This window comes from Clarias gariepinus, chromosome 7 (assembly GCF_024256425.1).
Source record: "Clarias gariepinus isolate MV-2021 ecotype Netherlands chromosome 7, CGAR_prim_01v2, whole genome shotgun sequence".
Classification (NCBI taxonomy): domain Eukaryota; kingdom Metazoa; phylum Chordata; class Actinopteri; order Siluriformes; family Clariidae; genus Clarias; species Clarias gariepinus.
Genome location: NC_071106.1, coordinates 38272708 through 38416886, shown reverse-complemented (window position 1 = coordinate 38416886; position 144179 = coordinate 38272708). Strand labels below are relative to the sequence as shown.

At 38.9% G+C, this 144179-nt stretch overlaps 1 protein-coding gene across 1 annotated transcript; it reads left to right on the top strand.

Moving 5' to 3' along the window:
• The first annotated feature begins 32905 nt into the window (after positions 1 to 32905).
• spon1a (spondin 1a) lies at positions 32906 to 129049 on the top strand. The gene is made up of 16 exons (XM_053500032.1): positions 32906 to 33134; positions 36434 to 36540; positions 41495 to 41628; positions 57583 to 57656; positions 57874 to 57996; positions 61639 to 61787; positions 113265 to 113329; positions 121379 to 121580; positions 122004 to 122144; positions 122518 to 122593; positions 123361 to 123543; positions 123762 to 123932; positions 125061 to 125228; positions 125645 to 125809; positions 127261 to 127527; positions 127724 to 129049. Exons 1-16 carry the CDS (start codon positions 32906 to 32908, stop codon positions 127885 to 127887), a joined length of 2418 nt encoding a protein of 805 aa, XP_053356007.1. The 3' UTR covers positions 127888 to 129049.
• The last annotated feature ends 15130 nt before the right edge of the window (positions 129050 to 144179 follow it).

The following is a 144179-nucleotide window of genomic DNA, read 5'->3' as shown; positions in this document are numbered from 1 at the left end:
AAAAATAAAATAACAACATAGCTGTACAGTAATAAATTGAGTATAAAAAGAAATGTCACAGATTTAAAATGTTTAAAGTGTTTAAAGTGACTGTGCATCTGGGTAACAGAATGTCCAGGGGGTGTGCAAATATACAAAGGAAGAGCCAGAAGGAAACACAGACATGGGGGGAACTAAGATGTAAAGCAACCAGGCGCTCCACCGTCAACAAACCTGAGTGATCAATCAGAGTGGGGAGGACAGCATCTAAACATACCAGTTCACCATAAGTCCCTGCCCCCAGTCTACAGTACGAGTTCCCCAGATCTGCTCCTTTACCGAAGAAATTCTATTTACAAACGCTTGGCTAAATAAATAGGTTTTTAGACCTAGACATAAACACTGAGACTGTGTCTGAGTCTTAAACATTAATTAACCATTTAAAGGCTAGTCCATAACTTTGGGGCTTTGTAACAAAAAGCTCCGCCCCCTGCTGTAGTTTTCATAATACATGGTACTGATAAGCAGCCTGCATTTTATGCTTTATACTGTATATGTCAATAATAGTATTTTTGAATAAATGCAAAATTTTACTGGGAGCCAATGCAGTGTGGATAAGATAGGGGTGATGTGCTCGTATCTTCTGGTTCTAGTGAGGACTCTTACTGTTGCATTCTGGACTAACTAAAGCTTGTTTATGCACCCAGTTGAACAACCAGACAATAAGGCGCGACAATAGTCCAACCTAGAGGTGGGAAAAGGGAAGAAAGCGAAGGAAATTAAAGCAATAAATAATTAAATGTGTGTGATGAATCAGATTTAAAGTTACAACTCAAAAAAGGTAATTAAATCAACATTTTATTTTTCATTTTATGCGACAGCAACTTGATAACTTTTGTAATCTTTTAAGTAATCCCTTTGAACATTTCATCCATTAATTGTGACATTTACCACTGTGGTACAGTATATATGCTCAAAAAAAAAAAAAAAGCTGCTTGTCCAAATTACCAAGAAACCAGAAACCATAAAACGTAAACTCCTGTGTCATTAAAATGCAAAAAATAAAATAAAATAAAGAGAGTTGACACTGGAGATAAATGTAACATAAATATTGAATATAATGTCATAATGCAGATATGGACAGGAAAAACAATAGCAAGTACATTTTGAAAGGTTTCGAAAGTATTTCAACACTTCAATTGCTATTAGCTTGCAGACTATGTGTGAAAAAAACAGTGTGGATTTAAAGATTAGGTAACTTCTAAGTATCACAGTAAGTTAAAGCCATGACAGACAGTATACATCGTGCAAACACTGCTGGACGCCTTGGAAATGTTCGAAAGAAGAAATGAACCCGGTTTCACTTAACACAAGCATTAATCACTTTATGGCTGAAGAGTCTTCTGACCCTGTCAACTTCCTGATCATTATTATTCAACACAGCTCTACAGACATCAATTGGAATCACAAATTAATTCCTGACCTCTACCTACATGAGGGCAGACCGGGTACTGTCTGGGCTCTCTGTGGCATTTACCTGGCTTCTGTTAATGAAGGGTTAGGAAACTTTAGCCTTGATTTATTAGTAATCAGATGATGACAATGCTCTGGGATTGACACAGTCAGGTCAAGTTAAGGGAAAAAAAACTATAGGCTAATTTTGGCTGTACAGGTAACGGATTTAGTCAAACCAGGACTTGTGATGAAATTTCTGCTGAATGAGGGTGTAAAGCAATTCTCATTTATGGAAGAGTTCAAGCAATGATGAAGCTCTTAGGTGCAGAATAAAATGGCACCAACTCAGAGAAAACACATCTGTCTGTGAAACTGTACACAAACAATTTCCCATGTGCCATTTTCACATGTTTGGAAAGGCTATTAAAGGAGAAAGGAGTTCCTGGGAGGCAGGTATTTCAGACGTAAAGCAAGCATTCCGATCATACATTTTGTTTTGTTTTATTTGGCAAGATATCATACAGGTATGTCGCTGATTTAACCAGACCCATTCAATTAAAGCATGAATAAATATTATTAAGCAATAATTTTTTTATTATTTATGGGAAATGCATGCGTATATACAGTACATATTTTTGCATGTTTAATTAACTTGTATGCTAACTTTGTGTGTGTAGGATTGTTATTCTCTACTACAACCCTAGAAACTAGTAAAATTATTGGAAGGTTAAAAATCTGCTCATTAAATTACAAGAAATCCTACCATGAATATTTAAACCCCATTAGGTTGTGTATGAACTCATAATTATGAAACCATCTTGACCAGAATAAATAAATATATAAATAAATAATTAAATAAATAAATAAAAAACAAAACCTTTATTACACAATGTGATATTCTTGATACACTGCTGTGTACTTTTGCCTTTAATAAAGTTATTCAACTGGGTCCGAACTCCTGGGCTTAAGCCACTATAGAGCAGAATAAAGCTCTAAAGACAGACTGTTGGTGTGTGAGATGTTCCTGGTCAGTGTCAGTGATCCCACTTCTCCCCAGCAGGCGGGTTATAATACCAATGCACTGAGGGTTTTGTCTCGACTGAAGTCACAAAGTCAAGAAGGAGATCAAACGGATGAAAGCAGTCTCCTGAGCTGTGATGAAAGCCGGGTTAGGAGAAGACAGTCTGCTGCCGAGCACCATGAGGGAGATTTCAGTCATCAGTGACACTCGGTAGACCTCTCGAAAGTGAGCTTTTCTATCAGAGTCATCGCAAAACCTTTAGACCTTCTTTTAACTCCTGAAATAAAAGATTGAATTACGATCGCATGAAATTTCTACTGTCTGTGAACTTATTGCGTACTGCCTATGAATAGATAATTATTTTTTTACCCTATATCTTGAGGCTAAGAGACAGAGACACAATTTAGCAAATTATAAATGTTTTAAAATGTAAATTAAACAGAATACCTTAAAATGTATTTTTAAGCTTTAGAAAACATACATTACGTTTATTAAATATGACACAGACTGTATAATGTCTAGATACAGGGAGCAGATTAAACCAGTTTATTACTGTGCTTTAAAACATGGTCAGATTTATTTCCTGTAAAACATATCTGTGTTCAGAAAAATATTATAGTAAATACCCAACCCCAGGGTAAGATGCTGAAGTCTCTTCTTATAGCATTCATATTGTACACTATTTAGACAAAACTATTTGGCCAAACGTGCATTGACATTATATCCAAATACATACATTTCCAATGGAGTTGGTCCCCGTTTTGCAGCTATAACTCTTCTTGGAAGGCCGTCCACAAGAGTTTGGAGTGTTTCTATAAAATTTGTGTCCGTTCATTCTGCAGAGCATTTATGAGGTCAGACACTGATGTTGGACGAGAAGGCCTGGATCGCAATCTCCAGTTCCAGTTCATCCCAAAGGTGCTTGATGGGGTTGAGGTCAGGGCTCTGTGTTCGGACCAGTCAAGTCCTTCCCTTGCTTTGTCCCTTACTTTCTATTCATGTTGGAATAGAAAAGAGCCTTAAACAAACTGTTCCCAAAAAGTTGCTTTGAAGCATAGCATTGTCCAAGATGTTTTGTTATGCTGAAGCACTAAGATTGCCTGAGGATCACTGGGGATGTGGGGCCTGACTGGAACACCTGGATAAAATATGCCACATAATAATTTTCTCACCAGACTTTTTTTTTTTCTCTCTTTTAGCCAACAACCCAAAGACTGTAAAATCCTCCGTCCTGAAAATGTTAGAAATCTTAAGCTGACACTGGAGACTTCTCCTGCAAGGAAAGGGTCCAAAGCCCTTGAAATGGCCTCCAAACTAATCAGATCTTTATTAGATCGGGCACCCATGGGACATGCCAGGCAAACAAGTCTGATCCGAGAGGCCCAACCCTTAATCTACAGCACGCAAAGGATCTGCAACATCTTGGTGCCAGACTCCACAGCACACACCCAGAGGTCCATTAGGGCCACCTCGAGGGGCCAGAGCTGTCCTGGTGGCACAATGAGAACCATAAAAACTAGGTGGTTATAATTTTATTGGTCCTAAAGTTATGGCTGATCTGGGTGTACAGTACATCTCTTTATAGAACATTTTTACCATATCAATGATTACAAACAGGTCTCTGAAAATGAGCTGTTCCTTGAGAAAGGATAACATACAGGAAGAAAAGAAAGTAGGAAACTCATGTTCAAGCTTCAACTTGTATCTAAAAAACTTTGTCATAAAGGGATAAATGGAGCTCATAAAAATACAGTGAACATAACAATAAAAAGGGTAATGTGATTTATAAGCTAGGATAATAACAATGGTAAATGATTGTAGTAATGAGTTTTAAACTGTACTGTATGTAAAATCTTGATTATGAGCTGCATTTTTCCGTCCAGTATATTGGTATAAAAACCTTCTTAGTAGCTCCATCTGAGACGCATCACTGAAAATTTTCAGGAGTCAGACTCTCAGTTTGTGAGGATAATGTTGACCTTAATGCACTAGCCCGGAAGTGTGACTGAGCTTCTTCCTAATGAATTTTATCAGTAAAGGAGATGGATGCGACATTCATACTGCAATACTGAGTCTCATAGGCCGACGCTTCGCTCCTCCTGCTCCTCCCATATGCATTCACTTCAACATCTGATTGCTTTCTCCCTCCACTGAAGCAAAGTATAATCTGATCTCAGTGCAGGTAAATTGAGTCATTAATCTTAGAATAAAGTTTTGATGAGAAGGTATTTGCTCCTAAACATGTTTCGAAATGAGCTAACTACCACTTGACCTTCAGGAATGGAAAGACAGGTAGTAATGCAGCACGCATGAGGAATTCTTCCTCTAGTAGATTAATTCCTCTAGTAGATATTACTTCCCGCAATTATCAACAAACATGAATTCACATATATATTTAAAAACAACATATAGGTAAATCAACGAAAAACTGAAGCAAGAAGAAACGAAGCTTTATAAACTTGACTTGTCAGTCAGTCTGCCTAAAGATTTATAACAACTACCCTTTTTAGCAGTCACCCACTTTAGTGTTTCTGATGGACTATCACATGTGGCTGGAGTTGACCCTGTAAACCTTCTTGTGCAACTTTCACCAGAGCCTGGACAAGACCAGCTTCCCTAGTCATCCTTCTCTTGGTGGTCTCAAGATGGTGGAATCTTTTGTGGAAGACATGGCAGCAGAATAGGTGGACCATATTAGCTGACTCCCTGGCAGCAGGATTGATGCCACATTGATGTTGACTCCAGCCAACCTTTAGTCCTTTGCTTTAGGGCCTCACATGGTCTTGAGCTTAAGGTCAATTGTTGTCTCTCTACAGGATATAAATGTGGAAGGACATTGCATCCATTCCTCTAATGTAAATAGCCCATTGAAAATGATGTTTTGTGGTTGCTCACATGGCCAGTTTGAGAGAGAATTTTGTTGTTATTCACTCTGTTCTTCAATTTGTAGTAAAGAATGCCTCTCAGATGAAACTGCAGAATCTTGTTATTCTCCAATCAATACAGAGTCTGGGTCTCAGACAAATACAAGACCATAGAGAGCATCACAGCACAAAACACCATGGTCTTCATCTGGACAGTCAGCCTGTGGTTTCTGAAGAAGCGATAGATCAATTTGCCATGTGCATGTCTTTGTGCATGTTCCTTGTGAGGAGAAGGACGTTCCAAGATATAGAAAGATCATGATCATGATACACCTTGCTCCAGAAAGACATTTCTGGATATATTTTAATGTTTAGGTCACATGATACTTCACCCAGAGCATTCTAATTAAGGACTAGTTGTAAGAACATTAACACAGACATTGGAATTCTTATAAAAAGAAACCCGCAAGTCTTGTGTAGTTCATATAATGGTATGTGGTTTTAAATTTGATGTCTGAGGTCAATAGTGGATACATCAGGTGGAATATTGTATATCATGGCAGGCCAGACAATGTCAGAACATCACTGGAGCTACAGTAGGGTACACACATGATCTGCTCGAGGCTCTTGATTTTAGGAAACAGCTTGGAAAGATTGCCTCGATGTTATACTCAGCTACATTAAATCACCCCATAGTATTTCACTAGATAAGTGTAATTTCTTCCAGATTTGATACGATTTCTAATAATGACAGATGAGTTTTAAAATGCTCTAATGGCCAAATAGAAAGACAATTATAACACAAAATGAAGTGAATGATTATTTAAGTGATTATTTCCTCTTGGACTTTGGTAGAACACTGAATGATGAGGCTCATGATTGAAGGGCGTGAGGGACTTTTAGCTGAGGTGATGATGTGACTTCTACTAATGTGATAAATGATGATTAAGTAAGAACTCTTTTTCCATTTTAACAGTAACAGCGTTAAAGTTAACTTCCTATGAGTCAATGGGTTTAACAATGTAGAGGTAGATGCAGAGCCGTACGGTGGACTTGGGATGACCGGTATAACAGTACATGTGTTTCCTTTTCAGTTTTGGCATTGGGCATTAGTGGCTCAGAGATAGGTTTCTTGCCTGCCATGTGGAAGGCTTGGGTTCGATTCCCACCCAATGCCCAAACCCCAGCCACTGGATGCGGTGCTGATTCCACATACAGATAAACTAGGAAGGTTGCATCAGGAAGGGCATCCGGCATAAGACCTGTGCCAAGTTGTGTGCAGTTATAAAATGTATAACTGGGTAAAGATAATAGCTGCTTCTTAATTAGTGATAATCTAAAAATAGAGTGTTTAATGTCTTAATTTTGATTGGCTAAGCCACATTCAAAGGTTTATGATTCTGACCATAGACTGCCCTAATCATTTCTGTTGGGGTTGCACAGTATCCAAAGCCTACTAGACTATATTGTTTGGTTCAGTAACTATTTATTTTGCATATCATGACATATCTATGACCTGAGACTCAAGGATATATAAAACTAATCCTCCAATCAGATTGCAGAATTCATTTAATTATATTACTCAGTTATTTATTAACCTAGGGGTTTTATCTTTATGTTTTATTAATATTAAGCAGATAGACACAGGAGGGTTTTAAAGTGTGTTTTAGTGTGTGTTTCACAGCCTTGAGTGTGTCGAAGCTTCTACATTTGACCAGTCAAGCTGACATGACAATTGGTCGTTTTATCAGTTCTGTATTACCATTCTGTATTTCACCTAAAGCACTTATTGTTAACAAAATAATCTCAGAATTTTGCCTTGATGCACTCTGCCTCACTTAAACCTGGCTTAAACCAAATTAATATACAGTATTGGTCTGAATGAGTCTACTCCATCAGAATATTTCTATAAGCTCGAGCCCGGTCTAACTGGTCACGGTGGTGGTGTCGCCATTATCTACAATGATGTGCTTACTGTTACTCAGTAAACAAGGCCCAGGTTTAAATCATTTGAAGTGTATGAAATATACTAAACCATTGCTATATTTTACAATAGTCACCTTGTAAAGACCCCCAGGGCCATATGTCATATGATTTTCTTAAAGAATTTGGACATCTGCTATCAGACCTATTGGTTAACTCCGACAAAGTGTTGATAGTAGGAGACTTTAACATTCATGTAGACGATGCTAACGACGCTTGAGCACTCGCATTTATGGACTTACTTAATTCCTTTGGGGTCAAACTAAATATAAATAGAGCAACTCACCGCTTTAATCACACGCTAGATTTAATTATATCCCATGGTATAGATGTCTCTAATATAGAGATCTTACCTCAAAGTAATGATATCACAGATCATCACCTCCTGATATATACTCTACCCATAGAACAGATTAGCGGTGTCTCCCCAAATTTGCTAGAAATATGAATCCGACTACTAAAGACAGATTCACAAGTAATCTGCCGGATCTGTGCCAATTTCTTATTTCCAATTTCACAAGAACAGCCTTTTTTTTATTTTAGAAATATTGCCAAGCTTAGGAGCATCTTATCCGTATCTGATGCAGAAAAGCTAGTTCATGCATTCATGACCTCCAGACTGGACTATTGTAATGCATTACCAGGTGGTTGTCCTGCATCCTCAATAAACAAGCTTTAGTTAGTTCAAAATGCAGCCGCCAGGGTTCTCACTAGATCCAGAAAATACGATCATATAACCCTAATATTATCATCTCTGCATTGGCTACCTGTTCAGTTTAGAATTAGTTATAAAATAGGACTACTTACATATAAGGTTTTAAATGGTTTAGCTCCCACATACCTAACCAGTCTTCTAATACGCTATAATCCACCACGCTCCTTAAGATCACAAAACTCTGGACTTCTGGTAATTCCCAGAATTTCAAGATCTACAAAAGGGGGTAGGGCTTTTTCATATTTAGCTCCAATGCTTTGGAATAGCCTTCCAGACACTGTTCGGGGGGCAGACACGGTTTTCCAATTGAAAAGTAGACTTAAGACGCATCTCTTTAATCTGGCATACGCGTAACTCATTCCATAACTTCATACTCCAGTAGACCTATCCTGAATGGCAACTACGCTAATTCTCTCCTTCTGTTCTCTATTTTTCTACCCATCCCGAGGCATCTGGAGATTGTACCAGCTTCAGTAGACAAAGGCCAACTCTGCAAGGTTCCTGAGGCATCCAGAGAAGGACCAGCTCCAGCTGGATTCTACTTCATGATGGTTGGAGCTACACATGCTGCTCCTGAGATCCCAGTGATCCAGACCCCATCTGCCCTCTGCACCTACTGACTCATCCCTGTGCTGAACTGGACTTCATGCTGAGGGAGAGAAAGAAAAGGGATCTTTAACCTCTCTAATGAGACTTGCTTTTGCTTTACACACGCACACATACGTGTGTTAAAAGAAACAGTAAACACGCGCTGTACACACACACACATACAAACACAAAATAAAAAAGATGTTTTACACGCACACACATGGTCACAGTGTTATTGTAAACAGTACACACATGCATGGATGTTAATCATACCAGTGAGAGACTAAGACCGATACTCGGTACTCGTAAACCAAGAATCGCTAGTTTTTCAAGCCAAATGTAAAAAAAAATCTTTGCTTGTCTTGCAGAAACATCACAAACCGCATTACTCGCAATCCAAGGTTCCACTGTATAGTCAAGAATCTTAACACTCCACCTTCTGAGTGGTGCAACTGTAATGTGCTTGCCCTATGCTCTGGAGAGTTCAAATCCCGGATGATGCTGTAACAGTCAGGGAGCCTGAAAAGCTGATTGGTTTAGCTATCTCAGGCGGGTTGTGGCTGGCACACACACATCAATCACGTCACTGACTTATTATGAGCATCTGTGAATCTACAGAAGAAGCGGATAGCATTTTCTCCCAGTGTTGTATGTCGTTTCCGATGGTGGATGATCAAGCAGTTTGAAAAGATGCTTTTGGCTGGCAACACATGTATTCACCCTCTTTGGTTGGTGGTTGTAGTCTTGATATGAGAGTACCCTAATGACAGGTATTTGGCTAAATTAGGGGAAATAATCTGAAGAAAGAAAATGCACAGAGACTGTTCCTTTCCCCTTTGACTCTCTTTTTGGAAGAAAGTTTTTAATTTTATACTGAAGGTTTTTAAAGGTCTTGCCATCTGATTTAAATAAAAACCTGTTTACAATAACAATGACTGTGTTTGAGTTTTAATTGTGTAATATTGCATCAGCTTCTATCCTACCCATCCTTTCCTATTGACTTGCATGCCATTGCAACCACATCATGCAGATCCAGCGTCCAACAGCCACACACACCTTCCTGATCTAGCCGTGTAACATCAGGTTTAAGCTAGTTGCCCAGTATGAAATAACAATGATACAGAGAATAGGAATAGTGAAGTGAAGTGTGGATTTCCATTGTTCTTGTGCAGAGATGGTGATGATCACAGGCTCAGTGAACGATACAAGAAAAATTTGGCAGGTGCGTAGGTTAAAATGTAAAGATTTCCATTTCATTTTGCTATGTAATAAAGTAAATGTACTGTAGAATTTAATAGAAATACGGACTTTATTACCAATTTTTAATGCCTAGTTACATTTCGACTACCCTGTACTAATAAACTTATTAGGTGAGTGCCACCCAAAAAAAATAAATAAATAAAAAAACTTATGTCCGCTGCCCATTGGTACCCTGTGGTGCACATTGATACCGATTGGCACCAGCTCCTAAGACCTGCTTCTTCTTGTGCCAAATCATTTGCATTAATCTTTTGGTCATAGAGTCTAAAGAGCTAACAGAGATATCTTGTAAGTGTACATGTAGGATAGCAATCTTTATTTTTAGCACCTGCTTTGATGATTATTATTGTAGTTTTCTCATCAACTATTGTTCTCGGTCTTTCGGCTGATCCCGGCAAGGGGTTGCCACAGCGGAATATTCGGTCCGCACAACAACTTGGCACAGGTTTTACGCCGGATGCCCTTCATGACGGAACCCTCCCGTTTTATCCGGGCTTGGGACCGGCACTGCATCCAGTGGCTGGGGTTTAGGCACTGGCTGGGAATCGAACCCGGGCCTTCCGCATGGTGATTATTATTGTGCTTTTCTCATCAACTATTAATGTGTAATATTAGCTGGAAAATTGGCCTCACTTTTGGTGCATTCTAAAGTTACACACAGTTTTTAAAGTTTTTTATTGTATAGATTATACAATTATTATGACACCATAATAAAAAAAAAAATACACCATGATTTTAACATCCTTATTCTTCTCAGATACTTTTTGGATTTCAACAAATCCTCCATCATGTCCCAGACAGTTTTTTTTTGTTGAACAAATCCATTTTTAATGCTGTGTAATGTCCACACACGCAAGTCTTCTGTAAATAAACCGTTATTCTCCCACCAGCCTCTTTTTTTTTTATCTTATTTTAAGTTTCTAACACAGTGAAACACAGTGTAAACTGATAGAAATTTCTGAAGGATTAAAGACTCCTTTCATAAATAATCATTTCATTAAGTTAACTACTCTATGAACACAATGAATTTAGACGTTTTGCTCACATTTGTTTATAGTCATTCAAACGTTTGCGCCTCATACTGTTCACAGTGAAATGAAGCAATTTTCCCCAAGTCCAAGATTGACCCGAGGTAAAACAAGGTTACCTGATATTATTTCCAAACTAAAATAACCAACATTTAATGGGTCTATTAGCGAAATGTGGCAAATCCCTGTGAACCAGTCGTTTCTATCTAAACTGTAAGGCCTTCAAACAAGCCCCATTTATATAAACCTGTGATTTACAGCTGCATTCATCTTCCTTACTTTTCTTCATTGCTATTTTATTTTTCATGATGCAATTACTGCAAATTGTTTTGTGCATCATCGGCTACCATTAAACAAATCGCCCCCTTGAGGATAAACAAAGCGCCTTTTAATTTTGCATTTGAAATAAAATATTAATGGCGTTCAGGCACCAGTGAAAGGGGATTCACTGTTGATTTATTTGTCTTCAGTAAGAGCTCTATCCTGGTCAGGGTGGCAGTGGAACATGTTCCTGGAACATGGGGGAAAAATGTTTACATCCATTAATCCATTCGAACTGACATCACTAAGCTGTGGTCAGCCACAATGTCCTATGACTTCACAACAGTGAGGAGAAATCAAGTTATGTTGACGAGGACCGCAATTGAAGGTGACTCACAGGCACACACACACACACACTACAGGCAATTTGAAAACCCTAATTATAGTGCCTATAATTGGATGCCCTTGGACTGGGGAGAACCAGAATATGAACCCAAAAAGCACTCGGACAGCATGCAAACTCCAAACACACAGACCAGAGGCAAGATTTAAATGCTGGCAGTGCGAGGTGACGGGGCTAAGCATTAAGCCACCATGTCACCAAATTGTTCACACCTGGGGGGTAAAATTTTTCTGCAGGAAAAAGAAGAGCTCCCAGGGCAGCTTGCTTACTAACGGTCATCCGTCACAGTCAGAGACGGACAAAAACTGCCTCCATTTGGATTTTTGTGCTGGTTATATACGGATCATTTCAGCTGTCACTTTCTCAACTCCTCCACTGGGTTTTATGTAAAGATTAAAACAAAAAGGGCAGTAACCAAGAGCCTGTGTACTCAAAAAATTCCTAGACTATCTTTCAGCATTTCACTTGCTTTATTCTTTCATCTAAATAAAAGATACATCAGTTTAGTGCTTATGTTATACTGTACAAACATACAGTACATACAGTACTGTACAAACATACATACATACATACATACAGTACTGTAAAAAAGGGTTAAGCCAGCCCACATTTTTTTTCATATTTTGTTAGACTTTCTTGTATGTTTAGTGCAGTTTTGAGGAATAGGTCTCCAGGCTTCCTGAAGGACTTTTTTGCCTCTCATTTTCCGTCCAGTTCCTGTACCTGAGCAGTTTTTGTTTATAAAGCCACACAATGACCTAGGAATGACCTATTAATTTAAGCATGAAAAAGCATCTAACTTTAGACATGACCCAGTGAGAAACAGGTGCAGATGATGACAGACGATCAGGCCGGTGATTAGTTATACTGCTGATGCTAAGAGGTTGGAAAAGACGAGAGGGGAAATAAGGTCACTGCTGAAGTTGTTACATAAAGAAAGTTACATCATTTTGTTTGATTTATTATGAAGAAATTGGGGTTGTGGCCCAAGTACTGTATAAATACAGTTGTGCTTAAAATTTGAAAAAAGATAAAAAGATAAAACTTACTTTTAAAATAAAATTTACTTTATTTCTCATAGGACTCAAGTTCATTTTAAAGGCATACCAGAAGGGCACAATTATCAAACAATACATACCAATAAAGAAAATGAGTAAATAATCTCTGTTTAAAGGTTTGCATACCTTAAGTTGTTAATATTGTGTATTGCCCTCTTTGGCATTAATGATGGCATGCAGTCTTTTATAATAATTGTGCCTGAGGTCCTTAATTCTCTCAGGTGGTATAGCTGCCCATTCTTCTTGTCAAAATGCCTCCAGTTCCTGTTATTTTTTGGTTGGTTTGCATGAACAGCACGTTTTGTCTGATAAGTATTTTCTAATAAAATGTTGCAGTCACTGAGGCTCACACAGCCTCAAAACATAAAGGATCCACATAAGAGATTTACTGTACAGTGGGGATGGTGTATTTTCACTGTAGACTAAAGTCCAATTTTGGTCTCTTCACTCCAAAAGCTTCAGAAGCTGTGATGTTTGTCCAGGTCCTGGTGTACTGCAGGTGGACCTTTTTGTGGTGCATGGGCGGTGTAATGGCTTTCTCCTGGCAACTCGACCATGGAGTGTATTTGTGTTCATGTACCTCCTTATTGTGCTCCTTGAAACAACAACACTTTTTTTTTTCCAGAGCAGCCTGTATTTCTTTTAAAGTTGTTTGTGGGTTGTTTGTTCTTTGCATCCTCAACAATTCTTCTGGAACTGGTGGGAAAAATCTTTCTTGGTCTACCTGATTGTGGAACAGAACATCTCATTTTCCACATCTTTATCAAGATTTCAACAGTAGGCCTAATGACTGCAATTTTTTGGTGTTGAGTTATCTTTTTATATCCTTCTCCTGGTTTAGACCATACAAGTACCTTATTACACTGGTCCATTGGCAGTTCTTTTGTCTTTCCCATGGTGCAGTATCCAGCCAAGTCAGTGCATTACATCATGAGCTGAGGAACTCACTGGGTATTTATGCACAGACACTAATTACAATTACAATTAGTCACAGGTGTGAAAACTTCTTTTTAATAGCCATTTAAACCTGTGTGTTTATAATGTGGCCATAAATTCAAGAATATGTCAACTTTTGTTCAGGCTGGTTAAGGTGAATTCACTCATCATTCATATTTATTTTTAAAAGGAATCAAACAACTAAGTGATTACAAATGACTTTACGTGATCGTTATCCTTAAAAAAAAAAAACATAATTTGCATTATCAGTCATATTTAATTTATTTTATTTTTTTTACAAATTTTAATACTTAAATTTTTATAATAGCTAAATTTCTTCCATTTTAACAAATAAACCTCTAGTCTAAAGTGATATGATTTACATTTACAGTAGCACAGTACATGAACATAAAAATTATTACAATGTTGCAACAACAAAAACAAAAAGCACAACAGGCTGCATATCAGCTTGATATATTTGTCATTTCCTGGATACTTGATAAAGACCAGGTGATATTTTTCAGTCTTCAACCCTCCACTTTATTTTTGGCTAACAGCAGTGTTAAACAATGTGGCCTTCTGCTGTAACTATAACATTGGTGCAACATAAATGATGCTGCCTACAAACAAAAGGTCGACTGAATTACATAAAAAAAACATAACACACTTTGGAGGTTCTTCTTGAACAAATTCATGATGTGTAATGAGTTTATAAATGTTCTATTTATAAAGTTTATAAATAAATTTCTCAAGATTTTTCGGCCATCTGCATGAAAACACTTTACAGTTTGTGACGGTAATAACACAAGGAGAACCAAATGTGTCCTCCATCCAATGAGCCTTGCTGTTTCAAGGGACACTTTGTTCTTTGTCCTAGTGGGAGAAATATCAAATTATTCATGAGATGCAGCAGAAGAGGAAGAGGGTAGACATTTGGGAGTGGGGGGGTTGTGGGGGGGGGGGGTGTAATGTATTTGAGATGACTATACGAGTTGATAAAAAAAAGGCACAGAAAACAACTGATTTCTATAATTTCACATTTACTTACACCTAAATCTTTAAATCTTCTTATTTGCAGCATGTACTGTAAAAAATGCAATTGAAATGTTAATCATACAACAATTAGCTCCAGCACTTAGACATTTAACTTGGTGTCCCAGATGTTCTACAGTGGTTAATTATACCAACTGTGTGTCTCAGCGCGGGTGAGAAAAGGTCTGTACGGTCTGCGGTACTGAGGAGAGAGCAGCTGCCTGACAAAACCCATATTCACAGAAGCACTTTCAGCAAAAACACACATCTGATAACATTATGTCATCTTAAACAACACACTGTCTCTGCAGTAATCACTTCTAAGACGTTCTGAATCGCCACTACGATTCAGCATTACAGTGATATCTCCAGTCCTCGGGCTGTGCCCTCTTGCTAATGACAGCATCACACCTGTGCTGATATTCAGTACAACAGCATGACCTCGAATGAGATATTGCTTAATTATTTAGCTTAAAAGTGCAGTGTTTGAGTAACACTTAAATTGAAGGAGACATTGGCTTCATAACCTTTAATAAAACATATGATGTCACCTGATTCAATTCAATTTGATTTTATTTGTATAGCACTTTTAACCATGTACGTTGTCGCACAGCAGCTTTAAACAATTAAAATAATTATTGAAGTTTGTATAAAATGTGAATAGCTATGAATCAAAATGGGAAGATTGTTCCTGATGGACAAGCCGAGGGCGACAACGACAGTGGCAAGGAAAAACTCCCTGAGATGGCAATTGGAGGAACCTTGAGAGGAACCAAACTCAACGGCGAACTGATCCTCATTTGGGTCATAATGGATAGCAGGGCTTGATCTGCATCATACTGTGTGTTAGGAGGCTGTAAGTTCAGTATAACAGAAGATGTGTTTAAGTTAATATGGCGTCCAGTTCGTTATTGGAGGCTCAGGTAGACTGAAGCAAAATGGTGAGTTTTGACATAAGCCTTAAAAAAAAAAAATCTAACACAGGTTCATGAGCGTGTTATGAAAGCCATATGTTGGTACTCTTTTACGGTGTTATCAGTCTTTGTAACTGCTGTAAAAAAATCTAGGCATCATGCATCCACACAGATCAGAATTATTTTACATACTTGGTGTTTGAAGGTAGTACAAAAGCACTGAGATGGATGAATCTTTGTGATGCTAATGTCATGCTTTTGAACCATGAAAAGAGGACTGAATGTTCTGTAGCCTAATTAATTCTGGAGCTTTGCATATGGCTGAGTGAGAGAGAGAGAAAGAGAAAGAGAGAGAGAGAGAGAGAGAAATTGGAGTTTACTGTCAAAAACTGGCAAACCTTAATAATAAAAAAGCTAATAATCTAAGGTGTTTTGCTGGTGTAAAAGCTTCATATAGAGGAATTAGTAGAGATACGTTTGCTGTATGTCTTGTGTTCTTGGCACAGAATGGTATTGAAATGTTGCAATCATTATTATTCATGCAGAATTCACACTGAATGGAGCTTTCGATTGGCATCCGTGTGGCATGCTGGTGTTAAATGAGTGGGAAATTGTTAAGTCGTTCACTTGGAAAGTCGAGCCAAGTTCAAATGGAGCCTTACAAGTTTCCTGGCAACTGACAATCCAGGCCTAGTCTTCAGAGGTTCTAGAAGCCTCTTCTCTTTCTCCCCAGCTCAAACACTCTTATAACCTCATGTTTTCTCAGATATTGTGCTCCAAGTCAAACAGCAGAGAATTCCCGACGGTTTACTGGCTACAGCTTTTTAAAGAGGAAACGCTGCATGAGAGCATCCTGTTTATCTGCTAATTGTCCTGATACTTTCTCCATTTCTATATTTCTTACATTGATCAGATATTTAAAGTGGAAGAAATTAACACTAATAAACACTGATGCTCGCCAACAAAGCTAAAAATGGCCCAGCACCCACTTACCTTTCTGCTCTACGTCCACGTTCCCTCCGATCCTCCACCACTGCTCACCTTGTCCCACCATCTCTCAGGGATGGACGACATTCACCTAGACTCCTTTCTGTTCTGGCACCTAGGTGGTGGAACGAACTTCCTCTAGATGTCCGTACAGCAGAATCTTTGACGATCTTTAAACGACGCCTCAAGACGCATCTGTTTCTTCAATATTTGGAGCAATTAAACCCAAACCCCCCACCACTCGTCCACAAAAAAAACCTCTTCCAAGTTGTGTTTGACTGATGGCCATTAGTTAGTAACCTAGTAGCCCAGTGTAAGTATCCATCCAGTGATGTAAACTTCAAAGCACTTTGTAATTTTAAACGTAAACACAAATGCTTTGTTCAGGTAAGGCATTTACCCTAATGCAAACATTTAAGGTCTCCTCTGGTTTCTGCTTTACAATTTGATATGTGTTAAAGTGTTGCTGGGTTTACGAACCATGAAAAGGCAAGAGAATTAAAACTCAACAAAGGCATCAGAACATCTTTACTACAGTATCTCACAGAGGTCTTAAGGATGTCATGGTTTATCAGGTGGAGTTGAAATCTGTGGCCAACTTTAAATTGACCTTCTCCACCTTAACCATTATGGATGGCACAAGGAATCATGGAAGAAATTAATGAATAATGGAAAATAGCAAAAGCAGGAGTACACAGCCTTGTGGTACATCCCTGCTAGGAGAGACCTCATCTAAAGCAACCTTCCTGAAGATGGTCAGTAAAAAACTCCTTGGGGACTCGTACTACAGTACATTACGGTTATTGGGTGTTTTTGTCTTCTAGCTGTCTGTCTGTCTGTCTGTCTATCTATCTATCTATCTAAAGATAAACTGACATGGCTGTTACATGACATGGCGTCTTACACATAAACCCATCAATAAATTGTTTATTTGTTTATTTAATCAAGAGGAGTACAAAATTTTTTTATTTGGTTGTATACATAATATTTCAGAAATAAAGCTATTCCTGTCCTACTCTTCACTCATCGCATTGTGTGTAAAATCATCTTCCACCATTCAATCATCTTCTTGTGATTCAAATGTTCTTATCTGTCATTTTCTTTCCTTCCTGCTTTCCTAATTCCCTCTGTACATTAGGACTGAGGAAATTTGAGGTGTATTAAGAAATCAATCTTATCAGTGATAAATCTCACAGAAGCACAGGCTTTGATGGAGTAAATAGGGAAGCTCATTTCTGCTGTATTTCCTTTGCCCAGTCTTCCGAATAGTTATTTCAAGTTAATGACGCTTGGTATTGGAAGTTATCTTGGAGAAATGGAGTTGAAGAAGTCCTGAAACTGAAAAATAGCATCTTAAGTTTTTATTCAATCCACACTTTTCCCTAAACAAATGAATGAATGAATGCATGAATAAATAAATAAATAAATAAATAAATGTCAATCAATAAGCATAACCAAATAGGTGATGAAGGACTTTATAATTTAATTGTTGCTTTTAAAAAAAATGTGTACAGTATAGACTTATTAATATTAGTTAATGTGAATTCTTAAATATAATTCAAGATGGAACTGAAGGAGAAGGCTCAGGGCTCCCAAGTGGTGAAACAGAAAAAAAGTTCCTTTTGTTAAGTTTAAATCTTGGTAAAATGACAGCCATACATGGGCTGTAGCCATGAGAGCAAAACAGTCTGTGGTTATACACTCTAGTGGCGTGCCAGGGGCATATTCTCACTTCTCTGTAAATTACATTGCCACTAGACAATCGTGGGAATCTTTTCACTTATATAAAAAGAAGAATAGCTATGTTAGGCCTGGTTCTACTTTTCTTGGAGAAAGCATCTGTTGGCCTTCACCCTCCCATATTGGATGCAGTTCTGTGCTATACTGTATGGTACAAGTGAAAAGAATAAAGTCAAGGACAGGCAATAGAAATGAGTTTTCTCTGCAGGATTGCTGAGTTTATGGTCCATGATAGGGTGACGAGGTCAAAACTTCATCAAAGCATCAGAACCTCTTTAACTCACAGATGTCTTAGGGATGTCAAGGTTCATCACGTGGAGCTGGAATCTGTGGCCAGGCATAGAAAAGTCTAAAAATATTTTTTTCTACTTTTAGCCATCATGGACTCCACAAGCAATCATGGGAAAAATAAATGAATAAAGGAAAATAGCAAAAGCAGGACAGCTTTGTGGTACACCTGAATCAACCTCTCTGGAGATGGTTATTAAGAAACTCCTTGAGGACACCTACTACATTTAGGTTATTGTGTGTTTTTGTCTAGTAGATTCACTCAAGTCAGTTCCTTGACTGATCCTTTTATCTGAATTAACTTACGTTTGAGACAGGATATAACCAAGCAGGTAAGGGTTAAAGTGCCCTTATTCTGCCATTATAAAGGTTGCTAATATTGCTTAATGAGTCTCTTAAAACAGGTTTACATGTATGCAAGGTCAAAAAACACTTTAGTTTTCTCCAAAAATAGATTTAATTTTACCCCATTTCTAAATTATTCGTAAACGACTCGTGTGAAGCAGTTCGAAGATTCAGTCTGTCTAAACCCCTCCTTTCCGTGAGCCCTCACTGCTGTGATTGGTCAGATGGCACGGTCCTTTATTATTGGTCTAGCGCTACAGCGTGTGTCAGAAAATGAATTACCATAACTGAACAACGGCTCTATAGACCCGTCAATACATAGAAAAGATGGCGCCGGTTTTACCGTGTATCGACCAGCTAATTTTATATTAACTGTGGCTACAAAAATCGAGAGGTCTTTTATCTCTGTATCGGTGTTTCGTTAAAAGGTCGGTGAGCAAAAAGGACAAACACAAACATGTAGATAAAGGAAACATGTATTATGCGAAATTAAATAAAAGTAAACAAAAAAGGTGCACCACAACCAAACAAAGATATAAACAATATTTACAAACTACATATAATAAACGGTATGTGTATGTGAACACGTCCATGATTATTGTATGTGTGTTATCCGAATATACCAAGTATGATAAAATATATATATTAAAAATCTTTGAAAGAAAATGATCGACAGCAATCTCTCTTTCTCTCATCCAAACAAATAACGCCAGCCCTGGTCCACCATTACTACCCATGCAAGGAGCATCGCGTGTGTGTTTTTCCCCTCGGGCGCCGTAGAAGGGCATTGGGCATGCGCACTTCGCGAGTATGTGGCCGTAAGGGCTTGGAGCATGAACACTTCGCATGTGTGTTTTTCCCCTCGGGGCTTGCCGTAGAAGATGGGCCATGCGCACTTTAGTTTTGGTGAATGGTGGAGAATAAACAGTTTTCGTGTGCTTTCATTTTATATTTTTTTTTTATGTTACAAAGCGTTTCATTGAATGCTCGGTCACATTAACAAAAGTGTGGTAATGTTAATCTAAAGATCGCGGGCAAGTTGTTCGTGACGTAGAACATGGGCGGACATTATGCCAATATGTTACGGAGTGACGTGCATCCGTAACAGAGAAAAATTTGATTTGCTAACGACTCATTTAGGCGAATGTGAGCCGACTCGTTTTTTAATAGACAAAAACTTCATTTATCGTGCACTGTCACCGTCACAGATAGTGCAGATAGTTTATGTTCACATACAGCTACATGACACACTGCACGAAAGATAATATTTAAAAAAGCATAATAGGATCTTTTTAAGGGTTATGCCCCAGGCCCCAATAGTGACCATGGTGGGCTTTAAATCGGGTTCTCACAACCTGAAACTGATTTCTCACAAAAGATTATCAAAATTGTTGTTTGATGTACAATCACTTATGCATGAGTAGATTAAATACAATAATCCTATTATTAAATTTTTGCTTTAGAAGCCTTTAGCAAGCTTAATTGTATTATATAAATAAGTCAAATGATTTTACGAAGTCATATAATTTTTTTAGTTTTGATTGTGTGATTTATACATATTAGAAAGTATAAAAGCTAAATGGAAATAGTACTTAGTTGCTGTGTTACTATTTTTCCAGAATGTATGTTCATATCTACATAGGAATGGCATAAATAAACTGTATCAGTCATGATTTAGGCCTCATCAAAGCACAAAGACAGCACTTGTTAAAGTAGTAAACGATCTCCTAAAAACTGACTTAAGTGAATCTACTTGACCAGGGTTGCATCACTATACAGTACTTGTGTTACTCGACCTCAGTGCAGCTTTTAACACCATTGATCATAGTGTTCTTCTTTAGAGATTAGAAAATGTAGTCGAAATTAAGGGAACGGCCCTCTCGTGGCTCAGATCCTATTTGACTGATCGTTATCAGTTTGTAGATTTTAATTGTTGACCGTTCCTCATGTTCTAAAATGAAGTCTGGTGTTCCACAGGGTTCAGTTTTAGGACCACTGCTTTTTTTCTCCTTACTGTACATGCTTCCTCTAGGCAACATAATTCATAAGCATGTTATTAGTTTTCATTGTTATGCTGATGACACACAGTCTGAGCAAAACCAGACGAGAAAAACCAGCTTGCTTAAGTTAAGCAATGTTTGCAGGACATAAGAGATTGGATGTTAATTAACTTCCTTCTGCCTAATCATGATAAGACAGAAGTTCTAGTCATGTAGATGATATAACCAGGATAGCATTCTTTCACCTCAGAAATATTGCCAAGATAAGAAATATATTGTCACTAAACGATGCAAAAAAACAAGTTCATGCTTTTATCAACTCTAGGTTAGACTATTGTAACTTTTACTGTTTGGTTGTTCAACCAGGTGTATAAACAAGCTTCACTTAGTCCAGAATGCAGCAGCGAGAGTCCTCACTAGAATCAAAAGATACGAGCACATCACCCCTACTTTATCCACACTGTATTGGCTCCCAGTGAAATTTTGCATCCATCTATTGAAACATTAAATGGTCTTGCGTCGCAGTATTTGAGTGAACGGCTAGTGTCTTACGATCTGCCACCCCTACTTTAATCAAAGGATGCAGGCTGCTTGTTAGTACCACGTATTATGGACACTGGTATGTTTAAATGCTGTCTTCTCCACTCTCATTGATCAAGATTCAAGATTCAAGATTCAAATAACTTTATTAATCCCAGAGGGAAATTGCTTAATTCAATCACTCAGGTTTGTTGACGATGAGGTGATTGGTTGCTTTACAGTACATCTCAGTTCCCCCTTATGTCTATGTTTCCCTTCTGGCTCTCCTTTTTAGTTACTGTCATAGTTAGTCCTGCCGGAGTCCCTGCTTGCACTCTGCACTAAATATACTGTGACTGTGACCTAACTGTTATCTCTCTTCATCTGCTCTCTCCTCTTCTCTCTCTTCTCCTTTCTCTCTCCCTCTCTCTCTTTCTCTTTACCTGGCTCTCTGTCAAGCTATACATGTTGCTCCTGAGCTGCCAGTGATCCAGACCCGCTCTGCCCTCTGGACCTGTCTGGTTCGTCCTGGTGTCTCTCTTCTGGTTGGAGATCTCGTCGCATGGATGCCCCGTGTGAAACTGGAGTTTCTTACAGTCTACCCGAGCCTCTAATAACGAACTGGGCTCAATTTTAACTGAAACACATCTCCTGTTATACTGAACTTCCAGTCTCACACAGTATGAATGCAGATCAAGTCCTGCTATCCGTTTCACCCAAATGAGGATGGGTTCGCTGTTGAGTCTGGTTCCTCTCACGGTTTATTTCTGTTGCCATCTCATGAAGTTTTTCCCTTGCCACTCTCGCCGTTGTCCTCAGCTTGCTCATCAGAGACAGTCTTATCATTTTGATTCATACTGTACACGTTCACATCTCGTACAAACTTAAATAATTCTTTTGATTGTGTAAAGCGACTTTTTCGAAAATGTCAATTGTTAAAAGCGCTATACAAATAAAATTAAATGGAATTAAATTGAATTGAACTTAGCCCTGGGGGACACCTGCTTTTTTTTTTTAACAGTATGTATTGTTTAAATGTATATAAAAATATCAGCTATCTTAAATGCTCAGTGGTTTATTTGTGGAAAATAATATTAAATCAAATGCTAAAACACATCCCCTATTGTGAAAGCACTGATTTTGCAACATAGAACTGAGAACCATGATCGCTGTATCACTTGCTTAAAATATATTTCTACCTGTAGCCATACTGGTAAGATGCTTTAATTGATTTGAGGTAGTAAGAGCAACAATCTGTAATGATTTGCAGTATTGATTAAATTGTGGAAGCTGAGCAGATTTAAAGGCAAAGCGGAATCTAAGTAGATCTGATCAGTGGATGATCCATGGTTTTCATCAGGTCTCTGTACTGACAAAAATAAAATTGACATGCAATGCAAATCAGGTGTCTGTGATGTTTTATAAAAAGAAAAATTACATGTCTACGTTTTGGCTTGCTACTCCTGCCTGTCCTGCCTCACTGCCTCAGAACTGGCTTCATCCTGAGCTCATTATATCGGTTGATGGCCACAAATCAGAAACATATGCAGAGTGAAGCAGGTGTGTGTGCCAAAGCAGGACATTTACTCTCAATTAGCCCGAGGAAGAACCTCATCCATCTGATCTTCCTCTCTGCACCTCTTGTTCTTGGTGTGTTCAGTCGGAAAGAATTAGGAGCTCATGTCAAAAAAATTGGCAGATCTTCTTTCCGCTTTTATCTTGTACAGTATGATAAAAACAATACCAGTCTTTTCATTATGGGCAGGGTGTTTGTGGAACACTGAGTGTGAGGTGGGATTGACGGCACAATGTACTGTACACATTCACAATCTCATTTTCAAGGCCACGGTGTTATGGCATATGTTATGGCAGATCCACACTGATCGGATTGAGATCTGGGGAGTTTGGAGGCCGGGTTTGTGGCCTTGGGCTTTTTGCTCTTTGACTGGTTCGCACTGGGTGTTCTTCTGGCCATGATAGAAGGGCACCAGCACACACAGTGCACCACAGCCAAAGAGCCAAGTGTGACTTGGTTTTTCTGTGGCATCAGACAGGACAGGCTGGCCATCGGTGGACCCTGGGTGCCCATGATCTTGGCACAAGTTTTTTTGGTACATAATCAATAATCAATGTTAATGTTAAGATGGATCAAGAGGGAATTCAGTGTATCTAATTCAGTAACTGGTATGTTTTTAGGAGATAAAAGGGAAACCAGAGAACCTGGAGGAAATTCATGAAGACATGGTAACAGCATGTAAAATCGCACAATAAGTGTATTCCAAGCTCAGGATTAAAGTACTGAAGCCGTCATGTGAACATTCCTTCATAACCTGTTAAACTGTCTTTTTTATGACATGAGGGGAATTTCGGATTGATTGATATGATCATTATGGTAAGGAGGATCACTTACTGTTTGTTTTTGTAAACAAAATGTCATTTCACTCAATTTCCTTTTGCGAGCTTAATGAAATCCGCATGTTTTGTAGCATCCCATGGCAGCGCGAAGGATTTAGAAATCAAACTAAATGACATAATATCATTTAAATCTGTGACGGCTGTTTAATTTCCTCAGTTCATCACTAAATCGATTTTCTTTTCACGTTTATCATGCCTTCTCAAGAATACAAGAAGACCTGCCAATGCACAAAGCAAACCATCATATTAATATAAATAATATGACATTATATTTTTTCTGTTCAAGTGGTTGAAAGCCATTTATTTTATATACAGTGTAAATTGCTAATAACATGATCCCAGGGGCTTGACAGGGCTGGCCATGTTCTCTGGAAATACTTTTCCCTTGTGTATGTGATGCATGAACATGCGACACACATCATAGAGCTGACAAGAGGGCAAGTCAGCACTGTGCTCCTATATGCCCGAGGGCTTTAGCGCAGCACTGAGGTTTGATGAACTGTACATTGCGCAATCCACCAAGTTCATGACTCGCTGCAAACATTATTTTGGCCTTTGCCTTTCAATTCAGCCTACTAATGTGAGAGTTAACGGACTTTCCCATGGGAATTGTGTTCTGTCAGTTACTGTATCCTTTAAATCTCAGTAAAAAGCTGTAATTTTTATTGTTTTAGTAATGTCATTGTAAACTATTTTCTTGTTTTTCTGAAATAGAATTGCTTTGTTTCAAATGCAATAGGGAACATAGTTTAATGTGTCACTATAGTAAGTATGAATCATGAGGTTTGGTAAATAACCTTGATGGAGGTAAAGTGAATAGCACTGATTATGTCATTAGAATGATACCTGTCAGGGGTTGGGATAAATTAGCAAGTAAGGAATTAATTCTTGAAGTTAATGCATTGGATGCCTGGGGGAAGTGGACAATTATAAGGATCTGGAGACTTTAACAAGTCCTAAACTGTGATGTCTAGACAACTAGATCAGAGTGTTTCCAAAACTGTAGATCTTGTGGCATTTTCCTGGTATGCAATGGTTAATACCCATCAAAAGTGGTCAAAGGAAGAACAACTATTATAGTCATATAGGCTCCCAAAGCTCATTGATGTGTGTGAGGAGTAAAAGGTGTAAACAAGGTGTGTTTTTATCACTGCAATAGCTTGGTACCACATCCATGGTGTGCCCTGCTTTGTGCACTAACATCCTCCAGACTCCCTGAGACCCTACACAGACTAAACAGGTATTGTATACACTACAAGTGATAAATGGATGGATACATTGATGTTAAATGAGGAAAATAATATAATAATAATAATAATAATAATAATAATATAGAATTAAGTAAAAATTTTCTAGAGTTTCTAGACAGAATTTAATTTGGGTTTAATTTCTATTTATTTAATATTTTACTTCATTTACATGTCTTTTCTAAATGTTCTGATTGTTTTTTATATGCAAAAATATGATTATAGTGTTGTTAATTGGTCATGTTTGCATTTACATTATTTCCTATGGGAGAATGCATTTTGTAATATGAAATTTCACCGCTGTATCCGGGAATACCCCAGGAGGAGCGGGAATCTTTTACTAGAGAAAGAAAAGTTTCAACTCATCTTCTTAGTCAAGAAAAGAAGAATAAGATAAATAATAAAAATTATCAATTAAAATAGAAGCATCAGTTCTGTCCCATTAAAATTTGACTACCGCTAACACAAAAGCCAGGATGCATATATTTTATTCATTTGTTTATTCCTATTTTATTGTAGCTTTTCTTCCTAAAGATACTTTATATGTCCTAATATAATGATGTCAGGTTTTCTTGCATAGCAACCCCTCTGTAACTATTTGCAAATCAGAGCCTTCTGAGTCCACAGTGCGACTGCAGGAATGATGTACATTGCAATTTTTTACAGTAAGTCTATCTCAGCCTCCAGAGATAATTATCACTTTATATCTGTGACCTACTCAAAACTGTTGCCCTAAGCATTTTCTTTCATATCCAATACTCATCGTTATCTCTTTTCCAGTAATACTTGCATTAGACATGTAAAACGAACACAGCATTTACTCATCCCACTACATAAGTCTTATTTCCCAAGCAATAAAAGAGAAAATCGAGATCAAGAACATGCACAATCAAAATTTTCCTCCTGGGGCACATGAAATTGTCCTTCACTTAGCATAAGTTCCATTGCCCATGGCAAAGCTGCCCACGCAGACGTGAAAGCATCCATCAAAGTTTAATAAAGTATTAAATTAGAAGTTCTGTACCCTTTTCCCACAACTTGACCTTGCAAGTATTTTTATAGACTATGGTAATTGTGGAGATGGAAAAAAAAAAGAATCTGGCACAAAAAAGAGGCAAGAGGTCTCTTTTTGCTCTGTCTCTCTGTTTATTTTATTTTATTTTTTATGGAAAATAACTTGATAACCTCAGGCATGACATTCACCACAGAACACACTGAGAGTGTGGACGCTCCTCTACAGTGAAAGGTCATCTGTACAAATGAAGGCCAAGTCTTTAGAAAAGGTCAGGGCGTTTTTTTTTTCTGTTGTAAACTGAATGCTCAGCTATTGAACAGAATACATCTACAGAACATGTTCAGTCTAGATTCTTCTGGAATCGATGTGATCTACAGTATGTGGAATACAGAATGGAATTGGATGCAGCATTAGAGTTAAAAAAAAACCCTAGAACAAGTTTGGATAAGCAACAAGCCTGAGTGAACGGCAACAAAACAGACTTTATGGACAAACGTGTTTCGCCAAACCTGTGAATTTTCAATCAATGTTTCAATCAATCAGGGCCCTTATCCTAAGTGAAAAGCTATCCTAATGCTACAGCATACCAAGACATCTGGACAATGTTGTGTGGTTACAGTTTGTTGAAGGCCCTTTTCTATTTCAACATGACTGAGCCCCAGTGCACAAAGCAAGGACTCACTCACTCATCGTCGTCTGGACCGATTTTGTCTCAGGTTTTTTCCCACTTTTCACACACTACAGGCTATTTGGGAACACCAATTAGCCTAATCTGTAGGTCTTTGGACTGTGGGAGGAAACCCACCAAGCACAGGTAGAACATGCAAACTCCATGCACACAAAGACAGGAATCAAGCCTGGGAATCGAACCCAGACCCTGGAGGAACAAGGCGACAGTGCTAACCACTACACCACCATGCCACAAAAGCAAGGACTATAAAGACAAATTTTGATGAGTTCAGTATGGAAGAACTTAACCGGGCGGAACACAGTTCCCTGACCTCAACCCCATCAAAAGCACCTTCGGAAAGAACTGGAATGGAGATTCTCGTTCAACTGACCTCATAAATGCTCTACAGAATGAATGGGCACAAACTTTCGAAACACTCCAACATATTGTGGACAGCCTTCCAAGAAGAGTAGAAGCTGTTATAGCTGCGAAAGGGGGACTGACTTCATATTGAAGTGTGTGTATTTGGATATAATGTCATTGCAGGTTCAGCCAAATACTTTTGATAATACAAGGTATACTGTATATTTAAATTTTGTTGGACAAATAGAGATGGGGTTTTAAAAATAAGGAATAAAACAATTTTAAATGATTTTGCTTAATTTTCTTATTACCACTTTTGAAAATGAATGGGGAAGAGATGAAACACATTTTTTCTAATTACCTTTACACACATTTCTTGCATCATTGATTAATTGTTACAAGTATTAGCATAATGGTCAGCACTGTGGCTTAACACGTCCAGGGTCAAGGGTTCAAGTCCCTCCTTAGGGTTTGAGTGGATGAAGTTTGCATGTACTTGTTGTGTTTCCTTCTTGTACTCCATTTTTTTTTTACACAATCCAAAGACTTCAAATTAGGCTAACTGGTATTTTTAAATTAGCCATAGTGTGGGTGTCATGGTGGTGTATTGGTTAGTCTGATTCTCGTCTCTGTGTGCATGGAGTTTGCACGTTCTCCCTGTGCTTATTGTGTGTCCTCTGGGTACTCTGGATTTCCCCCACAGTCCAAAAACATGCAGATTAGTCTAGTTGTTGTTTCCAAATTGCCCCCAGTGTGGGAGTGTGTGTGCTTGTGCTCTGCAATGGATTAGCATCTTGTCCAGCACTATGACAAATGACATCATTATCATTATTATTAAATCATTATTTAGATCAGAGAGAGTAAATAGTCCATGAATTCAGGTCAACTCAGCTTTATTTATTGTATAAAGCAAATTTAAATATAGCGTGCCAGCCAAAGACCCATAGAATAAAAATGCAAATGAGTTCCAAGCAGAAACATGAATAATAAAAATTGATAAATCAATAAATGTAAAAAAAAACAAACAAAATAAAAATTTAAAGACAAAAAATAATCACAGCTGAACATAATGGACATAATATGAAAGAAATAAAGTACAGAGGCTCAAAGGCTTTAGAAAAATATAAAAGTTTATGATTGACAGTTGTGGGTGATGTTATGGGGTGCTTTTATTTAAAAATAAATCAATAATAATAATAATAATAATAATAATAATAATAATAAAGTACAGATGTTCCTCAGTTTTGAAACTACAGGAGATAAAGTCTAGTCACCTTTAACTTTATGAACTTTGTGAAAAATCTGCCCTTCCTGACCTCATGTCTCAGGCACGACAGCGAGACTTTGTTCTGCTGAGCTGCCGTCAGCGAAATAATTGACAGAAATGCACATCACTGGATGAACTGCAACAGACAGTCAGCTAAAGATACTGAACTGGTTCAACTTTTGTGAACTGGAGCTGCTGAACTTTTTATAACATTTCTCTTGATGCTGCAGTGATTTTTTCAAAATTGTTTTAAATCACTAAAATGCTGCGGATCCAGGATGGTTGATAAAGAACTAAAAACCCAGAGTAAAGTTTAAGCTGCTCCACAAAAGAGCCTTGAAGTGTTGAAGAGCTGGTTTTAAAGCAGAAGCTTTGTTTCTCAATGCTACTACAGTATATGCTGATTGGTTTGAACTGTCTTTGAAAAACAGCAGATGGAATAATGATCAGGAGCACAGCCTCAGCACCTGCTCCACTAGCATCCACCTCTAATTTTAAAACTGCTTATTAATGTCAGGTTAACTTCAGGTCAGGTCCACCTTTGCAGAGAAGAAGGCAGATTGGAACACACAAGGTCACATAAAAGAAACGTTTTAGTGCACAAATTGGTCGGCGGCAAATCGTTCATACCAAGGACCGGAATTAGATTACGTTTCAGATGAAGGACGTGATACCTGCTCCCTTCATATAACAGTCTTTTTAAAATAGCAAAGGGCACATTTTTCTATATATATCCAAAATTGCACTTTCCTATTTTAAAAAGACTGTTATTATATATATATATTTAGCATAGGAATGTGGTGCAGTAAACAATGATGTCATTAACATAAGCATTAAAATGAGGTTTGTTTGATAAAATCAGCTCAATAATCAATAATCAAAGGATGGAACATTCTAACAAATCAAATGTCCTTGTGAACTCCAAAAATGTACAGTGTATGGTGGCAAAATATTTTGGATGTTTTCCAAAGCTAAAGCATGCTGAATACAGTTAAAATAATCCTTCATATCTTCCATCCTCCAAGGGGATGTAAAATTTTGGCAGTAAAATCCACATGAAGCATTATGGATTAAAACCAGGGATGGCACGGCTGTGCTCAGATAAACACTCAGCCTCCTGTTTTAATCTATTAGGTATATAGCTTTCTCTTATTCTCTCTCTCTCTCTCTCTCTCTTTCTCTCTCTCTCTCTCTCTCTATATATATATATATATATATATATATATATATATTCGCTGTGGCAAACAGCCGAAAGACAAAAAATAAGATATATATGTACAGTATACAGGGTGGGTGAAAATGAACTCGGCAATATTTAATGTCTATATCACATGTCTCTAAAGAGACGATAGTAAATTGGATTTCATATTACCCGCTTCGATAGTACAGGCATCGGCAGCTAGACTTGACTGTTGACTGTTGTTGCTTGACTGTTCAGAAGCGAGCTAAGATGTCAGTGTGGAATTCCATTGTTCTTGTGCAGAGACGGTGGTGTACAGTGAAAGGGAGGAATGAAACACCATGTCCGGTGATGATAAAGATTTGTCATGAGCACGGGCTCGGTGAACGATGCAAGGAAAATGTGGCATATTACATATTTCCTATGTACTGTAATAAAGTGCATGTACAATTTGTTTCAATGAATTTGTATTGTGCTCAGTCAGCATAGTGTAAAAGAAAATGTATAAAATTTGCAAAGGGAATATTTCAATTGAGGGTCCGTATCAACTGGGGCGAAGAAGCCAGATATTTTTCACTAGTTATGCAGGGAATAATTAGAGAGACATGAGTTTATTAAACCTGCAGGCAGAAGGGCAGATGTGGAACTCTGAGGTAGACTTGTAGATGTGTGGGTGTGTGATTTCTTTAACATATTTACATACATTACAAATGATGGCTTTTTATTCATGATATGGAGGTAAGATTATATGAGCAACATCTAACTCGATTAAGCCAGGATCTATGCAATTACAGATGATGGAGCATTTCCAGAACGAGCTTTCAAACATCTGTCGTTTTCCCTTTTCTTTCTTACATTGCTCGGATTTCATATACAGGTCATAAGGAGGATAATAAGATGTGGGACATGTTTATGAATCTGGCTTTTGACAAGTAACTTTAGCTACCCATGTAACTCATTCCGACCTCTACAGCGAGCTGCCAGTCTTCAGTACATGACTTCTGACAAGGTGAGTGATTTCTTTAGAGCTTTACAGATGTTACTGGGGCCTTCGGAAGAGAGGATGTAACATGCATGAGTTCCCTCGTCCACCCTCAGGGTTTGTGCTTCCTGCCAAACACTCTGATGGCATGAAGGACACATCAGAACTCATCACTGTCACGTTGTCACTCTACACATAACTTCCACATACTGTACATACAAATCAACCATGCAGTGCACGGACGGAGATAAAATATTTCTCTATATAATTCTCTGCTACACTAACATTCTAATCCCAGAGTTTAATAAGTGCTTCAAAACCATCAAGGTAGAACGTTTTCTCAGTACACCAGAGCCATTTCTGAAACGCTGGCCTCCCAGGAACTCCTTTAATGACCTAACCATACTGTATGCAAATGGCTTGGTCAGTTGAATGAACTTATGAGTTAGACCTGTTCTTCTTTTTTTTTATGCAATGTGTAAGAGAAGAAGGCAGAAGGTGGATGCTGATCTGGTGGTAAGATCTCTTCTGTTGCTTTTGACAAACCTTTAGCTTTGAGAGTTGCAGTTTTCACAGGAAATTGATCCTAATGCAACTATGAAGTCGTCTTAAGAACATCAAAGATCGTTTTAATGTCGTACCATCGAAGGCAGACTTTTAATTAAGGAAGTAAGATAATCCTTTTGGTGTGTTTTAATTTAATTAATTCATTTATTTTTGAGATAATGTTTAGTGTCAGATTTAAGCATCTGCCATAAACATCTGCTGCTTTTCAGACTTCTGTGCTTTTATTTTTGGGCTTGCTTTATTATTCTTTTCTTTTGTAATTACTTGAAAAACATTTTATTTTTATTTTAAAAAATTTGATAACTTTCTCATAACAATTATAATATAAATCTCCTGAGGCATTTTAATTCTTAAAACATTTTAACAACAATACACTCATGCTTTACCCCCGTATACAGGGTCATGGAGGGCCTGAAGCCTATATCCCAGCATACTTAAGGCACAAGGTGGTGTTCACCCTGGACAGGGTGCCAATCCATTGCAGGGCACACACATACACACACACTTATTCACATACTACAGGCAATTTGTGAACGCCAATTGGACTATTTTGCATTGTCTTTGGACTGTGCCAGGAAAAACACAAAGAGAACATGCAAACTCCATGCACACAGACCCTGAGGTGGGAATCGAACCCTCGACCCTGGAGGTGAGATTCGACTGTGCAAAGGCTGTGAATACTTACTGTATGTACATGTCATTTATTTATTTATTTATTTAAAATACATTTGCAAAGATTTTAAACAACCTACATTGTGAGTATGTGGTATTGTTTGTAGGAAGTTGAGGAAAACAATGAAGTTAAACGTATGCTATTATTAGAGCAGCTACTGTATTAGGTAAAATTAATCAGCACCTTCTGACCAATCAGAATTCAGATTGAGAGATCAGTAATATAAAGACATTTAGAGAGTCAAATTGCATCTGTCACTTTTAGCAAGAGAGAAAGAGAGAGAGAGTGTGTGTGTGTGTGTGTGTGTGTGAATATATATTAATATAAACCTTTGCTATTATTAGAACTGCTGTTAGGGAAAATCAATCACCTCCCTCTGACCAATCAGAATCCAGAATGAGAGATCAGACACAGAAATTTAAAGAGTCAAATGCCACCTGTCTATGGTGTGTGTGCGCGCGCGCGTGCGTGCATTTGTCTGTGCACGCATATATACAGTATGTGTGTGTTTGTACTGTATATTTATATATTTATATAAATCAATCACCTCCCTCTGACCAATCAGAATCTATAATTAGACACCAGAAAATAAAGACATTTACAGAGTCAAACGGCACCTGTCTATTTTGGCACTGTTGGCACAAGTGTGTGTGTGTGTGTGTGTGTCACGGAGGAGGAGGTCGGGCAGAAAGCTTGCATCATGCGCTCGGACATCCCCTTCCCGATGCTGTGTGAGGTTTCCCCCTCACTCCTCTCACTCCTCTCACTCCCTGAGCCGAGGGACTGATCGTCATGTCAGCGCCGCCGCCGCCGCCGGTCGGAACTGCGCGTGAGCTCCGGTGAGAAGCGCATCGGCTCGCTCGAACCCTCCCGGCGCGCGCGCTCTCAGCATTCCCCATGACCGGGGAGCACGCGCGTCTCCGCTGTTGCTGCTGCTGCACGTCCGTCGTTGAGTCTCAGTCCGGGAGTCGCAGTCGGTGTCGGTGTCGCGGGAGCGAATCGGTGCGCGTCTGGTTATATCGCGGTGCCGTCCGGTCCGGGATGGGAGCAGCGGTCTGAGGTTAACGGAGAGCGGAGATCGGACCGGATAACATTTTTTTTCTCTCTCTCTCTCTCTCTTTATTTGTAAAAAAAAAAAAAAAAAGGCGCCATGGCCGGAGCGGCAGCGCGCGCTCTCGTGCTCCTCTTGTGCCTCCCGGTCGGTCCCGTTCACTGCGCGCTCGCGTTCACCGAGGAGCCCGGGGACAGGGTGCACAAACCGGACGGATATTGCAGCTGGATCACGCGGGCGCACGGCGCGAGGAAGGAGCTCTACAGCGAGTTTCGGCTCCGCGTCGAAGGAGAACCGGAGAACTATCAGCCCGCGAGCACGTACAGAGGTACCGGCATCATCATCATCATCTTCATCATCATCATCATCATAACGCCCGCAATATCTCAAAATGCAGCGACATGTTCCAGTGTGTGATCCCTGGACTCAGACACAAAGTTATACACTGGCATCAAGTTGCTCTGATTTCAGCCTGCAGTTAGTTCGCATTGATGCCACCGCAGTGGGTACAGGGAGCACTGGAGGAGGACTTCAGGACCCCTTAATCATCCAAATAATAATAAAAAAAAGATATAATAAAAAATATATAACAATATAAAATGATATAGAAATCTAATATTTTCTAAAGAGTTTTAAAGACCTGAGGGTTAGCCTGCGCATTAGTGATGATCATTTCCACATGAGATAGATAGATAGATAGATAGATAGATAGATAGATAGATAGATAGATCTTAAAGGATTATGATTAGAGATTATTGCATTGTGTCCTGTGTTGTTGCTCTTCTTTGCACATCTGCACGTGCACTCTGTGTTGTCGTTTGCTGTATGTCTATAGTTCGTAGATAGTTTCGATAATTTAAGGTCCTCATTTATGTTGTACGTATCACCACGGTCCTGGGCTGTTTCTATCAGTATATCCAGCAGCAGTAGAAACAGTAATGCAGAGACAGGTTGTAGAGGTGATCGCATGCTGTACGTCGTACTGTATGTGTGTCTACTTACACACAGTCAGTGGTCACAGAGTGAGCATGTGGGAACTGACCAGAAGCTACTAGAGCAAATTGACAAGATATATGAGCACAGATGTATAGGAATGTCATTGATGCCAGCTCAGTGGGCACAGGTAGGACTGGAGGACGATTTCAGCCCCCGTTAATCATTCAGGACTGATTTTCTAAAGACCTGAGGCTAAGCCTGCGCATTGGAGATGATCATTTACACATGAGATAGACAGACAGACAGATAGATAGATAAATAGATAGATAGATAGATAGATAGATAGATAGATAGATTAGATCTCACAAAAACAAGTGATCACTCACTGTGTATCATTCGTATAGTCACAACACACACATACACACACACAGGGTGAAAATGTGACGCAGGCACAACATATCAAGTGGCATAAAGTTATAGACTGGCATGAGGTTGCTCTGCCCAGTGGGCACAGGTATCACTGGAGGACAACTTTTTACATGATAGATAGATAGATAGATAGATAGATAGATACTTTATTGATCCTGAAGGAAATTCTTTAGCAACTGATACAGTAACATTTACAGTTACATTTAGACATTTGGCAGATGTTCTTATCCAGAGTGACATACAAACATGCTTTGAAGTTTCCGTCATTGTATACAGTAGATCCTTACACCGGTTACTAGGTAACTAACTAAGCACCATCTGTCAAACACTGTTGGGAAGGGTGCTTTTTTTTTCTTTTTCGGGGGATACCCCTGTACAAAAATCTAAGAAACAGATAGGTCTTAAGTTGTTGCTTAAAAATGTCCAGGTTGTAGTCAGTATCAGTATAAACAAAGTGAGAACTGAGCAGAAGTTACTAGTGCAATGCTAAGAAAAAAAAAGAAAAAGAAAAAAAAAAGATATATAAAAAGCATATATAAATAAAGCATATAAATCGAACATAAAAAAATATGAACTAATAAGGAAAATGAAGTTCATTGCAGCGTAGCCTTGATGTGCAATTTAATGTGTGGCAAAGTGACAACAGAGTAAATAGTATTAAATGTGCAAAGAACAGCATGAAAGTGAGAGTAAGAGGAGATGAGAGGTGTGAGACGAGTGGAGATTTAGCTATGTGATGTTTACCAGAGGCTTGTACAGTATTCGGACAAGTTGGATCACAATACATTAAACTGTATATGTTGAAACATCTGCAATTAAAAAACAGCACATTATAAACACTTACATGAATAAAAAGCCTGATGTGTAGAGGTGTGGATTTTCTGAGCATGTTCTTCTTTTGGCTCTCATTCACTGTTTCCTCTGATTTCTCTGAGTTCCTCCAATCAGGTGGAATATTATACCAAAGTTAATCGGTTTAGTCTGGAGGAGAGGGAGTGGTGGCTCAGGCAGCTACAGTATGGCTGTAGTTGGTTATTTGTTGGTTTGAAGATCTGAGGATCAGGGTTTGAGCTCCACTGTTGGTGGGTTGCCGCACCACAGTATTGGTCCTGAGCCTGGTTAGAAAAATGGGAGGGTTGCATCAGGAAGGGTATCCAGAGTAAATCCTGTGCCAAGTAGTGTGTGGATTAGAAGGTCCGCTGTGACGACCCTTTGACGGTAACCAAAAGAACGTTTTTTAGTTGGTTTAATTTGAACTCCGATCCGCCTGAGAGCACAGCAAACGAACCACCACTACCAGTCCGAGGGAGTCGGCTGAGCAGTCCCTAACTAAACCCCAGTGAAATTTATTTGTGTTGCGAAAGTGAATCGATCCTAAATCAAACCAGCTGCAGGATATGAGCTGAGCATGTTTTTTGTTTTGTTTTTTGTATAATTTACTCTGCTTTTTGGTTTGCTTAATTATGTGCACTGTCAAAATGAAGTAAACCTCCTAGGTGTGTTTGGTGCCCTAGGAAAGACTGGCATCCCATCCAGTACTGTATATGTATTCCTGTCTCATAGTCAGTTTTCTCCAGTCTACAGATTAACAATCAGGATACAATGCTCGCTGGAGATGAATGATCAGATGCTCTCAGTTCTATAAAACACAAAAGTGTTTATTTGCATATATTACTTTTGTGCGATATGTCCTCAATATCTATGCTGCAGAGAAAAAAAAAAGTATTGTATAGTGCAATACTGGTTATGTATTATTAACAAACCATAGTCTCAAACTATGATAGGTTGCTTAGAAAAAGAACAAAGTAGACAGATTGTTGCATAAATGTTTAAAAAATGTTTGAGATGTTGTGTGGATTGAAAATATAAGAAGAAATATATATTTAGAAACCAAACCCTCTTTATCAAAAAAAAATAAAAAAAAATACATGTGCTTAAAAACTATCGAGTTAAGCTTATGCATATTTAAATGATAAACATTGTAAGGCCATGTCTAAACAAATTATGATGTGAACTTGTACAGTCTGGTACGGATTGTTAAGTGCACTTTCATACATAAAAATAAAGATGTAAATCTAGAACAGGATGTAACCCTGGATATAACTTGACATTTCTTTGACCCTAAGTGTTTTATTTCTCCTGCCACATTAGCAGCATGCAAAATTATTCTATCAGACGTCACACCTTTCAGGTCCTTCTAGGAATCTGTGCTAAATAAAGTCATGCACTAATTATCATTACGCCACTACTCTGCCTTTACAGTGACTCTGTACGCCACGAATCCCTCTTACTTCAGAGGCTTCACGCTCATCGCTTTAAAGGAAGGACGGAATGGGGACAAGGAGGAGGATTACGCTGGGAATTTTCAGGTAGGAGAGCATACAGAGAAACATGCAACAGGAGAACAAAATCAAGCTTAGCTCTGTGTTATTTGTGTTTATATGCGTTTCTGCAGAGGACAGAAACTTTAAAATTTGGCAAACACTTTAAACCTTTTTTTAACTCACTTTTTTAAATACTCTTTTTTACTTTTGTGACTTTTTTTGTAGCCTATATTTTTGTAAAAAAAAAATGCCATTTGTCGATCTTTTGGTACAGGTTTTTTTATCTTAACCGAAAGACCGATGCAGTGGCACTTTATTACACCCCAGCTTCCAAAGCTTTAACTTTTATGGTGATAACACCCACAACAACATCACACTCTTCAGCTCACTAACTAGTCGATTATTTGCATCACATTGCTGCAGTGCATTCTGTCACTTTAAGCCCAGCTTGTGTCTCTACTTTTGTTTTTGCTGAACGAAAATATTTTAGAAAATAATGAGCCTTTTCTCCGTGTCCAAAACCTGATTGTTGCCTTCATGTTCACGGGATCAACAATGATTTTCTAACAGTCTGAAGTTCTTAATCCAGTTGCACATGAAAAGCTTAAACTGCCAAGCCCCGACGGCCTTAAACTACTTCTCATGCGGGAGTTAAACCCAAGCGGCCTGACTACTAGACCATGTGGGACGCCCAGTTCTCTCTGTGCTGCTGTACAGAAATGCACTGTGCTTCTTCTGATACTAAAGCAGCCGGATTTTCTGCTCTGAAGCATCTTGAAGTAGAAGGAGCTTCACACTCAGCCACACCTGGCAGATCTCTTGCAGCACCCCCATCTGCTTTTACTGCCTCGACTGTCGGATCGCATGAGCTCCCGGTGAGAAAACGAGAATAAAAAATCTTGTAAACTTACTTATAAACAATAAATCTTCCGTTTCCAGTCTCGCTCAAGGGGTTTCATATTTTTTACCTCGTTTGCTAGATTTCTTCGGGTTTATGAGCCAATAGAGAATCTGTTTTACAGGGGGATGAACACTGACACAACGGGCACTGTATATTTCTGCCTTCCTGTCGAAAGGCTTTTTTTTTTGTCATCATTTGTGGACATCTTTCATCTTCTCCTTCACTATCTTGATGGCATTGTACAACATGATTGGTTTTCATGGGGAGATAAAGGGGGCTTTTGAAGGGCGGATGTTCAAATATAAGGTCCTGGCTTTCACCTCACGCCAGCTGGACTGATGAAAGAAAGACAGGAAATATTATGGTTTTGATTGTGAAGATAAGATATGTAGAGGGTCCATGGTGACCAATTTTTTTTAGAAAAAGACAAAGCATTAGAATGTAGTTTATATTGTATTAAGAAAAAATCTGTCAAATTTAGTGGTGTGAGTTACGTGCAGACCGTTAAATACTCTATCCTCAAAATTTCCTAAGCATGTGCGAAACCCAACTCTGAATAAGAGAAACTTTCTTTATCTGTATTTAAACCAGTGCTTATTTACAATACCAGTTATCCTATACCAGTCATGATATTTAGCTACTAAGATTCAATTGCTTTTACCATTCGTTCTCCCTTTGACGCTTTAAATCCTGGCAGTAGATTTCGCTATTTACGGTCTGGCCCCTGGTGCCGATTTCTACAGTAGATGCTCGATGCCACAGATATTGAAAAAAGACGATGAGCATGCATTTGGTCAAGCTGCAGACCTGCCTTGTCTTTTTGGCTTTAGATGAAGGGCTCCTCCACTGTGAAGACTGTTGCTTCATCTCAGGGTCGCGTCGGTACACCCAAGTGACGTCATTGGTAAAGATCTTCTTGATAGGCTTTGTCGCGATGTTCCTTCTTCTCTTGAGTCAGCAGCCTGGGGATGAACTTCGCAGCAACACGGCACATGTTTAAACCACACGTGAGGATTGCTTCCGTATTGACACACCGTAGTGGAATGTTCTCCAACGATCATCATGCAGAAGTTTCCAATGGTTTGGACATTTTCAGGGGGTTGAGCTTGTCAACGGTCTTCCTGATCTCTTTTCATCTTGCTTCTGCTCTTGAAGCACGCGTGCCGCTCAAAACACCTGAAACGACTCATTTCAGCAGCGTCTTAGACTTTCCGAATTATGTCAAACATCTCTGTGGCAGCTTTACCCAGTTTCAAATTTGGTCTTTGTTCTAACTTGCTGTCCATAATGAAAGAGCAGACATGGGAACACACACGGTCAGTATAGCACCAGTTGCACATCTCCCGATGTGTCTTTTGGCACGCTGACTTATGGAGGTCGGTGCTTTCTGTGACTGTGTGTTGCCTGCTGGTGGCGCTACAAAACTAGTCTCCAAACTTTTTGATCTCACTTCATATTGGAGAAGTGATATTAAACCAGCTAACCAAACCAACTGGAGCTAGCTAGTTTAGCCTAGTTATTTAGCACCTACTAGCAGGATTATGTTGCCAATGTGAGTAAAACATATTTTGTAAAATATTGCACGCCTGTAACACTTTCAAAAGTACTAAAAGCAATAAAAAGCTTTCTTCTCCTTGAGGATCCCCAAATCAGGATTAGGTCTGGAGCACTTTAGGTAAATTAATTAAACCGCGTCTACATCCATAAATGTTTTATCTCCCCTGATGCTGTTGTGTAACTAAGTGAAACTCTCAGCAGTGCCGTTTCAACCGTAATTACTCCAGATCCCTACAGAAGGACCCGGAGGAAAGGATAAGGTCATGCGTCATGGGGATCCAGCTTTTTTTTTTCTTTTTGGTTCTTTTTTTTTTCTTTCTTACATCTCTGTCCTCATGCTGTTTTTAGCACTCTTGTTTTTTTCTTTGTCCTCACTTGTTTTTTTTTTAACTCTCTGTGTGGCTCTTTATGATGAGCAAGAATAGTGAGAAGCTGAAGTCTTAATGGTCTTATAAAAAACAAAAAAACAACAAAAAAAAAACAACACCACCCCAGTGATAGAGCATTGTGGATTTCATTTCGAGAGCTTGAGAAAGAAAGGTCAGAAGTGTTAAACACGGGGTTTGCTTCAACTCCAGCTTCATTTGAACATTTCTCAAGCAGTTCCTCACAGTTCTTCAGTGTTTTAGAAATCTAAAAAAAAAGAAGGTGTAAATACAATGCTTAACAATACATTCGTTCTCCTGTAACACCAGTATTATCTTTCCACTTCTCTAACAACATGCTTTCGCAGCCCTTAAAGCTCAGAGCATTTGAATGAACATATACAGTATAGGACCCAGGATTGTGCGTATAGAGTGACATATACGGTACTTGTTATCAGCACAAGAAAGAGACAATATAATCACCTGATTTTTTACCAACTATAAAAACATGACTGAGCAAAAAAAAAAAAAAAAAAAAAAAAAATGCGCAAAGAAATAGCACAGATACACATGGTCACATGTTTTTGTTATTGTTTTCGGTTGTTATAACCAAAATATATGCGATGTCGTACCCATGTTCCTGTATTACAAATTTACTAATTATGAAAGTAACTATAAAGTTCATTCTACCTGACATATCCGTGTCTAGGGTTTTTAGGTAATACACCACACCAAGAGACATTGGACAGAAAGAGTACTGTGAGACTTTCACACACACAAACATACACACACACACACTAAAAGATTGCTGTCTGGTTCAAAAATTACATAAATTGTCAGAATAACGGATTACATTTTTAAAAATATAACTAAATAACTAAGCACTTAAATGGCGGATCTAACGCGTTAGATAACTCGTAACATCAAAAAAGTAATCCAAGTACTCTAACGCGTTACTTTGTAACGCATTACAATCAACACTGAGCATGTGTCTTTCATCTTAAAAATCTCACGGTTCCTTGCATGTGATATTATTTAGAGCTTTATTTTCAACTGACAACTGCAATTATGCCCTTTGTGTTCGACTCAGTGCTTTGGGTTTGTTTTAGTCATGAGTTGTTGCCTCAGTTGGACCGACGGGCTCCTCCTTATTCAACTGGCCAAACACTGTAGGTCAAAGGTCAGCCGGACACTGTTCACAGCTGGACCTTTTACTGCATTCTTATAAGGTGTCGTAGTGATGAATGAATACACACACACACACACACACACACACACACACACACACACACAAACACTAGAAAGAAATCTTTCAGTAACCCAGTGACCCACAGCCGTAACCATTTCAGCCGCCACTGCCCCTGTATTAGGTGGCTTTTAAAAGTTAGAATGGCTTTGCTGAAATGAGGTGTGAACTACGTTAACTGCATAATGATGGAATAACGTTACATAATAACTGCATCTTTAACACTGGACCATTAGGAGGCATTACAGTAAGGGAAAGTTGATGACGTCAGACGCTGTGCGAACGGGTGCTACTCGTCATCAGGATAAAAGTTTTAATTTCATTGTTTTAAGGTTCCATTTGCAACATTGTGTTCGGGGGATTCATTCAACATTATCTCCAAATCATTTTAACTTTTAAAAATGATGCTGTCCTGACAGTGAATAGCATCGCAACATCGTTACGATTATATTACAAGACTCATCCAATGTTAGGGCTCCTGCGGGGAACTTATGATGCAGATGTTCCACATCATTTAACGTTACCATAAAAGACAAACAAACAAAATAGAAATTGTAATCACTGGCAAATTGATGTTGAGTAAAAGCAGGAACCGCTCATGGATGTGCTGGTATTGTACAGTATAATACAACCTTATCTTTATAACACCACCACCAGGACACAAGAGCATAACACTTTACCTAATTTATTACTTCTAAAAAAGCATAATAAAAGTAATAATAATGCCAAAATGTTTAAATGCATGATTACAGTATCAGGAATAATAGTAATCCTGGTATAACTGATTATATTTATTCCATTAAATAAAAAAAATAAAAATAAAAACTTGTTGTGCAAACATAGTGACAATGCCCATGTTTATTCTGCAGAAGTATTTTCCTATTAAATATTAAGAAAGGTAATAATGTCTTAATGTCTGTTTCTCGTCAGATCATTGATGAAGAGGACACACAGTTTATGACTAATTGCCCTCCTGCTGTGACTGACAGCACCCCTCGGAGACGGACCAAAATACAAGTGTTATGGACAGCGCCCTCATCAGGAAGTGGCTGCATTGTGCTCAAGTAAGTGACAGATTTTGCCATTTCATAACAATCTTTTTTGATGACTAGTGGCATAACCTTATTTTGAGATCAACAATTAATATTTCTAGACCAGGGACCTTTGATACAGTATTATAACGATATCGTGGCGTCGGTCTGGTTCGTATTGCTATTCTACAATACAAATAATACAAACAAGCAATGTTGGAATAAGGAAATGCATGACAAACTGGTTTAAGGTAACAGCTTATGAAGTTTTATAATTTGTCAAACTTTTAACAAATGTTACATTAAAATCTTTTGAATGGGTAGTACCGTCTGGGCGGGGCTCAAACGCGGATTCTCATATAGGAAAAAAAAAAAAAAAAAAAAAAAAAATATATATATATATATATATATATATATATATATTTTTTTTTTTTTCCTATATTAGTGTATATTACAATATACACTACCGCTCAAAAGTTTGGGATCACTTTATAACTCCATGGCTGTTCTGTTTGTTTTTTTTTTTTTTCTTTTTCTGTAAAACAATGCTGAAGTCATATAAAAATCACAATAATTTTAATCTGAGGTGCTGGTTGTTAATTGGTGATTTCTGAGGCTGGTGACTCCAAATGAACTTCTCCTCTGCAGCAGAGCTCAGTTTTGGTCTTGCTTTCCTGGGAAGGTCTTCATGAGAGACAGTTTCATCATGGAGCTTGATGGGTTTTACATGTATTGAAACAATACTCTTCCTGTAAGAACTGTTCCAGAAGAGCTGACTTTTTATGTCTTAAAATAACAACGGACAGTTGTTGTTGATGTTGTTGTTGTTACATAATTGCATGCATTTCATAGCTTCCCTATTATTGTTCAGAATTAGAAAATAAATCACTCAACAAAATCAAAGAAATTTGCAAGCCCAAAGATCCCAAAGATGTTAAAAAATATTCAATGATGGAAACTTCAAAGAAATTCCGGATAAAAATGTCAAATGTAAATGATGTAAATGATGTAAATTATGTAAATGCTGCCTGCCAATGTGTGAATAGTTTAGAGCACCACCTGTAGGATGTTAAAGGAACAGCAATGTTTTATCACCGCAAATATAAACAACCATCCGTCCATTCAGGAACCTCTGTAGTCCAACTAGGGATCGTGGAAGCCACTGGTGACCATCATATTTATTCCCATTTGTATAGCCCTGGTAGGACCTCTGCTCAACATTCACACACATTCACACACTACGGGCAATTTGGGAACACCAATTTACCTACTCTGCATGTCTTTGGACTGTAAGAGGAAACCAGAGTACCCAGAGGAAACCCACCAGGCACAAAGAGAACATGCAAACAGACCCCGAGGTGGGAACCAAACCCAAGACCTGGAGGCGTAAGGTGACAGTGCTAACCACTGAACCACTGTACCGCCAAAAACAAACATAAATTCTAAATAAAAACAAACAAAAAAAGTATTTTTCTTATACGAATAGCCACACTGAGGAATCATGGTATGCAGCTGAATCGATTTTATAACCAAACTCTTTAATATTATTAGAAATTAATAAAGTACAACCATTAAAAAAACATTGTATTTACATTTCCAGATATATACACATATGCCATGTGATTAGACCAGATGACAGATGCGTACCCGTGTTTAATGAGAGGTAAAGCTGGACCTTCACTAGACATCGTGTCTCTGATAAACAGATAGAGAGAGAGAGAGAGGAAGAGAGAGAAAATATTTTATATGTTTCATGACATGGTGGGACGATGAAAACCCGGTGTGAGCCTGTCACTCGAGGCCAGTGAGACACGCTGCCATTAAAGGCGTCTCCGGCTCTTATTAATGTACAGTATTATGTGACTGCCACAGTGACAAACGAGCTTCCTTTTTACACCAAGTCTCCAACTGTTTTCATTCGTTTGAAGCACAACAAGGGAAGAATGGTAGTGCGGCCCATGATGGAATGATCGATAGACAGTGATTCTGATAGCATTGGGGAACTCTTTATAAGATGTCATGAAGGATAGGAGTCGTGCTGAGGTCAAAGCATGGCTTTAGTTTTCTCCCATTTGGACCATTGTTCATATAATATTACAGATTTACTGATTGATAGACCATAAAGAGAGCATTAGGACTGGACTTTAGAGCAATGGCCGGATTGATCCTATTCCAGAGTGATGGGCGTGTCAGGGTGAGAAGGGAAGGACATGAAGCGATGCTCCCATCATGTATAGTGTCCACTGTACAAGCCTCTGGAGACAGTGTTATGATCTGGGGTTGATCAGTTACTCAGGTCTAGACTCAGCAACGTTATGGGGCAATAAAATGAAGTCAGCTGACCACCTGAATGTACTGAATCACCAGAGTATCACATCTATGGAGTTTTTCTTCCCTGATGGCACGGAGTGTATTCCAGGACACATATTGGGAAAGAGTGGATTTGGGAGCACAAGGAATCATTTTCACGCATGAACTGGACACCATTTGAAATCCGTACACCCTTTTTATTGGCCAGGTATTGTACAGACTTTAATTGTGATTTAAAAGAAAACTAATGTTTTTTCATTTTAAAAATCTTCTAACGTACATTTCTAACGTACATTTTAAAAAAAAAGGACATTTACAGTCGGACTTTCATGATAAACCCAATGAAGTGAAACTGAAACTGGTCGAGGAGCAGGTGGATGATGCTGTAAACTGAACATCCTTTAATTGTTTTTTATCGTTCTGATCCTCAACATTCTTTGTAGGTTAAAATGGTTTCGTGTGCAACAAAAACTCAACACTTATTTTCCTTTATTTCAATTTGCTGCAAGTGACGCCGTACAAAACCACAATCAAAGCACACGTTTAGATTATTATTAGTAAACGTAATAGATTATTATTATTATAATAAGTAGTAGAAGAAGTATAATTGCCATTGTGACTTTAAATAAATCACGCACAAAACATTCTCCATCAGTTTGTAATATTTTATTTTCCTCTTTTCCAAACCCTGTTGATCTGGATTTCTCATATTGCAGTGAAACCCATGAGATAGAGTTGAAGCTTCTTATATGTCAGACTGTCAGAAGGGAGATGTCTAAGATCATCAAACACAGGATTACTTTGACAGGAGAAGCTGTGAGGCTGATTTTATCGTTTATGCTTTTAGACTCAGGAAATCTCTCTCACACGACACAAATGAGTTAATAAACAAGCAAACATTTCAAATAAAACATTAGCTTCGGTAACTGGGTTTGAATTTGTTGTTTATGAATTAAATTAAATGATGATATAATTAAAGTTATGGCTGTAAATTTAATTTATTTGCTAATTTGTTTAAAATTCTTATAATTAGGCAGAAATGCTTAATTAATAGTTTTATATGTGCTGCTAATAATAGACATTATACACTATAATTTGTTTATTTTGCTTTTTTATACAGATGTTTTTCAAATATGCTTTTAATTAATTTTAGTGCCAAATCTATGGAGCTACAGCGAGGTTTTATTATTCCACATTTACAGTATTATATCTAAAATCATCTCATGTCTAAATGTCTTTTAAAACAGCCGATTAAATCTAAATGAATCTAAACACACTTATACATCAGCCCGCATGTTTCCTGGTGAGTAAATAGAGAAGGACAGGGTGTGTAACAGGGTTAATTGTTTTGCCAGGAGCTCTCTGTCAGTTTGAGTTAAACTCTCGTGAAGTTGAAAGTGACAGGTGCATCTGTAACGAGGTTTGGGATCGCTGGTCATTTTCAGAGTGTTTATTTTTATCAGCTTCATTAATAAATCTTTATATGTTTGTTTCTACATGTTCAGAAATTCCTACACCATTGTTGTACATACACACCACTGTGGCTTAGTGGTTATCACTGTCGCCTTGCACCTCTAGGGACCGGGTTCGAGTCTCGGGCCAAGTTCGATTCCCTTCGACCTTGAGATTCGAAGGGAATGGATTGGCACCTCGTCCAGGGTGTACCCTGCCTCGTGCCCTATGTCTCCTGGATAGGCTCCAGGCCCCTGTGACCCTGTATACAGGATGAGCGGTAAAAGAGGGATTAATAGAGTGCTGTTTTGTCTGCCATCAAGTCCATATTGGGTGAGTTCTCTCTCTGACGGTCATCCGGCGTTCTTGGGATCAGCTTCGGATCCATTGACCCGGATACAGTGCTTACTAAATGTTTATTATTAAGTAGTTTTCCCACCAGACTTCTGTTTATATTTTGTTTCTTGGTGCAAACCCCAAAAATAGAGAACCGTCTCATCCACTGATAAACGTAGAAATGCCAGCAATGCCACGGCGGACTATCATGTCAAACTGGGATGTGTGCTGAAATTTCTGCTGAATAAAGGCGTAAAACTGAATGACATTTACAGAGCCTAGTCCTGAAGCACGAGACACTTAGTCGCAGTAAAACATTTGAATTTTTTTTTAAAGTCTGTGAATGATGATCCCGGGCTCGGAGTCCACTGCTGTTGTTTCCGCGAACATTCAGCCAGTGGACTGTTCCATGAAAATTGACATCGTTGACTTGCAGACGAGACGCAACTGTCTGTGGGAACTGTAGACATAATTATTCACCGACATGTGTCTGGGAACAGGACATCATCTCATTAGTCTAGCCTTTACTTCATCTCATATCTCTCCACGTTTGTCCCTAATGTGACCTGGTGCACGTCTTCATGGCCAGCTGGGAGGACTACAGTATCTGAAATCGACCCGTGTGTGTGTGTGTGTGTGTGTGTGTGTTTATTTGTGCTGGTGGACTGTTATACCCCTTGCCTTGCTGAAGGGCGCCCTAAGGAACTAAGCCAGATATGAGTGATGTAAAGATCCCCCTGAGGGTGACACAAGCCCCACCTTACAGCAAAGTCCTGTCATCCTGGTAATAAAAAACTGTACCTTAGAGATGTGTATCGGCTAAGAATAGAACGAGAAGCGTATTTTGGACTCGTCTTTCTCTCGAATGTTTCTTCCTCCCGGTGCTGCATCTGTCATTGCTGTTCCTCTCTGCCTGGCTTCAATTTCTTCACTTCTTGAGTAGTCGAGTGGGTTCGAGGAAATTCAGTACAGCTTTTTTTCCTGATTGTTTTGACTTTACCAATTATTGTCACTCATGATGTCATATCTGGTCAAACTATCACACAGTGCATATACAGTAGAGTACAGAAACACATTCTTATATGGATAGATTATTTATAAATCATGCTAGTCACAAGGGTATTAAAAAGCACCAGTGATAAAATACCATGTCGTAACTGGTTTGGTTTTATCTGTGTGGGTTTTATATTATTCTGCAAAACACTATAAATCCACCTTTTTAAAAAAAATCTTTGGAAGCAGTTGTTAAATTAGCCTACAATTAGTTTTGAAGCTCAGTAAAATGAAATTTAAGCTTAAAAAATAAATAATAATAATAATAATAATAATAATAATAATAATAATATATTAGAGCTGACTTGTTCTTTGATTGTGTTTTTGCAGGAAGTCACTGCCACCAAATTGGAAGAAGGAAAAACTTTTGAACTTTGTTGTACACGTGAACTTAAAAACAAAAAAAAAAATGAAAATTGATGACGATCATGAGAAACTTTATAACAAAAAAACAGAAATACAGCGCAAATGCATGTGATACAACACACAACAGTAACCGACCGTAAGCGTTTTTGGCTTTGCTATTTCCCAAAAGTCCATTGAATGAATCTGGATTATTGCTTATTTATTTATTGTAGTATTTTGCTCGGAACTGTGCTTCTTCAGTGCTGTGATTTGTCAGAAGTATGGGTAAATTCTAAGCTTTATAAGGAGGATTGAACTCAATTTGCAAAAAAAAAAAAAAAAAAATTCCAGATTAAGAGAAACTAAATTTTTTTTTATTTCATTTAGCAGTAAAATTCATAGTTTATTTGACCTAAAAATATATTAAAATATCTATAAAAAAAAGAATAAAAAAATTACTGAGATGAAAATTTCTGTGAAATAAATCACAGATTTATTCCAGTTATTATTAAATGACTCTACCTCTGCCTGCACAACCATTCTATTCTGAAACAGCACTTAAGAACAAAAATGTCAAAATCATGTTCGATTACGGTCTTTACACTGCGTATAGTAAAAGCAACATCACCCATTACCTTTTTTTTCCAATCAGCATGTCTGCATTTATTTATATCCAGCTTCAGTTCTCCTAGCGAGAGCTCTCAGACTGTGTGCTCATGCTGCTCAGTGTGGCTGCAATTCGTTTCAGTCATAGGCAGCTATAATTGTGAAGGAATGGCAGAAGTGTAAATGTTTTGAACCTTGGAGAGTCTGAGTCTCGGTAAGTAGTACTTCTCATATAAACAGGGACTCCAGTAAGGACAGATTTGGACGTTCAGTCATCCGGAGACATGGTTAAAGTTTCCTGGTAAGCACTGAAATAGGTGAGCGGTGGAGACGGCGCTGCATGATGAATGGTAACAGATTTGAAGTTCATGACAGGGCAGGAAATGAGTTTCTCAGCTTGATGATCAGCTTCTTTCACACGAGTCTCTTTTTGAGGGTAAAAGTTTAAACACGATCCTCAGCGTCGTCTCTTCACTCCACTGATCTGCGGTCAAGCCGACAACCAGTGGGGAAAACGATCACTGACTCATTCACTCGCTTCATTTGGTCGCCTGTACAGAGTGTGTTCGAGCGGACGTGTGTTGTGTTGATGATATCACAGTGAAGACATTTTGACAAACGACGTCTGATTACACGCTAAACCAGCACTGCTGGTCTGTAACCTGCATCTCTACAAACAACAGGTAGTGTTTTTATCTTAAACCGAATGTTTTTATCTTCATCTTTTCAGCAAGATACCAAGGCACGGTTAAAAAGTAGAACTTTTACAAACCAACTTGCCGATCTCCCTTCTATTTTAGCCCAAGGTGGTGGTGGGGTTCAAACCTGGGACCTTCCGGACCGTAGTTCAAACCTGGGACCTCCAAAGCCTTAACCACTGAGCTACTGTACCTCTGCCTTCCAATGCATTGCACTGATCAGCCAGAACATCGACACTGATCATCATTAAACTGGTGACAGGATCAGGGCCCTCAAAGCTTAGCCAGGCCCATAGGGACCAAACTTAATCATGTCAATCTGAAAAGAAAAGCCAACACCGGCCATGATAGAAAGGCACCAGAACACCCAATGGACCACAGCTCGCTGCTCACAGGGCCCAGCAGGGAAAGTCCTCCCATCCGCTCTCCATCTCCCCAGATCCCAATCTGATCAAGCGTCCATGGAAAGATTTATTCTGGAGACTCCCACAACCCAAAGAACCCTCCGCCACCGTCCTGGCACCAGACGCCACAGCACAGCCCCAGAGGTCTTGTGAAGTCACGCACCACGGGGCCAGAGCTGACTCAATTGGCACAACCTACGCAATACTGGGCAGAATGATTTGCATTGTAATGTCATGGCTGATCGGTGTATGATTTCATTATTAGTAGTTCTCTCTTGTTTTTATGTCACGAAATTTACAACGTGTACAAATCTGGCTGCGTCGCAGCAATTTCCTTAATACAACTTTCATAGCCTCATTTTATATTTTGAGGCCATGAGCACTGGCTTGAGAAGAATCCTCTCTCCTTCAAGCCCACACACACACACACACACACAGACAGAAATGCGATTAGTACCAGCCGTGTACATGCAGGAAAGTGAATCTGGCCTTAATAACGTCTCATTGATAGAATTTAAATTGGATGTTAAATAACCATTACTGCATCTGATTGCCTGGTGGGTCGTAGATATGGAGGAAGCTCTTTTCTTGCGCCTCTTTCTCCTAGATGTATGAAATTGGGGTGAGATTGAATTAAAGCATGGACAATTACGGCCGCTCAGGAAAGGAAGGCGGTGCGTTACTGCGGTACTGTATGTGTGTGGGAGAAAGTCAAGATACTGTGGACACCTTGTTCTCTCCGTCTTATGTTCAGTCTCACACCGTGGTGTATTATTGGATGTGCCGATGGCTGGTGGTGATATTAGACGAAGGGATAGAATCTAATATCTGTCAATAACTCGACTATGAAAGAAAGTGTTGAGTAGTCTGTGATCTGCTTCAGGGGTTCAGGTGAGTTTTGTCCCCCGACAAACACAATAAACAGAAAGTCATGACCCTTAGAAAATACGCGTTTAAGGAGTGTCCACTTTTTCACAGGCTTCTTCTCCAGTGCAGCTGATTAACGCCGTCTTACAGAAGGGTGTGAAAACTATCAGCTCAGGAACCTGGAGCCTATCCCAGGAGGCTTAGGGCACAAGTCAGGGTACACCCTGGACAAGGTGCCAATCCTAGGACACACAGTCACATGGGAAACCGGAGTACCCGGAGGAAACCCACCAAGCACGGGGAGAACATGCAAACTCCATGCACATAGAGACGGGAGTCGAACCCATACCCTGGAGGTGCAAGGCGCCAGTTCTAACCACTACACCACTACCTCTGCAGTGTGCGCTTGACAGAAATCAGACCCAGCTTTGCTTCTTCATACTAGTGTGTGACGTTTTCCTTTCCATTGGTGAAGCTCGGTTCAGTGAAAGTACGGAATATTTTACATTACAAAAAAAAAAAAAAAAAAAGGATGTGGGTGTCAGAGATTAAACCCTACATGTGATGTGTTATCTTTGTAAGACAGGAGCGCTTTAGCCCAGCTAGCACGTTCATACCAACCGCCCCGGTCTTATCGCTGACCCGCCTGTGTGCGCATGGTTTATTTATTTATTTTTATCCATTTATCCAGTTATGGAGGAAATAAGGGATTTTGTTGCTGCATTATAGCCACTTAAAGGTCAGACGGTGCGTGAAACTGTACTGCCGCCGCCCACCTGGAAAGAAATAAACTCCCGTGAGACACATAGGTGGAAAAAATCTTAAGAACTAAAAGAATAAATGAATAAATAAAAGAGCTTTACTGAGACGTTTTTATTTTAAAAAAGTGACTATAACCCCAGATTGATGTTCAGTTTATGGGCGTGGCATGAAGTCCATATATGGAAGTCTTTATGTTACTACTGATTATGTCACTACTGAATGCATCGGTACAAACATGATATTTTCACTGCTTCTGGTTAAAATAACATAACGATGCTTTAAATGATCAGAGGTGAAGTTTTATGTTTTTATATTTTATATCCTAACATACTCTGATGAATTGCTTTGAAAGTGTTTTAAAATCTAAATTTGAATCCTGCACAGACTTGTGCATAAATGTCCTATAATGTGTAACATCTAAAAAAAATTGGACTGGATTTAAAGCAGTGGGTATTGAATTCTGCGTCAGGCTGTAATAGGAAAATAATCAATGACCGACTGGTGTGATGATGTGAGTGCAGAGTCACTGTTACCGTATCAAAGTTAATTATTTTTCCTATAATACCATGTCCTGAACTGGTTTATTCCTCCTATACCACAGCAATTAAATTCATTTTTGAAATTCATGAAAGAATAACATCATACTTTTGTACAGTTCTGACTTCACTTCAAGCCATTTACACATGTTTGTGCCACTAAGGGAGTTCCTGAGAGGCCAGCGTTTTAGACGTGTCTCTGGCATACAGAAAAATCCTTCGACCTTGATGGTATCCAGTAGTGAAACTCTGGGATAAGAGCATTAGTGTAGAAGGAAATTATAAAGAGAAATCCCGGGAGTTTTCACTCTCAGAACCGTTTTCTGTTGTTCTGCATGATCAAAAGTCCTGCTTTGACTTGAACACCCCTTGTATACAGTATATAAAAAAGACAGGATTCTTAATGTATTCTGTAAATGGCTTGTGAGACACGCCTTACTATTAAAACCAAAGCAGTGCTGGTTCTCTAAAAGTCTACATAAATAATCTCAGTCCTGCATTACAAACAGCGATTCAGGCCTCTTCACAGATATTCTATCCGTTATTCTGGTCCACAGGTTAGGTCCACCGGCAGATGTTCTCGCTGACTGTAGAGAGCTACCGTAGCTCCTCATTGTGAAATATTCATACAGCTAAACACAGACATTTTAAACAGTTTTGAAGCTCTGTGTGAATCCTGTACTGTGCTTAGGAAATAAAGGTGGCTCTAGTTGTGTATCCACTGGAGATAAGAGTGACACTTCTGAAATCAAACTAGCTTGAGCACTGGTGTGTCTCCTAGGTATCGTGGCTGACTTAAGTCATAGCCGTAGCACTAGCATGGTTTCTGGGTACTGCTTATAGACATTACATCATCACTTACATTCTTAGAATTACTTTCAAAGCTTCTAAGAGCTAATAAAAGGTATGAATGATAAGAAAACAATAATAAACTTTTCAAAAAGTGTTTTCTTTATACGAACAGTTTGACAAAAAAAAAAAAAAAACAGTTTACACCACCCTCAGCCTCTCCTCTACCAGGTTTGGTTTCACTTTTGTACATGGCGACGCCCCCGTATCATAGTATACTGTAGTTCTGCACTGCATGATGTCTGTCTGTGCTTCGACCGACCGTTCCGGGAAGAATATGCAAACAGACCAAACAAAAGAATCAGACCCAGGACCTATAGGTGCTAGACGAGGGTGCTACCTAATTGATGCGTACCTGTCATTTATCACTCCTGTAGACGTACTCCTTTTTACTGTTTTTACCTTCAGCATTCTCCAAAACTCATTGAACACATTTAAATTATCGTAGCAGCCACTGTGTTGCACAGGAAGTATTTTTGTTTCACCGGTCATGTGACAGAAATATGATAATTGCAATACTACATCCCAATAAAATATGTAATACAGTGTTACATATAATATTACAATATTACATACATATACTAGATTACTGTGCAATATTTACAAATGCTCTTGGATCATATTAATGGTTAATATTTTAGGACTCTTTATATATTTATTTAAATTTTTTTTATTAATTTTTTTTTTTTTTTTTTTTTTTTTTTTTTTTTTTTTTTTTGGGGGGGGGGGGGATTATTTATTACCTTTTCTTAGATAACAACTGTGAGCAACTTTTACCTAGCATAAGCAATTTCACTTTGTTATTAATAAAGTTCTTTGAATCTTGAATATTGAAACTGCTTCTGTAAAACTAAATTGCTTTTACACCTTCATCCATTTACCAGAATGAAACCATTATGGAAGGAGTCTCCAGTATCAAAGTATTATTACTGTTACAGTTTTGCAATTTTTCTTTTGCAATTTTTTTCTTAGTCAGTTTAACCTATTAAACTAAATTAATCTAATTTTAGATAATACTAAATACTGTATATTTAAGATCAGACAAAAGTATGATGTCATTCTTTCATGAATTTAAAAAATTAATCACATTTTTGGATTGTAATTAATTTCTTTGGTTAACCAGACCCGGCATGTTCGAACATCTCAGTTGGATAGATTCAAAAATTCGAAATGGTGATCCAGTTCCATGCATGATGCGAATTGTTCCAGAGTACACACGAACTGTACTTGAGACCATTTTTTAAGTGGAACATGGATCAGATACATATTTCACATATCTGTACTTTACTTAGGTAGTTTATTAGAAGATACTTTTGCTTTTACTCCATTACATTAAATCGAATCAATACATTGGATCAAATTATATAGTTATCCAAAAACGTGCGATTATAACTGAATTGAATTAACAGAAATGTCAAAATTGATGAAATTTGATGTTGTGATCGATCGCACTCAGCATTTGCATCTAATTTGAAAATGGTGTGAATTTCTTATTTATTTAAGCTACACAACAACTCATTCTGAGAAATAAAAACAGATCAAATTAGGACAAAATTTAAACAAATTTTTAGTTTTTATTAAAGTGTATCTGTAGAAGGCGATGAGCTGCGTTGTTGGAAGCTTACATGCACAGGGACATTAGGAAATGCTCCGTCATCATATAATCACCGTTTTCCTTGTTTTCTGCTCATCGTTCCGCACAGTTTGTCCTATAAAGATCGTAAAATTAAAGGGCTGCAATTTATTACAGGTAATTTACAAATTCATGTAAACTTGGCATTTCAACAATAATTTCAATTTTTAAAAGATAAACAACTATTGGCAAACATCCTCTTAACAAGATCATTTGTCCAGATATTTGCGGTTCGCCCTGGCAAATACGTTCAAATACAAAATGGTATATTTAATAGTTACAAATCGCAGTTTTAATCACAATCACAATACGTGTCAAAATAATCAGAATGTAATTTGTTTGAATAAATCATGCAGCCCAACTGCTCGGTAATTTATGGCAAACAAAACAAACAAAAGACCTGTTGTTTGCAGGACGTGATAGCATGATGTCTTATTACTTCTGATCAAAAGCCTTTGCACACAACATCACAAACATGATAAACGAGGCTCAGTGAATCAGCCTGCAGAATATTTACAGGTTTGTAAATTACGGTTTTGACTTTTTTTCCCCCCACATGTGCAACCTTTCAGTAAATCAAGGCCCAGGTGTATTTACATACTGATGTGATTTTCGAACTGAAAGCTGGGATTAGATGATTGCATTTGTTGGGAGGTTTCAGGTGCGATGGAGAGATGAACAACACAGTGTATGATAATGAGGTTGATAACGCTTTAAAATCCAGAGCAATCAAATAAGAATGAGCGGAAAAAAACAACAACAAGTGTTGTAATGTAAACAAAAACAACAACAACAAAAAACACAGCGCTACTGTCAGTGCTGCTGAGATCACATGACAGAATTAACTCAAGCCGGGGTGATGGAGGGGTGTTTTAATCCCGGGACTGGGTTTAAAAGGAAGTACAGGTGCGGATGAAAACCCAGCTCGTAGCTGAAATTGCAGTCTGTTTGGCTCGATGATGAAATGTGTATCGAGGCTGATGAAACTGTGTTCAAGACTTCAGAGAAAAACAGGAAACAAAAGCAAATACAAAAAAAAAATCAAAGGAATAAGAAATGTAACGTACATCATGAAAAGCTGATTGGTTTTCGAAGGCGCAGTGGAAATTTTACAGATTTGAAAAATCTGAAAAAAAAAAAAAATCTAGGATGTAGATGTAGTTCCAGAAGTTCTCCAGAAGGTTTTGCATTTTGTCTATTTCTGTAATAAACTACCATCGGAATGCAGTTGGTTTGATTGATCAACAAAAATATTCTGAATATTTTATTTTATTTTTATTTTATTCTCATTTATGCTTCTGTTTTAATTCCTACTACATTAAATAGTTAAAAAAAATATACAGTATATATTTGCGTTTGCTGAAAGTGTGAAAGAAAGCTGGAGGAATGAAGGGATTGTGTGCGGACGGTGTGTGTGAGGTGGAAAACAGGTGGAATGAATCATTTATGGATATAAATATCTCTGCAGACTTCATGAAAACAAGCGAGAAATAATAATAATAATAAAAAAACAGTAAAGAACCCAAGAAGAGAGAGAGAGAGAGAGAGAGAGATGCATTATTATGTCCAGGTCACATTATATTATTATTAATATTAATAGATGGAGAGGCATGGTATCCTGCACCTCCAGGGTTCGGGTTTGATTCCCAGCCAGGTTCTAATCCTGCCTCTGTGTGCATGGAGTTTGCATGTTCTCCTCGTGCCGTGTTGGTTTCCTCCGGGTACTCCGGTTTTCTCCCACAGTCCAAAGACATGCAGATTAGGCTAATTAGCGTTCCAAAATTGCTTGTAGTATGTGTGTGTGTGTGTGTGTGTGTGTGTGTGTGTGTGTTTGTGTGTACACCCTGTTCATTGTGTACCCTGCCTCATGCCCTAAGTCCCCTGGGACAGACTCCAGGCCCCCTGCAAAACTGTATAGAGGATAAAGCGCTGTAGACGATGAGTGAGTAAAAATTAAGAGGCTGAGACTTTATTAAACGCCTCCACACACGTGTGTAAAAGCAGTGTTTTATATGACGGGACGTGTTAGAAGTCAGACAGAAAAAGCGGCTCTAAATTACCCTTCGCTAGATTTCTGAGAGACCGGGGGTGTAACGTGTTCAGACGGGATGTAAATACACAGCTGTCAGCTGCTGCTATTGAGACGGTGGAGCTTTACAGTCTGACACGTGACTCTGTTACAGCGACGCCAATCAGTCTGTACGGCCCTGATTACAACATTGTTCACTACGCTGCACTCTTCTCCTCTCCTCTCTTCCCTTCTCCTCTCCTCTCCTCTCCTCTCCACTCTTCTCTTCTCTTCTCCTCTCCTCTCCTCTCCACTCTTCTCCTCTCCTCTCTTCTCCTCTCCTCTCGAGTATTCTTCTCTCCAGTCTTCTCTTCTCCTCCCTTCCCTTCTCCCCTCTTTTCTTCTCCTCTCTTCTTTTCTCTTCTCCTCTCCTCTCCTCTCCTCTCCACTCTTCTCTTTTCTTCTCTTCTCCTCTCTTCTCCTCTCCTCTCTTCTCCTCTCCTCTCCAGTATTCTCCTCTCCAGTCTTCTCTTCTTCTCTCTTCCCTTCTCCTCTCCAGTCTTCTCCTCCCTTCCCTTCTCCCCTCTTTTCTTCTCCTCTCCTCTTTTCTCTTCTCCTCTCCTCTCCTCTCCTCTCCACTCTTCTCTTCTCTTCTCCTCTCTTCTCCTCTCCTCTCCAGTATTCTCCTCTCCAGTCTTCTCTTCTTCTCTCTTCCCTTCTCCTCTCCAGTCTTCTCCTCCCTTCCCTTTGCCCCTCTTTTCTTCTCCTCTCCTCTTTTCTCCTCTCCTCTCCTCTCCTCTCCTCTCCTCTCCACTCTTCTCCTCTCTTCTCCTCTCCTCTCTTCTCCTCTCCTCTCCAGTATTCTCCTCTCCAGTCTTCTCTTCTTCTCTCTTCCCTTCTCCTCTCCAGTCTTCTCCTCCCTTCCCTTCTCCCCTCCCCTCCTCTCCTCTCCTCTCCTCTCCACTCTTCTCTTCTCCTCTCTTCTCCTCTCTTCTCCTCTCCACTCTTCTCCTCTCCTCTCCAGTATTCTCCTCTCCAGTCTTCTCTTCTTCTCTCTTCCCTTCTCCTCTCCAGTCTTCTCCTCCCTTCCCTTCTCCCCTCTTTTCTTCTCCTCTCCTCTTTTCTCTTCTCTTCTCCTCCCCTCTACTCTCTTCCCTTCCCTTCTCTTCTCCTTTCTTCTCTTCTCTCCTGTAAATCATTGCTTCTCATATTATCTATGCTCCTCTCTTCTTTAAATGGTCACTTCTCATCTTTCCTCTTTTTGTTTTCTCTTCTCTTCTTTTCTCTCTTCAGATTGCTGTCTTTTAACTAATTTATTCTGCGTTTTTCTCTTCTTATTTCTTTTATCACGTCTCATTTCTTTCTATTCATTCTTACATTCTTCTCTAGTTTGTCTCTTCTCTTTTTTATCTTCCTTCACCTTGTTTCTCTTTTTATTTACTTTCTTCTACTTTTCACATCTGTTCCTTCTCGACTCCTTTTTCTTCACATCTCATATTTTGTTTTCTTCTGTTCAGTTTCTCTTCTTTTCTTTTTTTCATTTATTTACAAAGCTCTTTACTTTCTTTTGTCTTGTCTTTGCTTTCTCGTCTTTTCATCTTCTCTTCTCTTTATTCTCTTCTCTTCTCTTTTTACTTTGTCTAATTTATTCTCTTCTTATTGCTTCTTTACGTTCCTGTCTTGTATTTGTTATTCTCTCTCTCTCTCCTCTTGTTGCTTTTCTTTCTTTTACCCCCCTCTCTCTCTCTCTGTACTTCTCTTCTTGTCCCTGTAAACTCAGATGGTATCTTTTTGTCCCCTCTACACTCATCTTCTGTTGTATTTTGACCTTGTTTTTTTCTTCTCTCTTCTCTTCTCATCCTCTCATCTCAGATCATCTAATTGCTTTTCCTCTACACTTTTCCTTAACTCAGCTTTTTTTTTTGCTAGTCTCTTGTCTTTCATCTTTCCTCCCACCTCATTTCTCATTATTCATTTTTTATTGTCTTTTTTCATTCTTTCTGCTCTTGTCTCTGATTATTCCTTTCTTCTTTCATGCCTCCATTTTTCTCATCACATCCTCAAAAGAGTTCACTTGTCTGTTTTTCTCTTCTCGTCTCATCATCTCTCGGTTCTTCTTGTTTTGTAGAGCGAGCATCATTCAGAGGAAGATCATCTCATTCCAGGATGAAGGCTCTCTCACCAAGCGCCTGTGTGAGAAAGGTGAGGCTTTGATTCGCACCATGGACACGCTCCTTCCTCCATTACATCATACTGGAGAGTGCCTTGACTCTGATTGGGTTATATCACACACCGCTGTTCTTTCCTTCCTGTCCTTCATTTCCTTACTTTTTAAATTAAATTGCAAGTTGATGTTTTTGTAAGTTATAAAGTTATAATGTTATAATAATCTGGGCGTGTTTTCTCCTCCCCTCTTCAGAGTCGTTATATGGTGAGGTCACCGAAAAGCCTCTGCTGGATTGCTGTGCCTGTGGAACGGCCAAGTACAGAGTCACCTTCTACGGGAACTGGTCCGAAAAACTGCACCCCAAAGACTACCCCAGTGAGTTATAAATATAGCGCGTACGCTACAGTCAGGGCTACACTAATGAAAGCAGTGCAGACACAACCGTGTTCCTCACTCATGGGCATTCTGTATAGTTATTGTAAAATATTGTTATTATAAAATACAGTTTATTTATCTTCATTTTTTAAATAAAATTCTATTCATGTATTTATTTTTTTAATGAAAGTGTGAATTTCCGACGTAGTGGTTAGCACTGTTGCCTTGCACCTCCCGGGTCAAAGGTTCGAGTTCCGCCTCAGGGTGTGTGTGCAAGGATTTTGCAGGTTCTCCCAGTGCTTGGTGGGTTTCCTCCTGGTACTCTGGTTTCCTCCAACAGTGCAAAGACATGCAGGTTAGACTAACTGGAGTTCCCAAATTGCCTGTAGTGTGTAGATGAGTGTGTGCGCCCTGTGACGGATTGGCCCCCTGTCCAGGTTGTACCTCACATCAGTGTGTGTTTGTTCCTATGATGGATTGGCACCCAATCCAGGGTGGAGCGCGAATCATGCTTGGAGTCGTCTGGGACAGGCTCCAGGTCTCCCGTGACCCTGAACAGGATAAGCAGTATAGTGAGTAAGTGAGTGAGTGAGCGAGTGAGTTTTAGCCCCTACACTAATACACCTGCATAGTGAATAACAGGGAGAGCCTCAGGATTTTGGATTTGGATTTTTACAACCTTGGGCACAAGTTTTCATGGCCATTGCTAAATAAATGGAATTCCCTCAAGCATTCTCTGAGCTGAATTTGATTTATTTTGGGGGTCATTGTTTAGTTAATGGATCCATCCATCCATGGCCAAATTCTAACCTCCAGAAAAAGAAAAAAAAAAACATAATTTGGGTTTAATGCTTAATATTAGAAGAATTCCACCTCGACCTTGCCCTTTGTCCTTTTAGGGTGGCTTTAAAAGCTTTTTCATTGTATTTTTATTTTATTTTATTCAGTCCCACTTTTTCATAATGGTTGTGAACAAAGTTTGAGACTTTTATCTCATCTGAATACAAGTTTTTGACTTTAAGCTCGGTTTCTTTTTATGCCGTTCCTACAGCAGCTTTATAAACACCAGTGTTGATTCATCTGGTATATTTACCTCTTTATGGATTTATCTTTAGACTTACATAACAATCCTCTAACATCTACTCTTTTAACTTCTTTCAAACCTCTACCTTTAGACTCAATATCCCTAATCTTGCTCTGCTGGGACTTTTTGACCTTCTGAGAATGCCTCCTCGGGAGTAAATTAAAACACGGGATTACTGACACACTCGATTGGAGCTCCAGAGACTCTGATCGATATGCTGATTAAAACAGTCTAAAAAACGAGATAAAGTCAGCAGTGAAATTTATGAGCTTAGGAAAATGTGTGTGGGCTTTTGGCAGGTGAAAAAAAAAGGTATGGATTTTTCTTTTATGCATATACACCAAGGTTAGAAAAAAATGTTATGTGGAACAAGAATGAAGGAATTGTTAGAAACAGCAGAAGCGAGAAGGTGCAGCGTGAAGTCAGCTGTCATCTAATTTCACTTCTCTATATCATCTGTCCTTCAGACACAAAGCAGATAAGAATCAGCTAACTTTACTTTCAGAACATGAAGGTTATTCTCTCATGTTTCATCCTTTGATGGAGATTTATCTTCATGACATTTCGGCTTTCTTCTTCCCGAAATGCTCCACTATATGGGATGATGTCGAGACAGCCAAAAAACTAAACTCTGACTGAAGGAAGAAGAAGAAAAACAAGCTCTATAATAAGAACAGAACTTCTGAGACAAAACGAGTTGCCCGGATCATGTGCAACTCTAAAAGAAGCTGTCTTTGCAATTTGACTTATCTGTTCTTCGCAGGTATTATCGGGAAAAATAATGAAAAAGGGCTGCACTGTTTGACAGGAAATATGTAAATCAGCGTTTGGACATCAGATCTGATCAGCGAGAGACTCGTGCACTGATGAGTCGACTTGAAGGAGTGTGAAAGGATTATCCTGTCCAGGATGTTTGTATGCGGCCCAGTCGTTCCTGAGGAATAATTCATACTGGACAATGAAATTGGATCCGAGGCCTAAAAATCCCACCGCAGTCTAGACGCTTCTGACTCGATCTGATTATATATAGGCAACTTTATCTGTGTTTTCTCAATCCAGGTTTATTGTTGCAACATGTAGGTTATCTCAGTTTGTAACACAAATGTGAACCTGGCATCCTTAATTTTTTAATTTAATTTTTTTTTGTTGTTGTTATTGTTATTATTATTATTATTATTATGGCACTGGTGGCTCAGGGGTAAATGTTTGTTCTCCCATGCAAAAGGCCCGGGTTCGATTTCCAGCCAGTGTACAGTATCCGGTGTAAAACCCGTGCCAAGTTGTTTTGCGGATCCGATGGTCCGTTATGGCGGCTCTTTGCCAAGACCAACCGGAAGACCATCACCACTATTATTAGTAGTAGTAGTATTAGAGTAGGCGAAGAAGTAGTAGTAGTTTGAGTAATATATAATTAATAGTTAACATTATTATTATTATTATTATTATAAGTGACGTAGTGGTGGTGGTACTCGAATGGTAGCAGTATAAGTAGCAAGTCATAATAACAGCAATAGCGGCAGTAACAGTATTAGTAACAAAAAAATAATAATGGTAATAACAGTAATTATAGTATAAATATGATTAATAGCATTGATAACAGTACAAATAGAGTAATGGCAGAAGTAACCATACTAGTAACAGAAATAGGAACAGTTAATGTAGTAGTAATAGTATTAATAACAGTAAAAATAACTAAAAAAAAGTAGTAACAGTATTAGTAACAGTAATGATAACAGTAATATCTGTAGTAATGATATTAGTATCAGTAATAATAACAGTAATAAAATTATTAATGATATCAATAACAGTAATAAGCAACAGTAACAGTATTTGTAGCATTGATAACAGTATAAGCAACAGTATTATTAAAATAAAAGTAATGATAACAACAGTAATAGTAGTTGTAGCAGCAGCAGCAGTAATAATAATAATAATAATAATAATAATAATAATAATAATGACAGTAATAGAAGTAAAAGTAATAAAATAGTAATAGTAGTTGTAGCTGCAGCAGCAGTAATAGTAATAAATCAATAAAAGTAACAGTAGTAGTAGTGGCTAGTAGTAATGACAGTAACAATAACAGTAATTGTAATATTTATAGGCAGTAGTAACCATGATAACAGTAATAATATCAGTAATGGTAAAAATAATAGTAACATTAGTATTAGTAACACTGGTAGCACTAATAGTTTTAGTAGTGATAGTCGCAATAGTAAGATCAGATTTACTGTAGGTAAATAACAAATAAAAAAAACATTTATAGAATACATGTACAGTATTTGTTGTAATACAGTGTCTGTAGTTGTACTGTACTACTCGTACTGTAGGTGTAGTGTCTGTAGTAGTTGTAGTTGTAGTAGCAGCATTAGTAAGATGAGTATTTATAGTAACACTAGTAGTAGTAACAGTAATAGTAGCGGTGGTAGTAATAGCAGTAATAGTAACTAATAGTGGCGGTAACAGTTGTTAAATCAAATATTTCTGCTAATTCTTTGTTTAGGTCGCCTTATTGTGATTAATTCATGCAAATAAAGCCTTTTTATTTATTCTGACAGGACGAGCCAATCACTGGTCGGCCATCATCGGAGCGTCACACTCCAAAAATTACGTGCTGTGGGAATACGGAGGTTACGCAAGTGAAGGAGTGAAACAGGTAGCTGAGCTCGGCTCGCCCATCAAGATGGAGGAAGAGATTCGACAGAAGGTAGGGAGCTACACAATGCTGAAGCGGCACTGTGTATGTGCTGTACGTACTCATTAGTAATTGTGCTATACAGTATTGTCCTCTCGGGCTGGCCGGAGTCGTTGGGTCTGACTTCAGGTTAGTGCTTAGTCTGTAAAATGTGAAGATGAAGTCAGCAACATTTTACCATAATGTGTGTTTTGCTGGATAAAGCTGCAGTTTAATATTCAGTCAATTAAGCTTTTTTTTTTCCCCCTGATGAGTAAAGTACATCGTACACTGGTGAAGAGAAACTGCTGCTCTTGACATTTCTTATTCTAATGCTAATTTACCTGACTGCAAAATTCATTATCATAAAGGGAAAAGCTTGTATTGATGAATCGAGATGAAGGCAGTGTGGAAATACTTCAAACTACATCTATTACTAACATTATATAACATACAGTAGCTACAGTATGATGGCTGAGGTTTAGTGTTTGTACCGTACACTAAACAAGCTCATATTTTTCACAGGCTTGATTTTCATCATTATATCCCGAGCATCCTGGTATTACTGTATCAAACTTTCATAAGGTTACTCGTTTTGGCATCAACATGAGATTATTACGGATAACGATGCTGAAATTGCAAGAGGTGTTCAAGTCAAACCAAAACTTGTGATGAAGTATTCTGAATATTCAGAGAAGATTTTAGGCAATTGGTGCAAACGATCAAAGGATGGCACTTAATTTATGAATGACTAACCGAGCCAATTAAAGGAGTTCCTGGGAGGCCAGGGTTTCAGACCTAAACCAGTCAGTCTGATCATAGCTCTAGCGTTCTGAGAAAGCCTTCTACATCGAGGGTATTTAAGCACAAGTAAAACATTGGGATAAGTGTATGTATTAGTGATTACATAAAGATTATATAGAGAAATAAAGTAAGTTTTAATAAACAAATAAAATAACTTTCAGCACTGTGTTCTTTTGCACAGTGGGAATGCACCTGTATGTGTTCTGGCAATAGATTACAACATGCAAAGTAAGAGATGAACTTTTCAATTATCTAGCATTATCTGTAGACTTTTTTTGTGCCTTTTTTGTCCCTCCACTTGATACTCAGTGTCTGCTTTAGTTTATTTCCTCTCATCAATCAAAACTTATGTCCAGAATGTCATTTTGTGCTGTCTGTTCATTAGCAGTGGCAATATAAATACATCGCTTTAAAGGAGAAAGAAGAGCCTTTTATACAGCGGAAACATCACTCCAATCGAGAACACATCCAGATAAGTATTAGATCTCCAGGATGATACAGCTCGGTGTGTACGCCGAATTGGAATGAGGCCATCGCGGGCTTTCAAAATTGAGTTCCTTTGATTGAACGATAAAGGAGTGTGGATGAGGTGCAAGGGAACTAAATTGAATTAAACCCCAGAGAGAGCTCAGCTTGAAGCTCTCGATATCGTCACCTCTATCTCAGGACCTGTTTTTAATGCTTTTCACGTTTTTTTTTCTCCTCCAGCTGCCATTTTGTCACTTTTTGGAAGGCAGAGAATGAGAAAAGTGGTGTTGTAGACCTTGGGTCTCAGAGGAGGCTATTACTGAATATTACTCGCTGTCAATAGTGTGGGTTAGAGCATCACATCATACACGAGTCACTCATATCTCCCTGGGACAAGGAGAGTGGGGAGGGCAATCGAAAGTAGGAGCTGAATTCATGATCACTACTAACTCATCACCTTGAAATATTGTGTGTTCATGAAAAGTTGATTAATTCATTCAGCTTTCACAAGAACCAACACCTCTTGCGATTAAGTTTAGTAACATGTGGCAATGAATCAAAATAAAGTTTTTTATTATACAACAGTAATTTCCAACCGACTAATCTGATTGGATTAGAGGCGTTCCATAAATAATGATATGGAGCGTAAGATCCTTCCGGCGGTAAAACACTACATTGGTGTCAGAAGTGGGATGGAGTCCGGGCGCACTATCAAGGACCTACAGAAGATCCAAATAGGCCGCCGAGTGGCAAAGCAACTACCAGGGCGACCAAAGCGGAGCGGCGAAATTAAGATTCCGGCACTGGATCTCAGGACGGAAACGGATCCTGGAACGGACTCATCGAGAGCCTCAGTGCCAGAGCAAGCTACAGCTCCGTGTGCCGTCAGCCGGCGAGGCGAGCTGCAGCTGTGCCTTCCCTCCTACAACGCTGCCGTCGAACCCTACGCATTCTTTGTGCAGGTAGAGCTAGCCGTCGACTTGTCGGGCTGGTTCCTGGGTGCTGGAAGGCCTCCGGGCCGGTGAGCGGAAGGACTGGTCAAAGCTACGAGAGTCGCTCCACCTCCGGTTCGGCGTGAGTGACCGTAAAGAGGCAGCGTGCGAGGAGCTGAACACCCCCGTGCACCCCCCGAATTCTCCCCGTGCAGTCCTCCGGGCTCTCCGGGGGTGATCAGCCGAAAGCTACAAAGCTAACTAGCCTCTGACGCAAGACTGAATCCCAAAATCCCTATCTAACCCCTGATCAAGGGCACTATTTGGTGAGTGGCAAAGGGATTGCAGACCCTATCTATCTTTCCATTTAATGTCATTTTGGATTCAACCCTGGAACCCGGGAGTGAACGTAGCTGATATCCTAACATATATACTGTATATACGCTTTTACCAAACACCATTTCACAATCACTATTATATATATACTGATTCCAGCTGTAGTATTAGAACCTTAGCAGAGTTGTTAAGATGATCTCTGTATGACTTTGGTGATGTTATTGCACGGTTTCATTTAGCCCAGGTCATGTACGTGCATCGCTACGTTGTCTCAGCTGAAGTGTAGATAGCGGACGGCACACGGAGTCGCAGCGATAGCTCGTCTACCGCGTGTCTGATATCAAACGGCTTAGGCGAGGAAGCGGAGTTATAGGAACGCAGGCAGATGTGTTAGGATCTATATCTGTGATGATGCGCGCCTTCTTGACTGAGAGCTGAACTTGTCTGTTCTCTGATCATCACACTGAGACAAGGACAAATCGCGGAGGGACAAAAGAAGCTTTATGTATGTCACCGGTGTTTCTGTGATGAAAGCGACGCCGTCACTCAAGCTGCGCATCTGTTGTGGTGTAGAAGTAACATTGTCATCACCTTAGTTACCTCACGTATCTAAGACAGAAAATAGAGATATGAAAGCTTTACCTTCGAGTTGAAATGCAGCACACATGAAGTGCGCTTTTATTTCATCAACGTGGTCTAATTGCAGTAAAAAAGAAAGAAAAAAAAACAGACAGCTAAATCCAATAAAGAATGAACGATAGAACACTGATAACTCGTATGTTAGCCTTATTACTTTTTATTTGGCTTCAAAGGAGCTCGTATTGATTTGCTCTCCGAGTGCGCCCCGGGGAAACATGCTAATTGTTCTGATGAAATCATTTTCTTTATTTTCTTCCTCGGTGAGTTCTGAGATCATTTCTTAATCTCATGGGAAGAGAAACATGAAATCGAAAAAAGGCAGACTTCAGTGGGTTCATCGGGGTTAAACCGGGTTAAATAAATATACGGAATTTACAAACCTGACAAAGTTTAAAAGTTAAAGCAAAAAGGGCAAAGTATTGCTTAAAAAATGGAATAGAATAAATTATTTTTAATAATATCTTGAATTCTTCTCTTACAGAAAACAAGCTGTTATAAAAAAAAAATAATAATGTAATATTAATAAATAATAATAATAAAAGCAAAAGTAACTCACCAGTAAACGCATGGCATATAATAAAAGGCAGTATCGTGCTAAAGTGAAAAAAAAATAAATATATATATATATATATATATATATATATATATATATATATATTATTATTATTATTATTATTATTATGATCAACAAATCACCACTATTCAAAAGGTTTATTTATGGAATAAACAGCAGGTTAGCACTAGATCATCTCAAAACAGCCTTTCGATTATTTCCAGCATGGAGAGCTCTCTGATCCGGTCTTATGCAACATGTCCGACATTATGACTGCAAATTATTAATGGAACGATCATCGACTATTCTCCACTATCCTATGATTCCACTCTGTATTTCAAGCAGTCAGTTATAAGCCATAATAATTAAATTTAATTTAATGACCAAAACATGTCATGTTGCACGCTTTCTCTGCTCACCCTGAGCATCCGGGCAACCGCGGTGTAGCAGGAACACACGTGAGGTCTGAGGAACGCCCGTGTGTAGAACGGTGAGAACTGAGCATGCTCACAACACAGTTGTGTAAAGTGGCAGACGATGTATCTCAAGGTGACCTGCTATACAGTGTGATTGTCCTGAAAAAAAAAAAAAAAGTCAGCTTCTGGACTGGTACAAGCCAGTGTGAATAAGTGTGTATGTGTGTGTGTGTGTGTGTGTGTAATGTATTCTGTGTGTAGTAATAATGAACGTTGATGGGATTTCTTTTCAGGAAACGCAGCTCATTGTACCATGCAGTTGAACGGGTTATTAATCGATCATTGATTGTATTACTCAAACCCATGGTGGATGAGCTCGAGGATACCTACTCCTACATGTTCTGCATATTCTAAACATTTCTTTTCTTTCTTTTCCTCAGACACAAAACTGGGGGGGGAAAAAAACCTGCAATATTGTGTTTGTCTGGTTAAAGGAAAAGAAATCACAACAACAAACTCGTGCTCTTTGTTTTCGAGCCAAAGATCCATTAAAGGAGTGTGTCGGTGTCCCCCGGCCGGCGTTTCTCTCACTCCTGTCGGAGCAGCAGTCAGTAATTTGTGAATGCAGTTAGCTATCAGCTCGGCTCAGTGTGGCGCTAATGAAAAGGCTGGTGCGGTGGCAGCTTTAATAGCCGCCCGCACCGTGTGTCAGCCTGAACCGTCGCAGGACGCTCGTCTTCCTCTGATGGCGTGTGAAACTCTCCGTGTCCTCTAACAGTGGGAGAGGAAGGTCTCACTTTCCTGCAATATGGATGACAATGAAACACCACAGGCTATGCTTTTGTTCAGACAAGGCTTTTTTCCTCTGCATCGGTTTGATAGTCAGCATCTTAGTTGGTCTGAGTTCTGTCTCCTTTGTGTTTTTGTCTGGGTAGAAAGTCAATGTAACACTCAAGGCTGCACGCGTGTTATTGTGGTACAATAATGGTACATCAATGGTCCAGTAGCGATACTGAAATGAATACTTTATATCAGTCAATCAGAGGCATAATGGACAATTTTATTATACTAGAGAATTATACCAGAGAATAACCAGAAAACAAAGTAACAGGCTGAGTGTAGCGCTGAGCACAATGCTACCACCACCATGCTTCACTACTGATTACAAAGGTCGGTTCTCTTTTAAAATATAACAGTTTACACTAAAATGTTTTTCTCATCAGGTCAGAGATCCTCGTTTTTGTTTTCAAATGCTATTTCACATGGCTCGCATGGTTTTGTATAGTGTCCAGGCTGTTTGGTTAACAGCTTCTCTCATCCAACCTGTTCACTGTTTTAGGTCCATTTCAGAATCACCCTCCAGTCAGAACAAAGAACGTCTGTCTCGGTCATGCGTCGTCTTTCAGAGCACAATCTGCGTTTGATGTTTTGACACATGTATCTTGAAGGAATGTTCACACACGGCTCTATACTCAAACCTACGTACGTTTTTTAAACAACCAAGTGGTGACCCATCACCTTCGAGGAAGAAATGTGGTCAGAAAAACATCCTGAATGAGCCTGATGGGAGGCTAATCAGGAAAAAAAAAAGCTTTTATTTGGGAGAATAATGCACTGTGAAGCATTGGGACTAGATGTTATGGTCTAATGAGTTCAGATTTGCCCTGGTACAGAGTGATTGGCGCATCAGGGTAAAAAGAGGCGGATGTAGTGATGCTCCATCATATCTTGGGCCGACCATACAAGCCACTGGAGGAAGTGTTATGATCTTGAGTTGCTCAAATCTAGGCTTAGGAAAGTTATGTTCCCAAAAAATCAAGTCAGCTGACAACCTGAATGTACTGAATGACCAGGTTATCACATCGATGGATTGTTTCTTCTCTGATGGCATGAGGCATGTTCAAGATGATGATGAGAGCGCTTCCGGGAGAATGAGACATCATTTTCACACATGGATTGGTATATTCTTGGAGTCCAGAACGTAGCCACATTGGGATGTGCTGGAGAAAGCTACTGTACACACAGCATTCCCAATCCCCCATCATTAATACAAGATGTTGGAGAGAAACTACCGTGAATCTGGATGTAAATAAATGTTGCCGTGGCTGTGATTAAAGCAAATTGTCAATGTCAATTGTGAATTCTTCAACAGATTTTTCTGCCTAATTCTTAAAAGAGGTGGATTCTTGGTAAAGTCATGAAGATATCCAGAGCTCACGCTACATGCTTGTCTCCTTGTGGCGATTGGCAGCAGCTTCCTGCATCCACGAGAGACATTACTCGGCCTCCATGTCTGTGCAAATAGTATTGATCTCATTTATTCCATTTTATATCCTTTTATCTCTCCCCTTCCTCCCTGGAGCCTCTTTGATCCCCTCCATCAGGAGTCTCCACAATCCTTTCCAGGTTGGGTTCTTTATACTGCAGAGATCAGAGGAAATTCCTTCTCTTTGTGTAGCTCCATTTGTTTATTTCTTTATCCTCAGGGATAGAACAGGATTTTACATATGGACTGATTTTGAGTGACAGGGGACAAATGCTAAAGTGTGTGTAAGAGGGTCAAATGGGACCTATTATTATTATTAGTAGTAGTAGTAGTATTAGTATAATAATTATTATTACATCCGGGCCGAAGACATTGAGGGAGCAAAATTGTAGAGGGATTTTTGATATTTTAAATTGGTCAGCCGTGACAATGCCTTAAACTTATGCAGAAAAATTATTAATAACTTATTGTGTGAAATCATGTTGAGTGACATCACACTGAGCGACATCATAGGTGATGCTGTTTTTGATGTGCTTGGGCCCGCTCATTGTTGCTTGCAACTCTATTTATTATTATTATTATTATTATTAGTAGTAGTAGTAGTAGTAGTAGTGGTATTATTATGTTGATGGTTGGTGTGTTAAGTACAGTTATGTTATAGGAAAATAATTATCAGGTCAGAGTGATGTAACTTTTTTACATTTACCACCTAAAGGTGGATTATTTTTCTATTACAGCACATTTTAAACCGGAACATTTTATTAAATAAAGGATTGTACTGTATTTCTCACCAACGAAACAAGTTAGTTCCTGTTATCACTTACACGGGTCAGCCATAACATTAAAACCACTTCGGTTTTAGGTGCCACTGGAGCAGTTCTGGCCCTCTTCTGTCCGCTCGGCACGTGACTTCACAGGACTTCTGGGAGTGTGCTGCATGGGGTCTCTGGTACCAGAAGATTGGCAGCAGATCCTTTGGGAGCTGTGGGTTGCCGCGTGTGGCCTCATGGATCGGACTCGTGTGTCTGGTGTATCTCATGGCCGCTCGATCGGATTGGGATCTGGGGAATTTGGAGACCTTGGGTTTTTTGAAAGCTGGATGCGGCAAGCTGTGGTACACTGGGAATTCTGGTGCCTTTCAAATTAGAAATTTGTGCTGCGTTGGCATTTCTGTGGGATCGGACCAGGCAGGCAGGCCTGTGGTACCCGTGGGCATGGGAGGACCTTGCCTGCTCGTGATCCCGTCATCACTTTGCTGAAATATAAACTGATAAGTTCTTGTTCAGTGGTCAGAAATCTTTAACACATTAAAATGATTTGTTGTAAAATGATTCTTATTATTTTACTTAGATGAGAAAACAAAAAGAACTAAGACTTCAACCAAACGCGATAAAGTTAAATCTGCGATTTTAAAAATGTTCTCAGAACTGTTTCTTGTTTGTGTATCTATGGCCTCCAGTTTGGGAATTTTTACAATGAAACGTGCCTTGTGTCATGCTAAAGAAGTACACACACACCAACACACACCTGAGAACACAGGCACACGTTACAGTGGGGGATTTGAATTACTATCTAAATGCAAAACACACATTATCTCGTGGTGCATAGGCCCGGCTGAGTACGGCTATTGTAAAGTGGATTGATTGCTCTGGACCGCTGACCTGTCAACATTGGGAAGGATCATATTTGTAAAGAAGTTATCAGCATTGCCATGGCAACCCATCTTGTGAGCTACATCAGGAATAGCAATCATCAGTAAGTGTTTGGCTACGACTTCACATTTTATTAAAGAACCCGGGTGTGTTTATGAGGAAAGGCATTTTGCTGTTGCTGGCACCGATGTGTGGATTCATGCAATCATTTCACAACAGCTTAGAGATTCATGCAGTAAAAATAATCTGCCGAGAGCCATAAATCGTATCATGTGTTAATGATGTTAATCGACGACAATATTCCTGTGTTTCGTTTAGATTTTCAAATAGTTTAGCCTCAGGGACTTGTGGTGTTTTTTTTTCCTGCACATCGCTCGATATTAATGTTTTATTTCGGTCAACTTTGCACTCTTTCTTTAGAGTGTGTCTGTTAGATTTAACATAAAATAATCTCATATTAAAAGAACTAAAAAAAAAAAAAATGAATAAAATAACAGATGAAGCAGAAAACCTGGATGCTTCCACGGGCAAGAATTTCACTGCTGCTGTAAATAGTTAAGCCGATTTAAAAGCATGCGAAAGTGAGTGACAATGGAAACTGCTGAGCCTTTGTTAGCTTTGATTGCGGGTCTTCCAGCACTTTTTGCTTTGCAGATGTTCACTGGCTCCAGTATTATTTAACTTGATTTTTTTTTTTTTTTTATCAGATGCACTATTAAAATGTATATGTGGAGCACATTTAAAGGGGAGATATTGCATTGTTACAGAGCAGCTTTACAGAAAACTAATGTGTAGTAACAGTTAGTGGGGGAAAAACATTTGCGCCTGGAAAAACCTGGAACTGGGATTAAGACAGCAGCAGCTCTTTAGTGGAACCCAAACCAATCCTAATGAGATTATACACTTAAGCGTGGATGAGACCGGGGCATAAAGTTTAAAAGCGTAAATGTCAGGCTTAGCTTGGGAATCATTGAGAAGTGCATGCTAAAAAGACAGATTCATTTCCCTCAAACATGCAGTACAGTTCCCTGCTGGTGCATTAAATGGTATTCTACTCCACATTATCTCCAAAAAGAAAAAAACATCCAAAATGCATTATAGGTTCAGGGTCTGAGCAGCAGGTCTCATTAGCACGCTAACAAGATTGACTTTATTAAATGTGTCAGCTCAAAAACTCAACTGAGTCATTTTATCTGTGTGTCAGCATCAGGGTCGCCAGATTACGTGTTTTTTTGTCTATTTATCATCTTTGTGCCGTTATGAGGGGTGTTCATGTCAAATAAATTAAACGAATGAAGTGAATGAAGCCATTGACATTTAAACACACAGTGCGTTTATGAGACTCTTAGCTGCAGTGAAACATTTAAACGGTGCAAACGTTTTAAAGAAGGTCAAGGAGGCTCGGAGCCCACTGCTGTCCGCGTGTACAGTCCTGACCTCGCTCCAAGTCATTTTAACATATTTGGGCCATTGAAGGAGTTCCTGGGAGGCCGGTGTTTCAGACTTGAATCAGACAGACTTGATCATGGCTCCAGTGTACTCAAGAAACTTTCACGAGTGAAACACTGAAATAAATGCATTAGTGTAGCAGGTGATTATGGAAATAAAGGGAGTTTTTACTCTCAGAATGGTGCTCTGTAATTTTGCACAAACAAAAGTCTCACTTTAAGATTGTATAATTGAGCTACAGTGTAACTTCTATTATTTTTTGGGCTCTTTCATGTCTGAGCAATGTCTGGGTAGGATTTTGTCAGCTTGATCTGGCAACCCATAGCCAGTATTATGATGCACCTGGATGTCAAAAGGGGTCCCGGTTGTTAACCATGCATCCCCACAATTCTATGCACACATTCTACGAAAAAAACTTGAAATTTGACAGACAGGTCTTTAGATGAATTTACGATGTTTTTTTAATGTTTTTTTAAGGAGCACAGGGAACCAAGAGTGATCAGTCAAGTGATTTCATTTTACTCAGTGTAAATTTTAGTTGATCTGTACAGGTGAGGAATCACAGCTACAAATCATTAAGAATCAATCAGAAAAAATCATCAGCGTTGTTTATTTTGTACAGCTGTGTTCATGCAATTGTAAAAGTCTGTTTACATCCTGGCACTTCTTTTCTACGGACGTCCATCTGATGATTTTTTTTATTCGTGCTGTGAAGCAAGGTTTGAAAATCTCCCAAATCTTCCAAAAAGCCACAGAAGGAGGTCTCGTTATTCAATACTTTGAGAAGTGTTGTCATGGGGTGCAAATTGCATGCTGTTTTAAAGTAAACACAACCTTATTCCAGTTGTGAAAAAAAGCAGCAAGACTCTCTTAAATTCTCTTCAAAGGAAAAAATAAGAGGAGGCCACTGGAGGTGCGGCAATCGTTCTTAACCGTTCTGATCTGCTCTTACACAAGGCAGGAAGAACAATGGATTCCACTTGAGCTCACATTGGAGGTGCATACAATTAGCATGTAATTAGCATAGGGAACGCCCTTAAATATTATATACAAGGGCTGGTGTATGTTGTGCCGCCATGTCGAGGAATTGGAGAAATGCGGTTAAAGTAAGAAGAAGAGCACTGGTGGTACATGTCAATTAAAACCACAAAAATGGCAGAAGATCCACATAGTTAACAAACTATAAAAAAAGTAGTTTGACAGATTGACTGACGTATAACCTCCATCACATTTTTTTAAACAGTTAAATTGGGGATTGTTTTCCGTGATGTGTTTGTGGAACACGTAAAACGACTCAATATCCATTCCTCCATCATATCTCTCCATGTCTAAAGCTACGCCATTATACAGCAAAACACACTCAAGCATCCGACGGGGTGACCAGTTATACCTATTTAGCCCATGAATTATATGACCCAATAATGATAATCCCTCTAAAACATATAATAATGTAAACTTAAATATTCTGTATGATGCATTTTTTGTTTAACATTTTTTAAGAACTATTCCATAGATTGGACAAAAAACACTTTTTTTGGCATTGAAATGAATCACAGAAATGTCTGGGTACAAACAAAATAGAAAAACATCAAAGACACAATCAAAACATCAAAGCAAATTTGTAAATCCTGCGTAAGTATAGTTTAGGAGAAGTTTTTAATGTGAAATGCATAATAATTATAATGTTTTTCAGTACTTTATAGACCTTATCAGTTTTATTCCTGACATTGTTCCTCCACTATGTCTGATCTACACTGCCTTCTTCATATCACAGAACATTTCTTTTATTTCTTTTCACTTTTCCCGCCAAGTATTTTCTGCTGATTTTACTTCTCCGTCCGGATCGTCCGCTCCACCTTCTTTACATAAATGCAAAAACATTTTGTCCCTCTTTCCACCCATCAGTGATGCAGGCTTTTTGCACCCAGCTGTAGTTAAAGGTCCCGAACGCCTTTGATATCCCTCCCCTCTGTGTCAGTGCCATTAGAAAAGGGGGCACTTTGCAGCATGGTGAAACGAGTCTCATTTCATCTATGAGGCGTCCCGAAAGTCTGCGCAAACAAACCTGCGCTGTTCATTCAAGCAAATCTCTTAACCAGGGCAAGAGGCTTTGATCCTCTGTTTATCTCGGCTGCTGTTTGATAGGCGACTCTTAATGGAAGACTACTTTAGTCGACTCCTGAAGCGGAAAGAGCTCTTTCTCTCTCTCTCTCACACACACACACACACACACACACACACACACACACACATAGTTTTGAATATCCTGGGCTCTGATTACAGCATGTGAATGACAGCAGCACTGCAACCCTTTTTAATTAGTGCCTGTTGACTGAGAGAGAGGTCTGAGTAAACAGGATAGTCTGGGAGGTAAAGCATTTACGGTACATGAGTCCATGTGTTTGTGTAAACTTCATAATGATCGTAAACCACGTCTGGATCCTGATTGGCTGTTTCTATAGTAACAGCACCTTCACATGGACCGGAACAGGGGGGCCTGGAGAGACTGGAGAGTTTCGCCTTTATGCTTTTTGTGTTTAAGGTAATGAAGGGAGAGGAAAGAATCTATCTGGTGAAGGAATGGAGGAATGGAGGCTTACAGTCCATTGAACATTAAAAAAAAAAAAAAAAACAGAAACCATTTTTTTTGCAGACTCTCTACTACATTAAACAGTACATAAAATGGATAAAATGTACAGTATCCTATAATTATAATACAGTCTGGTGACATGGTGGCTTAGTGGCCAGAAGTCGCCTTGCACCGCCAGCGTCTGGGTTCGATTCCCGCCTGTGTGCTTGAAGTTTGCATGTTCTCCCCGTGCTTGGTGGGTTTCCTTCAAGTTCTCATGCAGGTTAGTCTTAAAGGGTGTTTCCAAAATTTTCCCTGGTGTGTGAATGAGTGTGTGTATCAGTGTTGACCGGAGGTCCTACCACGGTTGTACAAATGGAAATAAATGCAATGCTCACCATTGGCCTCCACCGGTCCCTAGTTGTACTACAAAGGTTCCTAGTTGAATGAATTGATGGACGTGCTATAATATACAGAACCTTAAAGACAACCCTTTCTGCCATGCTCCTATTGGAAACAAATCAACTTCACCTGTCATTAATTTTTATTATTATTTTTTTTTGCATTGTTGTTTCATTTCCTGCAATGACATGATGCAGAGCATTTTATTTTATACTTATCAGCTTTAAAAGCAAACCCGGAAACGATCCGTCTCCCTCCGTTTCGTCTCCCCTCGTCTTCACATCCTCTCTGTCCTTGTAAACACTATAAAGCCGAATCATTCATGCTGCGTCATGTTTAATTCATGAGCTCCTCTTCATAAATCTGTTTACTGTAATAGTCCGTACCTGTTCTGTTTCCACTATGCAAATGAGCCCTCGACTATGAAGGGCTTCATCCAATATAATCTGCGTCTGATTTATGCAGAGGCTCAGCTTCGCTCGCCGTCGCACCGCATTATGGACTCGTGATAAACCTGGAAGCAGAAGAAAGCATGTGGAAGGGCGACAGAAAGTAAACGCACCCAGGCACTGAGAGCCTCTTGTTTTACTTTTGGAGCGACCGATCTGTATGAATGTTCTCTTACACACACACACACACACACTGCTCAGAAGTGTGAAAAAGCAGTTTCTCCCACTCTCATTACATCATGTTCTGAATTAATACAAAATACACAGATATGATCTAAAACTGCACCATCAGGCTTCTTGCTTGTTAATTTCGGGCCACAAACACGTCTCTTTTTCATTTTTCTTCTTTAATTACACCTGATTCCTCTGTAAGCCTTTTGTCCTTTCTATAACATCTAAGAGAAATTCCACCCAATAGACAAGACGGAAAGGCAGGAGGGATTTATTTCCTATTAGAAACACAAATCCACCATGTCGCTCTGTTATAGACCATGGAAATTACATTTGCCCCTGTGTGTCCGGTGGGTAATTAAAATTCTTTGTTCTGATGCACCATGACTTTTCAAACATTTTTTATGGTTGCACTTATTTCTTTCTGTTTTGTATCTATGAATTGATTCATATTTAAGAGAAATTTGTCTTTTTAGTTATTTTTAGACGTCCAAACGAGTCTCCAGTCTGCAAAACCACTTTTTTCCCTTTTTTTATTGATTTAAACAAGCCAATTCAATTTCCTCTCCTAATGTGACCTCATATCAGAAAAGCCCCCTCCTCCAACTTGTTGCTCAGCTCTGTTGTTCTCTGGAAAGGCGTGGCTCATACAGTAAGTAGTACATTTACATAAACACTAAATCAGCATATTTGGAAGAGGAGTTTGAGGAAATGCATTATCTGCGGGTTATTTCGTCTGGGGCATTAACACACACACACACACACACACACACACACACACACACACACACACACACACACTTTGGAGGAGCTCTGAGATTTAGTAAAATATGGGACCTTTATAAATATTTAATCATTGAATTATTTATTTCGCCCCAGTAGGCAGCTTTAATTACATTTTTGCACTTTTCTCCTATGTCTGTCTGTTTTGTGTTAATTTGAATAGATTTTTTAACAATTTTATACAAAAAACAAACAAATCCATAAACACTGCTAAACGATTGATAGATTATTGTTTTGGCTCTAAATCAGTTGTAGCACTGCCCCGTGAATGTGACTTCATGCTAACAATTGTTAAATCTTCTTTTCGAAAAACAAGACGGAAAAAAAAAGTTCAATTTTAGACATTGCCAACCCAAAACAAACAAAAAAAAACATCCAAACCTTTTGCAGTAATGCTGAAAGTAGAACTAATTATAATGTTAAACAACCTCAGTCAATGTTTTAATGTTATTTGGTATTTGGTCTCAAATCAGCCTCGGTGCGGTTAAAGTCTAATGAGAAACACTTACAGGAAGACGATGTTAAAAACAATAAGAGTTAATTAAGTCCTGACAGCCTCGTCTATGTGGGTCTAACCATAAAGGTATCAAAGCCCAATTAGACATCTGCTACAACACACTGTGTCTCTTTAGCCTTTCATTGATTCGTTCCCTTCACAATAAAACACAGATTTACTCGAATGCTCAGGCTGTTGCACAACTATTATGGGAACCACGCCAGTCTCTTTATGTGGACAAGTTTAATGAACTTGCAATTCAAATTCTCATAGAAAACAAGCCAAACAAGAAGATGACTGAATGATGGATGATCTCTGATAGGAAATGACTGATGGCCCAAACTTACACAGAGCTCCTAATGTTTATGCTAACGGTAAATAGATTTGAACCCTAACCTTTACTATGGCAATACACGGGGAACCTAAAAACTATGCTGTCCTGTTCTTGTAGTGGCCAGATCAAATGTGAATAAAAGTCAACTTAACAACCAATCACTTATCACATTGTTCCCAAAGACCAATCACTGAACACCATTCTTCTCAAAGACCAATCACTTAACACCATTCTTCTTAAAGACCAATCACTTAACACCATTCTTCTCAAAGACCAATCACTAAACACCATTCTTCTTAAAGACCAATTACTGATAATGATTCTTTTCAAAGACCAATCACGGAATACTTTTCCCCTTAAAGACCAATCACTCATCACATTGTTCCCAAAGACCAATCACTGAACACCATACTTTTTACAGACTAATCACTGATAAGCATTCTTCTCAAAGACCAATCACAGATTACCATTGTTTCCAAAGACTAATCATAGATCATTATTCTTTCCAAAGACAAATTATAAATCATCAATAATTCCAAAGATCAATCGCTAATCAGTATTATTCTTAACAACCAATGATCCTTGGTATTTCCTGCCCTATGAATCAGCGAGTCTTAATGAGACTAATCACAAGAAACAAATGTGAACAGTAATCAGAGGAAGAACAAAAACATAAAAAAACAAACGAAAATAAAAAAATTGGGACAAATAAATACTTCTCTTAAATAAATAAGTTCTAGCGTGCTACAATTTCTGTGCCACTACTTCTGCTGTCGAGACCTGAAGAGTGTCGAACATGAAGGGAATAAGAGAAGACATCATGTCTCTCCAGCCAGCGCATTCTTCATCCGTGTCTCTCACTCAGGTCTGAGTGGACAGAGACATTGAGGACGTTCAATTTCTGACTGTAGATTTTTAGGTTAAAAATACTGTAGGGCTTTTTCTTTGAAAAGCTGTTGCTAAGGTTAGATTACACACACACACACACACACACACACACACACACAGACTAGCACAATAAGCGCGCTGTTGTCAGGTTTGGTGCTCTTTAAGAGGAAGAGGAAGGCTGACACATGGAGAAGTGACCTCATTGTAAGAGAAGTGATGGTGAGGACAGAGGACAATCCCAATGAGGAGGCTGATGTGAGACAAGGTGAGAGAAACGATTCAGTTTTACAATTTAGGACAAATCAAGATCCAATTTTGCTAATTATCCAGCTGCAGCAGTGATAGGTTGTTGGTTGGATGGTCACTCGTGAGATATTTTAGGCTACATCACATCAACAGGGTAACGTAACTGACATGAATATGATTATTCTTAAACTTAACATTACACAAATCTGAGCATGGACAAACAGTTATGGTGGACAGAACCAGTCAGAGCAGTGACACTTTTGATTTTAAGGATGAGGGAATCGCTGAGTTATTTGATTTATGCAGAACATTTCAGGTGAATGAATGTTCAGTGTTTCAGAGGACAAATACGCAGACAGAGAACAGTTTTGAAGTAACAAATTATATCCCCAAATTATGGACAAATCCAATCTGAACAGGAAGACGGAATCCTGCAACGCATCACCTTTGTGTCATGAAGCTTCCTTAAGTGAAAGGTTATTTTAATTTAGTTTCTCAGCAAGTAAAAAAAACTTCAAAGGAAGGACCTGTAAAGTTAGGTGTGACTCTAATGAAGTTGACTTGTACCTCCAGGGATTCGAGCCTTGTCTGTGGTCGGTGTACTGGATTTCCATCAGTCCAAAGACATACGCTCTAGGCTGATTCGCGTTTCCAAATTGCATGTAGTGTATGATTGGGTATGAATGACTTGTATGAATGGCTGATGTCTGTGTGTTTGTGCCCTGTGATGACTTGGCACCTCATCCAGGATGTACCCCGCCTTGGGCCCTAAGATCCAGACCACCCTGAATAGGGTAAGCAGTATAGATAACGGATGGATGGATAGATGAATGGATGGATGGATGGAGGAAACAAAATGACAAAAATATTGTAAAGACAAGGAATGTCTCATCACCTGATTTCTCATCATGACCATGTCAGTCTCTGCTCCGTCACCCGAGGTAACAATCATTTAAACAAAGTTTCATCATCGTCTTTTCACTTTAACATTTTTTAAATTTATTTATTTTATTTATTTGATCACATTAAATTGTTTTGGTTTCTGTACAAGGCATATAAGCGCTCTTTTGTCTTTTGATGCTGATTTGACACTCTGGACATTTTGATAACCGATTACAAATGTAGCTAGTTCGGCTTTGCTACAGCGTGTAATGATCCTGAAATTATTTAAATAATCTAGTAAGGTTACACACTTAATCTTTTTATGACTGTATTTATTAAACTGGCATCTATTCGAAGGAACAAGGCAAGTTACAAAACAAAGTAAGAAAATAATCGAATTTTTTTCATATATTTTATAATTGGTAGTCGTGTTTCAGAATCCTGACGCACATTTTAAGTTAATGTCACGTTTTCACCCAGTGCTGCGGCTGCGACGCCCCGGCCTGCCCTTGGATTGCATTCAAGTGCGAGGGGCGTTCAAGTCAAACCAGGACTCTTGGTTGTACTGTATAATCCCCTCCTACACTATTCACTTATCCCAGTGTTTTACTAGTGTTTGAAAACCATTAAGGTTCTGTAGAAAGTTTTTTTCAGTACAGTACATCATAGCCTTAATCAGACTGCCTGCTTCACATCTGAAACACTGGCCTCCCAGGAACTCCTTTAATGGCCCAAACATGTGGAAATGGTGTACAGGTTCTACACAGACAGATTTGTCTCTTCCGCAAGTTGGTGACAAGTTACCTGTCGACATTTAAGGATTGGACAGTTCCACACGCTGAATGTTTACAGGAACGACTGCAGTGGACATCGAGCCACATCGCCCGGGATCGTCAATCACAAATATACAGCCTTCTTTAGAATGTTTTCACTATTCATTTTTTTTAACTGCGGCTAAGAGTCTCATCATCGTACAGTGCTTAAAGTCTTCTGTAAAAAGATGGTGGTGGATTTCTGTAAGCACGGACACCCTCCACACGGACACCCTCCATACGGACACCCTCCACACGGACACCCTCCACACGGACACCCTCCATACGGACACCCTCCACACGGACACCCTCCATACGGACACCCTCCACACGGACACCCTCCACACGGACACCCTCCACCAATACCGGTGATCATCCAGGAAATGCACATTGAGAGTGAGAGCTACAGTAGAACACTTATAAATATCTGGATGTCCACATTAACTCCAGACAGGACGGGTCAGACAACACTACTGCACTTCTTTAGACTCTATCAGCTCAGGAGACCGAGGGCATTTGGAGTGAAGAAGGCCCTCCTGAGAACATTCTTTGACCCAGTGGTCACATCAGCCATCGTCTTTGAATTGGGACAGCAGCTATTCAATTGCAGACAGAAAGACTTGACAAACTTATTCCGAGGTTCAGTCTGTCCTGTGAAGTCCCCTTGATGCAGTGCAGGTGGTGGGAGGTAGGAGAGTCCTAGCCAAGCTTTTATCCCTGCTGGAGGACGACTCGCACCCTGTGCATGAGACTCAGAGAGCACTGGACAGTTCTGTCAGTGACAGACTGCTTCATCCAAGGTGTGTGATTGTACTGTAGGTCCTTCCCTACTTCTGCTGTGAGACTGTACAACCAGCGCTGATCTCAGATTTGATTTAGTTTCTAAAGTCTATTTGTTGTCTATAGTGTAGAAAAAAACACATATTTACTTTTCCCCCCTTACTCTTTACTGTTGCTGCTGTAACTATGTGAATGTCCCCTTATTGGGACAATAAAGGTTGATCTTATCTCATTTTAAACCTCAATCGCCTTTACATCTTCATTCCGATTTTGACTTGAACGCTCCTCGTATTAAATTGAGTCCCATGTGTCTGCACTTACCGAGCCTTCCTGTTTGTTTTGAGCCTATTTCCTGTGTCTGCTCTTTAATTTTGCCCCAGCTTGTTTACGCCTGTTTGTAAATAATATAACCTTTATTTCACTGCTAAAGCGTGACAGTTAAAGTGTATTCCTGAGCAAGCTGGTTTTGTGAATATCCCCATGGTGGAGACATGCTGGTTTTGATAAAAAAAAAAAAAAAAAAAAAAAAAACTATTAAAGTTTAGAAACTAAAGTTTCTTTGTCAACATACAGTATACGGTCCCAGCTCAGTGGTTAAGGCATTGGACTACGGTTCGGAAGATCCCAGGTTCAAACCCCACAACCACCAAGTTGCCACTGTTGGGCCCTTAACCCTCAACTGCTCAGATGTATAATGAGATAAAAAATGTAAATCGCTCTGGATAAGATCGTCTGCCAAATGCCTAGATATAATGAAGCTTTACAGAGTAGAAGATATACATCTCAATATCAACTGTTCAAAAGTGTTTATAAGATCATGGACTTAGAAGGCATGTTTAAACTTTTACCTAGTTATTTATAACAGATTAGTAAAAGAAAATAAAGTCTTCATTATGAATAGAGAAAGTGATGCGTGTCTTTGTAGTGATGCCGAACCACAGGAAGAACTGACCTGTTTAAATGTCCAACAGGGAAGCAATATAAATAGATATAGACGGTGCAAATTAGGTCAGTGAGGGCATTTATCACGTCGTTCCCCGCAGTAGATCTCCTCCTCTGTGTTCTTAAGCTCTCTTTATTGTCAGTTGTACAGTTGTGATGAATGAGCGCGCTGGTCCTTGTAAGCTTACTCACTGGCTTTATGCTCGCAGACACTGAATCGATTTGAAACCCAACCACAGAGAGAGAGAGAGAGAGAGAGAGAGAGAGAGACGTACAACTGTAACTTATCACCTCAGTAACTAGCCGTATTTCATTCTGTCGAAGCCGAAGTGTTCTCTCCGAAGCACACAGAGACTCTTTTACTTAAGATTTATACACTGCCACTTTTCTACCAAAGTTGAGGTTTAAACTCATTGGAAACTTGTGTCAAGTTACCTGGATGCTAATTATTTTCCTATAGCAACATGCTGCTGAGTGTTTTATCTCTATCATATCCAAGGAATTGATGGAAATGACACAAATACTGTATTACTTTTCAAAAAGTCTTTTAGATCTTTTGTCAGATGTTCCATAAGTCCTGTGTCATGACAACAGTAAAGCCTCCTGAGAGCATTCATGTGTGAGGTCGCTTCTCAATCAAGGAAGTGGGCTCAATCACAATCTTGCCTAAGAACACAACCATGAGTAAAGAACGGTACAAAAACATCGTCCGAGAGCAACTTCTTACAAACGATCAAGAACATTTTGGTGACGAACAGTGTCTTTTCCAGCATGATGGAGCTCTTCGCCATAAGGCAAAAGTGATACCTAAAATTTTGGGGCCATGGCCAGGAAACTCCCCAGACCCTACTCACATTAAAAACAATCCTAAAGAGAATAAAGTTGATTGACAGCGTGCCAGGGTGAACTGCAGTGCTCTTGAGAAAGGAGGATCAACACTACAAATACTAACTCTTTGCATAAACTTGATGTAATTGTCAATAAAAGCTTTGAAAATTTTGTAATTTACATCTAACAGCTAAAAAACACAAAAGTCTTTTGGCCCCGGGATCTACTTTTATTTTTATCTACTTTTAATCTATTTTAATCTATGTCATGCTGTAAAACATCCACAAACAAATCAGTTCCTTACGTCTGAATGTTACAAAGCACTGACACTGGAGACTCCTTCCATCATTGAACCTTCTTTATCACCATATCACTGATTACACATGCTTAAAACTTCAGTGTTAATACAAACCCGTGAATTAGAGTCACACCACTTTCGGACTGATTTGATTTCACACTCGAAAGCACTATTTTATGACTCGAACCTCACCCAAGTAGTGGACGTTTTCCCTTTTTTCAAGAAGATTAACATAATCCTAAGGCTCTTCTGGGAAAGTATCTGTTTTAACTGGTTACTGCTAGAAGCATTTTAGCCCGAGCCATTTTTCACTCCCAGACTATTGGCTACGCTCTCGGCGTGATTTGTTTAGGAGCAGCTTGCATTGAATCTTTTTGCCACTTGGAAGAAACAACGAGCCCCAAAGGGACATTTTATCACCGGATTTTATTGCTCTGGAAACTTTAATGTCGATTCTCACTCATGCTGGTCCTATAGTATTTAGATATGAGAATTTATCTAATTTATATTAGAGGAAAAAGAGGTATGGGATTTTTTTTAATTGGGTTCACTAGTAGTGTTTTTTTTTCTAATTACTTCCAATCTCAGATAGAGAGTGAGTGTTATTTCTTGTTATTGGAAAATATGAATGAATGAACACACAAAACATTTATTATATAGTGAAGGTCATAATGATGTCATTAAATCATTAGCGAAGCTGGCTAGACTTAATTTAAATTATGTTTAAAACAACCCATTTGACTGGTGTAATGACGTGTAGTTACTCTTTATTACTCCAAAGTTGATTGTTTTCCTTCAAGTTAACTCCTCTTTTTTCCTTTTTTTTTTTTTTTTTTTTTTTTACATATGTCCAGTTTATATTCCTAATTAGCAAATACTATTGTTTACTTTCTTATCCACTTATCTAACCTAAACTGTGATTTTATGCATTTTTACACTTTCTTTGCCAATGGTGTGTTTACACTTACACAGTCAGATCTAAAATAAATAGCTTAAATAAATCCACAGCGTGGCATTTCAGTAAACAGAATCACAGGACATTATTTATTACAGTCAGCTTCATACGGGCTTTAAGTTTGTGCCCCAGTGCAAAGAGATTAAACTCTACATATTAATGAGATGAATTAATAATGAGATATTTGCATGGTAATTAGTGGTAATGATCTTTTTAGCGTGATGATTAATTTCACAGGGCTCGTCTGTGAATCAGCGGGGTCTCAGAGGGGATTCTGCTCCAGCTGTTGCTGCTCAGTGAAGGTTGATATCCACCTTCAACTAAAACCATCATTTCATGTCACGTTGTTCTTGTCTCAGGCTCCGTCTGGATGTGTATGAGACAGACTGTACTGTAGCTCCGACCCTCACGGTTTACAAAAGACCATACCGGTTTTGGAGATCTCACTATACTGTATATGCAAATGCAAAACAAAAATAAATAAATAAATAAAAAGTTGAGCTGATGATAGGAATTGATAGAGATGAGGAATTAATTAAAGTTCGGTTATCTTATCTTTTGTGTGGCAATTCACTGACTCCAAAATACATTTTTTATTCATATAAAGTATTCATTTAGATACAGTGGCACTTTGGCATATGAATTGAATCCGTCCTGAATGTTTTTAAGTTTTTAAGGTGAAATTTCTGTATTGTGAAATGTATTTCCCATAGGAAAGAATGTAATGCAGATAATCCGTTCAGCCACCCAAAATATTACCAATATTACCAATTTCCAACACTATAATGGTATTTTTGCATATAAAAACAATCAAAACATTTAGAAAAAACATGTAAATTAAGTAAAATGTGAAATAATTAGACATTAAAACTTACTTAACCTTTATTTATGATTCTCTCTTGAGAGAAACCAAACTGAAAGCGGCTCCCTTTTCTTCTTGCTACCGTCCTTGATAACATTCTTGGGACCCGTGGTACAACCTTACTGGTGTTTGTTTGGCAAATTACGCAGAGTTTCACTTAACAATTTGTTATTTGTGGCCGTTTCTATAATAAGGTACCGCAGTCTGTTTGCAGTTGAGGCGTTTAAACATTGCGGTTCCTCTATAATAATACAATCGCTCATCACCAATATTCACAGTTACGTTTGCTTTAAATAATACCAAATTCTGAAAAAAAAAAAAAAATCAGATTAGGATATTTATAAAATTGTGATACAAAATCTCAATACAAATCGAATCGGCACCCTGGCATCATGACAATATCGTACCGGGTGATTCACATCACTAGTCCTGTAAGTGAGCAACCCAACAGCTTAAACATTCATTTAATCATCTATTCATCTCCAGTAACCATTTTTTCTAATCGACATGATCATGGTCATGGTTGTGGTTGGATAAACGTCTTAAACTCTTCTCCCTCCCTCTCCTTCTCTCACTCTCTCTATCCAGATCTTTGACCTTATTGTGGTTTGTACAGTAGATATGAATTAAGGAGCAGAACAGAACAATAAAACACTGATCCATGATGTTTATTTTTAATTGTTAATCTTCTTTATGAGGGTATAAGGATGGTAGATGGTGTGGGTATTTAGTCCGCACCTATTTTACGAACCGTCAGCTGATCTCACCGGTGCTTGCTACTGTATGTTCTGCTTCCTTCTGTTGCAGCTAATTCAGTCTACGCTAAACATTCCTCCCTAACCGGCTTTCACAGATAATTTTACATCCTCTTTTTTCTTTCGCTTTCCCTACGGCGAGAATCTGTTCTACATTTGTTGCTTGAAACCTTCTAGCTGGTGCTAGATGAAAGCTTTTCCTTTTCTGAATGGGAATGTAAGCTTGTGTAATTTGGGCTTTAGACCTCATTCCCATATCCGAACAGGAATCTGGCTGCAGTGTTGGGAACAGACAGAGAAAATAGTGAACTTTACTGTTTTAATTGGCAATCTTAATTTTTTTTTTTATTAAATGCAATAACGATAATAAAAATAATTTGTTATGTTGTTCAATGAAATTGAAGTATTATTTAGTATGAAGTCCTTTATTCTTTAAAACCTGCTGGATCCGGCTGGACATGAAGTCCAAAAGACATCCGCAGTACGCTGGTGTAACTCGCTCGATCCATGCCTGCGTGATCACCTCATGAAGATCATGTACAGAGATTTGCCACACGATTCCCGTGATTTAGGCGTTTTTGTGCCGAGATGGACACACCTGCTTCCGAAAGTAAAAGCCACGTATTTGTTCCGTTTATTACCTAAACCAGCTGAGTGTAATCTGCGCACATCTTCAGCCAGATAGGAGGGAACTAATTAGTGACATCACCCGTTCAGGTCAAACGTACAGATAGAACTGTAATTAGTGCTGCACCGATTACGTAATTATGTAAATGTGTCTGCTTCCGCGGTGAGCGCTGATGCATCTCAGTGTTTGTTTTTGTCTCCATTTTTTTTTTTTTTTTTTACAGAAGCGTGGTGGAATATGAGACTACCACAAAAATCTGAACCCGGTCAGCAGATCTTATAATGCTTTCAATGCTGTGTCAAAGTAAAATGGGTCACACACACGCGCACACACACGTGCATGTTAAAAGAAAATATCCCTGTTCTCTCAGTCTGACCTAGAAATGATGCTGCATAAGCGTGTGTTAGACTGAGTTTAGTCTGAGTGTTGGTGTGTTTCAGTCCCTGAGTGTCTCGATGCTCCGGAGCAGATGCTAACGGCGAGTCTGGCAGCGCTGCTTGTTCTGTTTAAAACTAAGCGACGGACAGAAGAGTTCCAGTGTGATAGAGTTCATGTTAAAATAAGTGATAAATATCTGAGTTTTTAATGGGAAGAATGCAGCCTGTCCTTCCTTTCTTGCTTACCTGTACTTCCTTATTCTTACTCTTGCCTTGAATACTACTTAAAGTTCTCCACTGTTCTTAAATTCCAGGGTTTTCTAACCTATAGAATAAAGGTTTTGCCTGTATATTGGTCAGAACCCAATATTACACTGGAGGACCCAAAACCAGGCTGATTTTTTTTGTGTCTGTCTAGCCAGATTTTGCCCCAGCAGCACACAAAACTGCCCAGACAGAATTCAATAAAACTTTGGCGCTACTTTGGTATTGCTTTGAAGTTAAATCTGCACCACTAATCAAATCAAAGAGTAGAAGTGAAGTTATGAGCAGTTTTATGCTCCAGATTATAAACCACGAGTTTTGACAGCGTACCGCACATGTGTCAAACTGTGGGCGTGTCTTAAATTGACCGCTGGACAAATTATAATGAATCTTCTGCAGTCATTAGATCTCTGCCTGTAGTTTAACCTGCACCATAAGCGAAATCTAAATGTTGAGCAAAAGTGATGTTATGAACAGTTCTGTATGGGATTTAATAATCTACTTTAAAATAATCTACTAATGCGCTACTGTCTCAATGTAAACAAACACCTGCACTAATAGATATTAATTAGAAAAGATTAATTAGATTTAACCTTTTAACTGTTTCTACTCTTCAACCATCAACAGCGTGTACTTACATTAATATAATCCTAAAGACACTGCATGTAAACAGCCCTCTTCACTTGATTTCATATTTCACCTCCTGTATCTCATTCTCATCATTCTGCAGGTCTAAGCCATCCTTCTGTCCATTAGGAGTTTTTTTTTATTTTATTCCATTATCCCTTTGTCACTAAGCTTACAGAAAGTTTTCAACATGTCACTGTGGCAGCATTTCCTAATTATTCATTTATTTCAAATTTTTTTACATGTTCGACTTTGTGTCTGACTCTAGACCGCTTAATAATTTCATCTCACTTGATGTTCGCTCATTTTCTCCTACCATCTGCCTCCACATGCACCGTGCTGCCTTCCTGCCATTGGTATTTCAGGCACAGCTTCCTCCTGGTTTACTTCCTACCTCACTGACAGACAATATTTCATCTCCGTTCAGAAACACACATCCTTCTCTGCTCCTCTCACTCAAGATGGCCCCAGGGATCGGTTCTGAGCCCTTTTCTTTTTATAAATCACACACTTCTCCATCCAGTGCCGTGAACACTGGTAACCTTGCTGGCACGGCCACTGTGGGGTAAATAATACTTATTTTTGAGAAAATAAAAGAAATAGTGTTCGAGTTTCTTAACAGGAAAACGTTCACTTTTTGTGATTTGTGATCCTGACGATGCCATAGCAACCCATGAACAAACTCAAAGGAAGCTTTTTAAGAGGGCGGGGCAAACTCGATCTGCCAATCAGGGTCATCTGTGAGCTCATGTATGTGGAAGTGGGTGGAAAGTGCTTTCCATTGAGTTTGGTACCTTGTATCATGTCCCTATACAGCGGTAGCTAGGTACATCCCGCCTCAAAACATTTTGCCTTAAGAACGGAAATTTATTAAGAAATTTAAAACCATATGAAGCAATTTCATATTAGAGATGATTGAACTGAACGCCAGCTTTTGTTGCGCGTACGTCCGGGAGACATTCAAAACTTGAACTTTTCACATAAAGTGAGGGTTTTTTTTTTTTTTTCTTTTTACACTTTTTGCAAGATTTAGTAAAGACATAGCACCTTGCTTCCAAAAATATTTTCAAGGACGGTAGCAAGAAGAAAAGGGAGCCGTTTCAGTTTGTTTTTTCAAAGCAGCCGGTGCCAAGAGGAATCATAATTTAAGGTTAAGTGAAGTTTTATGTCTATTTATTTCAAATTTTTTTATTTACATGTCTTTTATAAATATTTTGATTGTGTTTATATGCAAAAATATAATTATAGTTTTGGAAATCGGTAATATGAGTAATATTTTGAGTGGCTGAAACGGTTTATCTGCATTTTACAATACGAAATAAGAACTTAAGAACTCACCTCAGGAACGTATGAAATTCATGCCAAGATACCGCTATAATGTTTAAATAAATTATTAATCTGCCATTATATCTGCCACTCATTCGTCCTAACGTGCTCTGATTTCCTGATAGATTTTTAGAGACATGGTATAACAAGACCATTTGCTTCTCTCCTTATACGCCTGGCCGTAGTTTCCAAGCTGCCCACATGCTGCTTGCCTCAGTGCTTATTACGGCCCTAAAGCTGCTGCAATGCCTCCTCTGCTATTAGTGTGCAAGCTTTATGCCATGCTCCTGTGACCGAGCTGTCCATAAAATTCATGTGGACACAATTTCTGCACATTTCTCTACACATCCTCCCATCTCGAACCCAGTGGCGGCTGTTTACTAATGCAGGCGTGCCACCATCACTAGCAAGACATTTCTAGCATTCATGAATTTTGCTACCGCATATCTAAGGTCTATAAACAAGGCAGGTAATTTTATTCATTTTATTGAACTTTTTTTTTCCCCTGACGAAAAACACCTTAATTCTGTTTTCTTGTGTTTTTATTGTCTCACCAGACTGGCGATGATAAATTCACAGGTCACAGTTCAGGTAGATAAAGTCAACCCACAAGCAACTGCTATCAGACACAACTATGTCTTTTAAAGCGCACATCCTTTCCCCTTAAGTGCATTGGTTTCTGAGCTGGATGTTACTTCTTTTTTCATGTTTGATCTGGCTCCCATGCTATAAAATGCTCTTGCTAAATTACATACATTAGACACAGAGATTTATGTAAATAATTGTGGCTTACAGTGTGATGTTTAACAAAATCCTAAATCAGGCTAAACGCTCAGAATTAAAAGAAAAGTCACCTGTATAAGTTTTTTATTAATAGTATGACGAAATGTATTCATTAGCTGCTTAATTACTTGATGGGCAGGAAATAATATTTTAAATGGTAGGAGATAATGTACAGTAGTAGTCTAGTGACTCTGACCTCAGCTGGTGAGGAAGGGTAGTGTCCCAAGCCTAAACGAATCAGTTTGCTTAAGTCCTAATCCAGCCCATAAATTTGGCATCAATTTGGTAAATCCTTAGACTGCATGAGAAGGACAAGTGAAATCCTCCATGACATCACCTGTAGGTTTTCTAAAAAGTAGTTTTTAAGCTCAATTGTGGAAGCTCTGTTTGTCTCTAACTTCTCAGGAGCTGACTCCGACTAAACCTGGTTAATCCATACAGTAAATGGGCAAATGGGTGAAACAAACAGAGTCTGGCTGTTGAACTCATCTATCTAACTCACATCCTTAGCTTTAGCTTAGTTAAAATAATCTGAGTTATTGATTGGAAGGTCGACGGTTTGAGCCCTGGAGGTCGCCCATTGGAAAAAAAAAAAAAATTATTAAATAAACTTGTTAATAAGCTCTACTACAGACAAACTACAGACAAAAAGTAAAGCGTAAAAGTACAGTAAAGTAAAATAAAGTCCAACATACAGTGTGTTTTAAAGGATTATTTAACAAATGTGAATACATGTGCAATTGAAATAATTCTTTATTTATTTTTCCTAACATTTTTTGCAAACTGATTTGGATTTATGTTTTATTTATTTATTTATATTTCATAATTTAAATGTATAACCTAATCATCCTAATTAAGTCTGTTTCAGTTTAATTGGTATAAAATCTGGATTAGAATGCGCTGTAACTTTCAGATAAATGGTCATTTATACAAATTCCATGCTACTGTAGCTGTTAACCATTAATATCATTTTTTTGTTTGTTTGTTTTTTGGTTCCGCTCACTTGACTTTGGACTAAATGTAATGTGGCTCGTTACCTAAAGTAATTGTGACATTTGTGAGTGGATGAATCCGTTTCTGTGTATAACGTGTTCAGCAAAAATACATAATGAGATATTAAAGCCACACAAAAACAAGAATCAAATCATTTAAATATCAATTTAAGCTATGAATAAATTACTAAATGAGATCTGAGTCAGTCGTTTAAGCGTCCTGTAACCCACTGACAGTTATTCATTGTGTCAGGACGTGTTTGTTAGTCCGCTCAGGCTGCCCGTGCCGAGACAGTTATTAGTGGCTGAAGTAATTGAATCGGTGTCAGAGACGGCATTGTAAATATAGAGTGTGTATCGAGTGTAAAAGCCAGAGAGTGTCAAAACTGTCGCCTTACTTATCGACACACTCGATCAGACCTGCAGCTACAAGACCACGGCTGGGAGTTTCTGGCGTATAGTAAGTATGTGGTATGAATACAATTTGCTCTCATTATGTCAGTTCTTTAAAACATGGCTGGACATGAGATGGTGCTGTTTGGCTGTTGATGCAAAACATGTCTGTTCACTTACTGACTTCTCCGTTATTCTTTAATAAGCAACATATTCAACTTTTTAGTGCTCATTTCTGCGGGAGTAAAAGTATTAAATTGTCTAAATTGCAAAGTAAATCATTAGCATGTCATCAATGTGCGTCTGTGATAAGCATGCATGGTATCTCATCCTGGTCGAAAGCCTTCTTGGGGCAGTGGTAGTTTATTGGGTTAAGGCTCTGGGTTAAGGTCATAGGGTTAAGCTCTGCCACTATTGGCCCTATAAGCATGGCTATTAACCTGGGGCGCCAATAACCTGGGATATACACAGAATTCAAGCCACATTGAAGAAATTTTGCGAGGAATGAGACCATCATCTTGTACATTGGACCCCATCCCAACAGTACTGCTCAAGTTATTCATTCCCAGTATCAGTCTATTAGTAACACAGTTTGCTAATCTTTCACTACAAAATGGCTACGTTCCACCTTCTTTGAAAACCGCTGTCATGCGACCGACTTTGAAGAAGCCTTTACTAGATCCTGATGTGTTTGGAAACTACAGGCCCATTTCAAATCACACGTTTCTATCAAAGGTTCTAGAGAAGACAGTTGCCTTTCAGCTCTTGAACCACCTCAAGTGAAACAACTTATTTGAGAAGTTCCAGTCTGGCTTTCGTCTAGCCCACAGCACGGAGACAGCGCTGCTCAGGGTGACAAATGATCCACTCATGACAGCTGATGCAGGATCGCCTTCTCTACTTATCCTTCTTCATTTGTCAGCAGCCTTCGATACAGCGGATCATACAGTACTATTCTCCTGGATCGTCTCCATTACACTATTGGTCTGTCGAAAACTACATTGCAGTGGTTTCAGTCCTACCTGTCTGACAGGTCTGAATGTGGCATGTTGGGAGGATGTCCAGGCTGCTTAATGTCACATGTGGTGTTCCACACGGGTCGGTTCTTGGCCCCATTTATTTTACCATCTATATGTTACCTCTTGGTGCATTATCAGCAGACATGGACTGTCTTTTCATTGCTATGCTGACGACACGCAGCTTTATATTAAAGGGCTCCAAGCCCCTCTGAAGCCTTTTTGAACCTTACTGCATGCCTTGAGGAGATAAAGGCATGGATGAACAATAACTTTCTACAGTTAAACAGCAATAAAACTGAGGTACTTCTTGTTGGAACCCCTCATCAGATCCTTTCTTCTCCCATATCTCAGTTTACTTTTGATGGTCAGGTTATCACTTTGTCCTCACTAACCTGGGGGTTCAGTTTGATCCACAGCTGACTTTCAGTGAACATATAAAACACCTATGTAAAACATCAGTTTACCATCTACGAAATATCTCCAAATTCCGCCCCCTTTTAACAGTCCCAGATGCAGAGAAACTTGTTTATGCGTTCATATCATCAAGGCTGGATTACTGTAATGGACTCTTTGTTGGGATCCCTATCAGGGACATTAAAAAATTATAATACATCCAAAATAGTGCTGCTAGAATCCTAACGAAAACCAGGAAATTTGAACACATCACTCCCATTCTCCATTTACTGCACTGGCTTCCTGTCTCATCCCGCGTTGAATATAAAATCTTGATGTTAACGCATAAATGTCTCTCTGGTCAGGCACCATCTTATCTGCAAGAGCTGATTTCTGTATAGTGTTCTAACCACACCCTTAGGTCATCTGGAAGAGTGCTCCACAAAGTCCCTTTTACCAGACTCCGTACCATGGGGGACCGAGCCTTCTGCTCAGTTGCACCACAGCTCTGTAATCGCCTTCCTGTCCATCTGAGAGCCACAAAGAGCCTTGACTATTATTATTATTATTATTATTATTAATAAAAATTTTATTTAACATTTTAAAAGTAACATTTGGTGTATTTTACAGTAAAGTTACAAAGCACTCACACTGATGTCTCCTTTCGTAAAGGTAAAAAAAAAACAGATAGATACTTAACTGATACCAAAGCTAATTCTAAACCTCCAGTAGGCTGGATAGTAACACAATTAGAGATGGGGGGATAAAATGGTTTTAATGTAGCAACTAATTTATCACATACTGTATATCACACTAACTTCCCAATTTATTAATTTTTTTTAAGTTTTAACATCGGATCAGGATATTTATTAAACCATGATACATACAGAATCGCAAGACAGATGATATTGGCAACTATATATACACACATTCAGTAGATAGACGAGTGCAAATTCAGATGTGCCACTGAGTTTAAGCAAGTGAAAGTGACAGCATTGCAAAAAGTAAGTGGTGCAAGACTGAGGTAATGAAAGTCAATAGCGTTTAGGGTGAGAGATGAGTGGATAAACATGACTGTGAGTGAGTTTGACTGTTATGAGTAGAGCTACATGTGTAACCGAGGATGAGTACCGGCTGAGGGACCATCACAATACAAGAATCATAAACAGTCTATGGCCCTGGGAACAAAGGATTTTAGCTCTGTGATAGACGTCTGCCCCTGAACATGCTCTTCTGATTGTCAAATCCCATACAGTGGGTGACTGGTGTTGGACACAATACAGAATTTTGTTCCATTCCAGCACCAGCTCCGAGTGCTAGCGAGTCCAGCTAGAAGCCACCCACAGATCCTGCTCTACTAAACATCTTGTTCAATCATGTCTCTGCTTTTTAGGTTCCCTCCAAACAAACTGCAGCACAAAAGATAATACTGGAAAACCACTGAATAGAACATCTGTAGGATAGAACTTACAGAAAACATCACCATGTCAATGATTACAAATCTTCTGGCTGTACACGTCTCTGTGAATGAGCTGTTACTATACACATGAGAAGGTATTAGGATGATGGCAGTAATGCCAGAGATGCTGTTATAGTAAAATTTATTAACACATTTTGACCAATAAGAATCCAGAATTCAAGACAAGTGCAACAAATAGGACCTTGAAATATAACCTAATAACTAAATTCTTTAAATAGATGAATTTAAATTAATTTAAGTAAGTAAATAAGTAAGTGAATAAATAAATAAATAAATATATAAATATATACACTACCGTTCAAAAGTTTGGGGTCACTTGCAAATTTCTTTTTTTTTTTTTCTGTTTAGTGATTTATTTTCTACATTCTACAACAATACTGGGGATTTCAAAACAAAATAACACATATGGAATTAGGTATGAGGTCAGCCTTTCTGCTAAAACTGATGCTTCCTTTTTTGTGTGCACAAACTTGTTTTTACTAAATGTGTTGTGAATATACAGTTCATCCCTGTGTGATCTACTGTATACACACCATCCATCCTCCACCATTAACATATCTCTTGTCTCTGAAGGCCACCTTTTTGCTGGACCTTCACACTAAACTCGCTTGCTTAATCTGTCTTTCATCAGTTGCCATCACACATACGGAAGTGAATGTTGCCTGTGTTTATTAAGACAGAATTATTACCATCTCATGTTTAATGTGCATTCTTTTGTTCCTTACATTATATCAATAGTCACATTTATACATTTAGAGGATTAATAAGCTTGTTTACACTTCCTAAAATCTTTTTTTTTTTTTTTTATTTAAACTTAAATCAAAAGGGACAGAAAACGTAATATTTAGAGTTTTGCTTTCATATATCCCGAATCATATCAGTAGTCATGGATTGTTGATACAAAACATTATTATGAATGGAAAGGTCATTGCATTGGTCACGCTGTAATTTTATTTCCTTCAACTCGTCAATCTGTGGATGTCAAAGGCCAGTCCGGGGAAAAGATTTTGACAAACAAGAATGTAAGCTGATTGATTTCTTATTAGGACTTTAACTTAATTTAAAAGAAAAAAAATATAAATAATAAATTGAGGGAAAGACGACTGACAGACTGTCAAAGCTGACGGCTGACAAAAACAATGTTTAACCTTTGATTGTAAAAGTAAAGGAACTTTCAGGCTACTGTACATTCCGCAAAAGCGGAAAATTTAGCTCGATACAGGCCATAAATTGGCTAGACATTGATTATGCATTTACTGAAAAGGGTTAAAACTCACTTACACATCATCAAAAGCTCTGATATAAATTGTCAGATGTTGAACCCTCAGGAACTGTCCTGAGACTGTCCCTGTCCCAATCAACCCACTAACTGTTCAAATGTTCCTACTACACCTTACACTTTTCTATCAATTGTCAAGACCTACTACTGTATGATTTCTCATCCGTTAACAAAAAGCTGTCATGTAACCTTATGCAGTGTAGATATCTATTAAAGCGCATTTAGTTAGCTATTTAGTGATTTAGTGCAGCGCCATTGAGCCATTTTAGTGAATTTGTTCCACTTTCTGTTTGAGAGCTCCAGTTGTCACAGATTAAAGATCTTCACGTCTACGCTCAACTAAACATTGGGCATACTTTTACTCATCATATTGTATAACTGTTTTTACGACACTTTGGATTTTTCACATACTATAATGGTTGCAAAAAAATGATGAACTCTCCCAGATCTCACTGGTTCAGGATCAAACTCGACAATGTACAAGAGCTGCGCAAAGTCTAATTGCGTATTAAAAATTTCATTCAAAAACAATGATTTGGTCATTTAGTTTTTATTAGTTTCACAGTCCTGTGCAATTTTTTTGTAAAAATGTAATAAAAACCATCTGGTCCTTGAAAAATCACTGGATAACTTTTCACCAACTTATTGAAAAGATGCATAAGTCCGTGGGAACTGTACACACATTCATTTACCAACGCCACTTGCACATTACAGGAACTTACTGCCACATACATTACAGTTCTGACCTCAGTTCAAGCAGTTTTCACATGTTCGGGCCATCAAAGGAGTTCCTGGGAGGCCAGTGTTTCGATCATACATAGCTGGTCTTAGTGTTAGGCAAATGTAACCTAAAAAAAAAAACATGTGGATAATAATAAAATACATAACCATATTTATGTTAGTCTGAAATTGCAATGTAGGCATGACTTTACAAACTGATGATCTTAGCCACCATTCAGCCAGAATGGCTGGAATTCAGCAGGTGTTTAGGAAAGTAAAACTGTTAGCAGGGTAGTAATAAACTAGCAAAAATTCTTCCTACCAACTTTTAAAGAGTCCAAGGAAGCCAGCTCATACTCCACACTTCCCAGATCCCAATCCTATTTGAGCACCAATAGGATGCAACAAGTCCAATCTACAGTACAGGGGTCACTCACTAAAACCCACAGCACCAAAAGGGTCCACCACTAGTGTCCTGGAACCAGACACCACAGCAGATCTCCAGGAGCCATGTGAAGGCGTGTCCCAAGGGGCCAGAGCCACCTGGTGGCACAAAGGGAACCCAAAACCTTGGTGTCTATAATGTTAACCAGTGGGTTTCAGTGTTATGGCTGAGTGTATAATTCACTTACAAAGTAAATAAAATTAAGAGTTGTGTAAATAGTGTTATACCCAGTGTACATATATTTTTTTTTTTTAACGAGTCAAAAGAAACCAATCAGTGCTCAATAGCTCATATTTTTGCTTACAGTATGTTGACGTAATATTAAATGGAATTCCTAAGGGTAAAATTGTGTCCATCATGTCCAGTGAGTGCTTGGCCCCTAAGGATTGCTGTTAGATTATTATTATTATTATTTTAATTCATGTCTGTATGAACCCAGACCCTACAAATATCAACTATAAAGCGTGCCCTAGCAGAGGTTCCTTCACTTAATCGAGTTTGTTCAGAGCTTTTAATGAGAAAGATCTATAGCCGCAGCAGGTCAATGCAATTAAAGTGCTCCGGGTCGAGATAATGGGATAATGGGAACGTTACAGCAATCTCATTCATTCAAGTGCGAGTTAAATGAATCTCATTAGGGAATCAGAGCACAAGTTTAACCAGACACAGTGCCTAACTTCATGCATCTGCAACCCAATTTCATGACAAATGAAAGCTGTTATGTGGTGCTAATGATGATGTCATAAGGAAAGCTATAATCTGTAACTTTAGCCATTTCTCAGATGAATCGGATGAAACTAATTGCACTCGTGGCAACATGTTACAGTTACACAGTGAATTAATTTTGCAGTGAATTCTGATTTGCTTTAGTGTGAATGTGAGAGTGTGATGAGCTTTCCATCATGGCTAAGCCCGTGACACTCCACTGCACCATTGCTTGCTGCTCTGATGTGTAAAACAACTCAAATTATTAAGCCTTCATTTGTCACATATACATTACAGCAAAGTGAAATTCCTTCTTCGCATATCCCAGCGTAACTGGGGTCAGAGCACAGGGTCAGCCATGATACAGCACCCCTGGAGCAGATAGGGTTAACGGACCTTGCTTAAGGGCCCAACAGTGGTAACCTGGTGGAGCTGGGGATCGAACCGCCGATCTTCAGATCAGTATTAAACAGTGTATCGTAGTATAAAATGAAGTTGACAATAAAAGACTTGAGCTCGTAATTCCTATAGTGTGTACACTTAGATATCGTTTCCACAGCGGCAGCTCGTTCAAATGGATGTCAACACTGATGTAGTGAAGTTTCCTGTATGATAAAATGGATTTAATTAAATTTAAGAAAGCCGCTTTTATATATATATATATATATATATATTTTCCTAATTTATGCTGTGTATGCATAAAGTATATATTTTACACATAAATCTTTAATTTTTTAAAAATAAACGAGGTCACAACAATTAAAAAAAAGAGTATGTCGAATTAACTCGAACAAACAGTCTGTACGGACGATGCCTCGATGACTACAGAGGCGATATTTAATTTAAAGCTGAGTTTGTTTTTATGGTCACTCCATCTTGAACCAATTTCATGGCTGGTCTCCTCGGCTTTCAGTCACCTTCCTTTCGGAGAGAACCCTGTAGTGACGTTCCACAGAGGCCAAACCGGGGGATTCGACATCTAGAGTTCGTGTTTAATGGGTCAAGTGCAAATTAAAGTATGCATAAGCCTCTGTATAATTACTAATTAAGCATAATGGCAGCTTTTAATATTCATAAATGTCCTTGGGATTTCTGCTGTGGCTGAGTACGTGCTGAGAAACGCAAAAGGAAAACCTACACTACATATACTGGATGTGCTCAGGACAGGGAGTCGGCTCAGAGACAGAGAAAAAGAGGAATTTACAAAAAAAAAAAACATGCTAAATTTACCGTCGGTCGGCGCTAACAGATTGTGAAGGTTATACACTGAGAGCGCGAAGGAAAGTGTGACGTCCTCTGGAGGAGATCATGACTCAGGTTTGAAGAGTCTAATAGCAAATCAAATGAGTTCTACGTCTACGCCTGTGAAGATGATGACAATCAAATCGTCTCCGCTGTGACTGATTGTAACTGTCAGGGGCATCAAACTCAACCGCTTTCAACATTCGGGGAACGTTTTATGAAGGACATAGACCTATTTAGGTAAAAACGTTTGTGTAGGACAAAGTGGAAATTCCAGAGATACTTATGTGATTTTATCAACTTTATTTGTGACAAGTAATGCACATTTGTTTTATTTTATTCTAAGATGTACTTTATTAGAAAAGGACTAATATTCCTATACATTTTATAAATGAATAATTGATGCATATTTTATATATATATATATATATATATATATCCAAAAAAATAAAAATAGGGTGTGCAAACCGGTGGCTTAGCAGCACCTCCAGGTTCTGGGTTCGATTCCCACCTCTGTGTGCAAGGAGTTTGCATGTTCTCCCCGTGCTTGGTGGGTTTCCTCCAGGAACTCTGGTTTTCTGCTACAGTCCAAAGACTGCAGATTTGGTTAATTGGAGTTCCTGAATTGCCTTAAGTGTGTGAGTGTGAGTATGTGTGTGTGCCTTGTGATGGGTTGGTCCCCCTCCAGGATGTACCCTGCTTTGTGCCTGGGATAGGCTCCAGACCCCCCACGACCCCGCATACAGGATAAAGTGGTATAGATAATGAGTGAATTTACAGGAAATCAGTGTTTGTTTGTTTGTTTGTTTTGTATTTTTTTTACTTGATGAAAAAAGTAGACATACAGTTAATAGAAAAAAAATCCTTATTTTATTTACCAACTAAATTTGTTATTTATGTATTTGTTAATTGGCTTGTTTATTAGAATTGTTTATTTATAGTTATGTTTTCATTTCCAAAAAAAAAAAATAGTTGGTGCAAACTTTAGGACTCTGCCACAAACTACTGTACTGGAGAAGCAACTTCACTTAAAATCTGTAGAGTTGTTGATAACTTTCTCATCCTGTCTTTTTTTTTTTCATGTAATATTCTTCCTGTTTCTCAGGAACTTGAGGAAATCATTTAAATTCATTGCAGGGATTTTTACAGAAATATTTACAGACATACCTCAAATATCTTAAGATGCTAGACTCATCTTTTTCAGAGTCTCACGCTTTTTTATTTATTTATTTATTTATTTTTGAAGAGTATCGCTGCACACACTTGCGCATGGCTGGGAGAGGTTAAGATCAAGGTGACACACATAATCGTTCTCATACCAGCTGCCTCTTTTCATCCGTTCCATTCTGATCCTCCCATCCTGCAGATGGAAGAGGGGCTGTGAGCGTCTCGCTGTGGAGGCGATGAATGGACGTGGCAGTAAAGTAATGACTTGTGCGAAACCCACCATATTGACTTCTTCTCCTACACCGCTGTGAGTGTGGGACTCGGAGTTATAAGGGGTGAAGAGGACCCAGACTACCGTCTGTATGCTAGAGTCTGTGTATGTCTCTCTGGAACTCGCTTGAACATCTTTATAGATTTTTTTCCTAACGCTTGGTTTTATAATATGAGTTCCATCAAGTAACATAAAATAACAAAAAGTACATTTTTTTCAACAGAAACACCATATTGTGTATGAAATTGAACACTAGGTTGGGCTACTATATGAAAATAATTAAAGTCCCAAAGTGTTTTATACCTTAGCAACTTGTCAATAAGTTTTTATTTATTATAGATGTACTTTTTATAGATTTATAGTAACAATTAATAAAATTCAGTTACAAACATTCCTTTTTTAACTTATCTATCTATCTATCTATCTATCTATCTATCTACAGTATCTATCCATCCATCTATGGTTCTTGACCTCCCTCCTAATTAAAACAGTTATATTTCTTCTTAAACAGCCGCTGTACAAAGACTTGTAATAACATTTAAATAAAAAGCTTCATTAAAGCTGCTTACAAATGAGTATTGAACGTTTCTGCCTCGTATTGATCAGAACCGCTCGACACAAACAGACAGAACGGGAGTCCATTAACCACAGAAGGGAGAGTCTAAATGTTTCAGTAAATCCACTCAGATGCTGCGAGTTAATAATCGCTATCAAAAAGTTCAAAAGTCAGCCTCAGAAAGCAATATTAGTTCTGTTTAATATGAAGTTTTTGTCTATTTATTAAATTCAAAAAGCAAACAAATGGATGTCGCTGCGTCCTGATGGCGTAATTGTGTAATGTGGTCTGTGGCATGACAAGCTAATGATGTGTAGTGCAAAGTGCCATTAAGGCAATAAATCCTGCTGATGCTGGTCATTAGGCGGAATAGCGGAGCTTCAGAGAGCGACGCTTTAGGTTTTTGAGGTTATTTACGTCTTTTCTGTGGTTCTGTGGTTCTGTGAGCCAGTAACAGTGTCTATCTCTGTGCATGTTTTGTTTGATCTAAAATAAATCTTTTAAGGAATTATTTTACACTGGGGCCGAACACACAAGTCTACACAGGGTACGAACATTCCAGTCTACACTGGACCCGAACATTCCAGTCTACACTGGACCCGGCACACAAGTCTACACTGGGCACGAACACTCCAGTCTAGACTGGGCACGAACACTCCAGTCTACACAGGGCACGAACATTCCAGTCTAGACTGGACCCGGACATTCCAGTCTAGACTGGACCCGGACATTCCAGTCTAGACTGGACCCGGACATTCCAGTCTAGACTGGACCCGAACATTCCAGTCTAGACTGGACCCGGACATTCCAGTCTAGACTGGACCCGACACACAAGTCTACACTGGACCCAACACACAAGTCTACACTGAACCTGACATTCCAGTCTAGACTGGGCTGAACATTCCAGTCTACACTGGGCCCGAACACTACAGTCTAGACTGGGCCCGAACATTCCAGTCTACACTGGACCAGAACATTCCAGTCTACACTGGACCCGATACTTTCATTAGGTTCAATTAAAGCACACAATATCTTGTCGAGTTCATGTGTAAAAATGATTCCTCATGCTTCCAGCACCACTCTTTTACAATCTTAGTCCTTAAAAACGGCCGTGCTATAAGGGAAGAAAAAGTTTCATGGATGTGAGACCCTGGTGATTCAGTACATTCAGGTGGTCAGCTGACTTCATTTTATTGCCACATAACATTGCTGAATCTAGGCCTGAGCAACTGAAGCAACCCCAGAACACTGTCTCAGGAGGCTTGTACAGTGGACACTTTCATGCACTTCCTTTTTTACCCTGACTCGCCCATCACTCTGAAATAGCCTCAATCATAGTCTGGTCCAAATGACTCATTAAAGTCTGTACACCCTTTTTTTTTTACTTTAGACAAGTTAGCATTTTGCCCTGTGATGATGGTGTTATGGAAGCAAACCCCAGACCACCATTTTTCTCAGAACCACATTTCAACCACCTCTGCTGGACCACTAGACATCGGGTCTTCATGAAACCAACCCCAAAACCATGGACACAATATGTGGAAATTGGTTTATAAATAATTCAGTCCTCACTATAATCAATTCCAAAACTTGAGTTATTCTAACCTTAAGCTAGAGTTTACATGAGATGTTTGTGAGATATCCTCAGAAAGCTGTTCTTCTTTTAAAGAGAAAATTGAGTTGCTGATTGGATCTAAAGCGAGCGAGTTGGGTGGTTCTGATCAAATCATTTTAACCTGCCGAAGGAAAGTAAGTCAGGATTCAATATTGCAATCAAACGGTTCTCCTCAAAGCCATCAGTCAGACCACTGTGGGCTTAAATATGGGTTTTTAAGCATGTCTGATGTGTGACTGCATTTAGCCTGAAGGCTGCATTGAAGCTGTGGAGATATCAAAGAAGAAACACACTATATTTATTTTGGTTAATGAAGCAGAAGTGCACGTTAAGTTTCACATTGAAATTTCTGCCTAAGTCTGGATATGAAACCGAGAACTCAATTTCTGTCTATTTGGGGTTGTTTCTCAAATACTTATATGTAGTTTGAGAAAAGTCACTTAGGAATGAATTAATAAACAAGAAGTCACTATTTTCACAGGGGTTTTGTTCTGCTTCAATGGATATGTGTAATTATGTATCACTCACTTACCGTCTATACTACTTTAACCTGTTTACAGGGTCATGGGCGTCCTGGAGCCTATCCCAGGAGACTTAGGGCACGAGGCCAGGTACACCCTGGATATGGTGCCAATTGATGACAGGCAAACACACACTCATTCACACACAACAGGCAATTTGGGAACGCCAGTTAGCCTAATCTGAATGTCTTTAGACTGTGGGTGGAAACCAGCGTATCCGAAGGAAACCCAGCAAGCACGGGAAGAACATGGAAACTGCTCACAGAGCCAAGGTGGGGGAATCGAACCCAGAACCTGGAGGTGCAAGGCGACAGTGCTAGCCACTAAGCCACCATGCCACCTAATTGCGTTTCGGTAGTGTAGAAATAAAAAACAACATTACATTTAAGGGTTACATACAGTAGTTCAGGCAGCATCACAGCATAGTGGTCAGCACTGTGGTCTCGCACCTCCTGCCTCTGGTCTGTGTGTGGAGTTTGCAAGTTCTCCTTGGGCTTCCTCGGATTCTTCCAGGTAGACCAGTTTACTCCAACAGTCCAAAGACCTGCAGATTAGGCTAATTAGTGTTTCCAAATGCCCTGTAATGTGTAAGAGAAAGTGTGTTTGTGTGTGTGTGTGTGTGTGCTGTGCCCTGCAGTGGACCCTGCCTAGTGCCAGAAGTCCCTCGAGATAGGCTCCAGGCCTCCATCGAACCTGTACAGGACAAGAGTGTGAAAGAGTCAGGACACGAGAATGAGTGAGAGAGAAATGAAGGCACTATCTTAAGCTGAAACATGAACATGTGCATCTATACATCTTTATACAGATTGGCTTTGAGCGATGATATGATCTTCATGATTACTTGTGAGGGTCTGTAATCACAGCTGGAGTCACATTTCACCAGTGATTAAGTTCTTTCCTTATGCCGTGACAGCGAAAGGGAACAAGGAAACCGAGCTTTCGCATAAAGTACATCTGTATTAATACTTTTCAGACAGTCCTAAATAAAAACAGATCCCCCCTCATGACTGTGTTGCGCTCACAGAATCTTTCTGTTCTCCAGATACATGCAGAATTAGCATATTCATCCTGTCATGTTTGCAGAGCAGCCGAGTCGTCCGCTCACTTACTTATTAAACCTGAAGCGTCTTTGGATTGCTGTGTGCGAGGCTCGCTGGTGTAAACGTCTCTGCCAGAAGTTATTTCTGATGCTCTAAATTATACGCTTTCTTCCTGTTACATTCGATATGTACTGTAAGTCGTGATATACAGCATGTTCCTGCCTGTATGAATTCGGATGGAGGCCTCGTGAGAGCTGTTATTACCAATAAAGCGAAGAACTTCATCTTTGTATTCATGTCTTCTTTGGAATCTGATCATTTTTTGCCTAAAATGGAAATGAGGCTTCAGTCAGAAGCTCGGTGACCCGTAGTCATGCTGGGGAATCATGTTTCACAAAGTTAGCACTTAAAAATCCAGGATGTAGACTTTCGTAAATGTCAGACTTCTTACCTTTATTACTTTAATGGCTGTGCAAGAGTTTAAGCACTTGGAGCGCTCCTATTTTGAATGAACCACTTCAGATTTCTGGATAAATGACAGATATAGCACAAATACTCCTACACTATAGTGATACAATGTAAAACTCTTAATATCAAATGTAATTTCACAGCACAACAATATATGGAATTTATGTGCAGTTGAAGTCAGAAGTTCACATCTGCTTGTCATGAACACGATGTCTGTATTGGGCTTTTAATGATTTCTTTAAATGGTCTTTTTACATGCCAGAAGCTTATAAAACAAACATCTTTAGGTTTTCTAAAATAAACACGGGGTCAAATATATACACACCCACATAGATGATTAATTCAGTAGTTCTGAAAGTCATGGAATGTCTTAATTTGTCGAGCCTCCCAATTTAATGTAGGTGATGATGATGGATTCCAGCTGGTAGCCTCTCTGTGCAATATAAAAAAAGATTGACCAATGCACAGTACGATGGGAAAGTCCAAGGAACTCAGTGCAGATCTGAAAAAGTGGATGGTCCAGTTACACGAGTCTGGAGCCTCTCAGAGCCTATTTAAACATCTGTCCATTCCTAGATCAATTCAAACCACCTAACTCACTGTAAGAATTAGTTATTGGAAGATGGCACAACTTTGCCAAGGTTTGGAAGAAGGCCCAGCTGAGAAGAAATTATTTCAGATGATCAGGAACAACCCAGGAGCAACCATGGCACAGGTCTGCTATGAACTGTAAGGTGCTGGAACACCAATGTTGATGTCTACAGTCAAGCCAGATTTACATCACTATTCACTACAATCACTACTTCAAGCTTGTGTAAGGTCTGCAGCTGACCACATGGACCAAGAACATGGAAGAAGGTTTTATTCAGCAGTATTTTTGGGTGGAGTAAAGGTGATGCATTCAAACCCAAAAACGCTGTTCAGCATGTGGGGCTGTTTTTCCACCAGTGGAACAGGTAGATGGAACCATAGAGAAGGAGAATATAATCGATATTTCAGATTGTTGGAACAGGACAATGACCCAAAATGCACATCAAAGCTGATGGCGGAATGGATAAAGCAAGCTAAAGCTTTTAGTACCTCAACCCTTGATGAAAATTTAAAGACTGTGCTTAAAATGAAAACAACAAGACATACTCAACAACTGTTTCAACAACTGTTTAATTTGTTTGTTTGTTTAGTAATGTATGCATATAAAAAAAAGCCTCACTAGAATGAACAAATGTATACATTCTTGTAAACGCCCTAATGGACGGATGGCTTGTAAGGTTTCAGCAATCAGCTGCCAGAGATCATTTGTAATATTTTTAATATTATTATTTAATATTGAAATGAATGCCCTTTTCACCTGCTGTGTCTCAGCTTAAAGGTCACCTCTGATTGCTTAAACACACTAGAACAGTTGGAGGTTCCACATGTTTCATTTTGAAGCTTCTCTGTTTTGGGTTTCTGCTCTTTATTTTTCTACGGTTGCTTTTAGCGCTTAAAACTTAGATAAATGCTAGATCGTCCCCAGAGAGGGAGCGACATTTAGATGGTTTATTTCCTGTCAGCAGTAAGTGACAGGATGTTAGAGGCATTACAGCGACATGCCTGGGTCTTAAATGCCAGCATCAGTTTGTCGAATTTAGACGGGCCACTCTAGCACTCTGAATTAATAATGTACAGTTCCGTGATCCAACTGATGGCTGTGTCTCTCTTTTTTATTTTTAATTCTTCTTTATTCGCTCATTAAATTTGGGTTACATTAACAATACTGTACATGCCAACACAAACACTAAAACAACAACAACAACAACAACAACAAAAAACTTCCCAAAGTGTTTCATTCCTCTTATACCACACCACTTTGCCAAAAATTGGAATTTTTATTTAAGTTACTTTGTTTTCATAGAACATTTGTTCTGGGGACTTTTGTTCTGTTCATAAGACTATGTTTTTTTTTTCTTATATGGTAGTAAACACATTTACTACATTATCTGCCTTTTTATTTATTCATTTATTGTAATTTTTTATGCGACACGGTAGTGTAATCAACACGAGCACCACATGTGTCCAGCGCCCTCCAGCCTTTATCGTATGACCTCCGGCCTTCCTAGAACCCCCACTACCCAACGAAAAACTTTACTAAATATTTACGTTTTTTTAGGTAGCCGTACACGCCCCCGCATTATTCGCCCTGCTACTACAGAAACAATGTGTATTAATATAAACCTAATTTTTTTGCAAATTTAAAAAATGCGAAAATTCTGCAAAAATGATGTGGTTATACCATACATCCATGCTGTATTTATAAACGTTACAGTGCAAAAGTCTTGGCACTCCTTATTACTTTATATTTTTGCTTCCAAAGAGTCTGACATTTGTTTTTGTATAATTAATGTAGTTTTGAGGATCAGTAATCCAGGCATCCTGCCAGACTTTTTTGACCCTCCTTTTTGGCAAGTTTTTGGCCTCCATTATTTTCAGTCCAGCCCTGTAAATGTAAGAAACAGTTGCAGATGATAACAGGTGATCAGGCGGTGATTAGTATACTGCTGATGCTGAATGCTGAGTGGTTGGAACAGACAAGCGAGGAAATGAGGTCACTACTGAGAATGTTACAGTAAAAGTGTATTGTGACAATTCAGTTGTCACATGTACCTAAAAGCGCATTAAAACGATTTTGTTTCACATAGCCCAGTTAGGAAGCTGGGGTCAGAGCGCAGGGTTAGCCAGGATACAGCTCCCCTTGGAACAGATAACGTTAAGGGTCCTGCATGCTTAAGGGCTCAACATTAGTACCTCGGCAGTACTGGGGCTCAAATCTACAACCTTCTGACCAACCTTCTCCCAAAGCCTTAACCCCTGCCTGCAGGCACTTTGTAGACTGTCACAGTAAAACATTTGTTCCCATTTAATTTAATTTAATGAAATGCAGGATGGCTCAAGATCTTTACACAGGACTGTATGTTTGGTACAACCACATTGTCCATGGTGTTGTTGTGACACATTATACATCATCAGTAGCTGCGGTGACACAACAACTAACTCTTACTAAGCATTTTAACAAAATAAATGTTGCATTAGCGCTGACATCATCATTGAGTTCTATCAGCACATGTTGCTATGGCAGCTTCATAAAGCCATACAGACATTCTGAGTAATGCTAATTATATTTACTGTGTGGTTTGTAAGATATAACAGGAAAATGACACAAAATAACAGACAGAGCAATCAGTCTTGTTAATGAACACAATCTCTCCGTGGCCAGCCGAGGCTCTCTCTCTCTCTCTATACAGTATATATTATATTTACAGTGGGTATGGAAAGTATTCAGACCCCCTTCAATTTTTTACGCTTTGTTATATTGCAGCCATTTGCTAAAATCATTTAGTTTTTTTTTCCCCTCAATAATGTACACACAGCACCCCATATTAACAGAAAAACACAGATTTACGAAAAAAAAAAAAATAATAATATCACATGGGTCTTAGTATTCGAACCCTTTGCTCAGTATTTAGTAGAAGCACCCTTTTGATCTTATACAGTAGAGCCATGAGTCTTTTTGGGAAAAATGCAACAAGTTTTTTTATATCTGGATATGGAGATCCTCTGCCATTCCTCCTTGCAGATCCTCTCCAGTTCTGTCAGGTTGGATGGTAAACGTTGGTGGACAGCCATTTTTAGGTCTCTCCGAAATTGCTCAACTGGGTTTAAGTCAGGGCTCTGGCTGGGCCATTCAAAAACAGTCACAGAGGTGTTGTGAAGCCACTTCTTCATTATTTTAGCTGTGTGCTTAGGGACATTGTCTTGTTGGAAGGCAAACCTTTGGGCCAGTCTGAGGTCCCGAGCACTCCGAAGAAGGTTTTCGTCCAGGATATCCCTGTACTTGGCCGCATTCATCTTTCCTTTGATTGCAACCAGTCGTCCTGTCCCTGCAGCTAAAAAACACCCCCACAGCATGATGCTGCCACCACCATGCTTCACTGTTGGGACTGTATTGGACAGGTGATGAGCAGTGCCTGGTTTTCTATAAAAGGTTCTCGTCGTCCCAAACATCTTCCATTTAAGGATTATGGAGGCCACTGTGCTCTTAGGAACCTTAAGTGCAGCAGAATTTTTTTTTTGTAACCTTGGCCACGTCTGTGCCATGCCACAATTTTGTCTCTGAGATCTTTAGGCATTTCCTTTGACCTCATGATTCTTATTTGCTCTAACATGCATTGTGAGCTGTAAGGTCTTATATAGACAGGTGTGTGGCTTTCCACAGTCCAATCAGTATAATCAAACACAGCTGGATTTAAATGTAGGTGTAGAACCATCTTAAGGATGATCAGAAGAAATGGACAGCACCTGAGTTAAATATATGAGTGTCAGGGCCTCCGAGTGGTGCAGTGGTAAAGTGCTCGCCCTATTATCCGGAGATCGCTGGTTCGGTTCCTTGGTGATTCTGTAACCTCTTACAGCCGGAGGTCTCGAGAGAGCTAAATTGGCCGAGCTCTCTCAGCGGGGAGGGATAAGAGTTACTTAGTGCTCCCACATTAATCATGACTCTACGCCATATGGGGCATCTGTGAGCTCGTGCACGTGGAGGGAGCGGATAGCACTGTCCTCCAAGTGTATTACGCCGCCACCAATGGTGCATGAGGGTCGGCCCTCGGCCCTCCTGGCTGAATAGTAGTAAGTAGCCTTAATGTGGGAGCCCCCCCTAGTGACAGGAAGGAATTGGACACGACTAAATTGGGGTGAAAATCAGAAAAAAAAAAAAAAACTGTTTTTTTAAATAAATCTGCAAAAATGTCAACAATTCTGTGTTTTTCTGTCAATATGGGGTGATGTGTGTACATCAATGAGGAAAAAAATAAACTTAAATGATTTTAACAAATAGCTGCCATAAAACAAAAAGTGAAAAATTTAAGGAGGTCTGAATACTTTCCGTACCCACTGTACATATTCATGGATGCATCTAATCTAGTGTGGGCAGGTGCCAAGTCTACTGGAAAATGAAATCCTCATCTCCGTACAGCTGGTCAGCATTAAGTGCTTTAAAACCTCCTGGTAGACGACTGTGCCAACCTTGGACCTGATAGAACACAGTGGACCAACACCAGCGGATGACCGGGCTCCCCAAACCATCACTAACTGTGTAACTTTACACTGTTCCCCAAACAGCTTGGATTCTGTGCTTCTCCTCTATTCCTCCAGACTCTGGGACCTTGATTTTCAAACAAATTGCCAGGATACAGTACGTCTGTCTGTGGTGGCTCTTGAAGCGCTGACTCCAGCTACAGTCCACTCCTTGCGAATCTCCCCAAAGTTTTGAATGGGCTTCATTTCACAATCCTCTCAAGGCTGCGGTTATCCTTGTTGCTTGTGTCCCTGTTTCTACCACATTTTCCCCTTCAATTCAACTTTCTATTAATGTGCTTGGATACAGCACCCTGTGAACAGCTAGCCTACTGAACCAGACTGAAAGACCATTTAAAGGCTGAGGAAGGAAGGCACCTTTGCAGGTGTTTTGAGTTAATGAGCTGATTCGAGTGCGAAACCATGAGTCTCCAATATTAAACTTTTTCACCATGTTCTTTTTTCATATCTTAAATTTTGGGTTTTTATCAGCAGTAAGCTATAATCATAAAAAAGTTAAAGAAATAAAGACTTAGATAGAAATATATCAGCCTTTATACAGTATATATACAAACACCTCATTGTAGGTGATCAAATCTTATTATCGAGGAAAACCAGCTGGATGGCAAAACCAGTGCTAGCTGTACCTCAAGGGTAATTGGAGTTTTAAAAATATCTGCGTACCATGCCAAAAGAGCAGGGAAAAAAAAGGTTTTGAGTGAGTCACAGGGATACAGTGAGCGTCATGTTGCTTCTATTCTTAAAATTTCAAAGACGGCACTACACACAAACGAGGTCAAGCATCTGGCACTGGGGATGGAAAATCTGCAGACTGGAAAAAGGCAAAAACACAGTCTTTATGAACAAGGATGACTGCAACTGCAACACATTCAAATATCACTCAATAACCACATAATGACATCAAGTGACCCTCATACACCGTGTCAAATGCCTAAAGCTGGGGTGACGTGCACCGTGAGGACGGTTCGACACAGGCTGCTAGAATCATACAAACCCTTCGTCAATGAGAAACGAAGCAGAGCCAGTCTGAGGTTTCCAAAAGACCACTATAATCGCAGTATGATCTTTAGCCAACACGTGGCCTTCTTATGCTTAGAAAGGGGTTTACGAGGGAAAGTGTCCCACACCAACTGTGAACTGTGCTGGAGGATCGGTGGTGATCTGGGAGTGCTTCAGGCTGGCTGGAATTAGGCAGCCTGTCTTTGAAGGATGCATGAATCAGGACACATCCAAGGTTATGCTGGAATAAGATTTGCACAGCCAGGTCAGGTGAATCAGGCAGTGATTATTTCTCCATTGAAGTTAGCATGAGCAGGGAGCAGTAAAATAAAAAAAAATAAAAAAGCAAGGCTCATGTTAAAACTTCAGGTTTTAAGACTGAGACTGATGAGACTGATAATCAAAGTGAGAGCTTATTTTGCAACATTTCCATCATGAAAATGTAAAAATGTGACCAAAGGATGTCTTATCCTAGTGGTTTTGAGTCGGCTTCCTCTTTCATAAGATAAAATGAAATGATTCACTGAAATAAAATAGCCGTTCCTTTTCCCCAGAGTATCGTTTTTCAAGATGGATTATGATCTTTGCCACTATCACCATTCTTACCCTGAAATGAATGATCACTTTCACTCTAACTACATCCATTCCCTCTGCCATATCAAAGTGGTCGCATTTTCCCGCCTCCCATTGAGAACGGATTTCTAATACATTTTCTTTGCCGAAAGGATGATAGCGAGCATGGGACTCTTTCTCTCTCTTTTTCTCTCTTTCTCTCTTTTTTTCTTGCTATTTCTCTCTCAGAAAAATGAATCCCAGGCTCCCTCAATTAAATTAAATGGATTTTAAAGTGGCAGGGGCATGAGCTGCAGATGCTTTGAAATACGGTTATCCATCCAGAGTGTATTGAAGTGCAGCGGGAGTAGCTCTCCACATGGACAACCACGGACTCCATTTGTGTACAATATCAAATAATGATATAGCGACCCAGGCTGTTGTACGCTACAGTACGTGGTGCTGCTGTAACGCCACCGTCTCATCCTTTAGACATGATTCTGGAGCATCAGAGCAGTTACAGCCACGTGCAGTTCTTCAGTGTCATCCTCCATTTCTGTTTTTATATAATAGGATCCTGTATTTGTTATTTTTTCCACCATTGTTTAACATTCATGTTTGGGCCAACATACTGTAAAAATTATTTATAATAATTAAATTTATAAAGAATTATAATCTCACATGACCTCACTGTGAAAGAGTGAATCACTGAATCACTAAGCATCACCTTTTGAATGGTATGAAAGCCATGGGAAAGTGAAATGACAAAAATATGCGAAAAAAAAAAAAAATCCATGGTCTGAAATATGATAATATTTTAATCAACTGAAACATGTTTTTCTGCATATTACAATAAACCCATTAGAGGATTAAACCTTTCAAGTCATTTTTTATGTTTGAAATAATCATGCGGTATTGAAATACAATCTTTTCCATTTTATTTATTTATTTATTTTATTTTTTGGCAAATGCGTAAGAGAAACATTGAGTAGCGATGGGCGGAAAAGCGATTCATTTGTACGGCAATTTATTTATCGCCAATAACTTCCTCTAAAAAAAAATAAAATAAATAAATAATAATAATAATAAGTATTTGTTTAATATTGGTGTTTGCATTTGAGGTAGTAAACTGCTGTAAACTATTCACAAACTGTCAAGCAGTACAGCATCCTGTGTGGTGCAAGTAAATTACAGGCCAAGTTTTTTAAGGAATGTAAACAAATAATAATAATAATAATAATGATAATAATAATAATAATAATAATAATAAATTAAGCTTTTTATTAAATTGTGATAAATGGTGGCACGGTGGCTTAGTGGTTAGCAGTGTCACCTTGCACCTCCAGGGTCCGGGTTCTCTGAGTTTGCCTGTTCTCCTTGTGCTTGGTGGGTTTCTTCCGGATTTTCTGGTTTCCTTTCACAGTTTAAAGACAAGCAGATTAGGCTAACTGAAGTTCCCAAATTGCCCATAGTGTGGGAGTGAGTGAATGTTTTACCACGGTCGGGAAAAAGGGAATAAATACAGTGGTCACCCTTGGCCTTCACAGTCCCCAGTTGGAATACAGAGGTTCTTAGATGGATGGATATGATTTATAGAATTGCAATGCAAATTGAATCAGCACCGAGGTATCGTGACCATAATATATCGACCGGACTCTGGTGATTCCCGTTCCTACAATTCAAACCTTGAAAAGGGTAAATACAGCTTAACATATGATCAATTTTGTTTGATGTAATGTTATAATAGGAAATGTACTATAAAAAGAAATATTATATTATATTTAAATAAATCAAACATAAATTCAATCCTGATATTGAAAAGCTTTTTTCTTTTGCTGTCAGATAAATGTAAGGATTATAAGCGTTTATTTCTAGACAAAAGCTGTTTCGTCTGCCGATGGAGTGAAACGATTTAAGGCTTGGAATACTAGATAACATTTATTATATTTAAAGTCATTTTGCTCGCTAAGATGGCATTTTTGACATACTGAGATTGAGCTAAACTGCTGCAGTGTGTTCTCCCCAAACACACACACACACTTGTCTAATGAAAGATAAAGGTAAATCCATACAGGATCTGCATTTCGATGCTCTGATGCATAAATGTGGTGATAGTACAACTGCAATAATTCTGACTAGGAGGCAGCGAGCGTGGTTAATTCTGGGTTTGTGATGCATTGCTGTTGACAGATGGCATGTTGACAGATGGCATTGCATAATAACACAAGAGTGAGAAAGAGAGAGAGAGAGAGAGAGAGAGAGAAAAAACGCTCTCCAGCTCGCCGCATGATGTCTCCTGCTGAAATCTCTCATTATATCTGTGTGTCAGGCAGAACCAGCTGAGTGCTGACAATTGCAGTGGTAGTGGAAGCAAATTTGGGTTTGATTTCTCCCCAAAACCCGGTTGGAGGACAGACTTTAAAGCCGTCGACAAGCCGTTAAACAGGAGCAAGGAGGAGAAGCTCCCTGGGAGAAAAGATGAATGGTATACTTGTACATATCTCAACATAGTTTTAGTTTCTTCTTTCGCTTCTCAGGCTTGCCAACTGGCTGTGATGTCGAATAACGAGAGAGTCATCCATATTCTTTTACACCATTTCAATCACTGCGATAGCTGGCGGGAAAAGTCAATGCATCAAAAGAGCAACGTCAAAGGCATTCGGGAATCTCATGAATAATTCAGTCGGCACATGTCCTGTTCGCTGACTTCCCATTGTGTGGCGGAGCGGTCAGCAGGAGCGTGGGGTGAAATCTTAAAGCTCGCCCATTCAGAGCTCGCAGCGGTCTCACTGAATTCTACAGCGGTCATTAAGCCACAGAATGAGTGCTAATTCTGCACAATCTATTGCTCAGCTGAATGCACAATTTTCACAGGTGTCACTCTGACCTGTGCAATTACCCACAATGCATTATGTATGTAATTATGCCGCCATTTTGATTCGATATTTAAAAAAAAAAAAAATAGTCGATCGGACCTGTTGTCAACATAGACCTTTTTATTAAAACAAAAACAAAACAAAATGTTCATTTAATTTCCTAATTTAATTCCGGGTTGTGATTGGTCAGGAGGTGGTTAATTAATTTTCTCTAACGGCAGCTCTGCCAGTAGTACAGCTACAAATCACAGCTTTATATTATACTCTCCTTCTAATACATTATACTTTTAAAAGTAACCCTTTGAATTATTTCTGTGTATAATAATAATAATAATTAGTGTTTTTTTGTCATTTATCCACGCCTCCAGCGCCAACGAAATGTAAAGCTCTCTGACATCTTGATCTGATTTACACACACACACACACACACACACACTGATGCAGCAAACCTGCATGCTTTAAGCAACTGATTAAATATTTATACCAAATTTATGAGCCTCTCATGCCATCATCCATTCAGCAGAGAATTAAAGGCAGCTCCATTCATCACCTTCAGCAGAGAGGGAATTAAGCTTCGCCTTTCTCGCTGCGTCACGTTAAGAGTACAGATGTAACGAATGTTTCTCAAGTGCACTTTACTTTCATACGCTAATGGTGTTCCCTCTTTTCTTGCAGGGAGATGAAGTGTTGACGGTCATTAAGATGAAGGCGCAGTGGCCTGCATGGCAGCCTCTCAATGTGTAAGCACCTTTACTTTCTTTAAACTATTATTTATTACTATCTTTAATTAAAACTTTATCATCATTTTAACCAAAAGCATGTTTATAATTAATTACTAGATGAAATATTAACTGGAATCATAGTGGTCAGCATGGTCGCCTCACACCCCAGGGTTGGGGGTTCGAATCTCAAACCCTTCTCTGTGTGTGCAGAGTTTGCATGTTCTCACTGTGCTCCGTAAGTTTCCTCCGGGTTTTTTTTGGATTCCTCCCAGAGTCTAAACAAATGCCGTAGATTGATCGATATTTCTAAATTTTCAAACCCCTTGATGGGTTGCCCCAAGCCTTATTATAATAATTTATTTATTTGCATATTACATTATCATTTCATTTGCAATTTATCAATGGTCATTGTCGCAAAGTAGACAAAGATTATTATTATAAGTATAATAATATTGAACATGTATGAATTATTCAAGCATTAAAATACATGTTTTACTTAAGGAAACTGCAGACACGGCATGACCGCAGAGCAAACAGGCAATAAATGGTTTACTCAACACCGAGAACAACAACAACTGAACAGAAGATATGAGACAAGGACAGGACTAAACTTAAATTAAATTAAATAGGAAAATAAATAAATACTACTACAGTGGAACCTTGGATTACATGCATAATTTGTTCTGGAAGTGGGCTCGTGTTCCAATTTGGTTTACACTCGTAATCCAAATTGAATTTTCCCATAAGAAATAATAGAAACTCAAATTATTCGTTCCACAGCCCAAAACAATAAATAAATAAAAATAATTAACACAAAATATGAAGTAAAAATAAAACAAATTAACCTGCACTTTACCTTTAAAATGTAAAAATAAATCCCGACAGAAGTGTTTCCGTTTATGCGCGCAGGCGCTGTGCGCGTCTTCACCTTCATATCTTACACAGTAAAACTCTCTCCCCTCTTATTTGAATTCCACACAAACACACATTAACGGAAAGACTGTTTTGTCAGAAAAATTCGAATTTTTTGGGAAAAACGAATTCTGGGTTAGTACAGGAACTGGGCTTTACTATGGTATAAGTGAAGCAGGGCGTGACTTGGGCGGTGCAATGCATGGCTCATGCGGTGCAAGATGTAAACAGAGTGTTTGCATTTCAGGGCTGACAGGAAATAGAGCAGAGCTCTCAGGACACAGAACAGAGCTATTAGAGCTATCAGAGCTATTAAAGGTTGCATTGAACTTTGGTTGGGACTGAGAGCTGGGGTCCGCCTGGCGACCTCCATCTCAAGCTGAGCTCACAAAGTCACGGATCTTCTCTATCTATCTAACCCTTCTCTATCTATCTAAAACCTTGGTCCCTTCCCACCGGGAGCCACTTAACCCAAAACCTGTTGTGCTGCTTATCTAAGAGCACACGTCTTATTCTGAACCGGGAGTCTGTGCAGTCCAGCTGCGATGCTCACTCAACTCTCCCCGTCTCCTTTTCTTGTGGCGATCTCTCTTCTATCTCTCTCGCACGCTTTGTATCACTTTTAGATTGACAGCAGACCTACAGTAGTAGGCAGAAACTCTAATGTAAAAACTTTAACAACAAACAGTGGATTAAGCAGTACAGCAACAGGAAATAACTGGTCTACTCAACAGCGGGAGCGACAACAGGACAGCAGATGTGAGACAAGGACAAGAGTAAACTCATGAGATTAAATACTCATGCTGATTACACGACTAAACAAGGACACCTGTCCCCAAAAAGTCCCAGCAAAAACAAAACACAGACAGTCCAAGGGCACAGAGCGCCCTCTGGCGGTTATTCCTAACAATTTATAAATCATGAGGCTCACTGTTGGTAAATTTATTAAACTAATATTAATAAATTAGTGTTTTAGACATTTGGTGCTTTGGAGAGGAAAGGAACTGAATTTGTCCCAGGGGACATGTACATACAGTACATGTTCCACCAAATCCCTTCTTTTTTTATCATTAAAATGTAAATAGAATCTACAGCAGTGTAAATTATTTACAGCCGTCTTCAGACGCTTAAGTATGGAATGAAATGTGATTTTTTTCCCCTGGTGAGGCTGTTTATTAATCTAAAACCATATGTGCTCAGAGTGTGTGTCACTTCTTAACATATGGCATGTGGTGTGTGTATGTGTGTTTTAAAGGGAACATAATGAATGATATAAAACACTAATTATGTAGAACATGGTGCATTAATATTAAACATTGGGTGGCTGGAATTTATGGTTCCTGATTAGAAGGCTTGTGTTTAAGTTTAACTTTTATCCAGTGTTACAGCAAGAACTATCTTCAGAAGAGATGTTTGTTTACGGAAGACGTCTCCATCATTAAGGTTTTGTAGGAATCAATGGTAAAGCTGTAACCTTTTCCAGCATCTTCAGGACAAAGGAGGTTATGCTTTTGTTTTTTAAAATACATTACAGAGGAGTTTTTCTTATTTTCCCTTGTTTAAGCTGCCTCTTATCGCATAATCTATTGTTTAAACCCGCTTTTATTGTGTAATCTTTTCTTTAAGACAGCTTTTATTGTAAAATCTTTTTGTTTAATCCAGCTCCTATTGGGTAAGCCTTTGTTTAAGCCAGATCTTATCGTGTGATCTTTTTTAAAGTCAGCTCGTATTGCATGATATTTTGTTTAAGATTGCTTGTATTGTGTATTCTTTTGTTTAAGACAGCTCTTATCACATAATTATTTAAGCCAGCTCTTGTTTAAGCCAGATTTTTTTTCTCCTAATTGTTTAAGCCAGCTCTTATTATGTAATGCTTTATTTAAACCAGCTCTTCTTGCCTAATCTTTTCCTTTAGCAAGCCTTTCTTGTGTAGTTTTTTTTTAACTCTTTAAACTTAAGGTGTGCATTTGACAATAGAAGGTTAAATCACCAGAATAGTTGTCATAGTTTATAATGAATTAATCCATAATTATCATACAGTGGTACTTTGACAAACAGACTAAATGTTTTGACTGTTTTTGATGCAAAAATATGATTATAGTGTTGGAAATTGGTAATATTTTTGGGAGGCTGGAACAGATTATCTGCATTTACATTGTTTTCTATGGAAAAATGTGTTTTGCAGTACAGAATTTGCCTTTACAAGTCACCAATGGAACGAATTATACTCGTACCACTTTAATTCTGCCGAGGTACCACTTTAATTCTAAATAGATGACATTAAAGTGTTATAAATATTAATTAAAGTTTTTTTTTTGCAATACTGCTAATTAAGTTCCTGTAGATTTTACATAATTTAACAGAATATAACCTTGGATTTCTACAAAAGTTATTAAAACTTGCAGGAACTTCAGATTTCTTTTAAAATCCTTTCTCTTACAGAATAAAATGGTGTAACAGTTTCCCAGGTTGAGTCGTAAGTGTTGAATTAGCTACTCAGAGAAGTGTTAGATGGTCCCCAGTGGGCACTTTGGAGTTCCACTGCTACATGATAATTTAACAGAACAGATTTTGCTGTAAGAAGAAATGAATCAATTTGCTGTAAGGAAAGTAGAAGTGCAGGACCTACAGTAGTCATTATCCAGCATCTAAAATATTATATATTATTTTTTATTATTACTTATTTAGTATTTATTAGTGATATGCCAAGAGGTGACGGAATTTTCTAAGGATTAAAGTGAGTAAGAAGTGAAGGAGACGGAAGACAGCCATCCCACCTCCAGCATAGACGACATCAGCATAAACACCTTTGACACTGGAGACTCTATACAGAAAAGTTATACAATTATACTTATTTCTGAGCCGTCACTATGGAAACCATGCAATATTAAAACCGAGCTGCTGTTGTAGAGAATTAAGCAACGACTTCCGACGAATAAACACTTTTAATCTTTTTTTTTTTTTTTACAATTCTCTGAATATAAAGATGCTCTGTTCTCTTTTACCCTCCATCCTCCCCCCCATCCTCCCCACCCGTCCTCAATTCTTTCCTCGATTGCCCTCATTGTCCTGTCTCCCGTTGTTCGTCTGTGACTCAGTCATGATATTTTTAGATAAAGGAAGAAAAAAAAAAAAAGAATGCAACGCTTGTGAGTGTGCTTTGGAAAACCACACTGCCGTGGCATCAGAAGTTTCCAGAAGCTTCAGAAGATTTGAGTTGAGTCGATAAGCAGTGCGCTGACATGCAGACTGTGAAATTACAGGTTGTCAAAGCGGGTGGAGTCTCAATTTAGATGCTTGGTTCGCCCAAGCTTTAATGCTTGTGTATGTGTGTGTGTGGGTGTGTGTGTGGGAGTGTGTGTGGGTGTGGGTGTGGGTGTATGTGTGTGTGTGTGTGTGGGAGTGTGTGTGCTGGTTGTGTTACTAAAATGAGATCTTCTCTAAACTGTCATCTCCAGAAATATTGGCACCTTTAACAACAACAACAACAAAAAATAATCACTAAGTGTGTATGTGCAGTGTGTGTGGTGAAATGTCTTTACAGTAAACATTCAAGCAGGTTTGCATGCACATTGTTACATTTCATGAACGTTGTTCAGTCTAGGCCTGTGTGCTGCTGTTCTCCTTTTAGCAGTGTGTGTGTGCGCGTGTGTGTGTGTGTGTGTATTCATGCTACAGATGGATGCCAAGTGCCTCGGAGACAGTTCTGTTCGAGTTAATTCCAGGTTTATTCTCAGAGATCATGGCATATTAGCACCAGCTGGAGTGCTGTCTTCACACTCCCACTCACGCGCGCACACACGCACACACACATGCACGCTTGCTAATAAGAATGCACAAACACGCTCGACCTTGCACTCACACGGTGTGTCTCTCTCAGGTCTTGTAGTGAGTGCTGACGTCAGCCCTTAGATGAACATCCTGACGCAGTGATCGGTTTTGTGTGCTCCTTGTGTACCTTTCAGGCTTTGCGAATCAGTGGCATAGAGCTGACCGAACTGTGTTTTTGGAAGCAGGAAGCGAAATGACGAGTTGAAGCAGTCGTGTCAGCTACACTCGATTTTATTACATGAAACACATGAGCCTGTGTGTCTGAGCCAGCATGCTAACCGTGACTGAAGCAAATCAAGCTGGGTTGCCAATTCTTTAATCTTAGTTAAATTAAAGACTTTGTTAATTTTCCTGAGTTATAATGCACATTAAATACAATAAAATTACAAGTGCAGAGTTGTGAATATAGTGCATGACAAAAGATCAGTGTTATTTCCTGAGTGTACTGTACACAAGAGTGGCGTTCGAGTCAAACCGGGACTTGTGAATGCGAGTGCAAAAGTGATTGACGTTTACAGAACACTTCAAACTCAATACGGCGATGAGACTCTCAGCCGCGGTAAAAACATTTGAATGGTGCGATTAGTTTGAAATGTCTATATGTCCATGAATGCCGATCCGGTCCGAGGTGGCTCGGGGCACACTGCAGTCATTCCTGTGAACATTCAGCGAGTGGAACATGAAAATCAACGCATAACTTGTCAACAACTTGCGGAAAAAACACATCTGTCTGTGGGAACTGTACACACACTCATTCACCAACACCACTTGCACATTACAGGAACTCGGCTGGGAGTTACAGTCCTGACCTCGCTCCAAGACATTTCCACATGTTTGGGGCATTAAAGGAGTTCCTGGGAGGCCGGCGTTTCAGACATGAATCAGACAGGCAGTCCGATCATCAGGCTCCGGTGTACTTAGAAAACTTTCTACCTTGATAGTATCCAAGCATACTGTAGGGAGTTTCTTCAATCTTTGACTTGAACACCCATAGGTGTCAACAGGAACCACGTTTTTCTTGCTTTGCCCTGAATCTCTTCTTGCACACACTCAGATTTTTAGATCTACTAATGTAATTAAGCACAATGTCATTTAATTGGCACTTTTCTTCACATAATCTTCTTTGCTTGAGTCTTTACTAAATTGTCAAATTTGCCATCGTTAAGCAATCACTAGTGGTAGTCGGACCGACAACAAGAGAGCGAGATCTCGACCATCGTGTAATTACTGCATGAGGAGAATTATCAGCTGATTTGATGACACAGGCCTGATTCTTGAGCTAAGAGTCTTGCAACACAAACACGGCAGGCAGCATTTAAAATATTGTACTGAAAATATTTTACAATTCAATATACTGTACTTTTGTGCTGCTTTCACACCTGGCATAATTGTGTATCTATAGGGCGTGTATAGGGCTCTTTTAAATAGCATATCGATCTTAATTTGCATTACTGAAAATCATAAATTGTAATCGAATCTACAGCGCATGCTACGGTACAGTAGGCTGATTACTAAGCCAAGGCGAGCTGGGACTGATTAAGAGTGCATGAAACTCCAGTGGTCACCATTGGCCAAGAGTGACTGAGGGGTACTCCAGTCCATGTAAAATATATAGTGTATAGATATAAAGAGTTTATTAATGCCAAAGGGAAATTGTATAAGATGTATAAGATGCTACCCTGATGTTACTGCCCCTCTAATATGCAGCTCCCGATGTTCAGAATAAAATCTAAAGGGGGTCCCGAAACAAGCAGCAGGAGGAATGTCTGTCCCCGGGAAAGAGCCGGGAAGCCAAACTTTTCATGAATTCAAGGGTGCGGTGTGATGCACCAATGTCCGAGGCTTGATAGGGAGTTCAAGTGATGTCCTCGGTGGTACACAACCTTAAGAGGATATGCAGGAGACCGAGTGACATCCTCAGCAGTCAGGCATCAGCATCTGAGGCTGGGTTATGGGGACAGAGTGATGTCCTTAGTGGTGCCTGATGATGCAATGTTGTAGGTGTAGCAGGGTATGGTAAATACCACCTCAACAGAGTCAGGGGTCAAAGTGGACTGGCCATCTGCTCAAGAGACTTCCTGCTCATCCTCTGGCTGGGGTATCCTTGTGTGGTCACACTGTTGGTCCTATTTGATCTGGACTTGGTCATTAGTTTCTACTTTCCTTGGGGCAGCCTTGCTGTAAGTTACTGTTCCTGTGGTGGGCCAGGAGCTGATCAACCCACCTGTGGTTCTATCAGCTCATCTCTTTGTTAATCCCAACAGCATTTTCTCCCAGTTTTTTCTGTTTTTAGAGCTGCATAGGAAGACGCTGATCTGCTGCATCCGTAATTGAGTCTTGCTTTTTGTCAGGTTTACGAGACAGATGCAGGTGCAGACTCTTCTTTAATAAGCATTGTGTCTATCGAACGATAAACAGAAACATGGGTAATCATGATACTGCAACATGAGTTACCTGCAACAAAATAAAACACAATCACACAGAAAGCACACAAACTCATAACAGGTCATGAGAGCAGCTTTGGCCACCACGGGTCTCCACCTCGTCCAAGACACTACCCTGACTTTCTCTCTCTCTCTCTCTCTCCCACCTTACTTTCTCTCAGTCATTCTTTTCTCTCTTATTCTTTTTCTCTTACTTTGTCTTTCATTATGCTTTCTCTTTTGTCTCCATCTCTTTGTCTCTCTCATTAAAAATGTAGACCACTTTTTTTGTTCTCTTTCTCTGTCTCACTTTCTCTCTGTCACATTTCTCTCACTCGTATTGTCTCTGGCTTTCTCCTTCCACTTTGTTTTCGCTCCCATGTCTCTCTCTCTCTCTCTCTCTGCTCCATTTTCTTTATTCTCTTTGTTATTCTGCTCCTGACTCTCTGCTTTAGGCCATCTCTCATTCCCACCTGCCCCTGTCCATTTACTCCTCCTTGTTCCTTTTTTCTCCAGTCATGAGTGAACTTTTGTCCTTTGTACCCACATTTCTTTTTAATAAATGTTCGTCTCCAACGTCTGCACTCCTGCACATGGCAAAATGATTGAATAAGCAGTTACGTTATTTATTTGGTTGAAAGCAGAAAAGTGAATTAAAAGTAAATAGAAATCATTTTTCTTTTATTATGTCTATACCTTGTCCTTTATATACAGTATATCTTCTCATGATGATCAGGTGTAGCAGCCTGAGAACCTTAGTACAAAAAAAACAGTTTTATGTTTATTTTTCTATAAACTTTCTACAAAGTATTAAAAATGTTAACTTGTAAAGTAGCCCGAACTTTCATAAAAGATAATAAATGAAGTTATGATTTCACCCGTGATTCCGCTTGTGTCTCAGACGAGCCGCTCCCTCGGCAGAGTTTTCTGTGGACCGAACTCGTCACCTCATGTCCTTCTTGACCATGCTGGGTCCGAGTCCCGACTGGAACGTGGGTCTCTCGGCTGAAGATCTCTGTACGAAGGAGTGCGGGTGGGTGCAGAAGCTCATCCAGGATATGATCCCATGGGACGCCGGGACCGACAGCGGGGTCACCTATGAGGTCAGCGTCAGTATGCATCACATTGCTTCATCCCACTGAGTTAAGGCTGAGGGAAAGGTTCCTAGTTCCGGGAATGTGGACCTTCACTAGAGCTCTGTTCAGCCAAGAACCTTTTTGGACCAAATGAAACAAAGTAACATACAGTATATTACATATATAAGAGAGATATCTCATTTTAAGAGTTGAGATTTGGACTGAGCTTTAGAGATGATCATCTCAGGGTGATTCTGCCACCTGCTGGAGCTCCAGATTAGAGATATTTAAAACACCACAGAAATCAGGGATTAAGATTGTTGTTGACATTGTTGTTGTTGTTTCTTGCAGTTTTAAAGACTTAAATAAATTTAGTAACAAATTAATGATTGATTGGATGTGATGATTATTATACAAACACTTATTTAAATGACGTCTCTCTTCGTTTAGTCTCCAAACAAGCCGACACTTCCACAGGAGAAGATTCGCCCTCTTACGAGTCTGGATCATCCCCAGAGCCCGTTTTACGACCCCGAGGGCGGAGCTATAACTCCGGTGGCCAGGGTGGTGGTGGAGAGAATCGCACGCAAGGTCTGTCCTGTTATTGCTCTTCAGATATTTTTAATTCTTATGTTTCCAACTTTCCAAGTCAAAAGCTACAAATAATAATAATAATAATAATAATAATAATAAAAAATAATAATAATAATAATAAGATTAATCTTCATACACTAGCCTAGCTTTCATTGGTTGGTTAAATCCTAGCTAGCTACTTGTCTAGTTACTCTCTACTTTAACTTTATTTGTAACTTTTCTCACTAGGCAAAATTCCACTCACTAGTTTATCTCCCATTCTTCAGGTCAGCTTTCCTCCCGCAGTGCTATCTGCACTCACTAGGTTAACTTTCGTCACATAGATAAAAGTAGTTTTTTACTCTCTAGATTTGAGTTTTACTTTTTTCAGGGTGAGCAGTGCAACATCGTGCCGGATAACGTTGATGACATCGTAGCAGACATCGCTCAGGAAGAGAAAGAAGAAGGTCTGTGTTTTTGTTCTGTTCACCAGGAACTCATTTTACATCTGACTGTAAACAAAGTGCTGATACATATGCACAGGTCTCCTTACAGAAAGTTAAACACATTCACACTAACACTGTTTTGTTCATTTGTTTTTTTGTAATTTTCTTTTTCTTCTTCTTCTTCTTCTTCTTCTTCTTTCGGCTGCTCCCGTTAGGGCATGCCACAGCAGACCATTTGTCTCCATCTAACTCTGTCTACCACACCTTCCTGCGTGTCCTTCCTCACCACATCCATAAACCTTCTCCGTGGACCTGGCAGCTCCATCTCTAACATTCTCCTCCCGATATACCGCCCATCCTGTCTCTGCACATGTCCAAACCATCTCAATCTGACCTCTCTAACTTTGTCCCCAAACCGTCCAACCTGCACTGTCCCTCTAATATACTCATCCTGTCCATTCCTGTCATTCCCAAAGTAAATAACAGCATCTTCAGCTCTGCCACCTCCAGCTCTGCTTCCTGTCTCTTTGTTAGCTGTGACGTCTCCAAACTGTACAACATTGCTGGTCTCACTATCGTCCTGTAAACTTGTCTTTTATACAGCTGACAATAAATATTTACACTCCTCTACCTTTTTTACCTACTCCTTGCACCTTTCTCTCTCTCTCTCTCTCTCTCTCTCTCTCTTTCTCTCTCTCTCTCTCTTTCTCTCTCTCATTTACACACAAACCCAGGATGTCTTTATATCGCACCTTCAGCATCTCACTGTGTCCTTTTCTCTCGGACAGACGACACTCCAGAGACGTGTATTTACTCCAACTGGTCTCCATGGTCGGCCTGCAGCTCCTCCACCTGTGAGAAAGGAAAGCGGATGAGGCAGAGGATGCTGAAGGCTCAGCTGGACCTGAGTGTCCCCTGTCCACACACACAGGACTTCGAGCCATGTATGGGGCCTGGCTGCAGTGATGAGGGTATTGTATCACACACACACACACACACACACACTTACTTCACCATAATTATGTGATACAATACAATACCGTCCCCCTGTATACTGTATATATGTATATACTATGTAAATAATATATACGGTAACACATTTATTTGTAATAATTATTATTGCTATTTATTTATTTTTGTTTGTTTGTTTGTTTGTTTAATAACTCCCCCCCCCCACTTCCTGTTGCAGATGCCTCGACGTGCATGATGTCAGAGTGGATCACCTGGTCTCCATGCAGCATGTCGTGTGGAGCGGGCGTTCGTTCCAGGGAACGCTACGTAAAGCAGTTTCCCGAAGACGGTTTTGCCTGCACCCTCCCCACCGAGGAGACGGAGCCGTGCACCGTCAACCAGGACTGCTGTGAGTAAACTTACCCAAACTGAAGGTCTCATTACAAACCACTATTCCATATGAGGAAAGTCAATTTTATCATCATGTTTTAGTTTTCAATATTCCATATGGTTACAGATTGCCTTCTGTTGTGTTTTGTATGTCTAATCCAAATATATGCGCAAATAATAATGTCATATTACTGTATGTCTAAAGTTACAGACAAATTATAAGATGAGAACACATATGTATGTTAAAATATTCACATGCATTTACACAGAAATGATTTTCATATTTATTGAATTATTATTAAGCCTCCTACATGTGCTATAGTGTCACGATTAAAGGATGCAGGTACGACATAATTGCTGAAGTTAAGACTTTGATTAAGTGCAAATAAAAACAGACAACTAAACTGAACGCTAAACCGACTAGAACTCAGAAATTAAGATAGTAACCAAAGGGATAACGACCAAAGGGATCAGGCCTCTTTATACACAAACTCATTAGAATCAAATAGACTCAGGTTACTGTAAAGGAAATGATGTGACTAGTGCGAAGCTCACTGGGAAATGAAGTCCTAAAACAAATGTCAACATAAAAGTCCATGGTGCAGAGCGCCCTCCAGGGGTTATCCCTGACATTTAGATTGAAACACTGTGTTGTTTTTTTAAGAACTTTAAAAGGCTTCCCCTTTGTGCCACCGTAGGTAGCTCTGTGCTGCGGGTTTGTGCGGTTGTGGGTTTGTGGGGTGCGTCCTCTGTGTGGCTCGGACTTAATTGTCTGGCACGTTCTTATCATGGCTAGTGTTATTTTTGCCATGAAACACAAATACAGAAACAATATCTATAACATTTATGACATAAAGTTAAATATATTTTTTATCCAACTTTATTAGCTTTCAATAATAAACGTTTGTGTGATATTATGATTTAATTTGGTTCACCTTCTGAAATTGCAGGCTGCTCGTACTGTATGTATGTGTCCACACCAAGACAAAATAGTTAAGAGTTAGTTATTTAAGTTTCCTGCGAAGGATCTCCTCACCTGGAGAAGACGTCCGTGGTTTAGTGCACGCATTAATCCAGCATTGTAATAAGCCTTAGTCAGTATAATCAGTATGCTGATTTGTATATTGTGTAATGTTATGTTGTGTAGCTCCTAGCAGTTGTCTTGTGACCGAATGGGGTGAATGGGACATCTGCAGCGCCACCTGTGGGCTGGGCATGAAGCGGCGAGAGCGTATGGTCAAAATGCCTCCGTCTGATGGATCGATCTGTGAAGCCGAAGTGGTGGAGGTGGAGAAGTGCATGATGCCCGAGTGCCGTAAGTTAAAAGAGGATTCAGTTTGGTTTGATGTCTTCTGGAAATTATGGTAATAATAATAATAAGAAGAAATTCTATTGCTATCCATACATCAAACCTTTAGATATAAAATTATAACTAAATGTCAATTTATTGTAAAGAGTTATGGAAAATAATAATTAGTATAAAAGACATAAGTTTTATTTATTATGCTCACACTCTCTTTACGACTTGGTGTGACTCCGTACGCTGCACTGAAATAGCAAACAAAGAATAAAGAGTTTATTGAAAATGCCTAAACAGAAAGCATCGCTGTCTATCATATTCGAAGCTCATAAAGTTTGACAATTCACAAGAGTATAAACTAAGAGGGGACGGGAACTCTTGTTTTGACAGAATATTTTAGCTCTGTTTCTGCGGACGTGCTGTTTTGACAGATACCATCCCGTGCTTGTTGTCTCCGTGGTCGGATTGGAGTGACTGCAGTGTGACATGCGGTAAGGGAACCCGCACTCGGCAGCGCATCCTGAAATCCCCGGTGGAGCTGGGAGAGTGCAGCGAGGATCTGGAGCAAGTGGAGAAATGCATGCTGCCTGAATGCCGTGAGTGATACGCACACACATACTGTAGCAGTTTTTTATTTGACTTTATTCTCTTGTTGTATAATAGTTTGTCTTTGCTTGTAGAGTAATCATACAAACAGAAAAAAATAGTCAGCTAGTTTTTCTAAAAAATGAAAAAATTACTTTAGTCTTTTTAGAATTAGTAGCTAAAAATTATACACCAGTTAGTTCTAATCAAGTTACCTGATTGGAAGAGAGGCGCTCCATGAGTGGTGATAATAGACCGTAACAGCACTGTGACGTGTAACTATATGTATAAGTGGGCGTGTCCCAGGTGTTGTCCAGTGGTTAATGACACTAACTGTGTGTCTCAGCGTGGGTGAGAGTAGGTCTGTACAGTCCGCAGTACTGAGGAGAGAGCAGCTGTCTGACTAAACCCACATTCACACCCAGTCACAGAAGCACTTTCAGCAACAACACACATCTGATAACGTTATGGCGTCTTAAACAACATGCCGTCTCTTGCACTTGTCACTTGTAAGTCGTTTTGAATCGTCTCTGAACTGTTGATGATTTATTTACTCCAAAGCCGAGCTACAAAGCTAACGAGCTTCTAACACAAGGCTGAATCCAAAATTCCTTTCCAATGCCTGATCAAGGGCACTACCTGATGTGTGGAACCAGGGATTGTACACCCTATATAGTGCACTACCTTTCTATTTAATACTATTTGGGATTCGACCCACTATTTGGGATTTGGTCTATAGAAATAATGTAATTAAAGGTGTTAATGTTCTGGCCAACCTCATCACCTTTTGGCTGCATGTCACTGATCCCCCTATTGACGAGGCAAGATATCATAGGAATAAAATCTATTTTGTTTTATATTTAATTGAAGGGTTTTTGCTCTTGGACTCTCTTGGACTTATCAAGCCGATCTTGCAGTGAAACCCCAGGTTTGGTGATACAGCTCAGACCTGGAAGTTCTGAAAAAGGTTCTGGTTCCGTCGTTACCTTTGACGAGGATAAAGTTACCTCTAGTCATATTAGATTTTCTCTATGAAGTGCAACAATAAGGGAACTCGGCTGGTGGTGTACAGTACATCATGTGTATGAGACAGGTGTCCTTTCTATCAGTACTTATTATGCTGGTACAACATGGATCTTCTTCAAAGTGCTCTGCACACTGCTTGCCATTAGATGAGCCTTCATCCCTCTTGTGAACATCCTCTGATCCACTTCTGCAAAGCAAGCTTCTGAGTAATGGGTTTATCTTTGGGCTAATGTCCGTCCCCATGGACTGCATGCTATGTTCCACAGGCTCTTGAATCATCGAGTTGTACCTCAGTGCAGCCAGATTGGGTCCCACTGTGTCTTACCTCCTGTCTCCCGACAACGAGGGCAATTATAGTTGCTTCGCTGCTTTTGTTAACTTTACAGTGCGATTAATCATTAGTGTACTTCCTCCTGTCTTATTCTGTTCTCCGCAGCGTCAGACTGCATGATGTCTGAGTGGTCTGAATGGTCAGAGTGTAATAAGTCATGTGGGAAAGGTCACATGATCCGGACGAGGATGATAAAGCTGGAGCCTCAGTTCGGGGGCGAGGCCTGCCCTGAGATCGTCCAGAGGAAGAAGTGCAAGATCAGGAAGTGCAATCAAGGCAGCAGCAACAGCGATGAGAGAAAGAAGCGCAAAGAGGCCAGAAAAAAGAGAAAGAACAGCCAAGGCAGGCAGGAGTGGATCGATGAGCTGGCAGGTGAGGGGGATAGGTTCTTCATCACTAAGACTGGCATGAGGTGTATCTAAAGGTGCTTTTCTCTCCCTCCAGCAGTAACATTTACCACGATTTATAATCATTATTTATTATGTGTTATGGAATGTCCATTAAACGTTTTAGTTCCAGTCCTCAGGTATATTATGGCATTTACTGTATAACGGCTTTCACCCAACAGGATGTAAAATGAAGCCGTGGTCCGGATGGAGTGACTGTACCAAGCTGTGCGGTGGAGGGATCCAGGAGAGACTAATGTCTGCCAAGAAGAGATTCAGGAACACACAGTTATCCAGCTGCAAGGACAGGAAGGAGATCCGCGCCTGTAACGTGCATCCCTGCTAAGTGGTGCAGGGGATTGTGGGAAGGGACTCGATATTGATGAGATAAGGATGAGGGTAAAAGGGTTATGGATAAGGGCTGAGTCTCAATCACGGCCCTTTTATGGTTCAGTGGTTTCCTTCAACCTGTCTAGGGTTGGCAGCAGTTTGGTGTTTGTTTTTTGTTTTTTACTTTTTCTTTTTATTGTTATTATTTTCTTGTTTTATTTTTTATTTTTTTAAGTAGAATGTAGTATAGTGATAATTCGTCATATAAAAGGAAATCCAATGCTTAGAGTTGATGTGAAAGACATTTGATTTCTAATTTGTAGTACATTTCTATCTGAAAGTGGCTTAATAAATTCTGTAAGTTTCTTTTAAGTCATAAGGTCTAGTAATTAAATGTACACAATGCGAAATTGTGATTCCTTTATTTTTTAATTAGAAATTTAATAATATTGGACGAAAGTACCCAAAGTGCAAAAGTTTGCGTACCCATTTGAATAAAAGGAAGGCAATGAAATTATTTCCTTTTTACATCATTCCTTAAATAACACTGCAATAGTAGCTGTAATGTTCAAATTATTGTACTTGACATAAGAAAAGTTCCTTTTCAAAACTAATTGTGAATGCTGATTTTTGCACTTTAAATCTCCAGATATTATTAATAAAACTTTTTCAAAAATCTGAATACATCATTATTGCAATTTATTTATTCAACAACAATCCCAATGCTATACAGTGCAGTAGATGTTTGTCTGGATGATTCTTTACTGAGTCAATAGTTTCAGAATAAAATATCAGAGAATGCACATCGCTGTACGTAATGAACGTCTTAGAGATTCATTGTTAGCATGAGATAAGACAGCTGTTTAAGACTGGATTTGGTCTCACTTGTAAATTGGATGAAAATGTCTCCTCAATTGATTGTGAATTGTTTTTTGTTTGTTATTTTTTTGGAGAACAAATGGCACAAAAAGAACCAAAGACAGGAACATTTACTGGCACAAATCTAGTTCTTATCCTGTGCACTTCAAAAACTGGAATGGTTGACTATAATTATTATCATTTAACATTTTAAATGTATGAAGTTGTAACCAGAGCCATAATACATGCCAGGTCAAGGCCTCATGTTTCTATAGCCAGTGCAAAAAGCTCAAGCATTTGCTTTTACACCAACTAGCAGCATAACAACAGTTATGAAGCATTATATATTATTCTCCATGACTGTTTGTGTAATATTTAATTTTAGTTTGATTTCTAAAGTATGTTTTAACAAATGTTATGATAACTGGCCACTCGGGATATTAATGTGTTTTATAATATCATAAATCAATAATGGATTTGATCTAATTGAATGAATGACAGTAGCATTTTTTTTTGTCTTTTTCTTTCATGTGTCTCATGTAAAAACGAAGCACAGCTAAAAAAATTTTAATCCTAAGAATTTTTCTCCGAGTATACATTTTTTTACTCCATTGTGACTTTAGTCCAGCTCCATAGGCAGATGCCAGATCACTTCTTTCATTCTGATTCCATGCATTTATTTGTGTTCTGTATCCAATTTTCCTACCAAAGTGTTGTGTCGATTTTTTCTAGTTGTTTGTTGTCATCTTTGCTCCCTGACATAAAAAAAGAAAAGAAATACACTGAATATTTTGGAATATGCCACCTTTACAATAAAAGTGATTGTGATCAAGTGCCTGATTCATTCATGGACAAAGTAAAAGTGCTAATTCTAATAGCTAAGTCAGTAGACCACTCGAAAATACTAAAAACCATTTATTTATTTATTTATTTATTTATGTATTTATTTATTTATATTTAATAATAGTTTTATAATTAAATTCTATTACAACCAGCTATCACTCTTTAGGAAAAGGTTAATTAGATTATATATACAGTACACAGTTATACTGTATTATATAGTACACAGTACACAATTTGGTAATTATGTTTTATGTGCTTGAATAAAATGTGATTTTTTTCAATACTATAAAATAAAACATATGGCATTAGGTAATTAAGTAACAACAACAACAACAACAACAACAGACAGTTGTTATTCTAATAAACGAAGCTCAGCTGTTCTCTCAGTATTGTGTCGAGTGCATTTGTAAAACCCATCAAGCTCCATGATGAACCTGTCTCTCAGGGCAAGGTAAGTTTATTTGTATAGCACATTTCATACACAATGGTAATTCAAAGTGCTTTACATAGAAGAAAAGAAAATAATCATAAAATGAAATAAAAGATAATAGCAATAAGACATTTTTAACAAAAACTTTTAAATTTCATTTAAAATAAAAATAAAAAGTTTGCAACAAAACTTTAAACTAATTAAAATTTAGTAAAAAAAATAAAAGACTAATTAAAACTAATATAAAACATAATTTATATACTACTTACTAAAATAAAAATAAAACAGTTTAAGATATTAGATAAACATAAAATAGTGCAGTCAGTTCGGACGTAGCACAGTGCTCATTGAATAAATGCACAGCTGAACAGATGAGTTTTGAGACTAGATTTAAATGTGACTAATGTTTTAGCACTGATCTCTTATGGAAGCTGGTTCCAATTGCGGGCAGCATAATGGCTAAAGGTGGACTGGTGTGAACCCTTGGTATTTCTAACTGAAGAACATGAGGTCTTCTCATGAGAACATGAGGTCTTCTCATGTAGACCTTCCCAGGAAAGCAAAACCAAAACTGACCCCTGCTGCAGAGGAGAAGTTCATTTAGAGTCACCAGCCTCAGAAATCACCAATTAACAACCAGCACCTCAGATTGGAGCCGTTATGAAGCTTTACAGAGCAGAAGTAGCAGATATACATCTCAATATCAACTGTTCAAAGGAGATTATTGTGTATTTTGGATAAACGCCTTCAGTATTGTTTTACAGTGTAGAAAGAAATAAACATTAGGAAAGACAATGGAATTAGACGACGTGTCCAATCTTTTGACTACGTATATTGACATTCTGAACTTTTCTGCATCTAAATAAACCAGTCTTGCTCTCTTTTTTTTTTTCCTGGAAGCTTCACTGTGAGCAGCGAATAATTAACACTGATTACTGAATAAACGCGGAGGCTCAGTGATGTGCCAGATGTGATGTGATCTGTCAGTTCACACCTGCGCTCAGACTGCCGTCTACTGTCTAATGCGTTGTTCCGCTTGTTCTCCCATCCACTCTGAGTTTCCCCTTGAATTTTCTTTACCCCACTACAGGGTAAGGCACTTACTCACCGAAGATAATGAGTGTATAAGTGAATAACAGACTGTTGTGTAATGGAGACAGTTCGCTCTTCCTAACAAGTTTGTTTAAGTAAAAGTACACCCTCTCACTCTTTATTTATGGCACTTATTCTGCACAGGGTCACAGGGGGCCTGGAGCCTCTCCCAGGGCACTCGGGACACTAGGTGAGGTACACTGGGTGTGGTGCCAGTCAATTGCAGGGCACACAAGCAAACACACACTCACACACTTTGTCACACACTGAAAACCCACCAAACGCAGGAAGAACATGCAATCTCCATGCACACAGACCCAAAGCGGGAATCAAACCCTCATCCTGGAAGTAAGAGGCCTCAGTGATGGCCACTAAGCCAATGAGTCAGTTCATATACAGTTCTGTCGAAATGTATTGATTTATTGATTTATTTATTTATAAGTAAATAAATTTAGATAAACCCAGGCCTAGATAAAATGGATGGGTTCTGTCAGGAAGGTAATTCGGCATAAAACCTCTACCAAGTTGTGTGCAGATTGCGCGGTCGGCTGTGGTGACTTACAATGACAATTTATATATACATAAATTGATTTATTATTTTTATGTTATGGACATTTAATTGTTTAAAGAAAAAAATTTAACACCAATTTTGCTCATAATTTCCACCAGATGGAGCCACCAGACTGTTTAAACACTCTCTCTCACTCAGTCACTTTACCACCTTTTCTGTACAGAGGCCTCCCTGTACCCTGAGCACTAGCTGGGATACATCCTGCACAGGGAGCCAATCCATCACAGGGCACACACACACACACACACACACACACACACTCTACGGGCAATCAGGGAATGCGAATAATCTAATCTAAATGTCTTTGGACTGTGGGAGGAAACCGGGGTCTCCAGAGGAAATCTACCAAGCATGGGGAAAACATGCAAACTCCATGTACACAGATCCTAAGGTGGGAATCGAACCCGGACGCTGACGGTGCAGGACACGGTGCTAACCCCTACGCCACTAAGCTTCCTCTTGTTTAAAAACACAATAAATAAATAAATAAATAAATACATACTTTTATGAAAACGTTTATAAAATATATAATGTCTATACTGTATAATTTATGTAGATTTTTTTATATTTAATTAATTGTAAAATTATGACATAATAATAGGCATTATTATTATTATTATTATTATTATTATTATTATGAAATACATTGGTATTTTCCTGTATATTTCCTGAAATGTTTATTTACTTTCTGTACTACTAAAGGCAATTGAAGATAGATAAAAAAAATATATATATATATATATATATTTCATGTTTGTTTGTTTTTTTTCAAAATGTTTTTGTTTGCAAACGTTTGTTTGTTTTTTGCATCTGATTTTTATTATTTGATCTCGTCATTGGTTTACTGGATGAGTTTCTGGCCACATGGTGGCATCTGAGGACCATGAAAATTAATATTGATTTCATTCATGCCACGAGCATCTACCACTAAATCAGCAGACTAAAACAGATTTACAGAGATCAGCAAATCATCCATCACAGCATCAGCATCTGAACACTAATCACTCCTGATTAAACATAAAGGAAACAAACAAACCAAAAAAAATCCACACACACACACACACACACACACAAAAACCCCACAACATTCTCTAACTGGACGCAGTGTTGCCGTGGTAACCGCCTCTACACCAGTCCCTTTGGAGCACTTTGGCTTCTGCATGTTTTCTTTTCTTTTCTTTTCTTTGTTTTTTTTTTTTTTTTTTTCTTTAAAAGGCTACAGAGAAAATAGAACCTGGTGTGTAAATCAACAACACATAATCAGAAAAATCAGTTTGGGGCAGAAACTAGAAATGAATGAAATTTTGATACTCACTTTATTACTTTCTCAATTATTCTCACTTATTTTTATTTATTGGTTTAAATAAAACACTTTACCACAAGAACATTCATGACACTTCAGGCTTCATTTGTTTGTCTTTCTAAGAAATGTGAAGGATTTGTGTGAAAACTATGCAATGGTGGTAAAAATCAACACTTTATTATATAAAGAACCTCTAAAACTAAGATGTTTTCTAGGAATATTATAGGGTTTTGGGATCAGACTGAGAATCTGAGCTCTGGTTCCTCTTTAAGTTCTTCCCATGGCCATGTGAGCGTCCTTAAAGTTCTCCTCTCACTGTTCAAAAACATCTCCATGGCTGTGTATTCCCACCTCGTGCTGACCATTCCTGGGATAGACGTCAGATCTGCCATCACACTGACCAGGGTAAGGGATTAGTGAAGAGGAACTTGTATACATTTAGCTCATTGCTGCACTACATCATTGAACCTGCCGTGTGGTGCAAAAGCTTTAAATATGGCTTCAAAATGTATCCAAAAATTTTATCTTGAAACAAATTAAAATTAAAAAGAAAAAGAAAAGAAGAATGAAAAGCAGCTGCTTATTCATGAAAGTAAGTGAATCATGGAATCATGTGTTAGCTGAACACGGCATGAAGTCATACAGATACAGGTCAAAAGCCTGAGTTTAATGTTTATGTCATACATCAAAATGGGAAAAAATTTCAGTTATCTTCTTGCTTTTTCTAAAATTTAAACATTTTGTAGTAAGCATCTGGTCTTGTTGTGTTTAAACAAAGTGGTGCAGAAAGCAAAAAACATCCAGTTTACTCAGAAAATGGGGGAGGGGTGCCCACCAGATGTTCACGATGCGATGTCTTGATGTTCGCATTTGGTGAACCTTTAGTTAACGGCAGTAAGGTCCTAATAATGACATACAGAGAACTTTAGAGCAGGTGATGTTATCAGGACTTTACTGACGTTTGCTAATTCCAGTGTAACGTTCCAAATTGGACATTAATATACTGTTACCTTACAACCTGCGTTGCAAGACATTCCCCTGGTTACTGCTGTAGATATTAGATTTATGGTCTGTACCAGCTGCATGGGGTATTAATAAGGACGCTGCAATGATTAGCTTTATCCCCAAAGTGGTGCAACAGAAATGCATTCTTCCCATCTTCTAGAGAGTGTGACAGAAAAAAAAAATAAGGTAGGGGGAAATAAAAATAAAAAATATTAAAAAGCCCTAAAAACAATATGAAGTAACACAAAGAAAAGCTCTTGATAAATACATTATTTCAAATAAATAAATAATGAAATAATCTGCAGGGTGTTCTCCAAACATCTGCAGTGGAATGTCCTGCACCTGGAATGTAAAGGGAACTTAGTGACTTTTACTAGATGTTTGTACAGAATCCTTAATTCAGTAATTATTCTGATGTGAGCAGAGCAACATCTCGGTGTGTCGAATCTTAAGAAAGATGAGCTACAAGAGCGGGAGATCCACATCAGTGTGGCAGAGGTGGCTCACACGGTTAGCACTAGGTTAATGATCAGAAGGTCATTGGTTCAAGGCCCTTAACCCCGTCTGCTCCAGGGGGCGCTGTATCCTGGCTGACCCTGAGCTCTGACCTGAACTTCCTAACTGGGATATGGGGAAAAAAATCATTTCACTGGTACATATGACAAATAACTGAATATTATGTCGGGTTGCTCTTTTGTCACACAAGAACATGAACATGGGACTGCAGTCGGCATTGGAATTAAAATCAGTGATGTTTTTAATGTGTGTGGTATAAAATGCAAATATTCAACACCCAGATCTCTGATTTATTTGTTAAATTGCCCTATTGTTGTGTTTTCCACAGTAACTATACTATACAGTGTGATCTTATTTATGTTATTTTATGATTTTAGGAATGAAATGTGTGCAAAATAATCCTGCCATGCAAATTTCTTTTCTCATTTTATACATCAATTTGTACAAGTGATATAAAAACCATAAGTGAGGCTCCTTTAAATATGAAATCCTGTAGGTGTGTAAATACTGTGCAGAGCCATAGTACTATTCCAACACGCCTTTTGTTTTATAATGTTGAGAATGTGATGATAAAGATAATGAGGAGGAGGAGAATTTAACGTATGTCTCCATTGTATAGCTAGATCATGTGCACACTTCTGTCTCCATGGTAACCAGAAACTGTGCTTCCACCCGACAAATGACACTCGCATCTCCGAGCGCAGCCTCTAATTGTCCTGTTGATGTGGCGTTACCTCGGGTTCTAGCGGCTCATCAAAGAGCGTAGGAGTGGGGGAGCGTGGGTAATAAACACAGGGCCCGTTGATTTAGATGATGATTCTCTCGGTTTCTCTCTCTCGTGCAGGTGGAGCAGGTGCGAGCTCACGGAGGACTGCTTCACACTTCACGCTGTCAACTTCATCAGAACAAATGGAGCTCGTGAAGCTGTGGCACCACCTGACTGAACCAAAACCCAGTGATTTCCGTAAAATCCTCCTAAAATGGTGTGTGTGATTGAAATCAGGTGTGTAGTAATCAGGTGAATGAGAATATTGAGAGGTAAAGACCTCAGCAGCTATGTTGGTTGGCTCTGTTGCATCTTGGGAACTGTAGTGGTGCTGAATTTGCAGCGAATGTGACATTGTTCTCTCTATTGAACTTAATTTAACCAAAAAACGGAAAAAATAAAAAATAAAACAGAAGTGCAGGTTGTATTTGGAACGTCTACCTGTTATGGTCTTACCTTTGCATACAGTACAAATGCCCCACCTCACAAATTTTCGCATTAAGAACAAAAATTTAGCAAAAAATTTGCATCTGCATACAAAGCATTTTCGCCAGATGAGCGATGGGACTGAGCCACACTGAACGCCGGCTAAATTGTGCGTACAGTCGATTAAAACTTGTTTGCATCAGTGGAAAGCCAAGCAAATCAAGTTTATATATTTTTTTTGTGTTTTTTTTTTTGCATTTCGTGTAAGCTTTAGTGAAAACATAGCACCAGGGATCCCAAGGATGTTATCAAGGACGGTATCAAGAAGAAAAGGGAGCAACTTTCAGTTTGGGTTTTAAAGCAGCCGGTGCCAAGAGGAATAATAAATGGATGTTAATTATCACTCATCATCTTCTATACCGCTTTATCCTGTATTCAGGGTCACAGGGACCTGGAGCCTATCCCATGAAAGTGTTTATGGACAGAAACATATAAACCTGAAAATGATGTGTTTGGTGGCCAATAACAAGCTTCTTGCAGAATTCATTTAAACATTTTGGCTTCCTGGCACAGACCTGACAATTCCGACAAATTTTTAACTGAGTCGAAGCTCCTGTAGCTTGATGTTAGCCTGCTTTATTAATTCCACAGCCAGCTTGGATGCATGTTTAGGGTCATTGTCCTGTTTAAACACTCAGGTTTGTCCAAAGTCAACAATACAGCTTATGATTTGAGATTCTGTTAAGGAATTCCGAGGTTTTTCTTCATGATTTCTTCATTGTGAAGCACACCAGTTCCACTGAGACCAGCTCCAGCTCCAGCTCCAGAATGTGATGCTACCACCACCATGCTTAACAGCTAACACAGTGTTCTTGAGGTTGAAGACCTCACCTTTATTTCTCCAAATATAACCCTGGTCGAAACTTTCCTCCAAAAGGCTTTTTTTTGGACCATATGTCCAAGGTCAGCCTCCAAATTCAGTTGAAGGTAAAAGTGTGGATTTTGAAGCAGGGGCTCCTTGCTTTCTTTCAGTTCATGGTGATGTAAAACTGGCTTGACTGTGCACAGGAACTCTGGTGTTCCAGCAGCTTCCAGTTGATGGCAGGTCTGTGCCTTGATGGTTGATGGGTTGTCTCTGACTATCTTAAACAATTTCCTTTGAGTCGATGATGACAATTTGAATCTTATTCCCTGGCAGGGTGGCTCCACCTCACAAAACCTTGTACTTATTGTATAGATCTGTACAATGTACACTGTATACTGTGCAATACCACTCATATTTATTTGACAATACCCCAAATCCTATTCCAGTTCTTGTTAATTTATTCTTTGTTGTGTGTTTGTTTCGTGTTGCTGTCATCTCTGAAAGCTTCTGTCACCAAAACAAATTCCTTGTTTGTTCAAGTAATTGGCAATTAAGCTCTTTCTGATTCTGATACGGATAGTTTGAACTGATTTTGTGCTCTGTAGTCATTTATAAACGGCTCTGGGAGATGTTCCTAACTTGTGTAAATCTGCCGTTCTCTTTTTCACATCTGCACCAAGCTCCCTGGACTTTTCCATTGTACTGTACTATTTGGTCAGTCCAGTGAGTTCCGGCAAGCAAACCATTTTTATGTTCCACAGAAAAGCTCCAGCTGGAGTCCATCATCATCACTAACAGGAAGTGGAGAAGCCTTGGGCTCAGCAAATTGAAGACATTTTTATGACTTCCAGCACCACTGAATTAATAATCGCAGTGGGTGTGTATATTTTTGACCCTGTAAGCATAATGTTTGATTGTGTATTGATTTCAGTAAACCAAAATCTCACTCACTCACTCACTCACTCACTCACTTAATCATCTACACCGCTTTAGCCTGTTTTCAGGGTCATGGGGGGCCTGGAGACTGACCCAGGAGACCTAAGGCATGAGACGGGGTACACCCTGGACAGGGTGCCAATCCATCACTGGGCACACACACATACACACAATACAGGCAACTTGGGAATGTCAATTAGCCTAATCTGCATGTCTTTGGACTGTGGAAGGAAACCGGAGTACCTGTAAGAAACACACCAAGCATGGGGAGTGAAACTATTTATTTATTTATTTTTCCCCATTAAAGGTTGGTTGGTGGATAATTATTCTGTCCCTAAAAGAAATAGAAACTTAAATAAATCATTTAAACCCCAGTATTGCCAAGGTATTCATGATGAGTGTATGTAAACCTTTGACTGAAAGCTTTTAATTTAATCGTATGGATTAAGATTTGCCATAGATGTCCCTTTAAATTAGCTGTTACTATAGAAATGATAATGTATTAATATAAACTTGAATATTATATGCTTAAATATAAATGTGATCTCCAGCTGCACTACTGTCAGAGCTGCTGTTATAGAAAAATGTATTAACACTTTTACAATCCAGATTTAAAAAGCTGTATAGTCACACTCACTCACTCAAGATAATCGTAAATGGTTAAATTAACTTTTTCCTTTCTTTATAGGTATGCTAATTAGTTTTTATTGCGGTCATATTCCCGAGGAAAAGAAAATTAGAAAAGAGCTCTCCAACATGTCTCATTTATGTCTCCTAGATAACTATGAGGTCTGTGTAAAACCAGAACGAGACTATAGATTATGGATGCAGAAGGTCCCTGGAGGCCATCAAGCTGCCACTGTTGCGCTTTTGACCAAGGGGACAACCGGCATCAAGCTTGCTACCTGACCCTGTAAGAAACTCGAACATTGGTGGTGCAGTCGCTAGCACTGTGTCCTCACACATCCTGGGTTGAGGGTTCGATTTCCACCTTGGATTTGTGTGTGGATTTTTCATGTTCTCCCTGTGCTTGGTGGGTTTTCTTCAGGTACTCCGGTTTCTTCCAACAGTCCAAAGACATAGACAGATTAGACTAATCAGAGCACCCAAATGCCAGTGGTGTGTGTGTGTGATTTTGGCACCCTGCTCAGGGTGTACCCTGACTTCTGCTTAAAAGTCTCCTGGGTTAGGTTCAAGGCCCCCAATGAATAAATGAATGTACAGAAGACGAATGAATTAATATGAGTATAAAGCAGCTCTAGTATTGCTCAAAGAGCCAATAATAATAATAATAATAATAATAATAATAATAATAGTGTTGAATTCAACGAGGTTACGTCCCTTACGTCCCAAGAATGGCTCCTGTTGCTAATTGTCCAGTTTCACCTGTTTTCTCAAAGTGAATTTTAGGAGAAACACATCAGAAACCTACTGTATCAGACAAAAAGACTGAAATGAGAATTAGAGATATAGAAGCTCAGTCAATTTTTAACTACATTTCCTAAAATATTTCATCTTCGTAGTGTGTCATTAGGCCAGTTTCATATAAGCTATAATTATCTGGTGACCACAAAAATGTATGAAGCACAATAAATATGTTTAACACTAATCATATAATTATTAAACACAAAATGCAAAATAGTGTGATAATTTTTGTCAAATATAGATATCTTTAATGTGAAGTCATCATATCCTTCATGCAAATATGGTATTTCTTAATGCTACATCATTACCATATTAGCAGCGGGCTTAAGTGTAATATCACGAGTAATTAATCGCGCTTGATTATGCGAGTGCGTCATTTAAATGCAGAGGCAAATGTGGCTGTATGAAAATATTCAGGGATTTCAGCAGTGAATCATTTGCATGTTAGCTTTTTTTTTTTGTTACTCTTACTTACACACACACACACACACACACACACACACACACACAGATGAAATAGTCCAAAACCATATAATTATCTTAATTAGTGCTAGCAGGTGGCCTGTAATCTTTGCACGTCTTATCAAGAGTTCATATTTAATCAGCGACTCTAAATTATGCCTACAAGCTTTCTGATGTTGATTACCAATCAGCCCAGGACGGAATCCATAAATCTGTAAAGAGTTGAATTTCTTCTGGTTTTCATATTTAGCAGGTAAAACATTACTGTCTTGTGATATTGCCTAAACCTTTGCTTTTTTCCACATTTGTTCCCCTCTTGCTAGTTTTGTGGTTAATGAAAATGTTCCAGTAAACCTAGTAAATGTGTCCCAGTGAAAAGGGTTAAAGATACATTTGATGAATCTGATTCATTAAGAGATCTTGAGGCTGCCTGCTCCTAAACCACCAAACCAGGCAGTGAAGTCCACATCAAGTTCAAGAACGCCTCCAATGAGCTTCACTAGTGAGACGGCCAACAATAGGACTTGGGAATCACCTGCTCCAAAATGACGTCCAAGGTGGGTCATGGTTGGACGTCCAAATAGTGGATCTAGTTTGGACGTTGAATAGATGTCCAGAACTGGTCATGGACCGACGGACCCAATATAGACGTGATCTGCACGTCTATCCGACATCCAATGTTCAGTGGGTAGTGAGACGCCCAACAATAGGACTTGGGAATCACCTGCTCCATGAGAGCTTTAGCACCATTGGAGATCCTGATGATAGCGGTGATGAACAGAGGCCACCTTTTAAAAGGCTTCACCCTGACTTTACCCAAAGCGATACACATCTACTCGATACTCGTCTGATTCACAGAGCACGTCGCTTACCTTTTATAGGGGAAAAACGTAAACGCCATAGACGCAGTCATGAAAAAGCTTTACTCAATATTCATGCATCTCAGGTATGGAGCCGTACTGACTTTAGGGTAAGTAATGTGTGCATCATATTTCTAAGATTACCTTAGAACGAATTGTTCACACACATGAAATGTGCCGGAAATACATTAAAAGGGCAAAACAATGCATCCTGTAGTCTCACAGATGAAGAGAGAAATATTACTCAATAGTAAATACATCCCAAGAGGGAATCCATCCTCATTTTCCAACTGGTGTATCACGGAGGGAGCAGAAACCATAGAATATTCATAAACCGCCAGGTGTACATGAGTGGGAGGCTAAAAATTGGACTATTTCAGATTACATAGCTGCAGTATGAGAATGCTACTAGCACTGCATACAGTACTCTTCAATGGTCATTAGTTACAACAATGAGAGATTACTATAAGCGTATAAATGACACCCTGGTGTATCCAGTAGGAATGGTGTTTAATAGGTATACATGGCAAAACTATTACCCTTGGACACTTCGAGTGAGCTTAGCACAGATATATCACACCAGGAGAGGTGAGTATGCTAAAAATTATTGTGACAGATGTCCCTATTGGTTTCCTGATACTTCTCATTGTTCCTGGGGATGAAGGGAACACCAGTCACTGGTACTGTGGATACAGAAAATGGTCTCTGTACAGTGGGGACAGCCATTCCTGTTCTACTGCACATCTGCTCTGTAGATCTAAATAATTATGAATGGATGATGGGTACTGTATATGTTGTGTGAACTGATGTACCCCAGCAAAGGAGTAGCATCTAGTCAACTAGGTCACCAAGTGCTTTACAGGTTGTTCCATAGACGTAAAGACCTGCAAATCTGCAGATGCATGAGCATAACTCTAGTGTGCTAACATGTTAGGTCATCAGAAGGACACTGAGAAAGTATAAAAATGTCTAAAGAGAATCATGAGGTGAAGAAACTTCTGCAAGCACAGGTAGGTGAGAAGGAGACGTGTTGAAGAATAGCACCAGTTGCACGGCTCCCATTCTACACAGGTCTTAAAACTTTTTCATACCCCCTATTATTATTATTATTATTATTATTATTATTATCATTATGTGTCTTAAAGTATAATGGTGACCTTTGAAGAGGCTACATACTAATTCATTAACATATTTGCTAATTAAGATGTGCTTCCACCCCATCAATCACATCGTTGGTCAAGATACTACCGGGCATTCTCGGCTTATCAGATCCATTGACACTGACCCATGTACAGTACAAATGCATGAAAAATGCAACTGAAGTAGCTACTGTATAGCAACCTTTAAAAGCTTTTTCTGATGTTATTTTAGCTAAAGAGCACAAATTACTTTGTCATTTTCAGTCCGATTTTAGCATCCATCTCAAATAAGACAGGAAATTATTTCTGAGCAACAAAATCAGGAAGGAGACCTACCAGAATTTAGTCAGAAATAAAACTGATTATCAATGATTTATTCTCGTGCTGATCTTTACAGACTTTGACACTGGGAATGGTTCGCACTTTGCTGGTAGATGTTTCCTAGTGGTTGTTGTGGTAGAGACTGTTTATCGCAGTATGAATGCTGAATTACACAGTACGGTGTTTATATCGGTCCAGCTGAACTTAAACAAATTTGATAAAAACATTTAGAATTTGACTGTGCAGCCCTAGTTGCAATAATTACAGTAATTACTCTTTCGCTTCCACACTCATATTTCCAGTGTAAAAAACAGCACTTGATCAAACACATCAAGTTATTTCTTCCTCTTCTTCTTCTTCTTATTATTATTACAAGGGGGGTATAAAAATTTGTAAGATTTTAACGCCAGAGATCTGAGCACTTTTGCCATACGTCCTCCCTTCAGACCCCTCAAAACCTGGCAGTAGACTTCGTTATGAACTGTCTGACCCCTGCGGATAAATTCTCCGACGATTATTATGCACAAGTTACAGAATGGTTTTGACATTTTTTTGAGGGAGGTGTCCTTCCACTCTTGAAGCGTGCATGCCAGTCAAAACACCTCGTGACTCATTGCAGCATCGCCGTAATCTTGCTGAAACATCTCTCTCGCACATTTGCCCAATTTCACATTTGCAGAATTTCACATTTACTCTTTGTTCTAACTTACTGTTCATGTTAAAATAGCAGACGTGTTGAAGAATAGCACCAGTTGCACGGCTTCCATTGTACACAAGTCTTAAAACTTTTTTCATACCCCCTATTATTATTATTATTATTATTATTATTATTATTATTATGTGTCTTAAAGAATAATGGTGACTTTTAAAGAGGCTACATACTAATTAATTAACATATTTGCTTATTAAGATGTGCTTCCACCCCATCAATCACATCGTTGGTCAAGATGCTACCGGGCATTCTCGGCTTATCAGATCCATTGACACTGACCCATGTACTGTACAAATGCATGATTTCTTTTATTACGTATGGACAAAAATGCAACTAAAGTAGATATAACAACCTTTAAAAGCTTTTTCTGATGTTTTTTTTTTTAGCTCAAGAGCACAAATTACTTTGTCATTTTCAGTCAGATTTTAGCATCCATCTCAGATAAGCATTTTAAATGTCTCAAGTATACTGTAGACAGGAAGTTATTTCTGAGCAACAAAATCTGGAAATCAGGAAGGAAACTTACCAGAATTTAGTTTTATAACTATAACTATAACTATATTCGTAAGCAATAACATTGATTATCAATTACACACTGTACCAGTAAACTGGTGGCAGGATCATGTGCACCCAAGGTTCACCTGCAGCACCACCGCCCAGCGCCTTCTTATGGCTAATCAGTGTACGTCTAAAATGAAGAAGATGGTGATTTATGGTAGTAGTAGCCATTATATCTGCTGTGGGTTGCTTTTACAGCATCTGGCAACCTCCAACAGCGAGAAAATACTTTGCGATGTATTTAAAGGTGTGTGGATTGTGTCAGGTAAAGGCTCATGGGATAAAGATAAAAAGAATGGTGAGGTGTAACACACAATTAATGGTTAAGCAAATTATTAGAAAGTTGTTTATCTCCTTATTTACATTTACGGCACCTGGCAGATGCCCTTATTCAGGGCATTTTAAACGCATGATAAATCTGACTGTAGGGGGGTTGGTTAGGGGGTGGAGGGGTAGCTAAGTGGGTAAGGTAATGGCGTGATGACCGGAGGGTCCCTGGACCGCCACTGGACAGCCACTGATGGACCATAAACAAGATCCTTCACCCCATCCAGTCGTTCGTCAAGCCGTCAACCTTCTTTTGATTCTGTAAATCAAAAGAATTTGTGACAATGACAAAAAGCGCTATGGAATTGAATTGACCTCATAAGTAACTGCCACAAAAATTGCAGGTAAACCAGCAGGATGTGCCAAGTTGAGAGTTAAGGACCCAACAGTGGCAAATGGTGAGGTTTGAACCCGGGACCTTCCGATCAGTATGCCAATGCCTTTACCACTCAGCAGACACCTGCCCTTATTGGATGCTTGTTTATTACATTTTATAAAATTGTTCCTGGATGTTGTTGAAAGTATTTAAAATTAAATCCATGCTTTTTTTCTACTGAAATGTGGCAAAAATGTTTAATTTGCAATAGTACCGAGGGCTAGTTTTAGCCATCTGTATTCGTTCTGACCATTTCAGCTTTATGTGACTAATCTAAAACATAGAGCTTGCAGTGATAATAAAATCAAAATACACTTAAATATCCAATAACATGTTGCATTTTGAACAAAAATAGACACCATGGATATATTAACATTAATAAGATCGACGCCTTAAGACTTGAGCATTCAGCTGAGGAATCTACAGAATATAAATGCATTTAGCACCAAATCTTACACCAATTCAGTGAATAAATTTACATTAAATAAAAAAAGCAAATAAGGAAGAAAACCACTGC

Excerpts from the sequence above, each read along its gene's own strand:
- spon1a (XM_053500032.1), top strand. The coding sequence starts at position 32,906 with ATGGCCGGAGCGGCAGCGCGCGCTCTCGTGCTCCTCTTGTGCCTCCCG. Across the intron at positions 36,541-41,494 it reads ATTACGCTGGGAATTTTCAG|ATCATTGATGAAGAGGACAC; the intron begins GTAGGAGAGCAT and ends GTTTCTCGTCAG. Across the intron at positions 57,997-61,638 it reads GCACCCCAAAGACTACCCCA|GACGAGCCAATCACTGGTCG; the intron begins GTGAGTTATAAA and ends TTATTCTGACAG.